The sequence below is a fragment of the Catharus ustulatus genome, chromosome 5 (assembly GCF_009819885.2).
Source record: "Catharus ustulatus isolate bCatUst1 chromosome 5, bCatUst1.pri.v2, whole genome shotgun sequence".
Classification (NCBI taxonomy): Eukaryota; Metazoa; Chordata; class Aves; order Passeriformes; family Turdidae; genus Catharus; species Catharus ustulatus.
Window position 1 is genome coordinate 23,201,358 of NC_046225.1, and position 144,179 is coordinate 23,345,536.

The window sequence follows — 144,179 nt, forward strand, 5'->3', positions numbered from 1 at the left end:
CTTGTAAGAAAGTACCGTGTTACTGTGACTATCACTGATTGGAACCACATACAGTAACACATATGGAAGAATAAATAAATTCTTGTTAACAATCTGTTTGGGGAAAAAAAATAAATCTCCTTTTGCAAACTGGATTGTGTATTCATCCAGGCAGGAGAAAATTGTAAAATCCTCATATGAAGCTTAAATTTAAAAATCCTCTGTAGACTATGTTGAATTTGTTGCAGTAGCTAGCAAGATCATTTATACCCCACTTCCAGCCCCCAGTAAACATGAGACATGAATGGCTTTCTTTTTTCTTTTTGTTATAAAAAAATGCATTTATTACAGAGAGGCAGACAGTTAATTCATAGAAAACACTCACACTAGATCAGATATTCTGACCTTTTTCTTTCACTTCTGCTCCAAAACTGCTTCTGATATTGTCTTAGTACTAGAATGTAGTCTGGGAATCTGCAGGTAGTTAATTTTACTAGGCTTTCTGTAGTACTTTTCATGTTCATGTATATTTGCCTGTTTCTCAATGCAGTTGTTAGATGATTTTCATGTGGAAAGATATCCCAAGTGCATTTGTTGCATATATTTGCATATATATATATGCATATATTTGCATATATTTGTTGCATGGCTAAGCGCAAAGCTGTATACTAGCATAGGAAAACCTGAAGACTGACAGAAAGGACAGTTTAGGTCTGTGATATGTAGAACTTCATTTTTTGTGTCCGTATTGCTTTAACACCTGACTCAACAGAAGTGTGTGTTTCAACACGAATTGTTTTCCTGTCTTCTAAAGGAGCAAATACAGACAAATGCTTGTAGGGGTGAGATTCCTTACCTCTGCAATTCCTTTCTCATTATAGTGTGTCTGACCAAAGCTGTCTTGAAATCTTTATTGTTGCCTTATGAAGTGAACTACTTGTTTTGTAACAGTGATTTGGCTCAGCAGTGGAATTAGTAGCTAATTAGTAGCTAGAATTGGCTCCTGTATCTATTGGGGACCTGTCCTTCTGTCTTCTTTGCAGTGTTATGATGTCTTTAATTAATTGGTCTTTCTACTCACTCAATTTCTGCTCTCCTTCACATAAACACATCTTGAATTCACTTGAGAGGAAGAATTTTCTTGTTAGAGCAGTTTTCTTGCGTGTTTTGATTCACGTGAAACAAAAGTGCATAATGATGAAAAACATTAAAGAAATCCAACATTGTATTAATTTCATTCTTTGACAGTCATAGTGCAGTTACCTAAATAAGTTAAAATAGGTACAACTTTTAGCACTAATGGAAAACACCAGAGTGATGGCCCTTAGAAATCTGCCTGAGAAAAAAATTGCCGTCTGTACACACCAATCCTTCTTGTCTCTCACAAACTGTCTTCTTCAATATCTTTAACTATTCTTTTTCCTGTCCATCTTCTTTATTCTGTGTCTAGGTTAGCTTGATGAGTGACACAAAACCCTCTAAAATTGGAAGATTAGCACACTTAAAGCATCTTTCTGCCTGCTGTATGGAAAAATAGGCAACAAACCTTAATTGTGTTTTCCCCATTTGGAATATTTCTCTTCTCACAGGAAGAAGTGGCATTCTTCCTAAATGGATTTTATGGAAGTTGCTGTACAGATACCACTTTATACATAGCTCAGGTACCATGTAAGATTGCTGTCAATGTCATTTTATGGTACTCAGATGTGAGTATGAGGTAGACTTCAGTAATGTAGATGGCGGAAGGTTTTTTTAAAGAAGTGAGCAAGTGTGCACTATTGATGAGAGCTGTATGAGACCTACTGGGATTATCTGAATCAACCTTTGGGCACCAAAAGTCTTACTGTCTGGCTTATAGTGAAGATAAGTTCAGTTTCTTTTTCATCTACTGAGTCTCTGAAGACAGGCACCCTACTGGCTAGGTGAAAAGCAAATACTGCTAGTAAAAATGGGAATACACACCGATGGGAAAGTTCAGCTACAGTTCTTACTCTTGAATGTTCCCACTTTCTTTTAGAATCTTCATGGTATATATGCTTTTGCTTCACTTTCTGCTTGATACAGTTGGGCCTCTGCATTGCTCAGTGTGGTCCAACAGTTTATTTAGTCTAAGTTTCTTTATCACAATAGAATGACTGTCCTGGACAATGCTCTTTTCATTACTGTTTTTTACAATAGTGTGAATTAATGAGATTAGGGATTCAGGCAAAGCTTACTGTTGCTGCAAGTTGCATTGAACTGATGTTAAGGTAAATATCTAAAGATGGGAAGTTTTCCAGTGGTAGTAACTGAACAGCAGAGCACACTTTCAAGTTCAGTGCTGACTTCTGTATGATGTTTTAGCAACCATCAATGAGAGTTTGCAATCTATCACATTAACAATGAAAGACATCTCAGTGAGTAAACCACTGTCAAATCTAACTTCTGTTCGTTTCACCTGTTGCAAAACAATGAGAACAGCTTGGTGACAGATCTAATAATCTGTGACATGTTGATTATAAAACCCCTTTATCACTGTAGACATAGTTTATTTCTCAATTTGCAGAAACATCATTCTTTACTTTTAGAAAACAAACAACATGTTTGTCTAATTTTTATAGAAACTGAAATTCAACCTAGAGGCTTGTTTGAAATAAAATTAAATAATTGATATAGTAAGTTTGTCAGACATTTTGTCTTGCATTATATTCCACAAAAGTTCTTAAACACTTAAGGACAAGAGTTAGCTTCATTTCCTCCAAAAGATTCTGTATAACAACTGGTCTGCCTAGGGGACTTTGTATGGACAGCGCTGCAAAGCTGAATGCACCATGAAGAACGAGTGCCTAAGGATGGGGAGGGCATTAGTGTTTGGCTCCCTGTGTTAGGAGCACTGCTCTATGTTCCTGCGATGGTGTTTGTCACACATGCTTGTGCATTTTAGAGAGTGTGCTATGACTTGTGCTGTAGCTGAAGATTGGGCCCCAGATGAGAAGTGCACAAAATACTTCCTGCTCCTTTATTCTCCTTTCTTTTGTTTGGGACAGACAAGCAAACATAAACACAGTAATTTACTATTGGACAAAGAAACTAGAGAGAGTAAGGATCTTTGTAAACATATGAGGAGAAAAGTGGGATTAAAAAACAAAAAGAAAACTAAAAGTTGTTTATTAATGAAGGAGAAAAATAATACATTTTTGAAAACTCTATTTAGTTTTTAAGGAAGGGCTGCTGCTGTAAATCCCTGCGAATGTCTATATAAGTGAGGTGTAATGAAACAGACCAACTACAAAAGCCAAGGAAAATTGTGCTTACCTCAGAAGTATCTTATGACAGAACAAATAGCAGTCTCTTCTGTTTGTTTTCTGTTAATTCTAATTCTTTAAAGGATGGTAGGAAAAATATTATAAAACATGTTGTAAGAAATAACTTATTTTTCTAGAAAAGTTATCAGATGGAAAATTTAGACATATTTCTGTGGTAGAAAACCCCAAGTGGTCGTCTTTAGTGTCATCTTTTTGAAGATGACACTACAGTACTTGTTCCCATGGAGCCTGCCAATATAGTCTTTCCCACAGAGTAATAATTTTGCAGGGGAGTCTGATGAAGAGCAGAGGGTGAACAAGTTGGTGAGAATTATTTGAAGAACTCTGTCTCACTTATGAGCTTGGTGATGTCAGATTTCTTGGTCTGTCATCTTGCATGTTTAAACTTACAAATGTCTGTGAAAACAATGCACACCTACAAGACCTGATGTTTCCTGTACTACTTTAATCAAATGTTATGAGAAAGTACAGTAATTTCATGATTACAAGCCGCACTGACTGTAAACCTCATCTCCGGGTGTTGGCAAACATTTTGTTCTTTGTCCATACACAAGCCGCACCCAATTATAAGCTGCTCTGTCGATTGCAGCGAGGACCCACGTGCAACAAAGTTGCCAAATAGTAACAGAATCGCGGGATGGTGGGGTTTACTGGCTTGGCTCGGGGCTGCTGATGGGGCCAGGTGGCCCAGCTTGTCGCTGAGGCTTGGCGGGGCCGGGTGGCCCAGCTTGGCGCTGAGGCTCGGCGGGGCTGCTCGGGGCCGGCTGCCGCTGGGCTCGCTCGTCCTGGCCCCGCCCGGCACCGTGGTGGCAAGGGGACACGGAGCCCACCGGCACCTGCGGCGGTGGGGGGAGGCGGGGATGGAGCCCGCTGGCACCCACAGTGGCGGCGGCAGGAGGGGACGGGAACCCCCCACCTCTCCCCGAACCACGGGGCCAGCAGGAGGGAGCCCCCCGCCTCCCCCCGAGCCACGGAGCCAGCAGGAGGGAGCCCCCCGCCCCCCCTCGAGCCGCAGGGCCAGCAGGAGGGAGGCCCCTGTCTCTCCCCTGGGCTGCGCTGCCTGAAGGAGGGAGTCCCCTGCCTTCACCACCCCCCGCACTGCCTGCACAGAACCTGGCTACACCCGCGGCGCGACAGAGTAACCAATATGTAACAATCGGGTAAAGCTGGGTTTTACCGGCAGGTTGCTCGACTCGGCACCTCGGTTTGCACTTCCAAGGTTGGAAATGTCAGAAAATTATTCACATATTATCCACTCCTGAGTGTAAGCCACGTTTCTGGTATGGGAGCAAAATTTTAGTCAAAACAGTGCGGCTTGTATTCGTGAAATTACTGTACTTTACTTCCTAAAACGAAACTTATAGCAAAAGTTTTAATGGGTGCCGCTGAAGTTTCTGACTGGAGGTTTATGCAACTTCTGCATATGCCTGAGGTGGGTAATTTTAATTAAAGATTCAGTAGGTTTCACCAGTTCCTAAGGGGAAAGGGATTGGCTTTTAGAATTTGTTCTTAAATTCTGTCCCGTATTTACCAAGATGAAAAAAATTTGGTTGCGATGGGAAGAAGAACAATGATACTCTAGTCAGGTATGGAGCTACTTGACTGTGTCTCAAGGAACCCAGGTACACGCCCAAATGCTTACGTGAGCCCACGCATTTAGCTAGTAGAGTTGAACTGCTCTTAAAAATATGACTAAATCTAAGTATCTGATTCCATGGAGGTATTTTCTTCTCTAAGCTGGTTTGTGATTTGATCCCTATGCTTTTTTCATACTGCATTGTAATTGTAAGGTGTTCTACTACATAATACTCTTTAACGACAGCTTCTTTGACTTTTGTTTAGTTGTGGAATGATGCCCCAGCCTTGATGGTGAACACCAGCAACAGCAAGAGAACAGCTAAGGCTGAATATGTGCTTTCTGTGATGGTTGTTAGAAAGGCTAGTATGTCCCAGACATATAAGGTATCAGCTAATAACTCTTGGTACACGAGGGAAATGAGTGATTGCTGTACTTCTTGTTCTTGTAATGATGGGGTGTTGTGGTGGCTTGTATAACCAAAACTACTACAGGTGTGTACATTTTGTAAGATTCCTGCCCAAGAATATTTTTCAGTGATACTTTTGTTAGCTTTTTTCATTTGTACCTGTGCTTCATCCATTTCAATCCCTGAGCTGCTCAGAGAATGTGCATTACACTGTTCAGCTTACATGTTTCATGTTTATTTTAAGTGGGCTTTCTGCCTCGTCTTGAGTGATATAGTGGTTTCCATAATTTTTACCTACACACTGGTATGTTATCAATACCTTCCTAGCCATGGTTTCAAATCATGGCACTGTGAGGGCAGCTGTGGGGAAAAATTACTCCATATTCAGGCTCAATACAATTTCCACCCTTTATTCCATATGGTTTGTACCAAGCTTACATTCTGCATATACACATGTTTGTAGCATATATATACACGTATATACGTAGCATTAAATTAGTTGTTTCTCTTTGCTTCTTACTGTGATGCTGAGGCTTTTATCTCATATTGTGGAGGTTTTTTTCTTCCCCTGGAACAGAATGTCCCACTTACATCATTCAGACAAGCCACTTCTTAGACTTTAATACATATTTTAAAAAACCCTCTCAGTCAGGCCTATTTCTATTTAAATACTTTTGCAGAGTAACAATTCTGTGAATAAGAATAAAGGACAACCAGTTCCCTGAATTCCATTTTCTGACACATGGATCCGAAACCTGTTTCACAGAGGCTAAAGAGACTAAGTTGTGGCTTTTAAGTCTATAGCTGTCATTGAGGTAATAGCTTGTTGTCTGTGCATTTACGTCATATTTGCAAAGAAGACATTGATCTGAAATGTGCTCTTTTTCATCTCCACTTCACAATGTCCCAACTTACAACGTTTTAAGATCTAGTACATGCAGTGTCAAGCATCTTCGTCGAGATGCTGAATTACTTTAAAAGCATCTCCCTTGACTTTGTCAGGAATCAGAATTTCTCAGTATTTCAGAGAAAGATGCTCTTCTGTAGTGTGAAAAGACGTTGCTCGGTGTGAACTAAATGACTCAAATACAGAAGATGGTTTAGACCCTTTGTTTCAGCCCTTGGTTTCTCAGCTGGAGAGAACCTAATGAGTTCCAGCTGGTGGTGGGAAGTTCTGTTCAGCTGTAGTAAGTGCACATCATTCAATTCCCTAAAGTGCTTTCCCATGTCAGGTGTGGTACCATGGGTCCTTTGAGAAGCTCTGTATTTTCTTAATAATACCGATGACATCCTGAACTCAGAGTACTGTACACTAATTGTTGATTAACCCCTATTAATAGCTTTACAGTATGTAGAAAAGCAGCTCTTGCTTTTTAATACATTCGATTTTAAAAATTATTTTGTCTTTTTAAGTGATTTTGCCTATTACAAGCTCTTGCTTTTATGCAGTTATGAAGAAGGATTTGTGCTTTTGAAAGATTGTGGCTATGTTGCGGTGCAGTCAAGATTTCCATGCATGATAGATTAGTTAAGAACTGAAAGATAAAGATCAGACACTTGTGGAGGAAAGATCACTTGAGACAGATCATAAACCTGTGTCAATAAGGTAAACAAGATCATTAAAAACTAGTAGTTCCAAGGGACTTAGGGTGAAAGAGAGACAAAATTCTTCTAGCAGAAGCTGAAGACTGCTGTGCAGCCTGCTGCCTCTGTTGGATGTGCTCTATGTCCACAGGTAAGGATTTTATTTTGCCAGCATGGTGCACCTTGCTTTCAAAAGTCATGAGGTTCTGGAAACAGACTCTGGCGTATATTTCTTACATTTCTTATAATTCTAAGATTTCTTTACAAACACCCACTGTTGCACAGCAGGAAAGGCTTTTCCTCTTACATTCAATAAATTAAAAACGTAAATAGCTTAGTGAAAACACCTAACGTCTCTTTAAAGTGCTTTTTTTCTTTCATTTCCATAAGGATGAGTCCTGCCTGACAAACATGGTAGTCCTCTATGACTGAGTGACTATGTGAGTGGACAAGGGGAGGCTATGGATTTCATTTATCTAGACTTCCATAAACATTACATGATTCCCCACAGCATCCTCCTCTCTAAATTGGAGAGGTGGATTTTGTGAGTTGACTGTCAGATGAATCTGATAGTGATTGAGTGGTCGCATCCAGAGGGTGGTGGTCAATGGCTCAGAGTTCCAGTGGATATCAGTGACAAGTGATGTCCCTCAGGTATCTCTATTGGGACCAGAGTGATTTCGTATCTTCTTTAATGAAGTAGATGAAATGGTGGAGTGCAGCTTTAGCAAATTTGCAGATGACATCAGGCTGAGTGATGCTGTTGCCACACCTGAAGGATTGGATGACATCCAGAAGGATCTGGACAAGCTTAAGAAGTGGATCAATAGGAATCTCATTTGATTTAGCAAGACCAAGTGTGAGGTACTGCACCTGAGTCAGAGCAACCTCTGTTATCAACACAGGCTGAGGATGACCACATTGAGAGCAGCCCTGCTGAGAAGGACTTGGGGATGCTGGTGGGTGAGTGACTCTTCTACCTGAATGAATACAAATGAAACATTATAGTGAAAATATCTGAGTAAGTTTTTCTCAGTTATATCAGAGTGAACCTTGTGTGATTTAATTAAATTTGTTGCATGCAGTCGAAAAGAATACTGTAATTGGTCCCAACTATTGTCCAACCATCTTGTGAATTACATGTTACAGTAATTTCATGAATACGAACCACAGCAATTTGACCAAAATTTTGGTGGAAACCCGGAAGTGCGGCTAATACTCAGGGGCGGCTAATATATGAATAATATTCTAAAAGCTACCAACACGGAAGTGAGAGCCTGCGGCAGCCCCAAGCCAAGCTGGAGCCCAGCCAGCCCTGGCAGAGATGGGAAAGCGTGTGGGGGGCGGGTGGCAGAGCCCGGGGCAGGGGGGGCGGCAGACCCTGGGCCAGCAGGGTAGGGGAGCCCAGCAGAAGCGGGGCTAGCAGTGCAGGGGAGCCCGGCTGCACAGGGGAGGATGGCAGAAGCAGGAAGCCCGGCAAGCAGGGCTACCTGGCGGCGGGGGGAAGCCCAGCAGAAGCGGGGCTAGCAGTCCACTGGAGCCCAGGAGAACCGGGGCCAGCAGCATGGGGGAGCCTGGCGGTGCAGGGGCCTGCAGTGCCGACCAGGGCGAGCAAACGCGGCAGCGGCGGTGGTGCAGATGGGAGGGGGGCGGCCAGCGAGCCCGGCGGCGGTGGTGGCAGCACCGCCCACAGGGCGAGCAAACGCGGCAGTGGGGCGGCCAGCGAGCCCGGCGGCGGCAGCACCGCCTGCAGGGCGAGCAAACGTGGCAGTGGGGTGGTGCAGATGGGAGGAGGTGGCCAGCGAGCCTGGTGGCGGCGGCAGCACTGCCTGGCCAGCCCCGCTAAGCCGTAGCACCGAGCTGGGCCACCCGGCCCCGTCGGCAACCATGAGCGAGCTGAGCCTGCCAGGCCCAGCCCCGAGCCAGTAAACCCCGCTATGCCGCGATCCTGTTACTAATTGGCAAATTTGTGAAAGCTGCACACGGATTCTCGCTACGAATGAAAGTGCAGCTAATATTTGGGGTGCGGCTTATTTATTGACAAAGACATCAACATTGTTGACGCACTGGAAGTGCGGCTTATAGTCTGTGCGGCTTGTATTCGTGAAACTACTGTAACCTTGCGAGGAAAGGGAGGCATTGTACTTTTGTACTGAGAGAACCAAGAGGCATTTTGAGAGCCTTTCCTAATCAAGTTGATTAATATTATTAGCAAACCTTTTTTCATCTGTCAGTTATTCTTTGTGTTACATTTTATTTCTAAGCACATTGAAGTAGCAGTTTTGTTTTCTGTTGTGTGAGATACACAGCACAGTGGGTCTTACTCCATGGCAAGAACCTAGTATTATATTACTAATGTAAGAGAAGTAGGTATACTGCTTATATATTAGGATTATGAAATAATAATTTATCTTCTCATCTCATAGATGTTAGTATGCTATCTCATGCCCTGTCACAGTGTGCAGTGCCATGTTTACCCAGTGCCTTCCTCAGGTACACAGTTTGATATATTAAAAGAACTATTGCTTTTTCATATTAGAATGGTATAGACATGTTTGTGCTTTGATAGTACAAGACCATAGATTATCTGGGAAATAAAAGAGTTTAAAAAAAGCTCTCAACATTTGTGGGAAAGCAAGTTAAAAGGAATTGCCTTTGCCTTCTCCCCGCCTTCCCTTTTATTTCACTTTTCTGGTGTGTTCATTAAGGAAAATGTTGAGGTTTAAAAATATACATTTAATGATTTCTATAGCTTAAAGATGACTGCTTTCCCTCAGAATAGACAAGATTAATCTACTTTTTTTTCTATTATTTTCTATCTCTTTTCCTGTTATCTCTTCCTCTTCCCCCTCCCCCCCAGAAATTCTTTGAAATAAAATGAGCAATCAGATATTTCTAAGGGTGTTATTTAAAAGCATTTATATTAATTATTTAGGGCCACAATACTTAAGTATAATATTGAGCTGACATTTGCTGCTTTGAATCTGTGTTACAGAGTAATGTTTTTTCTTGAGTGCCAAAGCATTTTCTGCAATTCTCATCTTTAAGGTTATGAACAAACCTAGTTATCCCCTTTTCATCTACAGAATTTGGGACAAGCCTCCTAACAAAAGAGTAGGAAGAACTGGAGGCTAGTGTTTCTCTGCTTGAGTGGCCTAACTCTTTTTTCTTATGGAGGTCACAGTAATTAGATGGGACCATTTCCAGGCTACCTTACAAGTACAGGCTATACATACTAGTTATAATAGTCTTGCTAGAGAAGCAAGAGAAAAGAAGTGGAATTTACAAATGTGGGCAGAAGCTGATGATGAAACTGACAGCTTAACACTATTTAATCTACTGGAGAAAGATGGCAAACCCCAAATATTTTCAAGGGATTGAATTTCATCAGTATCTTACACTGCAATAGTGTGATTTTGAGAAGCATTCAGTGAAGCTGTGGTAGAAGAGAGCAAAATCCATTTTTGATTAATTATATCATAGTCAGATCTTACAAAAATCTTATCACAAGTTACTTACATATGCTAATTTAATCTGTGTTCACAGTCCCGGGTTTTCAGAAGCATCCAGCTGATGCTCAGTTGTTAAAAGTGTCGGCTACTCTCAGGATAGTTACACTGCTTCTTTGGAGGTTGACTGGTGCATGATCCAGCATAGACGACATAATTCTGTGTCCTCTTCTTCAGTCTGATTAAATATGCCCCGTGAAGAGAGAGCAGAAGAAATTTACTCTTAGTTTGAGGAGAAACTATATCACATTAAAAAACCCCCAAAAAACCGGTAGAGACAAGGCATTGTACAAACTGGGAGAAGGGTTTCAGAAGCAGAAGCACATTTAGAGTTGTGCACTTGCTGAATCCCTGCCAGGAAGACACAAGTAGCACAAGGTGAGGTTCCTGGCTCTTTGCCGTGTGATTTAGTGCTCTTCACAACATCAGTGTGCAGGCTTCTTCTGTGGCCTAAGCTATATGTTAGAATTGCTGCTGCTGTTGTTCCCCAACACCAGTGAACATCACTCCAGACACAGAGCTTTTCAAAATTTCAAATTCACATCTGTCAGGCAAAAGATAGCTTCTTATTTTAATCTATTCTGTTCCATTTTTCTCTACCCTTAGGTTCAGGCAGGAATGTGGACCTTGCAGAATTAACAGCCCTGATACGTACTCTACCTCTTTAGCAAAGTTAATTTAGTGTTTGACCTTAATTATTAAGAGCTTTTGCAGTGATTGGAAACACAGAATAATATTGGCAGGGCTTTTTCAATTAATACATGGAGACCTGTTCTAATATATTCAGAAACATATGTTGCCCTGTGTAAGAGGAGATTTTTTTTTTTTTTTTCTGTTTTCAATTACCCCTAAAGCCAACAGCTCCTGAGTATTTTGGTACCTGAACTCCAAGTTCCTTTGTCACCTTCTTAGAGAACTCAAAAGAGTTAAGACCCTTATGTAATTAGTAGTTCTCAGGAAAAGTTTTTCAGTAGAACAGGAATATGCATTTCAGAGTCAAGATCACATTAAATTGATCCGGCAAATGGTTATTCACATTCCCTCAAAACTGTATATCAAAATTATATGATTAGCACACTTTCCTCTATCATATCACCCTCTGACACCTCCATGTGAGTTTCACTTGAAATATTCACCTGCCAGTCAAAAAAGGTGGGAAGTTTATTAGCAATTGCCTATCTGGTTGTCCCGGTGTCTCGTTTCTGAATTCCTGTTGGGTGTTTATTATATTATTTAAAAATTCTTGGAAGGATCTGAGCCCTGTCAGTGGGCCCCAGAACCTGTGCTAAGAGTCCAGGGTGCACTGGGGAATTGCATAGTTCTTTTCTGTGGATGAAACTTGTGGATTTCATTCAGGGTAATTTTCCTTCCTTGGAACTTGTGTGTATATGTGTGCATTATTTGTTCTATTTCAAAGAATTTCTGTGGAACACCCACCCTGGTATTTCACTGTGGCAGTCAAGGATAAATGCAATAATTTGGCAGAAAACAATGATGATTATCACTCCTGGTTCTTTCAGGTATTGAGGTCTATGTTGAGAAAAGGTGTGGAGCTTTGTGTCAGAGCTTGCAGCCATACTGGGAAATCTGTGAGGTTGCACCACAGCTGCCTTAGGGTTAGGCTTCTCTTGGGTTGAAACAAGGAGGGGTTGCCAAAGATCCTGTTATGGCAGTAAGATGGGAGTTGTGTAGGGTGTGTGAAGAGTTTCTACCATTTCCTTTTCTAAGAACTTGGCAGATGGTTAGACTGATTTCCTCCCCGCCTTGGTAGACATTAGGATAATAGTTGCTTTGAATGTGGAGGTAGCTACATGTACTGAGTGGGATGTGTATGATTAGGGATAGTAGAAATGGTCCAGCAGAATGCCAGCATGGGCAAGTTGTGGTAGTTTAGTAATTTCAAGGTAAATTTTGTGCCTAAGCTCATCTGCTGCTAGTTCTGAAGTATCTCTACATCCTATTAGTTTTAGCGTAATTATATTAGGGTGAATATATTAGAACATAGTTCTGAATAAAAGCTTACTTTTCCTGGTGTAAGGTGCTACTGAGTAGAGCTTCACGTCAAGGCAAAACCACACCTTTGATCTTGGAGGTGTTGCTAGCTGCCTTAAGTTTTTCAGTTCTCGTATGAGAGACGGATTTCTAGGAAGGAGCTGCTGGCTGGACTGCTTTGTGAAGTCCTTTGATGCTGGAACATTTCTCTGTCCTTGGGCAGACCTCATCTGGCAGAACCTCTGCAAATCTGGAGATGCTGTCCAGGAAATTTTCCCTTGCGTTCAAGAAGCAGCTTGCCTGAAGTATTGATGTGTATAGCATCTACAGACTTGATTTGTTCCTTTTATTTGCGTATGAATTTGTGGGCAATGTTGTAGAAGAGCTGCTGAGCATTCAAGTGTTGGCAGATTTGTAGGGTTTAATTGGTGAATACCTACTGATTAAATTATTAGTTGATTGGTTTGGGGTTTTTTAAAATCTAAATTGTGTAAATCCAAATAAGCTAGGCGATGTGCTTTCATAGTAAGTGTGCTTGGGAAGTACAATTCATGCAACTCTTCCTGGTGTCACTTTTTCTGTTTGCATCATAAATATTGCAGTGAAAAACTCATTGGTGTGAAACTTTGGAATAGTGACTCCAGATGCTGTTACAGAGTACTCAGATAGGTTTGCTATTTGTAAAAGCTTAGCCCTTTGCTTTGGGAAATCTGGTTCCAGTTGTAATACCATATGCATATTTCAGTTTTATAGATGGGAGAGAAGCAATTCAATTAGCCAGTAACTATATCCCATGTGATATATGAACCCATCTAAACACAATTTCTATTTAAATACCCACAGCAACTGCTCATGGACTGATAAAGAATTATCTTTGGTCTCAACAGATCATTTTGATTTATCAATGTAGAATCACTTGAATCTGCTCATGAACAGGAAGACACAAATTGAACTGAATGCATTATTTAATACAGGGAACTCACAAGACATTTGTAAACAGTGGTATATCCTTAGTGGTGTCTCCTGCATCTTTTGTAGCAATGGGAAATAATGTAGAAGTATTTTATAGGCATTGCATGACACTTGCTGGATTACTACACAATTAAAAAAAGCAGACAAGAAGTGAGAGTATAACAATTGCAATGTTGGAAAATACTTGGTTTTTTAGAGAAACAGACCATTGGAAAGCATGGGCTGACATTTAAAAGGAAAGTCATTAATGAACGGACCTCCTTAGTTTCAGTGGATTTTCAGACCATAGATAGAAAAAGCAGGAGTCTGGAATTGTGATACATTTTTACAAGAGTACAGTACTCTATGACCAGGTGTTTTAGTTGTTCCATACATGAAGAGTTTAATATATCAGCTTTATGTATTTGAGGATATTTTAACTTACGCAGGATTTTGATTTAGTAAGTGATACCACAGTGCATGGAAATCACTATACAAGCACAAGTTACACTTAGAAGAACATAACAATTCACTATATACATGAATCACAATACAAACATGGTTCTTGTTTTACTAGTCTTGTTTGATATGCTCACTGTCACAATGCTGATCATCCCCAGTCACTGGGAAGGAATGTGGACTAAAGCCAACTCAAGCCTTTCTCTTTTCAAAAGTCTCTTTATCAATAGCTCAGCTTTGGTACTGTGTTGGGTTCAGCCAGATCTACACTGTCCTGTGCTAACTCAGGAAGATATTCACACTCTTGCTTATGTTTTTGTTAACTGTTTGGCACCAAACATTCATGTAACCAGTCTATCCACATAGCTGACCGTCATTTAACTAAAACAAAGGCTGCTCTCTAGTCCCCTTTCTTGTTACATTCAGCTTTCTCTGCAACAGTAATGGTAAGTGGATTTTGTCTGAATTCAGTGGGAACATGTTTGTGTAAGAATGCCTAGCTTATTTTCAGAGGCAGGCACAGGAGTATTTTTACATGCATCAAGCTATGAAAAATTTGTGAAAAGAGCCAAAATCTTTCTTTTTCCCCAGTGGAAGTTTTTCATCGTGAATCTTGTTACTTTATCTTCTGCAGAGAAGAGTCCATTGCCACAGGGGTATTTTTTTCAAATATGAGTCTCCAGTTTGAAATCTTTTGGTGTTTCTAAAGTCAATCAGAAAGGTTCTGATAAGGTCACTGGAGACAGACCTTACCAGTAGTACTAAGATACAAAGCTATGAGACATTTATCAAAGCAATATATTCCCCTGGAAGTACAGATCCCATTAGAGTCTAATGTTTACTAATGTTCAAACTTTGGTAGAATTTAACTTAGTCTCTTAGCAATGTTCTCCTGTTCTCATATGTATTTGCAAAATTATACCGTTGCAGACAGAGCTGAACTGCATTCACGTGAACTAATTTTATCCATTTGTCTGGGAATGGGGCTAAATTGTAAAACAGCTTAATAGACTTGGGGCTCATTAGGCATTCATTATAAATACATTTTTATAATCAAATTTCATGTAATTCTGTTACTGTAGAATTAATACACTCATAATGGAAAACACTGTACATTTCTGCTTCAGTAAGTAAAGGAGCCTGTTAAATTTCAGTAAGTCAAACATAAATGCCACAGGTCAGAGCCAACTGAAACAAGGGTTTTTTTGACATTGGTTTATTTTGGATAATGCCTACAAACATCGTTGTTTATAAGGTGCAGCTATGCTTTTGGACTGAGACATACTTTGTCTTCAAATTCCTCTTTTTCTCCAAAGCAAAAAAAGTAAGAGATTCCCAAAAGTCTCACAATGTTTATAGCTAGGATTTGTTAGTGGAATCTGTTTTTCTTTCCTGTAGTATGAATACCAAGTCCCAAAGCAGGAGAACATTGTCCAGCGTTGCCCTTCTAGCAACAGGAAATGATTAGGAAAAAGCGTCTGCTGATCTGTGCAGTGAACTGATGAGGCTTGAGGCCGTGGAGACAGTCCTGGAATTCCTCTGTGAACAACCATTGAAGTTCAGGTCCCTTGGAGCTGCTCTTTTCTTATGGCTGGCGTGCATGCTGTCTCCATCGCTAGTGTCGAACACCACTGTCATGCTGGAGTCCATCCTGGACACAGCATAGAGGCTGCTTTGCCGGGTGGGGTGGAACCTGGCTGCCTTCAGCTCCAGCTCGTCATAGCTGGACACCTCAATGAAGGGGCACCAGTGGAAGGCTCGCTTGAAGCCAGCTCGGAACCTAGGAGGAAAGAAGCCTGGGGAAAGCCTGTGCCTGTGAGAGGCAGCCCCAGGCCTTCATCTAAAAACCTACACAATGCTGGCAGGACACTGACTTGGCAAATTATCCTGGGTATGGTGAAGTCAGTGGGATTTTCCTTGACTGAAGTCGGAGCAGGGCAAAAAAGGTAGTGGTAACAACTCATTTCAATTTCTTATTTTCTGTATGCTTTCCCTGGATATTAGCAATGATATTTTCCTTATAATGAATTTCCTGTCCTTTGCCCATGCAAAGTAAATAAGCACCAACTTTAATAGAACTATCTTCACAGAAATTGTTTTGATTTGACCTCTAATGAAATCTGAGCCTATATTTTCATCTTTTTTCCAGCAAGAAACTTTTAAACATTCTTTTCTCTAAAATACCCTCCCAGTTTCCAAATTTCAGTATCCCTTCTGTGTTTCTAACAGAGATGCTTATATAAGAATTATGTAATGACTAATAATTGTTCGTGTAAAATATTTTGAAAATGATTTTTAATAATTAGGAAGATCCTAGAAAGTTGAAGTCTGAATGTGAGCAATATACAAACAGGCCTTGTGAGGCTTTAGTGCGTCAGTGTTTGCAATACTCGTACAAAGGCAGGGATTCACCATAAAGACCATTGCTATGTTTTGTGTGTATGCATTTCCAGAATAAAAGTTTAATATATTGGAAAAGCAATTCCCTATATATCTGTGTATAACTGGAGAAAGAACCCCTTTTCATCTAGACCTGAAGATTATCTGACTTTCTCACTTACCTTGCTTCTCTTGCTTTGTTTTAACAATCAGCTCTGTTGTTTACTGCAGGTAAAAATTCACATAAAGTGTTCAGTTAAAGTTAACCGATCTCACAGAAATGACTTTTCCTTCCTCAGATTTTTAAGTTTGCCATGGAATTCTCACCTGATGACAGCTGAGCACGTAGGTTGCTATTCAGTATTCTCTGTTTACATGCAGTCCATATTTTGGAAAAATACTGAAACAACCTCTGCTGGAAATGGATTTAGTGATAGAAATTGTAAGACCAAAACGTCTTTAAACTGTATTACTTTTCTTGGTACCTTCCATCCTCTTTCTAATTCAGGGCATGTTTCTTCATCTTGAAATAATACTCTCTTTATCTAGATACATAATATCCTAATTAGCCTGGAAGAAGAGGCTGGGGATAGATGTCGTAACTCTGATACTAGATCCAGCAGAGGCATGAATTGATCTGACTCCCAGCAACAAGCTCTATTTTCCTGCTTAATGAAAAGGAAGCAGATATTCTGGTATCTTCATTTTAATATAGAACTTAATTATAAGAAAACTGTCACCGGAATTTCATTCTTGCATCAAATTCTGAGCAAGGTGACCTTTAGTATGTCTCAAAATATTAATTTTTCTTTGGCTGACACTTAATTTTGCAGTTTGCAAGTGTCAATACATAAGCCACATCAGAGATATTATTTTTTATGAATACTTTTGTAAGTGTGCCATAAAAAGTTTTTGAAGACAATGGGATTGGTTTAGAAGTTTTATGGTAGTAAATGAAAAATATGAGGCCTCATTCTTCCTTGCCTTTGATTTTGCAGACACCAGACACTTAGTGAAATCTGGTTTCTGTTGAAATTAATGGAAAATGTGCCATTTGAGTTATGGTTTTGTTCTGGCATGCTACAATTTTGCCTCATCTTCAAACAGTTGTAAATGATGAAAAGAGGCAGAAGGCTCTATGAATTTAGTAATTACCTTGTCTTTTTAAAAGATCATGAATGTTCATCGTCATAAGTTATCTTCATCAAGGAGGAAGACGCCAGTGTTTTTACACCAATAAAAAGTCGTTAGGATTTGTTAATTTCCTTTTTGATTAGACTCCTTTTGTCAGGTACTGCATGATCTTTAGTGGGGGTTTGGAAATACTTTGCACTTGGTATAAAGTTTACCTGTAATTAAACTTGATACTGGCTGCTAAGTCAAAAGAGATTTGAAATAGTTTTAAAGATCCCTTATTATTCAATATTGATTCGTACTGACTGAGTTTGTGAAATAATTAATTGTTCTTGGTGATCTTTATTCAGTAATGCTAGAAGAATTACTGGCGAATAGGATGGCCAGGATGAGTTTGTGCAGATCGTGGTCCTGTAAGTTGAAAGACATTCTGCAGTGCAATAGTTTCAGACTAGGAAGTATCTGTAAAATGTCACCAAACTCAACAAGTGCAGTGCCTTTGAAATTCAGAACATAATTTTATTGCTATCAAACAATACTGTAATTTAGTATTAAATAATGAGAATATAAACATTTGTATAATATTTATCAACCTGTTAATTTTCAAGCACAGTAGAAATCTAATGCTGAGATATACAAAACACAGTAAATCACATTTTGAATTACATTCTTCCAGCAAAACAAAATTGGGGCTATGATTAGTGGACATAAGCTTGCACTCTATATCACTAATTACCGTCTTCTTTATTTTAATATTTTGCAAACCAAAAAACATTAAACTGCTCTAGTTCTTTATATTTTGCAGGTGGACATGGAAAGAACTGGTTTCTGAAAACTGAGTTTTGTTCTAAAATTTTAAGTAGACTGGAATATTTACTGGAAGACCAACTTTGGGTTTTTTTGCATTTTGTTTTCTTTCCCACTACCTGAAAACTATTTAAGTGAAAATTTTGTCTTTTTTCCATTTAAGCAATTTATATTCCTATTGAAGTCATGCACCTCATTCCATAACCAGCTCTTACCTCTTATTAAGACAGCAGTAGATAATGGGGTTGTACATTGTAGAGCTCATGGCAAGCCAAAAACTGGCTAAATAGATTTGCTGAATGTATTTCCACCGATTTAATTGTTGATAGATCCCAGTAACTATGAAGTAAACGTGGTAGGGCAGCCAGCAGACGGCAAATGTCAGCACAACCACAATCATCATTTTTACCACCTGAAAGAAGTAATAATGATATTTAACCTTTTATATTTGGACTAGTATTTCAACACCAAATAATAATTTTCTTGTAATTAATTCTTAAAGTTAGTCAAAGGAAAGCTGAATATGCTTTTGTATAGTTTTCCTTATAATCCGACTCTCTTAATTATTTTTTCTGGACTGGAGATCCTCTTTTTCCTAAGAAAAATAGCATGAAAATATTCCCTGACTTTATTTGTATTGATTTTTGCAAGTAATGTATTTGTTTACTTATATTTGACAATCTAAAATATCGCTTCTTTTCTGTCCATCTAATCATGGCCTAAGGTTACAGAGTGTTTTATTCAGACACCTAATTTTGAACTTTTATCAACCTTTGTGCCTTTTTTTATTGTGGTCAGCAAGTATATTTCTTGTTCCCAGTTTTTAGATATGATTTGAATAACACAAGTTGTAGGAAATGAGCAACCGCAGCATCCTGTGTAATTTCAGAGCCTAACAATTCCCTTGGCTGGTGATCCTTATTTGTTGTTTTCTGCAGGCATCATAACATCTGTTAGCTACCATAGTATCCAGTAAACACAAATGAAGAACAGCTCTTCTTTGTGCGTGCTCCAAACACATGAAGATAGCTTGCAACTCATATGAAATTTTCACTCCCATCTTTCTCTTTTCAGCTGTGTCAAATCTTCAGCACATATGTCACATGTTAACACCAAAGATTTTCTTTCTGTAGCTAAATGAAACTATACATGATAGATCTATGCTGGGAAATCTCTTGTTCATTTGTACTTGTGAATACTGAGGAATAACAGCAATCTCTATGAACAGTTCCTTTATTTTCTCTATGCAGTGTGCCATTTCGTACTGTTTCTAGTTTTACCATAGGAAAAATCCAAAGAGCCGAAATTTGCCATACTTATGTGTCTTTGGTTAACATTTTTATAAAATTCCAGCTAACACAATTAAATCATTTTGCGTATAGATGTTATAGTGTCCTCCTTAACTTGCATTACACCTTCCTAAGGGAAACATAATACAATTTTTCATTTAATACTGGCACTAATTAACAACCTTTCCTGCTGGATAGGATTGTAATTTGCATGATTTTGCTAATAAGAATACTTATTATTGCTGCTATATATGCACTGATCATCACTTAAAGGTAAAAAAGAGGCATCCGGCCACATACGCAACATTAATAATAGTTGGTTCTACTGACGCACTTTTCATCACTTAACTATAAATCATCCTATGATCAGGAAGATCAGTACTATTATAAAGGAAGGCAACACACCAACTCTGTGTCTACATCTAGGCATATATAGATAGGAGTTTATGGGACTATGTCTGCGGTCTTTTGGGGGTAGGGAGGAAGAGGTTATGATTTTATGCGGACAGACATTTCTTGACTAAACTATGTATGTAAAGTGATGCATGAAAATATGTTGTCAAATCACAGTCTATCATTAAACGGTGTCACTGTTTCACTGCTGTTGACATAATTTCCACTGTTCTGCTGAGAATTTACACCTCTGCCTGGCACACATAGTATAGATAGAAGCCTGAATTCCATAGTTTTACCACAGTACTTAAGCTCCCTGTCATTGATTTACAGGTGCACTTTGCTTGTTGCTGTGTTTTTATAGGTCTGTCAGGAATAAGTGTTACCTCAGCAACTTTCAAGACTTCTGCATTTTCAGAACACTTGAGAGTCTAATTACTTACCTTGATATTTAATTGGCAAGTCTTGCAGTACCAGCTGTGCATGTGGAATTGTTCCTAGAGTTAGTCATGGTTGGAATATCATAGGCACTTAATGGAAGGATTTTTGTGTTCAAATTTTCAAAGTGTAAACAGGTAAATCTGTATTTACAGTGTACAATTTTATCTGAGCAGTGCTTGAGAATGAAAATAGTAGAGCTTCCTAGCAACTAATGTAGCTTGATCTGGTTGAATACTGTGTAATTCATGCCGCAGAGATGCTAGAAATCACAGAAAGAGTTCAGGTTGCCTGTTTGGCATGCTCAATTGTGTTATTTTTTTCCAAAATAGTCTGTCTCTTTTCTGACATCCAAATGCTCATTGTCCAGTTTTCTGTGTTATTTTGAAGGGCAAGGGAAACAGTGCTTCCACAATCTACTAAAAGGTCTGCTAAAGCTAATAAACCTTCACAAGCTGTAAAAAAAGTAGCTTTTATATTTCAGCTGCTGCGAAAATTAACCCTAAAGGAATGAAGTTTGTTTAAATGACTATTGAACACAATATTTCAGGTTTTCTTCAAGGGACCAGAAATCTCAAACTAACTTTTACCCTGCAAAAAAGAAATCCACAATTTTTCTTGTCACAATTTCAGGCAATTCAATTCTAATTTTGAATGTTTTAACTTATTTTTAAGTTTTGAATGAAAAATGCCAAATCACCCCCAGAGAATTGCATATTTTTCCTCTTTGTTTTAAACAAAAGGTTACTCTTTTGTTTAAAACAAAATACTCATCTTGTTAAAGAGTGATATTAGTATAAGGTTTTCTTATTGCTGTTTCTGTCTAGAAATCCATGATTAAATATGAAGTCATCATCATCCTTAAAGCAGAAATTTCCAAAGCAAATAGTTAAATGAGCTACAGATGATTTAAATGGACTTTAGTGATTGATTTAATTTGAGAAGTAACAAGTCACTTGAATGACAGACTGTGAAACACATTACATTCTTAATCATTGAGGCTTGCATGTCATTTTGAGTATTTATATAGTACAGTGCACTTATTGATACATTTCCTAGGAGAAGGTGAGATGTTGCAAGTCTGTGTGGTTAAAATTGTTGGAAACACAAGACAATTAAGGCTAAATTTGAAGTCAAACACAAGTTGTGAGCAGAATCAAAAAGCCCTAGTCTGTTCTCATTTTATTGTCTAAGAAGGACTATGTGTTGGCAGAAATGGAGGGGAAAAAAAAGAATCAGAAGAAATGGTAGGAGATTATTGCCAATGTCCTTTTGCCTTTCAGAGAGAGGCACACATTGTGTAAGGCCATACCTTGCAGTTTATAGCTGTGGTTCTTGTTCGTAACATTGGTATTTCCAGTATAAAGTTTCATTTCTTGATTATATCAATAAGTGTGAACAGAAGTGACCTCAAGGTCTATAAACCCAGGGTATCTTGAGTTTACTTGGAATAAATTCTGATGAACAAGTGCCCATAAACCAACAGAGAAAATAAATTAAACAGGCCCAGAATAAATTTACCACAAAAGCTTGATTTTCTTTTCCCGGTACACTGTGATGTTTCGCTAAAGAAACCCCAGTGACACTGTACAGGTCCAACTGCAGAGTATAAAATACAGCTTCAGAGTTTGGGTTGGTTTTTGACTACTTAAACCCGTGACTGAAAGAAAAAAAAAAAATCTTTTAATAGGTCTGTTCTGTTTCACTTTTTTGAGATGTTACCATTTTTCAGTAGCTTTTCTTTCCATTCTGAGTTGCATAGAATTCATTAATAAGGGCTTACTCTTGTGTATTAAGAAATATTTCTAAAGCAACAAAATGACTGAATTCAGTTGCTTAGCTTGAAGTCTAGCTCTGTTCCTGCCACCATTTCACCATGGAACTTTCCAAAATGTGAATTGCAGTGAAAATCTTTTATTCCGGTGGCACCATTCTGCCATGGTGTTCTGTTCAATCTCCCTCTGTGTGTATTGTGGGCAGCATGATTGGAGGAAAGTGGGTTTTTTCTGTTCTAAGCAATACTTTGTTTAAATGAGTTGTCCTGAGTCTCCCAGTTGTGCAACCTTCATGCAAGTCTTGAGACTAGATTTGTAAATGGAAAATCAAAGTATTTACTTTTTACATTGATTTTCATCAACCTCTTCTGCTGATATTGATGCACTGCTGCTTATGTCTAAGAAAAACTGTGTCTAAAAAGGAAAGTTAATTTATGTGTTTTGTAGTCTTGTCCAATCCTTTAAATCCTTTCTGTCTGGGTAAGGAGCATTCTTCATTAATGGATGTAATGAGAAAGAAAATGCATTTAGAAGAGCAAACCCCATGTAAGTTAATTGGAATTGGAGTTTGCAAATTTGTCTTTGCTTTGAAACTCAGAAAAACCAGCAAGTACATTTATTTTTGCATCCTGGTTTTATTTTGCATAAAGAATAGCTAGAAAAGTAGTCTGATTTAAGATGTAGCATTGAGAGCAGCTCTTGAAAGCCTGGGAATAACATATACTTTTCTGAGAGACTCAGTTGCTGCTGAAGGAATATAGCAATTCACATTGCAAGACATTGATTTGCCAGCAGTACCTAAGACTTGGATCATCATTTCCTTTTCAATCTTCTCTGCAGCTCCTTATTGCCTTTCTAAGTCATCTTTGATACTGCTGCTTCTACAAGTACGGGAATTTGGTTTTTTATTTCATTTGCACTTATGTCACACAGAACAATTTAATTACTTCCAGAACTTTTACTCCTGGAGTATGCAGATATAAAAGAGAAACAAATTATTTAGGAACCCATGGAGTGTAAGGATGTCTTTGTTTACCCTCTCCTGGATGCTATTTATTCATGAATACAGCTAAGCTCAGTTCAAAGATAATCCCTGGAATCATAACTTTTACCCTGTGCTCTTTTGGGAGAAGTAAAATGCCACACTAACATTTCACAAAGTGTTTCTCTCAGCATGTTAGCATGCAGCCAGTAAACCCACTTCCCAGTCCTGGGGATATACATGGCGCTTATACATGAAGTACCAGGTAGAAAGGACACCAGTATGCCTTTGTTTCTCCACTGTGCTTATTTGGAGTAAAGTATCTCTCTTCTGCAAGAAAGTTCCAAGGTAATTCTACTGGCAACAGTACAGAGACAGAATTGATTTCTAAGGTGCCAAGTGCTTTGACAAACTCAGGGATTTTCCATAGTCTTTCAACCCATAGGAAAGGACGAATTCTTAATAGCTGAAGAAGATGCACAATTTAGGAGGAGAAAGTATGAGAAAGCTTGGAAGTGTTTCAGCCAGGTAGAGTATTTGCCAATTCCAGTGCTCCAGATAATTTTAGTCTTCTCACCTGTGGTTTCCATCTCTTTTTCTCAGTTACTTGAAATAAAGAAACTGTTTTTCATTTCAGTTTGCATAATCCTTTGTTGCAAACAGAATTCATAATAATTTACTTTGTTAGTTAAGCTCTAAAGTTCAAAAATATATTCTCTTCTAGTGTGAAGTAGTTTTTAATTAGTTTGCTTTCTTCCAAATGCTAAAATGTGGGACTCCTTCAAACCAAAGCAATTCTGACGTTTTTTTATGAGTGGTCTTAACTACTGCCATTTTTACATGATGTTTCCCCAAAACTGCATAAAACACAGGTTTGACAGTGACTGAATTTCTCTCAACGTGTCAAGAAATATCTGTCCCATTGCAAAAAGGGGTAATTTACTCAGTTTTATTTTCCTTGAGAATACATGATTTTACAAGCATCTGATGGGGGGACAAGGAAGAAGAGTTTCCACAAGTTTTATGTTACTTTATCTAAGAAGAGATGTCTCAATTTCTCACATGAGATTGTTGAATATTAGGCAATGTACTAATGTCTGCTGCTCAAACCAAGAGGTTTTTTCTGTAAGCTGGACAACAAGTAAAGGTAGGTGGACTTGTATCATTATCTTGGTCTTAAGCATTGAGGAGCATAAGAAGTATATGTTCTTTAGAGAATGACTCTAGAGCGGCTAATGTGGGATTGGCGTTATTGGGCATGAGATCTAGTTCTGGAAGAAAAGTGAAAGAGCTGATCTAGTGCTTTTATACTTAAGATTCATACAACCACTTATTTTTCACTACTTTTTTTCCTTACCTGGAATGAATGATGGGGCATAATTCATTTCCATGCCTCAACCAAATATGAGATTTGTTGTGGGGGGAAATAAAATAATCATATCTTCTTTTTCTTTTTTGTGCTAATATGGGTAATTAATTCTGAAGTCCACTTTCTGACACAATTCTGAAAGTGTTTTGGAATCTTTAATCCTTGTTGTAGGCTCAATGTTTAATTTTCCATATAAGACTTCTGAAGGATTGGCACTAGTGAATGTTCTCTTTTGAAAACTAGATCTTATATACTGGACACTGCAATAAACAACTAATGCTATGATGAATTATGCCAGTGAATTATGCAAAAGTTGCATACCATCCTGCCTGTGTTTTACTTTATGTGGGCTCCTTATAATGAAAACTGTCCTCCTGACCCTAAAACGAGATGGGTACCTTTGGTTATCTTCAAAATAGGAGAACAGGCTCTTATTTCATATGGAAAGACTAATTTTTGAATTGGTTTTTTTTTTTCCAGCTTATTCAACTAGGAAAATTAAATAAGTGATTTATATAATTAGAATCCATTTGAATGTTTACCATATTTCTCCAGAATTTTGGCACAAGAACATAATGGGAAGAAATGCAGATTGTTTACTACGTAGTTTGAAAAACCTCTTTAATCTCTTTACTGTTGATAAAAAAAGAACTATGAATTATTCCTGGACTGTACTTGTTTAAATTGCATGGCAAAATTCTGTTAGGAAAAAAAGCACAGTTAAAGCTACTTTTTAATTGCCATCATAATTATGCATTTGCAGTGGTAGTAGCATCTCCCCTTTCAAAGTTTGAAGAAAAATGTTTATTACCACCTAAGAAAAAAAAAAACCAACAAAAAATTTTAATATTGTCCCCCAGTCTATTTTCTTTTAAGTTTCCTTCAAAGGAAACTGTTGATGTTAGTGATGTAGAGGTTTGTATTTTGCATGTCATGCACCTAGTTTATTCTTGTAATTGTTCAGATGACTGTACAAGGTTGTGAATTTATTAGGAGAAGTAGACATGTAACTCACGTACAAAATGTTTTGGAAGTACTTGGTCAGTAAAGAGTGGTACATGCTCTGGTCAATTATTGATGATAAGTATCAGGAGTGCCATTCTCCTGACAGCATCTACTTTTGTACAGACAAGCATTGCTTCAAGTATTAAAGTATCCACATGACTTGGCCATAGTGGTCAACACATTGGTCATTATTGCACTGGTTTGATACTCCTGTGATATCCTAATTCGTGGTATAAGGTATAAGCTGACCCATGCCAGGGTGGCTGAAACTGTTTCCTTGGAAACCTGGAGAAATGAAAAAAACCTACTTCTATCCACCGCAGAAAATGAGTAATGAAATAAAAGTGCTTTGAATAGGTTATTTACAATGTATGCAGTACAGAAATTCTGAATAATTAAATGCTTGAGTCAAAGGATTAGATTTGTGAAGGCATTAATGGACATAACGTAGACACCCCTCTGTGTAGGTGTGTAGATTTCTTCTTTAACTCAGAAAAAACTGTACTGTTATGTTTTGTTTTGACATGAAGAGCAGCCTGTAATGAATCCAAAAGTGTGTAAGTGTAATGCGGGAGCTGCAGTTCTGTTCTGCTGAATATACAGATCTTGGTCTGCAGTCTTCCAAAATGAGTGATCTGCATCAAATTTCCTGGGCTTTTCACCATACAGATGCTTGGCAGTATCCCAGAAAGCTCAACGGACTGAAAACTCAGCCGACTGAAAACTCATGCTAAAATTAGTTTGTTCATGACTCCCCTACAGGGACTCGATGAGGAAGGGGCTTCTTATCTCCTATTTGTTTCCGAGGTTTGTTTATATGCTGGTGAAAAAATTTGCATAGAACTTGAAGAATAGACTTTGTTCTGAATGTGGGATTTTAAGGTTATTGGTCTGGAGGGTCAGGTCCCAAACTTGAACTTGGGGAGAAACTGCACAGAGAAAATCAAATCTGTCTTAAAAAACCCAACTCCACAGTTTGAAACTTGTAGATCATAATCTCCATGCTGAAAATCTGAATGTTGAAAAAAGAGACACTTGGTTTTCATTTGTCTTTCTTGTAGATATCTTAGTTTTATTATTAACGAACACCTATAGTTGAATTCAGCAATGTGTTTGAAAACACACTGAGCTCGCTAATGTAAGAGTGAAGCATTGTTGAAATTTTTTGTCTGCTAACCTAGTGTTACTTCCATTCTTAAAAATATGAGGCATTACTACGCAGAAATTTTGCCCCAGGACTGTACCTGACTTTATATTTCACATAAATTTTCTGCCAATGGTGGTCAGAAATATAAAAATGACAAGGAGAAACATTACAGAACTCTAAGTGCACAATTACTGACCATGCGGAACTATATCCTAAGCTTGCCCCTGACCTGGAGAGGTTGCCAGCTGTTCTGTAAAAAAGTATTGACCAGAAAACTTCCATCAGTTTGTCAGTAAATAGTTAAATTGGCAAGGTTTATGCACAGTACAAAGCCATTTTTAGTATTTACTCTACTTCTCTGTGATTGCTGCTTGAAACATGGATGGTGGGTGTGGAAAGATGTTTGTTCACAGTTCATAGCTGAGTTTTAGGAACTTGAGGCATTGAATGGAAGCTGGTACTTCTGCTGAGTGTTCTGTAGCTCTTTAGAGATAGAGAGCAGAGAAGAGCAGCTTCCACTAAGTTTGTTGTATTTCACTGTATCAGTCATGTTCAGAAAATGGTCAGGAGGTATGACTTTATTTTTACTTCAATAGGAAATCTTGTTCAAAACTATGGGCAGATCATTGAAAAGAGAACAAATTGCTAGGGAAAAAAAAGTCCTGAAAAGGAGAACGGGTATACCTTTTTTTTTTTCTGAAGTTGTAAGACCATAAAATAGCTCTGTGAATAATATTTTGGGTTTAACATGCAATGACTGTAATTTCCCTGTACCTCATGCCTGAATCTTTCCCTAGGCATTTCTAGTTTCTAAGCATGTGAAGACTGAGACTATGAAATAAAAATCGTGATTTACAACATTAATAATTACTTTGCTCATTCCATAAATTTTCAGTAGGTTTTCAGTCCATATACTTTGTAATAGAAAGAATTTAACAAAACTTTTTAAAACTTAAAACCAAAGATTATTGGTTATTCTGCCTCATCCTACTGGAAAAAAGGTGCCTCTTTAGGGAGGGACTCATACATTGTAATGATTGTGTAGGAAACTTAATTATTGGTAATTAATTATTGGTAAAATAAGCTTTTAAAAATTCTTATTCTGCAAAATTTTAGCTGTAATAGCAATTACTTGCAAGTAGAGAATTTGACTGTTGTGTTAATAGAAATCTGGTGAGTGTGGAAGGGTATTTGTCTTTACAGTTATGGAACAACTGCTCAAAATGTTAGTGGAACACTAACATCTGCAGTCTGGTCCAATAACCTTCTTAATGCTAGTCCTGACTCACACATGCAGAGCCATGGAGTGGAGCAGCAGGCAGGGTAAGCATCTGTGCTCTGTAGGAAGCATACTAAGCCTCATGTCACATCTCCTTAGGTAACTAACTTAATCTACAGGGTTACAAACCCAGTTTTAGGCACGTGTAACAGTTTGTGAAGTCAGGCTCTAGCTTCAGCAGGATTGGTTTGCATCTACCATATTAACAAGGTTATTTCATACTTCCCATAGATAGTCAGAGTTAAGGATATCACAGTAAGAGGTGCCCTGAAGCAGAATGAGAGGAAACCTATCTTTAGTTATTAATTTTTGTAAGTAATTTTACCTTTTCCATTTCACTACTGAGCATGATTTGGGAAACACTGCACTGGAAAGGTAGTTGAGAGAAAAAAAAATTTATTAGAAAGTATTTAATACTAATCTCTCTCCAGTCTAGGATGTATTCTCTAAGTATCAGTCTTGAGAAATGCCTCCTTTAATGTATTTACTGAGGAGTTTTGTACAGCAAAATAAAGGCATGTCATAAATTTGACAAGATAATTTTGAACAGCTTTGCTGCTACAGGAGTAAGGCAGAGAAAGAACTAGGATGTGGATGCACTGTGGGAGCAGAAATGAAGTTCCAAAGTACTGGTCCATACTTTGTATAGTACCAGTAGTGATTGTGTCCCTAGGTGGGGTGGTAGCAGTGACAGATATCCCAGAGCAGATAGAAACTGCTGGACTGGTATTGTGCTAGTTTTGACAGGTTGTTTTACTCTGTACTTTCATAGGTAGGATCATACTCAGGAAAATTCTAGGATTTGCTCAATTAAGGACTAATAAAATTATCTGCTGGGAATTTGTTTGCCTGCTGTGAACAAATGAGGAGGAGACAGATGTTATTGACTCATTATAGCATGACCAGGTAATCCATTTAATGAAAGGAAAAAATGAGATATTAGGATGTTCCAGATGGGGCATTCTAAGTGGAGAACAGGGAGTGATCCCTGTGCAGGGCCATAGTGACACTACATTGCTGGCATTCCTTGTCTGGTTTTGGTGACTTGTTCCATAAAGATGTTGTATAAAAGATCAGAAGCACTTGTTTCATTTATGTAACAAATGTAAACAAAGACTGAGAGAAGAAATGGACATAAAAACATCTGTAGAGGTAACACCAGGGAGGGGATCTTAAGTAATTAATTAAACTAACTGAAAATAATGGCATAGACAGAGCTGTCTGTAAAGAAATTTAGCCTGGAAAACTCTAGGATTGGTGAGATGTTTTAGAAGATGGAGGTTTAAGATGGTATCAGAGGAGTTCTGTTAGTTGTCTGTGGTGGCAGGCCTTGAAGGCTGGTTCCTGTCCTGTTTTCATTTAACATTTCAATATTGAAAGACACAAAGTGACACTAACTGAATAAGTAGGGAAAGCACTGAACACAGTTCAACATCTTCCAGTGTCTGGCAAACAAGGGATGAGATTATTTTCTGAAGAGCCTTTAAAATAATTTGAGAATTCCCTCTTCCTGTTTGTTTGTTTGTTTGTTTTTTGTTTGTTTACATTAAGTAAGAAATGTGACATTGTCAAACACAACCACAGATGAAGTTGGTGTTTAAAACTTTCCAAAACTCACTGATATGAAAATCTTCAAAAAGATTTAATTTCTAGAGTATTTTCACAAAGTCTGAGATACATGACTACGTGATTATAGCCTTGGAGGAGACTGACTTAAAACTATGAGATCATAAAATCAGACTAATCACTTCAGAAACTTTTTGGTGACTTCTTTGTATTTCACATAGAGGAAACAGTGTTTGAGCATAACAAGCTGCCGCTTTGGTATTTTTGTTACACCTTCAGTTGGCTGAGGAATTAATCAGCAGACATTTCTATGTAAGGACTGCAATCTTTAAAAAGCATCTCTGTTTCTCTTAATTGTTGGCTGATAACAGAGCAGTGGAGTGGACAGAAGTGGTGATAACTGGTGTAAGTTGTTCTTCAACCTCACATTACTAAGTCTTTTTTCTTTTAGAATGTGCTGAGCAATGACTGCTAAATTTGTGAATGTGGCTGCACTGAAGTACACCTGTGGTTTTCAATCACAACAGAGCTTTGGCTGGCAAGGTGCTCACAATGCATTAGCATTTTGGATAAATAATAATTTAACTGTAACTGTATGAAATTTCAGCTAATCAAGCAATACAGCCACCCACACATTATAATATATGCCATAGTGCTATGACTGTTAGATCAGTGAGATCACCTCTTCTTAAAATAGTGTTCATTTCTCCAGCTTAATCTTCTATGTTAGTTCTCCTCTAATATTTATACATTCTGTTTTGCATTTTGTTTTCATTGTCAATCTCTGCTAAGTCGAAGAGTAGACCCATTTACAGAAGATGACTGTGGACGGACCAAAACATTATACAGGCCCCTATTTTTGGCAGGAGATACACAATATTCATAGCAAACTGAGCTTCTGCACCTCATTACCCCGCAACGGGATGGGTAGGTTGTTTCACATATCACTCCCTTACACTGAATGTAAGATCAGCTAAAGGGAAGAGGTACCTTCCCAGGGAAAATTGCCTACGGCCCTTTATGTATGCTTGCTCCATTCTGGAGTGGAACCTGGTCAGTGTGTGAGCAAAGTGCTCTGACACCATCATGGCAGTAATTTCTGTCTGTGGTGCACAAGCACAAACTAATCTTCAAGGTGGAAACACTCATGCCCCATGAATAAATAAATGATGGGAAAGGCACAATGGCAGCGTAAGTTCTCTTCAGCAGACTGCTGTTGCATGGCAGGTTTGGGTGTAGTCCTGATGCTTTCACCCTATGTACAGCATGTTTTAGGATTTGACTCTCTTTGCACACCTAAATGTGTCTAGTGAATATTTTGACATATGTGCAGCCTTGACACCTGAAAAAAGGCCCAAAAATTCTGTGTTTCTTACTGTCTGACTTTTAAAAACTAGTAACAGGTGATTCAGTGTAGATAAGGGCATCAGCTGTGAAGATTTGGCTTTCCCTTGAAGTCTGTAGTACAAGTTTGTGTAGAGTAGTTGATTGCAGGAGGTGTTTTTAATTGAATTTAGGATAATTGAGTTACATTTACTTTCTGCTGTATTAAACTTTTATTCCCTTATGTCATTTTGAAAATGGCATATAATATATAAGTTAGTGGAGATTGCAGTGCTAGTTCTCGTGGTGGGATAAGCCAGAAGAAGATGGATTGCATAAATAACTGGGAAGATTTTAAACTTACCATGTGTTTATGCAGTCCCATGAGGAAGCAATTACTTTCCAATCTTGAAGAAGTCTGAACAAATATGTAGGATAAAAGTGAAGTTTCAAGATGGTGTAGGAAGTCACATGCAAGACAAACTCTTGGACCTAGAGTGTCAAAACATTTTGTTTCACGTGGCTGGATGCAAACTTTCACAAAAGGTTTTATGAATGGAACAGTATCTAATCCTACTCTGTCAGTTTAGACGTAGTGGTTGCTTGTTAATTAGAAGGATCTTTGATTTCAGAGTTAATTTTTGGTTATCATCTGATCTGTGAATTCATAGTGTAATATTCTCATCATCTATTTATGTTGTATAAGCTTTATATTATGAGTACAGTTTTGTTTTTTTCAAATCTATGTCAGCCCATAATTAATTCAGTATTTCAAGAGTTTTGATGCCATACTGCAATGTTTTAGGCTTTGACTCGCTTGCTTTTTTTTCCCCTTTTCCTTTTCTCTTTTGTTTTTTCTCCCTGCCTCTGCTCCGCAATAAACTACTCCATAGAGAAACAATTAATCTTCTTTTTCTTTGGTCTGACCTGGTTGACTACCTTTTAATGCCAACGAAAGTATAATTATTTCTAACTAGTATTTTTCTTTGTAAAGTGCGGTATAAAATATATATTAATATGTTTTCATGTCATTTATTCATATGTGGTAAATAAATAAAAAAGGAAAATCTGCATTTTAGTTGCACTGAAAGCCAGTGAGAAGTCAGGAGGCTTTTATAGCTGCACTGCTATGTAACAGTTCCTTCTGAATCAGACAGTTCCCATCTATCCTACTGTTCTGTCTCAGAGGCAGTAGGAGGTGCTTTTTATGGAAATCCCGTGAACCTGGCCATTTTCTGTCTTCTATTTTCCTAATATTCCCCCAGCACCCAAGATTGTGTTAAAGAGGAGTTCATCTCTGATTCATCCTTTCAGTATCTAATTGGACATTAGGGAGAATTTTTGGACATCAGGAGACATTTCTTCGCTGAAAGGGTTGTCAGCCATTGGAAAAGGTGTCCAGGGAAGCGGTGGAGTCGCTATATCTGAAAGTGTTCAAGAAATGAATGGACATGGCACTTAATGTTATGGCCTGGTTGACAGTGGAGACCAGTCAGAGGTTGGAGGTCTTTTCCAATCTCAAAACTCTGTTTTTTATGAATTTATTGTTTGTTAATTTGCCTAAAACCTTTCTGAATCCTCTAAGATCATAAGCATCTGGCAGTAGAACATCTCAGATGCCCTCTACTGACTTTTAAATGACCCTTTCTTAAAGTGCTCTCTTTTCTACCAGCCTTATGCTGCTCTCCTATTCTTGTATTTCAGGATTTGGTGACCAATAGTTCTTCAGTCACTTTATCCACCACCTGTGTGTTTCTCTAAACCTTGAAATCTTGTCCCTTGGCCTACTTGTCTCCAAACTAAAATGTTCAGGCCATTTTAATCTCTTCATAAGTCCTTTGATCATTTTTAGCAGCCCTTCCTTGGACTTTCTCTAAATCTAAGAAAAGGAGGAGAAAGAAAAAGAGGGCAAACCAGAGAAATAGTGTGAAGTGTTCATACAGGAGTTCTTATGGAGGCTGAGATTCACTAGCACCCATATGGGGCTTTTTTCTTGTTTTATACTCAAATTTGAGAAAAAAAATTATATTGAAACAATGTAGCTATTAATCAATCTTCATTGCTAAAAGAAGTTGAAATGACACCTTAAGCTGTGTTAGGAGAAGCAGAAAATAAAGTCAGAAGCATAAGTGTGGAGGAACTGAAGTTACTGAAGAAGATGCCCAGTAACATATTATCACAAAGTTAACATTCATAAGTAAAAGGAACAGTAAAGGAAATATAAAAGTTAAGGAGTACAGTAATTTCACGATTACAAACTGCACCTGATTATAAGACGCATGTCCAGGTGTCGGCAACGTTTATTTCTTTGTCCATACATAAGGCGCACCAGATTATAAGCCGCACTTTTGTTCGCAGCGAGGATCCACGTGCAACTTCCACAAAGTCGCTAGTTAGTAACAGAATCGCATGATTGCTGGGTTTACTGGCTTGGCTCCACTCGGGGCCAGGAGGCCCCGGCCCCACTCGGAGTGGCCGCCAGGGAGCGGCCCTGGCCCCGCTCACCACTGCCGCTGGGGAGCAGGGGAGTGCTGCGGCTGCCGGGCCGCCTGGGGAGTGGGGTACCGCAGCGGCTGCTGGGCCACCCTGGGAGTGGGGAAGCACGGTGGGTGCCAGGCCACCTGGAAAACAGGGGAGTGCTACCGCTGCTGGGGCCGACGGGCTCTGGCTTGGCTCAGGGCTGCTGCGAGCTTGCACTTCTGGGTTGGCAAATTTCTGAACATTGTCCTTATATTGACTGCTCTGGATTCAGACCAAAACTTTAGTCAAAATGGTTCAGCTTATAATCATGAAATTACTGTACATTTTCTGTTCCTCTGTATTCTTCCCATTGTGGACAGGCAATATCATCTTCTGTTGAGATAAATATTCTTTTTTTCAGAAAGCACTTGCATCAGAACTGTATCTCTTGATAAAAACAATACTAGCTGATTTTACTTGCCGTACATGATTATTCCCTCTTATGGGTTAAATAAAGCTGCAAGAGCAATTGGAACTTGTTAGGTGGCAAAAACAGGGTGTGGAGACAACATCTGAGAGCAGGTATTTGCAGTGAATACAAAGAACATTTTGACCTAGTAAATCTTCTAGTAACATTATGAGACACTTGTATAAACTTGAGACTATAATTCCATATTGTGAAAATGGGAATTGCAGAAGAATAAATGATGTTCAACTGAACATCAGTCATTCTCATGTCAGGAGCTTTAAGAAGAGTCCCAAATTTCTAAATATTTTGTCTTTGACCTTAAAGATAGTATCTTTAGCATGACTTTGTGCTGTACAGCTGTCCAGCCTACAGTGTGCACTGTGATTCTTTGAATCCTTCTTCCCTTACTGTTACTTTCAGGAGGATTCAGGACTGTATTACCAAATCATATACATGAAATGATAAGTTCTGTAGAACTACTAACAACTTTCTCAAACTAAAAATTTTTTGTTCGCAAATATTGTTTCTTTTAAAGGTCTTGCATGAACTGTTCACTATCTTCTTAATATTAAATACCATTTCAAACAACCCTAATCAGACACCTTTGCACCGTTGCAAACAGTGCAACATTGCCTGATATGAAACGTAGTCAGCTATTTTATATTTCTCCTTCATTGTGAGTGCACAGATTTTCCATATGTCTAGATATATGTCTTAGACCTATATACTAAATAGCAAGAAAAACAGATTATTTCTTTACCTGAAAAGGGCAAAGCACTAACTCTGTTATCAGAGGCAGGCTGAGTTATGGCTTTATTTGGATTCCAGTCTGTTAGTTCCTCTCTGTGCATAACCAATTATGATTCATATTTCCAAATACCAGTCATTTCATAAATCCTGCTGGAGTGCACAGCAGTGTAGCTAAAGTGCTGTCATGGAGCTCTACCCATAAAGTCACTGATGCAGTTATAATATATCTGCACATAATTTAATTCCCTTGTTGCATGTCTTGAAGGTATGCATTCCCATACTCTCACATTTAAAATCTTTTAATTAAGGATGTTTTTCCTCATCTCTTGTATATATTTAGAATTCTAAACAGGTGCTGTTTTTAAAGTATTCAAGGGATTTAATTGGGCCCTCTCTATCATATAGTAAAAACCAGAGACCTCTAGTTTCTGTGTCACAAGATGATTATTTTACTTAGTCATTATGTTAACAGGTCCTGAAGTTCTGGTTTGTCCTGGTTCTGCAATAGTTTAATAATTTCCTTTTCACATTTGCTTTTGCAAATTGTGTCTGTTACAGAAAGTGATTTCTACAGTCTCCTGAAAGAAATGAAAATGATAATGTTCTTCAGAATTTGCAGGAGATCTCGTGTTGTCTCAAGACCCAGTGTGCCTACTCTGCTATTGCTGCAGCACAGTAACATATTACACAGTTCAACCATACTCACAGTATCAGGAAGCAAACTGAGCAACTTGAAATGTGCTCATCATTGTGAATTATGAATTCGTATTAGGGTACCATTTTTTCAAATCTGAAAGGCTAAATACATTTTAGGATTAAAAAAAAGCTTGTCAGAAATAAAAAGCAGAAGGCCACCTTATTAAGTAAGAAAAGTTAGGCTAAGAAAAAGAATGTTATAGGAAAGAAACCTTCATTACACTGCAACATTAGGAAAACTTAACTGGAGATAGTCAAATACTCAGTTCATAAGCAATCCCAAGTCTAGTTAGTTTAAGTAATAGCTACAGTGAAAGAGATTGAAAGAAAGTATCTGGGAAAACTTGTTTGCATTTCTCACAAAATCTTACTGTTTAAAATCTAATTTATTTATTACAAACAGACTGATCAGTGCTTTCTCAAATATGCATGGACCTTAATCACCTGAGAATTGCAGCAAGATTCCCTTTTGTTTCAGTAGGATGAGAATCTTAGCTAATAAGAGCTAATGGTTTCAAAACTCAGCGCCTTAACTCTGTGAAGGCTAAACATTTTGCCTTAGTTTCCACATAGCAGCCACAGTGTGCTGCTATGTGTGGAGTATGAAGTTAAAACTCAAATATTTTCTTTATTTAATGACAGACATTAAAGTTGCAAAAAGAACAGCCTGAACAGAGCCCAGCAGTGAACAGAGAAGACAACTTGTCAGAGTTGATCAAATTTTGTGTTGAAGGAGATCTCTCATTACTGCTATTTTAAGTGGTTTGGTGTTTCTCAAAGAATTTACTATGATATGTGTCCACACAATTGCAGGTGATTTTATAAGTATTCACTTAGTGGGATTTACAGGAACAGTACCTTTCTCTTAGCTTTGAGCTGCTCATGATATTTGTTGGATGTGTCACCTGGTATTTCTCCTCCCCAGAGTGTGATTCCCACCATGGAATAAGTGATGCCCATGACAAGCAGTGGAAAGCAGTAGACCAGCACAATTACAATAACATGATACCTGCAACGAAAAGGTATTAAGATGGTAAGTGCTTTCAGAGGAGCTATATTGATGCTAGAAGACTGCTAATTTAGCACAAAGCATGTTTTATATTAATTGGCTAGTCCTTGGTGTTTTCACTGTCTTTTTGGAAGTCTTGAATTGCACTGCAAATTTATGTACATTTTAATGCATGTGCTTTGTGGGGTGTCTAATGCTGAGCCTGCTCTAGTATATATTATGAATGACTCTATAGTTACCATGCTTAGTGACTGTAGAATAAGGTATGTTTGTCCATAACTAGCTGAATTGATTTAATTGCACAACCAGGTATCATGAGGGCAAACTAGGCATTTGGAGCTCTAGTCTGGACCATAAATGAAAGAGGAAAATAAGTACAGTAAATTCACGAATACAAGCCGCACTGAGTATAAGCCGCATCTCTGGGTGTTGGCAAATATTTTGGTTTTTGTCCATAGATAAGCCGCACACGAATATAAGCCGCTCTGTCGTTCGCAGCGAGGACCCGCGTGCAATTAGTAACAGAACCGCGGGAGGGCGGGGTTTACTGGCTGAGCTAAGGCTGTGCAGGCTCGGCCCGCTAGGGGCTGCTGACGGGGCCAGGTGGCCCAGCCCGGTGCTGCCGCTCGGGGCCGGCTGCCGCTGCCCCTGGGCTCGGTCACCCCGGGTCGGCGCTGCCCCACGGTGGCAGGCAGGGACGGAGCTTCCCCCGCTCCTGCGGCGGCGGGCGGGGACGGAGCTTTCCCGCGCCCGTGGCGCCGGCGGCGGGTGCGGACAAAGCACCCCGCCTCCTCCCCGGGCCGCGGCAATGGCTGCGCAGGGCTCCCGTCGGCTCCCGGAGCCGCGGCAGTGGCGGCGCCCCCCCCCACGTCGGCTCCCCGGGCCGCGGCAATGGCGGCGCGGCCCCCCCGAGCCGCGGCAATGGCGGCGCCCCCCCCCCCGTCGGCTCCCCGGAGCCGCGGCAACGGCGGCGCCCCCCGCCCCCCCCCCCCCCCCACCTCTCCTCCCCGGGCCGCGGCAATGGCGGCGCCCCCCCCCTCCTCCCCTGGGCTGCGGCAGAGGAGGGAAGAAGAGAGCTCTCCCGCCTCTCTCCCCGCCCCCCGTGCTGCCTGCAGGGAGCCAGGGCGACACGGTAACACTGTAACAATTGCGAAATGCCGGCTTTTACTGGCCGGTGCTTGGCTCGGCACTCTGGCTGGCACGTCTGGGGTTGTAAATGTCAGAAAATTATTAATATATTAGCCGCACCCGACTATTAGCCGCACTTCTGGGTTTCCACCAAAATTTTTGTCAAATTGCTGCGGCTTGTATTCGTGAAATTACTGTATTTTAGTGATACATTGATGCAAAGACCCTGATAAGACTCCTGTTGCCCACTCTTGTTCATATGGCAGACCTGTTGCACACAGACAACACAGATCTGTAGCCTGTGTGCAATGTAGTCTCCACTGCTGATGTAAGCACTGGGAAAACGAAGATAATTTCTTTTGCCTCCTGTTAGTTCCTGGTTATATGCCAACTTCAGATAAAATCCTAGTGAATGATCAGTGAAGAATCCTCAGCTGTCACTGACTGTGACCTTCCTGCCATAAAGACAAATGTCTGTGTACAGCTCCTAAAGTGATAAAAATTACATATGACCAGGACTTCTTTCACCCTACCTCAAAAAGAGCAAAAGGTCAAATTTGATTATAGAGGTTACACAAGCTTTCAGCCTTGAACACAATGTTTTTCTTAAATGTCAATGCAGACATGAAAGGACAGATGGCTAAGTAGCCCCTTATTCCTAATTCTACCAGAGGGACAAACAGGATATATTTAATTTGACTGATATTCTCGCTTTCAGAAAGTGGAACCAGTTACAAGTTATCCAGTTTTTTCTTTTCGACTAATATCTGACATAAGTAATTGTGATAGTGTAACAGAATGAAGTGATAAAATCCAGCCCTCCCATGAAGAGATCTAGAGAAAAAAAATCTGATTAGAACCTTCTTGTTCTGTACAATTATCTGAAAGGCGATTGTAGTGAGGTGGAAGTTTGTCTCTTCTCCCTAGTTACAAGAGAAGAAATGGCTTCAGGCTGTGCCATGGAGGTTTAGACTGAATATTAGGATATTTTTTTCATGAGAAGTGTTTTCAAGCATTGGTACAGGCTGCCCAGAGGAGCAACTGATTCACCTTCCCTGCATGTATTTAAAACGTGTAGATATGGCACTTAGTGACATGGTCTGATGGTGGACTTGGCAGTGTGAGGTTAGTGGTTGGACTTGATGATCTTAGAGGTCTTTTCCAAACTAAATGATTCTAAGGAGAGACTAGAAATCCTTGTTTTCCTGGTTAGGATAAAGAGGAAGCTTGCTTTGAATTGCATGTTATGTTCCCAGTTCTGACCATCTCCCTCTGTATAGAAGTAGCCATCTTAGGTTAAGCAATGATGGTAAAGTGCAGCACAGGAGGGAGCACACTCAGAGATGTGGAAGAGAATAAAATTGTTCTGTTTATCACATATAATGCTTTATCATCCTTACTTAGAAAACTGGCTCTGCATTTCTCAGTGATTAAAGCTGTTAGTTATTCTGCACTTATCTGCCCAATGCTAGACATTTTGCCAAGTCCTCTGCAAGTCTAGACAGCACCACTCACAAGTTTAAAAAAAACAAGAGCTTACGTAAAATGCTGTTTTGGACCACCTGGCCATGCTACATAGCAAAGAGTTCTCCCAGGCATCACCTTGGTTATGGAGTATAGGCACTGGGGAAAGGCCAACAGGAATGCCAAAATCCATATACTCCCAATGACCACCTTGGTAGCAGTTGCAGAGAGCCTAGGTTTCAAGGGATCAATAATGGCCATGTATCTGTAAAAGAAAGAAAAAATCTTTGTGTAAGAAATCTTCAGAGATTTCTATGTATCTAGAATCAGCCAAAGTTTAGGATAAAAGAGAAGCATAAAAGCAGATATTTGTCTTCCTGCAGTTCTCATGTCACCGTGCTTTTTGTGTGGTTCAACTCCAATGAAGGCAGTGCCTAGAAGGAGATGGTTCATTGGATATTGCTTTGCAACCATGGGACACACAGTTAATCATATGTATATCAGTAGAGAAACTATTAGACCATTCTGTCACTGTACAGCCTGATTGAAAAGCAACCCTGCAGCTGGATCCTCTTGTTACTCTGCTAGGTCATACAGCATTTATTTCTAATACAAAAATTTGCCACCCAGCTGTCAGGATTATTAGTCACGTGTCCCAAAGCTACAGGAGTCTTATAAGTCCACATTCATTTATTTCAGTAGAGATAGACTGACTTCAGATTGTCTGCCAAAGAACACCAGAGCAACTGATTAGTACAGAGACTGATTGAAGAGCTGGTTTAGAACTGGTAAAAGCACTAAGGGAAATAAATTCATAAAGCAAGGACACATCTAATTTGCCTTCTCAGTTCCTGTGTTCCCAGATAGGATAGCATTCTTTGTGCTGCCCCATAATTGTATTGGCAATTCATGTATGGTGGTAACCTTAGAAGAACATACAAAAAATAATAAGAAACTTTAAGTAATTGCAATGTAAAAGCTTAGGGAAAAAAAATCAGCGAGAAAAAGCAAGAAAAGTCTTGTTTTCTGTATTTTGATCTCTGTTACAGATATAAGGAACAAAGGTGATACAAAATTTGTATCAATCATGTTTTGATTAATATATTGTGTTTGCTGCAATTAAAAGACTCTTACTAAGTTCAAATGAGGGAAGGAGTGATATATTTTAATTGTTACAGTGCACATTTAGGTTCTTGGCAGACTTGCCCAAGATTCTTAGGTACAGACATTAGCCACGAGCCAATAATAATATTTGTAAGATAATGTTCCTGATAAGAATTTGTGCAAGAATCTTCTGCATCCATATTTACCTGCTATGGTACACAAATTTCACTCAAGATATCTTATTTTTTTTCAAAATTTTATACGTAACAGATGAATAATTGCAGAACAGATGTTTGTTTTAGCAAAGCTAACTCTGTCTATAGTTAATGATAAAATATGTGATAAATCCGACATTGGTTATAATAGTGCTATGCCTTCTCTAGTAGGCATGATAACTGCCCTAATATCTTGAAACATCTAAATGCTATCAGAAACGGGAGTGATCTAAAACAGATTCAGTTCTGAATCATCAATTTCCATATCTAGAATTTCAAGTTTGTTCATTTTTTGTTTTTACTACACTTTGATATTTTTTCTCCACAGGGTTACAATTAGTTCCCCCTCTCTTTCATGTGTCTTTTGGTTTTTGTTTTTTTTTTTTATTTCAACTAAACTAGTGCATTTGGTATTGTGTACTATGAAATAGTTTTATTTGAGTGCTGAGTGTTTTCTTTTTCTTCAGAACATCAGTTGGATTGTTGCCCTCTACCATCTAGCTCCTTTCTCCTCCAAATAGTAAGTACCACTTGGTAAAGAAGTCTGGTTTATAGTCATAAGCCCTGTCTTTCAAATTGAGCTGGCTTTTGTGCCAGCACTGTCCAAATGTTTGATGATCTTGTAGTAAGTGATAAGCTGTAAACAAATAATCATTTTCACATGCTTGGGAGACTCTTAAGGCATCTCCTCCTAGCCTGGAAGTATTCCTTCAAATTGCTACTTTTCTTCAGATTGCACATTGATGTTATTTTATGTGCTATTGTCAGATTTCTATTACATTCACATTATTCTTATTCCCAGTTATATTATTCTTACTCCCAATAGAGTCTAACAGTAGTTTCTTGTTGCTGAAGATAAAATTTGGTTGTTTTATCTCCCTGTCTGCCCTTTAAAGACATGGATTGCTTGGGTGAAATGACTCATATAGCTGTACTGATGGAAATTTTAACAATTGGCTGTCTGAGTAAGGTAAGTCAAAGGACGAGGATCAGAAGAAAAGCAGTATATTGATCTTTCGAGTTCAAATTTGAGTGATAAGCCAACAGCCTAGTTATTTGCACAAGATCAATTACAAATATGTAGCAGGCAGTCATTTTAAAAAGCAAAATGGGAAGGAAGTAGGGGAACTTTGGCTATTCCCTCAATACCATCTTTGTGCAGGATAGATTTAGCTGAAGGGAGTATTGACAGCTCTGTTACAGAGCCTTTGATAACAAATCTAAGTTATTCTACTTTGCCAGTACACTAACAATTACAGTGTGTTCTGTAAGTTCTCTAAGTGGCTTTTCTTAGAAACAAAATTGCTTAATTAACATAGTGAGATATTGCTTTATAACTGCAATTGTTACATTCACTCAGATTTGTCATACATGTTTGGTAGTGTTTTCTTAGAGGAGCTGTCATTGCCACCAGTAAGTAAAGTAGAAAATATGAAATGACCCTTCATTGCAGGTGAAAAACTACCTCCATGTTTGAGCAGAATCTGAATGTTGTCTCTGTACTCAAAAGAAGTCTTGAAAAGAACTGAGTTCTTCCTGCACTGTTAGTTGTCTTTTACAAAGGAGACACACATGCTCCTGCTTATTATTTTGTAGTCTATAAATGCTATTTTGCCATTACAGGTATCAAAGGGTAGTTTGTCTATCTCTTTAGGCTCAATCTGAAGTAGCAATAGCTAATTTTTCAGTTGTTTCTTGCTTTCTCTCTCCATTCAGCAAGGGTATTTCCAGCAGGAATGAAAGCTCCTGCTGCACAGGTTAGAGGTTCCATGCTTAGGTGTTGCTCAGAAAATCAAGGAGGTAAGGATGGGATAATGTGTATGTATGATCAGTGTATTGCCCCTGTATATTACAATTCCCCATGACTGACAACTGTCTGTTGTGTTTTGTAGCGTAGTTCTATCATTAGGGCTAATTTTTTACTCTGTATTATATCCTTACATATGTTAAGGATGGCAAAATCCCAGTTACAAGGGGGAAAAGTAGATATGCTGTCTGAATTGTGCACTAAATGGTGCTGAATATGGTGTAGAAATAATAGGAATGTTTGAGTAGTTCAGGAGTGAAAGGGAGAATGATGAGATATAGGATCTAGGAAAAAAACTGAGACTGGGGACTAGTTTGCTGAATAAAAAAGTAGAAATGAAAAGAGAAAAAAGAGAAACTAATAGGATAAGCAAAGAAAGGGGAATTGTAGAATAACAGCATATAGAAATTTTGTTGAGAGAGGAGAGAATAAGAAACGAAACCGGAGGTCACGTAAGAGCGAAAGACGTGACAAGAATCAGCCCTAGTGTAGCAGAAATTCCAAGGTAGATAGAACTGGTATAAAACCAGTACATTTTGGCAGTGTGGCTGTGTGGTGGCAAGCCCCTCTGCCTCTGCAGATGTATGGGAGAGAACTCCCAGAGAGTTTTTCTCTCTGTAATCAGCCAACCATAAACAGCATGCCAGGGGAACAGCAGGACTTCCTGGATGTTCTGATGTTGTCTGTCTTACAGACTGTTCTGCCACTCCACAGTTCTTTCAAGCAGTCTGAACTTCATAATGGAATCATAGCATAAGCTGAGTTGGAAGTGACCCATGAGGATCATTGAGTCCAACTCCTGACCCTGCACAGGACCGTCCCCAAGAATCACACTCTGTGCCTGGAAGCATTGTCCAAACACTTCATGAGCTGAGATAGGCTAGTGCTGTGCCCACTTCCCTGGGGAGCCTGTTCCAGTGCCCTCTGGATGAAAAAGCTTTTTCTGATACCTGACCTAAGCTTCCCCTGACTCAGCTTCATGCTGTTCCCTCAGGTCCTGTGTCAGGTGAGTGAAGAAATCAGTGCTTGTCCATCTGCTATCCCTTGTGAGGATTTTAAAGACTGCAGTGAGTTCTACCCTCAGTTTCCTCTTCTCTAGGCTGAACAAGCCAAGTGACATCAGCCACTCCTCATAAGCCTTCCCCTCTAGACCTTTTACCAGGCTTGTGGTCCTCCTCTAGATGGTCTCTAGACAGATTAGTATCTTTTTTATGTTGTAGTGCCCAAAATTTATGCAGTTGTTCTGAAGCCAGTGACAAATGCAGAAGCTCTCATATTTCACTGTGTTCTCTATATTTATATACAGACCTTGTACCTCTCCACACCTCATCTCCAAGGACAGTAAAAGATGGTAGGCATTTGAGCTGAAGAAGGATTTCTAATGGCTAATGAATTTTCTAAAGCAAATGAAAGCTTGTTACACCACTGAAAAACATTCTGGAGCCACATTTTTTCAGTGGGGTGCTGTGCCAATTTGCTTTGCAGTCTTTGGACATTTACTGTTCATTCTGTCACCAGGCTTGAGCAGTGTAACTCCCTACTGAATAAAGCCTCTGAACTCCCACTCAGGTGGTTTGATTTATAGATGGGACTTCTAATGCTTTCTCACTCCAGTAGAAGCTGCTGATGGTGCCATAGATACCTTACTGCACACAACAAAACAGAGATGTAAAATATACATTGCTGAAAGGAATAAATTAATTATGCTCATTTATCACAACAATCAAAAATCATTATTATCCCACCCTACAAAACATTAGTACTTGGAAAATAATTATAAGATGGAATAAACTGGAAAAGCGGGCACCCCATGGCTTGGGCAGGAGCACTCTTTACTGGGTTAAGAACTGTCTGGATGGCCAGGCCCAGAGAGTGGTGGTGAATGGAGCTGCTGCCAGCTGGGGATCAGTCACCAGTGGTGTCCCTCAGGGGTCTGTGCTGGGGCCAGTTCTGTTCAATATTTTCATTGATGACATGGATGAGGGCATTGAGTATTTTCATTAGTAATTTTGATTATGACACTTAGCTGAGAGCGTGTGCTGATCTGTTGGAAGGTAGGAGGGCTCTGCAAAGAGACCTGGAACATTTGGATGGATGGGCAGAGTCCAATGGGATGAAGTTTAAAAAGTCCAAGTGCTGAGTCCTGCATTTTGGCCACAATAACCCCCTGCAGTGTTATAGGCTGGGGATGGTGTGGCTGGACAGTGCCCAGGCAGAAAGGGACCTGGGAGTGCTGGTCAGCAGCTGGCTACGTGAGCCAGCAGTGTGCCCAGGTGGCCAAGAAGGCCAATGGCTCCTGGCCTGGATCAGGAATTGTGTGGCCAGCAGGAGCAGGGAGGTCATTCTTCCCCAGCACCTTGAGTGCTGTGTCCAGTTCTGGGCCCCCCAAATTAGGAAGGATGTTGAGACATTTGAGTGCGTCCAGAGGAGGCAATGAGGCTGGTGAGGGTTTTGGAACACAAACCCTGTGAGGAGTAGCTGAGGGAGCTTGGATTGTTTAGCCTGGAGAAAGGGAGACTCAGAGGTGACCTTATCACTCTCTACAACTTCCTGAATGGTGTTTATAGTCAGGTGGGGTCAAGTCTCTTTCTCCAGGCAGCAGCTGACAGAACAAAAGGACACAGTCTCAAACTGCACCAAGGGAAGTATAGGTTGGATATTAGGAAAAAGTTTTTTATGGAAAGAGTGATAAAGTACTGGAATGGTCTGCCTGGGGAGGTGGTGGAGTCATCATCCCTGGATGTGTTTAAAAAAAGACTGGATGTGGCACTTGGTGCCATAGTCTAGTTGAGGTTGGATGGCATGGGTTGGACTCAACGATCTTGAAGGTCTCTTCCAGCTTAGTGATACTGTGATTTAGAAATTCAGGGATGGAAATATGTAGAGGTAGAGACTCAAGCCAGTACTTGCAAGAATATGGATTGCTCAACAACTGCACCACGTTCTTCTGTGTATGGCTCAAAAGCATTTTTAGGTAGCACTTCAGTTTCATATGCACATCATTAGCACATGATTTTGTTTTGTGACCATATGACATCGCACTGTCATCACTTCTGTTACAGCTTTGTCTCTAACTGATTACTGCTGAATTCAGCAAGAGTCTTTCCATTGAGCTTAATGAGAAATCATTCAGGCTGCATGATATAATGGCTGCTACCATCACGGTCTACTTGTTGCTTCACTATTTTCTTAGCTGTTGGAGTCAGAATAGATCCAGTTCCCTTCTGAACTGCTCTGTTTGTCTGGAGTCTACAGTTCAGACTCTTCTCATGTCTTGGGTTCCCCAGATCAAGAAAACCTGTTTTCTCTGAAACAAAAATGGAGACAGTCTTCTTTTGAATAACACTGATAAACTCTTTAAGCTAGTAGTTTTAATGGCAGCATAATCATTGGTCTCTCTTACGGTTTTCAAGTAATACGAGCCAAATAACTGCTATGTACTATAAAAGCTTATGAAGTTTGTGTATTATGGTCCCGATGATAGGAAAGATAAAAAAATAAACCTAATTTGTCTTTTTGTAAAATAGCATACACTGGCTAATACAGCCAGGAAAACCTTTCATCTTTAACACATCATCCAGAAAATTATGGCAAAAATACACAAGATGTTATTAAAACAAAATTATGTTCAAAATTGGATCCTACAAATGCCCATCTGGAGACACAGTTGGAAGCCTTTAATCATCCTAACTGATTTGTTTCACCTGTTTACAGTGTGTTTATAAACTCACATGGGGAAAAATGTAATCATCCCTGATTGTAACAGTAAATTGGAACTTGACAAAGGAAGAGACTGAGAGAAAAATCATAATACTTGCATGTAAGTGGCTTGTCAACAGGAGACAGCAGAGCATGCTTCTTCCGTGAATAGACAGAAAGTGTTATTCCCTCAAGACAGAAGCTGATTTTGAGACTTTGTATTTAGAATCAACTGGTATTTAAAAAAACTTAGGGAAATTGCTATGATTCTTATTTAGAAGATTGCTGTGAAAAATACTCCAAAAGGTAAGCTATACAGAGTAGACTAAAGGTGATGGAATGAACTGACATTTTAAAGCCATTTTTTGTATGATGAAAACCAAATCTTTAACTTTTGTATTCTTTAATCTCTTCTGCTACCTACTAGAGCAAGGCTCCTTCTTTTCTTGTGGGACTGGTGCATATTTGTTTATGTAGTTTGACTCTCTCTGCAGGAAGAGTGGCTGTGAGCATTTCTGTAGGACTATAACTGATTGTTGAGAAAGTCTGGTTTCGGTACCCTGAAGGGTCTGTTGTGCAATGTTCACCTTAAAACTGATGCTATAAAGGAAGTGTGTGACAACATGATAGACAAACACGTGGTACATTTGAGAGATCAGTGGTATCCCAGGGGTATAACTTGGCCTTGATTTACCTAGAGGAATGTGTGTTGTTGCTCTGGGTGAGTGGCTGTTTGTGCTTTGAGCAGGGGAAAACACTGAAGTTTTTCTGAAATCAGAAGTAGCTTCCAGTGCCTTGCTAAACTAACCTCTTAACTAAAACCTAAAAGCAGTAATATTGAAAGTCTTCAGGATGGCTGAGCTCTCATAAGAAGTGCTTTCCACTTGAGGAGGATCTGGTAACTGATAATGAGCTAGATTTTTATAAGTATGTAATTGATTTAACACGATATATTCTATACCTTTGTCTGTTGGCAGAAAAGGGATAAGACTTTTCTTCAGTCTGTCTCATAAAATGATAGACTGACTTCCCCTGACAGAAAGGTTTCTGTTTCTCCTTTTCTTTTAATATCATCTACCTGGGCTGTGAAGGATCAGTATCAGTGTGAAGCCGGCAGAAGCAGCTCCAGCTGCATAAAACCAGTGTCTCTGTTTCTGCCATTGTCATCTAGGTGGCTTCCTTCTTGTTTCTGCAGTTATTTTGAAATAATTTTATTTTAAGGAAACCCAAAGATGTGAATGATACAACTTTCTCTCCTGGTTGGCAAATTAGTCAGAAAAACATGCATTTAGGCAATAATATTTAAGAAAGTAAACAAATAAACAAAACAAAGCTCTCTCCACAAAAAACTCATCACCCCAGCCCTTAACTAACTTTTAGAAGTACCACAGGCTACATTGCATAGCAAACCACAGAGCACATTTTAATAGTTTTCATTAAATTACAAATAAGAGTATGTATTTAAGGTTAAGACTCTGTCTAAAATGAACTTATTGTTTGAATGTAAGGTTCAAACTTATTGAATATTTCCTGTCTGGAACAACAAGTCTGAGGGCTTGTTGCTATTGTAAATGTTGCTTGTATCTCTCAAGATATATTGGTATATCAACCTCTTTTTTACAGCACCTTTTGAAAGCAACTTATTAAATAGAATATTTACTCAGTACAAAACAAAAGGAAAAAATAACTGTTAGGCTGATATTTTTTCCCAGACTGCCCCAGTATGTTATTAATAATGTAAGTGTGATATGATTTTTGACCAAAACTGTAAAAAAAAAAATCCTTTTTTTTTTGCCCAATGAAATTGTACCATTGCAAGAAAAGGTTTATTTTTCCCAGGTCTCAGCATGCTGAATCCTGTAGCTATTGCATCAAAATGTTCTGCAGAAATGATTTCACCTCTTTACTAAGAGAGAAAGAAAGAGAATTGTCAATTCCAAAAAAGTATTTTTACACCCCCAGATGACAGAGGGTCCTTCATGTTTCAGCTCTTGGTATTTGAGCCCTTAATGCCCTCCTACTGAGCTTTCTCTCCAGTTCTGAGAACTAGTATTTTTCTGGAACCCACAAATAAGATGTGCTTCATTTTCAAATACTCTTTCAAGAAGACAGAGAAATGGGGAAGGGATTTCCTCTTTGAATTCTGTAGTTTCACTAGCAAAGTAAGAGTAGAAGTAATAGTGACAATTTCTAAAGTATATATATTGAATTTTTTCACCTCATGATATGCAGTGACCAAGGCTGATTGCTGAAGTCGTGATTTTGAACTTATCCATTAGTATTGCACTTCAGTGTGGTAGTGGGGTATGACAGCTAGTGTTTTCTGTATTTATGTGGCATCAAAGGCTTTAGGAAAAGCCACTAACAGTAAAGTGGTGTCTTATGGGAAAAAAACAGACAGCAGCACTATCCATTTCTTCTGGTGAAAATATTCTCAGGCCTGAGGGGAAGATCTCTAGCCTCTGAAGCACAAGAAACTTGAAAAAACTCCATGTCCTTTTTTTTCTTGTTCTGATGATCATGTCTCTGTCACAAGTCTTCAGTGCAAATTCTCACTTCTTTTATATGAAAACCATTTACTTTGAGACATCTCAATATGAGGGAAAGGGAGTGAGAGAGAGGCCAAAGGCTACCTGCAGTTGTGTTTGAGCTGAGTTCTGTGTTGGGTCCAGCAGCTGGCTGGGCAGTGCAGATTTCCTGTCTGTCACTGCTTCAGCCTCCTCCATTCACCAGTGAGCCAAGCACAAAACACTTGGTGCCAAGCTCATGTTCAAGGATGCAAGTACCAGTAGACCTTCTTGATGTGCATCTTTGGCTGACACTGTTAACATATGACCACAACACAGGGTTGTGCCCTGTGCGCTCCATATCTCAACCTGGTAGAAATGTTGGTGGTCATTTTTACACATACACATTTCCCTGTACTTTAGTATTTCTGAGCACACAAGGCAGGTAACAGATATTTAATAACAGTCAGATAATAGATCGTTTGGAAGGAATATCAGTTTAAAATGTTTATGGTGCCTGAAGGCCTTGAGCGATTTGTCCCAGGAATGGTAAATCAGGTAGAGACTGATACCAAAATGTATTCTACTGGAAAGATAAGACATTTTTCAGTGTGCCAACTGCTTACTTCAGAATTTCAGTAACATTAATTTATAGGGCTTGTGGTACTATATTGTGCCAATAATAACTGCTCTTGCAGAATACACCTGGAGAAATTGAAAAGCCTAAGTGATATTTTGAAGATGTGAGTGTGTGTACATATGATGAGTTTGGGTTTTATTTTATAAGGCGAATCATGCTTTTATGTCTCATATCTGTCTTCTGTTACAAGCTTGTATCATACTACTTTTGTTGGAGTCTGAGTGTATAGAGGGATTATTAACAGCCATCAGTAACTAAACAATGTCACAAAAAAAGGAAAACTGACCTAGTATATATGTGCTTCTGTAGAGATATAACAAGTGAGAAAATAAGGTGGGAAACTAGAATGACAGGTATTGAATAAGGACATACGTATGCATGCTAGAAACAAGGTAATACTAAGGTTCATAAAAAAGAGACTGTGCACAATGAGAAATAAAACTGAATATTAAATACAGAGTCACATAAAATGAAACAAGTGTTGTTTGCCTTCAAATACCAAAAACTAGCTGGCATACTAGAAAGAAAAGAAATGGTAAGGTATGAACAGAATCAGCTACTACTTACCATTGAAATTAGAATACTTTTAAGTCCAGAGAAGTTGCTTTTATAAAGCGTTAAATTTATTCACATGAGACAATTTTTATAGAATTGCAGAGAGAAAAGTAACTGAGAAAGTAATGTAAAAGTAAATGTGCTAATAACAGGAAAAAATGCATAGTACTAAGTGCTATATGAAGGCATGTTATTTTGTGCTGTATTGCTATATCCCCAAACTTCTAGTGTAACCATCAAGTATTTGCAGAGCATTTTTAGGCCTACATGCAGAACTGGTTATATACAAAGCAATCTTGGGACTTAAAATTAATTACTGGCGTACCTGAACCACCTTTTTTGCATGCTAAGGTCTTGTGGGAAAGGACAGCAGGTCTTCAATGGCTGAGTGTCTAAACTCTGTGTAATTTACTGTCATTGGTATGTCCAAGAACCATACTGCAGTCACACACTGTATTGCCATGATTGCAGATGGAGTTTAGGATCATGGATGGACCCTTTAGGATTATGCAGTGGTCAGTGACAAGGGCATATTGGCTCCAGCATTATCTCCTAGTCAGTTTATCTTGAACTATTTACCAATTTATTCTCATAATGTAGGTAAAGGAACTGTTGCACTAGATGCAGTCTAACTGTGGAACTGTGCAGCACGAGCTACAGAAGAATGCAGGCATGAATGCCCATGAAGCAGCACAGTATAAAATCTGTGCTGCTTCTGATGCCTGAAACAACTCTGTTTGAGCTACCTGTGGCATCTCTGCAGTAGACTGCAAACAGACTGTTGGAAAAGAAGAAGTCAGGGGGAAAAAACCCACCAGGAAGGGATGGTCAGAAGTGTGAATAAACCCATATAAATTTGAGTCTGTGTTCAATGCCAGGATATCCAGTCTTGGATCTTTCATCCTCAGCTCCAGATGCAGCTCACCCCCACTGCAAGAAGTGCCTAGTCCACAAAACTCTGTCAATCCTGTAATCTCACAGTTCACACAACTTAGAATGTCCTACAGAATCAGATGTGAAAGGAAACATGTACTGCCCATGACCTCTGCTTAGTGATGTCCAGGTCACAGTCACCCATTTATACTCTATGAACATTTGGATGCTCTAAAGCAACCAGTGGAGCATATCACAACATAGTTTTTACTGAGTTAAAATCTATGACCATTGGTATTTTGGGATGGTAACAATTTCTGAAGGAAAGTCATCTGATCCCATCATTTTAGTTCTCTGATCAGCTTTATCCTAATTTGTAGCTTTTGTTGTTTTGAATATTTTAATTAAAAGAATGAGTAAGGATGTGTTCACTGGGTTAGAATGGCTGAACTTTTACAAAAGGCAAATGGGAACGAAAGTTTTTAAATACATCCACCCATCAGATCTTTGCCCCAGAATTGGGCAGTCTATACATCCAAGGACATCACTTGTGATCTATTTTGATCTATTTTGACCCTTAGATTTCCTCAGCTCGGCAGAATTGTTTTACAGATATTGCTAGGGAATGTTTAAAGGCACTGAATGCATCAGGTGTGATTTGGTATAAAAGAAAGAGGAATAGCAGTGAGAATAGGGAAGGAGGGATAGACTGTTCTTCCATTTATTTTACATGATGCTGTATTGGGCTACAGAGAGCTCACCTAAACACAGCTATGGCATTGTTCATTGGGAAGATTTTAATTTGACTTTGATGGCAGGTGAACTTGGAGGATGTGATGGGGTGCAAATTGTGATTTCTTCAGGGGATTTTCAGACAAGAACTAGATCAGAGTGAATAAAAGTAGTTATTTACTCACTTCTGAGCACCAGCATTTTGCATTGCTAAAACAAGGAAAATATTTCCAATATATGTATTTGTCCATCGCATTTTAGTCTGTCGAGCAGAGCTATTTTCTCTCACTCTGGAAATGCAGTTTGGATTCCAAGGGAACTGTATTCACTTTTGTCCCAGTTTCCTAGCATAAATGTAGGAACTGCCAAACTAAAGTACTACATCTCTCTGGATAATTTTGTCTGGAAAAATGAAATAAAACATTTCTCAGAGCATCCAAGTAACTGCTCAAGTAATAACTTAATGAGCTGCAGCAGTAACTATTAAATATGCATCTCTGTTAAATACTTCAACTAAAGCCCTTTTATGTTTCTGAAAACCTCAAGCTAGATGAGAATCTTAAGCAAAACACATAAAGACAATGAACAAAATCTTTGCCTGGTCAAAGGTTGTAGCACAGGTGTTACACTATCTTCTCAATTTTTAATGGGGATTAACAGTTGAAAAGATACATCACTGTCAGGAGGAAAGTGTACTGATTTGTTCATATCTTCTCCCATTCTCAGAGCAGAAAAGTACAAGAGTTGCCAAGAATCTCATTTGCTCTTTCATTTCTAGCTTTACAGAACACAAATGCATCTAGCTGAGAATGCCACCAAAAATTTGTGATTAGTAGGGCAAACAGAAAAGTATTATGGACTTGTCCACAAGCACAAAAGGTGCAACAATGTTTCCCAATCTTTGTACCTGGAAATGAGAAATAACATTTCAGAAGGTGTGGGTTGAACCTTAGAAAATCTTAACTGCCATCACTTGGAAATACTGCAGTTCTGACAAGTCAATTCAGCAAATATGTATAATGTGATTGGAAAATGTAGAAAGGAGTTCAGTGAGTAATTTCAATGCATTGCTAAAAGGAATAAAAGACCTGAAATACAAATCGATCTGTTTTTTCTTAAGAAAAAAAAAATAAAAATCAGTAAGTTATCTCTCCAGCACAGCAAATGTGAAAACAATAATAAAGAAACACACATTTTCTTTCTCACAGCACTCTCTGAGAAACAGAGTCCTCAGTGCATCTATGTAGGAAACCCGGCAACTACATCTCCCCTTTCCTGTATGGATGCTACAGCTTCCATTATTGTCAGGAGTGCAAAGGTATAGTTTTTCCCTGAGCTTTTTTCTTTGACAGTCACAAAGTTTTATTTTGCTTCAAGAAATCAGAAAAAACCTGAACACTTTGAAACTATGTTGTTACCAGATATGCACAGATGGTGATGTAAATAGTCTCATTAGTTAAAATCAGCAGGAACAAAGCATCTCAGAACTGACTGTTAGAAAAGCTATTAAAAACAGGGTCTGAAGTGATTTCTGAAGAGGAGGCAAATGCTTCTGCCATCTGCAGAAATCTAGAGAAGAGGGAAATTTGAAATCCTCTCCCTTTGCACACAATCTCTACAACTCCTTACCAGTATATATTAGATGCCTGGCTGAGAGAAGATAGGCTGTTTTCACAGTGGGAAGCAAAACTCTGAGTTGCTGTTACAGAATAAGTATTGAAAGATGGAGCACAGAAAGCAGCTGAAGTCAAACAGAGAGAGGAAATGTTTGTTATGAAAGAGAGTAGAACAATAAAAATAATGGAAGGCTGAAGGAGAAAGACCAAAGACCAGGAGAAAAAGTGTGTTAGGGAGAGATCCTAAAGGAGCACAATGAATGAAATATTGAGGGCTTTGCAACTCATCACTATAATTGTTATATCTGCATTTTATTTTGGCTGAGAATCTGATCTCAATCTCTCGCCCCTAAACTTTTTTCTTACCTGTCCACAGCGATCGCTGTCATGGAGTAGATGCTGGCGAAGACAGCTGTGATTGGGAAGAAATTGTGGAAGCGGCAGTAAGCCTCTCCAAAGTACCACTCACTGTGCAGTGCATAGATGAAGTTGATGAGAGTATTGAAAGCAGCCATGGATGCATCAGAGAAGGCCAGATTCACCAGGAAGTAATTTGTCACCGTCCTCATGCGCTTGTGAGCCAGGATAATCCAGATGACAATAAGATTTCCAAAAACAGCCACTGCCACCACACCTCCATAAGCCAGAGACCACAGGGCAATGCGCCAAGAAGGTTGTATGAACTGATTGGAGAAGTTGCCTGCTGAGGAGGCTACAGGAGCAGAAGCATTTACAGCTGGTGTTTCCAGAGCCTGTCCCCAGGGATTGCCTGCTTCAGCAAGGCTCACATTCCACCTGCTGCTCATGCTCATGTTCCATTTGGCTGTGGGGACTGAAGTCATCTTGGGTGTTTCTCTCCTCTCTTCCAGGAATGATGTACCTCTCCCACCTCCCTCTCCTAACCCTCCAAAATCCCCACAAACAGATAAGAAGAGGGAAGGAGGAAAAGGAGAAGTAAGGCGGCACAGCAGGTACTGGGAAGAAGAGCTCTGTCAGAAAAAAATTTTTGGCCGTGCTGTTCAAACTGTTAGAAATGCTCTAACAGACACATCAGGAGAGCTACCTCAGAGTAGAACACTATCCTATTTCTCCTCTGTACAGCCTCTTGCTTCTGATTTTGCTTAAGGAGAAGGGGACTGGGAGCCAAGGCACATTTTATAGGCTTGTGAGTTCCCAGCGTCATGAAGGGAGTGGAGCAATAAGCTCCATCGGCTGGTAAGCTAACACCTCTTTCCCTCTGCTCTCCCTCCCCTTTTATTTCATTCGTTTCCAGCAGCAGGCACTTTCAGGAGCTGTGGAAAGCATCACAGGGAAAATGAATTCTCATCTCATTTATGTTGATAGATTTGTTTTATATTGTCTTTCTTTAAGTTTCATTATTGTACTTCCTTTTTTAAATGGTTTTTTTGCCCTGTATTTGCAGGGCTAATCAACTGGCTTAGTTGAAATTCCCAGGACTGAGGCTGCCTTTTTTATTAAAGCTTTTTCTAGATAAATTTATTCCAGATCAATTCAGAGCTGCTTTTTTGCTGCTTTTTTCCTTTAGTACACACTTTTCTTTAAACTATTTTGTTACCTATGAAAAACAAATATAGACAAACAAATGCATTCTGTTGGTCTTTAATTTCACTTTTCATTCTGTAATATGTAATTGATATCAAGAAACATTTATGGAGCCATTTGCATGTTCAGCACTTACTGATTTTTACTGAAACAGTATACAGCCCTAAAAAGAGGTGTCCTTAGTTATGGGCAAAATATTAGGGGTTTGTTTTTGTTGTGTCTTTGAAAATAAATATTGTAGTTCTTTTTCCTGATTTGCATGTATTTCACACTTAGTACTATTATTATTTTGAGCAACCAAAATTTTAATATAACCAAAATTTTAAGTGATTTATATAATGGTAGAAAAGGGCAAATGAGGAAATATAACATCTGATGTTTTCACATCCAAAATCAGTTTTCTTGTTAATATGTGAACAACTGCTGGCATTAGGAATGCATGTTTTATGCAAGGATTGATTACAAGGGACTCCAACTAACAAACCTTTGTTATTCAATAGGCTGCAGTCTTAAGAGGGAAAATGTGTTTTAGTGCCAATCTTTCATGTTTCAACAATTTAGAGCTACTACTTCTCATCAGCAGAGGTTTCAATTGTATCACAGTAGCAGGAGCTATTCGATATCCCTATCAGCAATGACACATTCACTACTTTTTAAATAAAATCTTCAAACAAAAATTAAATACTCCTATGTACCACTTTCTCCCTCATGTATTTACCCAGTGGAAGCAGAGCCTGCACTTTAATTGTCAGGTCTTCACTGCCGTTTTAATTTGAATGAATGTACAGTAATTTCATGATTATAAGCCGCACCATTTTGACTAAAATTTTGGTCCGAACCCGAATGCGGCTTATAATCAGGTGTGGCTTATATATGGACAAAGAACGAAAAGTTGCTGTTTTCGTTTGGAGGACAGGTGTCTGCTGGGAAAGGCAGGAACTTCTCTTTGTAGTGGAGAATGTAAACCCCCTCCCTCCAAATTATTATAATTTTGAAATCAAGGGGCTTTCAGGCAAAGATATGGGAATTAGGAATAACAGTTCTTTACTAGGGAAATTAAAATAGAAATGCAATACTACAAAGAGACAAACTCCAAACCCTGACAAAGTCAGAGTACAACCTGACACCCCATCAGGCAGGGTGTTAGTAGCAGTCCCATTCAATGGTGGTTGCAATCCCCTTGCAGTGACAGATGTGGTTCAGTTGAAGCAGTGCTCCTGTAGAAGGTGCAGTTTCCCTCCGGAGGCCCAATGGTGATGTGGAGAAATCCAGTTTTCCTCTGGAGTCCAGTGGAGAAAGGGACTCCCTTAGTGTCCCAAAACCTCTGTTTTTATCTTGGTAAGAAATGATGGGCTCTTCCCCGTGGCTGGAGCAACATCCAATGGGATGCAGTAATTTTATCAGTCACACAGTGGGACTCAATGGGCCATTAGCAGAAAATGACTCGCTGCAGGAAGGATGGGTTGTGAAAAGATAAAGAGCAATGCCCTGCCTGGTTTCAATGGATGGACCATTAACAGAATATCTCCCGCAGAGATATGGATCACTGCCCCCACCCTCAACAGATGATGATAGAATAGATACCTTTTATCACACTCTGTATTGTAACATGCGGCTTTTAATCAAGTGCAGCTTATGTATGGACAAAGAACGAAAAGTTGCTGGCGCTCGGAAGTGTGGTTTATAATCAGGTGCAGCTTGTAATAATGAAATTACTGTAATTGTGGCTGTTTCTATGAGCTTGTACCGACTTATCCCAGCACGAGCAGCTGCCCATGTCAGGCTTAGAGGTTTTGCTGAAAATCACAGAAGCTCTGCTATAAATCACCTGGTGCTACAGCATGTCTAAAACCCACTCATGCACTGCTGATGGTTGTAACAGGAAAGTCGCTGGAGTTAATCCCACGGTTCCATTTTGAATTCTAGATCTTGCATCTTCCTCTTCTTGCTTCTTCTCCCTGGAGGCAAGCCTGAAGAAAGGCATGGTAGACAGTCTCTGTGAGTTTGAGAGATGAAAAAATTGCAACAGTGGTTCCAAAGAGTGAGGAACAACACACTGACTAGTTACGGCAGAGAACTGGACACTCAGCTCTTGATTCCAGCAGCTCACTCAAGATTTTCATATGGCTGTAAGCCAAAGAGTACCAGCCCTGTGCCCTATATGTTTCCACCTTTATGCCCAAACTAGGAACTCCAGACTTATCCTTTTACTAAGAGGATGTGTTTTTCAGATTCACAAACCAGTTACACAAGTGTCCCACATGCTTCTCTTGCTTTCATCCAGCTCTCCCAACCTAGCTCTATTATTCCTTTTCCTTCATTTTAGCAGAGACACGGGTACCTTATTTCTAGCACACATTACTGACAAGTGTTCAGTGGAGTGCAAACATACAGGAGCAGAGTCCTGCAGAGCACTGTGGTAACTTCCCCTGCATAGGAACATAAAGGATCTGTGTTTGAACCACTTGGTGTAGTTAATGGAATCGCATTCTGGTCACATGTGTAAATTCTGTCTCAGGTTTCCCTGAGAAATGTGCAGTATCCAATAGTGCTGCAAACTGGGGGCTGGATTTTGAGTTTGAAAGCAGAAGTCTAATTTCTTATTCTGGAATGAATCTTGTTCTATCTTTGTCATGAAAAATTGCTTGCCATTGCACGCCAGGTGTTCAGGAGAGACCATTCCCATGTGTATTTTCCTAATCATCTATGGTGCCCCCAAGGGAATTTGTTCTCAATGCATTCCTAGTCACAATGTGAGAAGACAGTACAAGGCAACATCTCTTTATTCTAGCAGAAGTATAGATAAACAGTTCTTGAGTCTTTAAACACAAATCAGGAAACTTTTTGTCATCTGTATTTGTGAAATGTCAGCCAGGCCACTAACACAGGAGTGTCAGCTTTGCAGTGTAGAAATCAGTGTCATTGATTCTGTCTTCCTCTTCAGAAGTACCCTGAGGAAATATGCCATTCCTGTAGGGAAATTTCTATACACTATGCTCTTCCCCATCCCCTCTCCTCCATACATGAGAAGAAAAACTGTGGGGTACCATTAGCATAAAAGGACAACCTAGATTTTTTTTATGCTCAGTAAGATGGTTGTTATCAGCTTGCAGCATGTATCTGAATCTGGCAGAAAAGGTGGCTGAGTATCTGAAGTTGTTTTGTTTTGAGAAAGTGGAAAACTGAACAGCACAGGACAAATGTTGGGCAGCTGGATCAGTCTCCCATTGGGAATATTTATGATTCCTTTTTGAGATGACTGTAAACATTTGCTGGAATAAATTCTCTGTGTTCTGGCTTTCATTTTTACTGAAACCACAGAGTAGTTCAGTACAGTCAATTGGAGCAAAACCAGATTCTCCTACATCCAAAGGGCTACAGCAAAAAAATAGGGTGATCTGCCTCACTAACATTTTGCTTAACTAAAGAAGAAAAGATGTTAGGCAGCCAGTCATTAATTATCATATCTATAGAGGAAATTCACATATATAGTGATGTCAACTGTGCTTCTCCATCAAAATTTGTATTGATTACACATTACTGATTGAAGATTAGTCAGCTGAAGGCCATCAGCATTGAGTCTCTCAAAAAAGTTCCACAGCAAATTTGGTGAAAACATTTGTATTAATAACTTCTGAGTAGCATAATCTGCCTGACTGGGATCCACCTTATGCAAAGGAGTAGTACAAAATACAAGGATCTGTGTTTTTATTCAGTCTCATAGACAATAGAGGGTAACTGTGCTGGTGTTGTCTTCCAGAACTGTTACAGGTATGATTTTTTATGTTAACTTTTGCCCATTCCAGCTTATGCATATTTGCAGTGGGAATGTTTGATTTTCCACTCTGTAAGGCTACTCATTTTTAGAGTGACTTTCTTCTGGTCATCTGCTATCTGCTATTTCCTGATGGTAGTTTCCTCCTTTGCTTTTCCACTGACTGCTACTTTGTGCTTGTGTAAAAAGCATGTTGTACTTTTAAACTATGGTTAAACTTGTCACTATTAGCAGCTCCCCATTCCCAGCTTCACAGAAACACTAGGAAATCTAAAAGAAATATCTGAAGTGTGAACAGAAAAGTAGTTGTGATTGTCTCTTCTTCCTTTGTGTTATATAGTTTGAAACTATTTTTTCACAGTTCCAGCTTAGCTGGCTCCTACTTAGCCAGAGCAGAAGCTACGCTCATGACTTAGCATCTTGACTAGAAGATAGATTTAGAAGTTATTATTTTCTTAGCTATTTATGAGATTATGATTTAATTTTCTACAGGTCTTCTGATGTACTTAAAGTTTTTCTTGAAAATTGTTCTTCCACTAAATTTTTCTGTATGCTATGGGAACAAGAGACAAAGAATATCATCACTATTGCACAAGTAGGGATTTGTGGTAAAATAGCAGTCCGCATAGCATCTCTATTTAGCATAAGTGATTAACTGCATCATTTAGATATTTCACAAGGCCTGTCCTCTGTCCTTTCTTTTGGATATAGAACAGGGCATTGTGAAGTTTGCTTTTGGTTTTAGAATTGCTTGATTGATTAGGCTTAGCCTAATAACCTCTTTCCTTGCCTCCTTCCTCCAGTGCCCAGCTGGAAGAAATGATCCTTTAGCAGGAGCTTTTTTTTTTATTTTTCAGCTTTGATAGTTCCCATTCATCAGTCAGTCATGAAAAGGTTTAGCTAGGGCAGCAGAATTTATGCAATTTAAGGATGCTCAGCACTATCCTATTTATCATGGCTGTGTGTTTGCATTGTGCTACTTTCATGACAGTGCCAAACCACCTAGATTCTGAACAGTTTGTTTTTATTTGTGTAGCTTAAAACACAGCTGGAAAACTCAGTTTTAACTTGGTTTCTCTGAATTGTTTATGAATGCAAAAGTTTTATTCCTGTCACCAACTGCAAATGACTCAGTAGGATATTTAGCAGCTTCACAAGCGTGGAAGTAAGGATGTTGCAGCAAAGGGGAAAGACCAAAACCAGAAATATAGTGTCTGGCTCATCATCATGGCTAGAGGGGGCTGAAGGGTGAGGAAAATTAGAGCTGAAGAACTGATTAGAGACAAATTTTCTTCTAGAATATGATGTTGAGATGCAACTTTGCTGGAATTATTTGTAGAATAAAGTAAAATTCAATGTGTCTAGAGATGAGTTATGAGAAATAACCAATAAATAGGAATGAAGACTATTTTGAATTTCAGATAGTACTCACAAATTATTTTTTATGAGAAAACTTTTTTTCCTCGATGAAAGATTTCTTCAGCCATTGAGAGTTTGATCTGATCCTTCTGAAGGCTAAATATATGTGTTTTCCAGTCATCAACATAGCTTATCCCTCTGTTCTTTAGCTGCTACACATCAGATATGACTGAAGGTGTTAATTTGCTGGCACTGTGAGGAGCCTGTGCCAAAATGTAATTGTAGGACACAGTTGTTCTGTGAAAAGTTATTCTTCTTCATTTGCTTTCCTGGTCAGCTAGGGCTCTGAGAGTAAAATACATTATACAGACTGTGATACTAGCAATTTTTGGGAAGAAATTAAGTGGATTGATTCAAGTTGTTCTTCTACCTGACAGCAGTATATCTGGAGAAGAGGTAAAGGCAAAGTGAAATGAACCATGGTGTTTCTTGGGTTATTGTGATTAGTCTTCTTTCCTGCTATTACTGTTTTCCTCTTTACATTCTTTGTGACAGTCCTTGACACAAATTAGTGGGGAACCTTCACAGATGCTTTTTTTCCCCTAACTACTGCAAATTCTCTATTTTCTCTAGCAGGAGACAATATACAGTAATTTCATGACCATAAGGCGCACCGGACTATAAGGCGCACCCCCCAGGAGTTGGCAAATTTCGCAACTTTGTAGATCATATAAGGCGCACCGGACTACAGGGCGCACTTTTTTTTTTGCAGCGAGGCTCCGCCCCCAGCTCCCCCCATGCGGTTTCGGGCCGAGGTCCTGCCTCAACCTGGCAGCCATGGGCCCCTGGGCCCACCTGTACCCGGCAGGGCCGGGCTATGCCCGCCGCCGCTGCGTGCAGCATCCCCGGGGCCGAGCTATGCCCGCCGCCACTCTGTGCAGCATCCCCGGGGCCGGGCTATGACCGCTGCCGCTCTGTGGAGTGTCCCCGGGGCTCTGCTGCTCCGGGAGCTCCCTGGCGCTCCAGGTGACCCAATGCCCGCAGGCTCGCCCCGCACTGCCGCTGCCCCTATTCTGGCAACTTTCCCCACCCCGTGCGGCGACCGTCCCGATGCCGGCGGGCCTGCCCCACGCAGGGGATGCCTGATACCATCGGGCCCGCCCCGCAGGGCCACTTCCCCGGTGCCAACGGCTTTACCACCCCACCTGGGCTGCGCCGCCGCCCTTTCCCTCCCCCGCGCGGCCGCTGCCCTGATGACGCCGGGCTCGCCCCGGCCCGGCACTGACCTGATGCCGCTGCCAGGCGGGCTCTGCTCGGCTGGGGACTGTTGCGGGCTTGCACTTCTGGGGTGGCAAATGTCGCATCTTTGTACATCAGATAAGGCGCACCAGACTATAAGGCGCACTTCCGGGTTCAGGAGAAAATTTTAGTCAAAAGGGTGCGCCTTATAGTCGTGAAATTACTATATTTGCAATTGTAAATCCACGCACCTCTTCATTTTCATGTTTCTCCTACCTCTCAAGTGTCTCTCTAATGTCAGAGGTGAGATGAATTAGTAACTGACTTCTGTGTGTGCACTAATGCGTTTACCCCTATTCTTCTCTCTTTTAGATTGCTTTAATAACTTCTTTAAATGTTAGATTTTACAAAATAATTATACATGTTAGAATGTGTGCGACTGGATCTCGTCAGTTCAGAACCTACAGCTTTGAAATTAATGGGTAGCTGCTATAGCCACCTGAAATTGCAAGTCCACTGAAGTCAATTGAAAAGAGGCCCAGTGGCAAAAACATTTCCTCTGTTTCCTCTGGGTGTCAATCCAGCAATTTGTTTCCTTACAAACATCCATATTAGGGAGGATTTTACTGGTGACTTTTCTGGCTCTTGAAGCTGCTTACTCTGTTATGTACATATATTGCATATAATACATTTACATACTACTCTTACAGAATAAAATGCCTATTTCAAGGTCTTGAGCAAGTTGAAAAGGCATGAATTGAACTGCAGTAATTAAATGCTGAGTAAAACCAGAAAATAAGATTTTGCAATGGCTTTACCCGTGTTATTTGTAGAGCATCAGTGACACATCTGTGTTTCACTGTTAGCTGAAAAGTAAAACAGATGGGCTTTTTTACTTGGCTTTTAATAATACAAGATAGTATCTTATCATTGTGGTATCAAGAGAATATTCTGGTTTTTTTTCCTTAACTAAAATAATTTTTTTATGGATTGGTCATCATATTAAGCACTACAGGCAATTTATTAGATTTAAAGTGCTATCTAGACAGTATTCTACAGGCAATTAATTAGATTTAAAACGCTATCTATATATCACTTCATCTATTTTAGAAGACTAATTGGAATGTTTGTGTGAAACTATTCTGTCAGCATAGAAAAAGTTTGCTACTCTTTGTTGAAAGAAAAAAAAAGGGAAAAAAAAGTACAAATTTACACATGATGTTACTATGTTTTTATGACTTTGACTAAAAATTATTTCACATTCTAAGGGCTAGAGCAGGATCAGAGTAAAGTGAATTTAGTACAGTAATTTCACGAATACAAGCTGCAGCAATTTGACCAAAATTTTGGTGGAAACCCGGAAGTGCGGCTAATACTCGGGGGCGGCTAATATGTGAATAATTTTCTGACATTTACAACCCCAGACGTGCCAACCAGGGCGCCGAGCCAAGCACCTGCCAGTAAAACCCGGCATTTCGCAATTGTTACAAATTGTTACTCTGTTGCACCGCGGGTGGATCCTGGCTCCCTGCAGGCAGCACGGGGGGTGGGGAGAGAGGCAGGAGAGCTCTCTCCTTCCCTCCTCTGCCGCAGCCCGGGGAAGAGATGGGGGGCCATGTGCCACCATTGCCGCGGCTCGGGTGGGGGGGGGGGGGGGCCTGCGCCGCCATTGCCGTGGCTCGGGGAACTGGCGGGGGCCGTGTGCCGCCATTGCTGCGGCTCTGGGAGGAGGTGGGGGGGCTCTGCCCCCGCCTTCTGCCGCCGTGGTGGGAGCAGGGGGTGCTCTGTACCCGGCAACGGCGTGAGCGGGGTGCGCTCTCCGTGCCCGGCGGGAGCAGGGCCGGGATGACTGAGCCCAGAGGCGGCAGCCAGCCCCGAGAGGCCCCGCCGAGCAGCAGCGCCGGGCTGGGCCACCTGGCCCCGTCAGCAGCCCCTAGCGGGCCGAGCCTGCACAACCCGAACCAAGCCAGTAAACCCCGCCCTGCCGCGGTTCTGTTACTATTTGGCAACTTTGTTGCACGCGGGTCCTCGCTGCAAACGACAGAGCGGCTTATATTCAGGTGCGGCTTATTTATGGACAAAGAATGAAATATTTTCCAACACCCAGAGATGCGACTTATACTCAGTGCAGCTTGTATTCGTGAATTTACTGTAATTGCTTTTCTAGTAGGCATATGATAGTTCAGAAAAACTGTATCTGCCAATGTGTAATAAATATAGGAGGAAGCCTTTGGCAACACAGCAAACTTTTGTTCTTGAAATATATCTATTTTGCATGGAAAGTAAAGGATTAAATGAACATATTTTCAGCTATCCTCTCACATGTGCAAAAACACTTGTGTTCTACATTTTGTAATCTGATTTGTGCCCTGCCTTTTTTAGGATCCAGTTCTTCATCTGAGATAAAAGTGGAAAGGACATCTGAACTTGGCTTTTTCACATCCTAAACCACTGTTGTGGCCTAAATGGTGGCAATGTCTTGTCATGTCTTGTGCATTTGCATGTGTGACTGTCAGTGGAAAAGAAACAACTATCAAAACTGATGCACAAGGATTGTGGTATTCTTACGACATTTTATCACACACTTTCTATTTCGAAACTATAGAGTTTCTTAAGCCAAAAGTTCTGGTAGTTAGTTGGTGTTGAGCAAAATTATTTATTTATTTATTTGTCCAAAGTCCCTATGAATCACCTATGTAAACTTTTATGGAGCCTATTACTAAAATTATTGTGTCTTAAGAACTAGTATTTTTTACTGAAAGTTTATCTGTTGCAAAAATTTTGTTTTTCTTCTCCCTACTATTAAGGTTCTGTTTCTCTGTTGTGTAACCTTTCTTCTTCCTTTAGAAATTTGAATGAAAGAAAAAGTAACTACTGCCATATCAGTGAAATTTAATTTGTGGCTTCAAGAAGTCATTCAGTCTCTTGCACCTTTTTTGCAAACCATTGCACTATCTTATTTCTGCTATGACATATATTTACAAAGGAGTTCCTATTAATTCGATTTTCTATATTCATGTTGAAAGAGATTATTTAAGTGAGAACAAGAATTCAAGTGACCTAACCTTTCTCAATAATTCAGCAAGTTCCAGAGGTATTGTAAGGCAACATAAAGGAAGGCAATTAATTTTCTGAGGTGAAATGACTTACTCTAATTTATTTTTTGTGTATATCACCTGTATCACTATATGAGTTTTGAACAAGCAGTAGCAAAGAGGGAGGGAGAGGCATGAAAGCAAAATGTAACTAAATATAATTTGTAAAGAATGCATCTTATTAATTTGGCTCCAAGAATTAGCATTTAGATTTGGTGACTAATAACTTTTGACCATCATAGAAGGTACTTAGATTTATTGTCATCATGTTCTTTTCAGATTTTTTAATTAACTCTTAAGTAACAAACCACTTCTGATCCTCATTGCTGGTTTTAGAACAAAAAACCAACTTTTATGTGGAAATGATAAAAAAATCAGTAGATAGCCTCGCTACTGCTTTCCTGATCCCATATTCAAGGCAGGTGGATTGACAGTGTGTCTACACCTGTCATTGTGTTAACAGTGATGGTATTTGATCCTCGGGCGATTTCTTGAACCATATTAATCTGGCAACAGCAGAGTTCTCTCTAAAGAATCCCAGTCTTTACAGAATGGCAAAGGGTTGGCAGCAGGTAGCAATATCTTGCTAAATATGCTTTCTAGCTTTACTGCATTTCTTTTAAAATAGATGAACAGCCTTTCCTGTCTAGGTAAGCAGCAAAGGAGGAGGCTCACAGCCTGAATTTTTCACACATGTGCATACCCCTGTTCATGTACACAAATACAGACAAGGATGTTTTGAAGATAATTTTTGTTTCTTACGGTTGAATAAGATGTTTAACTCCAGCAAGTGACAAATGAAAATAAGTTCTATGGAATTATAAACTTACAAACTAAACCTCATTGTAGAAAAACAGATGCAAATACCCTTGCCTGATGCAATGGCTCTTATAAGAGAGTAGCTGATAAAAAGACTATAAAAGGAGGTCAGGGAACTGGAATTGTAAAAATTAAAATGTAAGTCTTTCTTTCCTTTCCTGAGGCAGAAAGAAAAAAAATCTTTCTATTAGATCTCTTACATTCTCTTCAGGCTATTGTCTGAAAAGAAATTATTTTCATATAGCAAGCACTGGGGATTGAAACTATTTTATAAATCTTCTGCTCTTTAAAAACCAGATGGTAGGTGTTGATAAAATGTTTGTTGTCTCCCTTAATTGTTCAGATAATCTAATTTTATCAAGTAGAGTTTGAAGTGGTAGGAATAATATATAGAGATAGCATTTATAGGCTGAAGTAACAAATTTCTTGTGTCTGACTTCATGTATTCAGAGTGGTATCTAATGGCGTTATTTCCAGATTTATTTGGTGGAGAAAGGGCCCTCCATCTCTCCTGCTGTAGAGCACACATCTTCTCCTGTGGATTATAAAGACAGGGAAATCTTGTGCTGGTGTACAAATTTCAGCATTGCTCTAGTGAAATACTGCTGCTGAAAGATGAACTAATGTTCCCTGCTGCAAAGCAGTGTTTTTCCTTCATGTTCTGATTCCTTACTGAGTTAGTGTGTGGGATGCCCAAGGAGGAAAAGCAAGGGGCAATTGGAGTCTGAACCTGTGGAAGTAGACAATGACAGCTACTAAAACTAATTTACATTCACTACAGAAAAAGAGAAAACTGGAGAGAAAGAATCCAAAGAAAGGACTAAAGGATAAAAGAAAAATCACTGAATAGCAGATTGGAATAGGTGATTGGAAAGAAAGCATTGAAGATAATTGGAAACGGAACCAAATTGTTCGGGGGATGAGGGAGGGGACTGAAACACTACTTTTGTCTGTGGTTATATTAAGGCTTATATAATGATGAATTTCAACAGGCATCCATAGTGATGGATGCAGTTTTTATCTGTCAACACAGAACAGCCTTGTTTAGACCCCTGTCTTTCAGCAGCAGAATTTTATTCATCCTCCATTACCACAGAATCCTGATGTTTCTCATGTCTTCAGACTTCAAATGAAAGCATTTGACTTGCAGACCCTGGAAATTGTTTCTTTTGTGAAATACTGCAAAACATTTTGCATGGGAGTGAGGTTTTTATTGTTTGGTTTTGGGTTTTTTTTAAGTCCAACCTTTTGAGAATTTCCACTTGGGAAAAAATCTCCAGCTCTGTGTTGATATTTTTATCTTGATTCAGGACCAAAGTACATAGTGGAATTTCTCATGGCTGTACACTGGAGGCTGGTTTTTTTTGCATACTACCCAACTTGTGTCATCCCTTTAGCAGCAACCCAAAATCATAATGTCAGGAAATTGTGTTTTGATAATATGGACATAAAAAAAGGATTTTCTTTATCCAGTTGCAACTCCCTCACCACAACTGCCATCAATCTGCAGCAATCAACTGTGTTTTTCTCTGCTGTCACTTCTTGTTTGAAAAGAGCAAACTGTTCTTTTTGTAAAGCAAAGTGCAACCTGGCATTGCAGGTTTATATGACTGACAAATTCATATTGATATGCTAATCAATGCATGTTGTCACCTTTGTGCTGAGCTCTTTGCTGTCAGAATGGCTCTTTGTCCCACAGGCTTTGTTTTTTTGCAAGATGCTTTGGTAATGCAATTAATCATCTAATCCAGGAAATCATCTCCCAGCACAGAAAACTGACATCATCTTCTCTTCTGTATGTACTCTGCATCTTTTGTCTGTGATGGAATCATAGAGTCTTAGATATATCTACTATGTATTTTATCATTATAAATTGTTACCAGCCCTAGCTCCAAATCCCATGCAAAGGTGCTGCTATACATAAATATACATACATACATATATATATACATATATATATATATAAACTTTTCTAGCTTTACTGTCAGCTTCACTGAGCAATTGGTCCAGTGGAAATCTCTTCTTCAATCCGATGATGTTAAGTCTTGAAAAGCAAGTGTTTCCAAAAGTTCTAATTCTAAAATCTATATATAGTATTTCCTGGTTGGCACAGGATGTGTGATACTAGATTTAGAGATAAAAAACATAAATTTTTAAAAGAAAGGAGACTCAGGAAGTACAGTAAATTCACGAATACAAGCTGCACTGAGTATAAGCCGCATCTCTGGGTGTTGGCAAATATTTGGTTTTTTGTCCATAAATAAGCCGCACCCGAGTATAAGCCACTCTGTCGTTCGCAGCGAGGACCCGCGTGCAACAAAGTTGCCAAATAGTAACAGAACGGCGGCAGGGCGGGGTTTACTGGCTTGGCTCGGGCTGTGCAGGCTCGGCCCGCTAGGGGCTGCTGACAGGGCCAGGTAGCCCAGCCCGGCGCTGCCGCTCGGCAGGGCCACTGGGGGCCAACCGCCGCTGCCACTGGACTTGGTCACCACGGCCCACCGCTGCCCTGTGGTGGCAGGCAGGGACGGAGCCCCCCGCCACCTCCCCGAGCCGCGGCAGTGGTGGCCCGGGTCCCCCTCCTCCTCCCTGGGCCGCGGCAATGGCGGCCCAGGTGCCCCGCCGCCTCTCCGAGCCGCGGCAGGGGCGGCCCGGGTCCCCCCCTCCTCCCAGAGCCGCGGCAGTGGCAGCCCGGGTCCCTCCGCTCCTCCCCGGACCGCAGCAATGGCGGCGCGGGGCCCCCCGTCTCTTCCCCGGGCTGCGGCAGAGGAGGGAATGAAAGAGCTCTCCCTCCTCTCTCCCCGCCCCTCGTGCCGCCTGCAGGCAGCCAGGCTCCACCCGTGGTGCAACAGAGTAGCGATTTGTAACAATCGCAAAATGCCGACTTTGCAGCTGCTCGGGTCGGCACTCTGGCAGGCACTTCTGAGGTTGTAAATGTCAGAAAATTATTCTCATATTAACCACTCCTGATTATTAGCCGCATTTCCGGTTTAGGAGCAAAATCTTAGTCAAATTGGTGCGGCTTGTATTCGTGAAATTACTGTAAATTACTCTCCTGAATTTCTACTGCAGTAAAAATGTTATTCAGCAACCACTGAGGGTTTTAAATACAATGATGCTGCTGCTGGGTTTTTTGTCCAGTAAAAGAGGCCTCAATTGTTCCATGTAAGTACAGGATGAGTCTTGAAAGGTGGGCTTCTGGGTGAAGAGCTGACCACCAGGTCTTTTCCAGTACAAAGACGGATAAAGCTGAACCCTCTACATGACAATGATCAGGTGTAGTTTTCATGTCAGAGATGCAAAGAACCGGAGAAGTGTATTATGATCTTTCCCTCAGTGTGCCATTCAACATTTTGTTCTATTGTGTCCTGGGAATTTACTGAGGAGATCAAATTTGGGATACTATTCTTAATAGTCATGATGTGACCTAGTAAAAGGGGTTTTATTTATACTTTTGGTAGATCCAAAAGTAAATAATATCCAGCCCTGAAAAGGTGTTCCATCTTGTCTCTTAAATTTGTGGCCTGATAATTGCTTTGGAATCTTCCCAATACTGTTGTTTATAAAACTCAAGAAACAGCCATTCTCTATCCTATTAAGATGTACTAGATGTATTTCTCTTGCAAGGAGAGGATTGATAATATTTTTAAACCTTCCCAATTGTAAACTACATCATAAGTCTCATTTCTGTTAAATATTGTTGCCTTTCTCTGCAAATCTTGTAGTTACTGTATCTTTCTTTCTGAATGTTTATAGTTCATTATATATTAATAGAGCAGTATAATTTTGTTTTGGTTTTTATATCTTTTCTGGTAGGTAATATGAATAGTTAATATGTAAATTTTGGTTGCTATAAGCCATTGCTTGCTAGGAGTGAAGCAGCCATTTAAAGCCTAACATGGTAGGCCCATAGCCACAGGGAAAAGCTCTTTATTCTGTGAAAGTTACTCTTTTGATAGTAAGAGATCTTTCTATACATGCTGTATTGTTATTTACAGGATTTAAATTTTCTTTTGTCAAAGTAATAATAAAAAAAAAAGATAAAAAATAATTTTAAAAAGTCTTGCAGAAGGCAATTTGAAGAGCTGCAAACATACCCTGAGAAACCAGAAGGCAAATAAGAAGGATTTTCACTGTACCACTTTTACCTTCAAGAGCAGAATCCTACCTTCTGGATTTTTGCTATGATTGTTCTTGTGTTAGGAAATTGCAAAGAATGAGTGGCCAGAGAAAGAGAGAGAGGATAGTAGTCTGGCTGTAGAAATCTTTGAAGCAGCCATCCTTTGGGAGAAGTCACAGATTAGGGTAAGTGAGACATAGGAACTGTCCTGGTAGAAGAAGGCTGGGGTGCTGTCAATTAATTTCTTTTAGAATTATCTGTGTATCAGCTAATGAGATAGGAGAGGGCAGGTTTTTCTTGTATGACGAGCTGGTCATTTATAACATTACTTCACCTGTATGTATTTTCTTGGATTATTAAGAGAAAATATAGGATTCCTGTAGGACTTCAAAAAGAAAGGAATATCAATAGACTCAAAACCTGTAGAAAAATATCACTCTGTATTACAGGCCACTAGTTTTTTACAATGTATAAAAATAAGATGTTTTCTTCTAAATCCTGTAAGATTTTTCTGGTTGGGATGAATTTTTACATTAGATTCTTAGTGGGCTTTAGCTACCAATTTTAGCAGTGCCTTTCAGAATTATAGAAAGCACAAAAATGTAGAAGAAGACTACTGAATAATCACAGAATGACTTGGGTCAGAAGGGATCTTAAAGGTAATCTAGTACCAACCTCCCACCTCTTGACCGGGTTGCTCAAAGCCCCATCCAGCCTGGCCTTGAACACTGCCAGGGGTGGGGTATTTGCAGTTTTTTTGGGCAACCTCTTCCAGGTTTTCATCACCCTCACATTAGAAGGTTTCTTCCCAATATCACTCTTCTAAACTTACCTTTTAGTTTGAAGGCATTCTCTCTTATCGTAAAAAAGTCTCTCTCTCGCTTTCCTGTAAGCACCTTTTAAGTGCTTGAAGGCCGATGTAAGGTATTCCTGGAGCCTTCTTCAGGCTGAACAACCCCAACTCAGCCTTTTGTTTTGGTAGTTTAAAGTTTCTGGAGGATGATCATCATGAGTAAAATGCGTAATTCCTCTATAAGGAATATGCGTTGTGGTAGATGAAAAGCAAGCAACAGCTTTAAGTAGTAAGTCTCCAAACTGGTAGGACTGTGGATTAGAAATGGATAAATGTACCCTTTATTTGGCAAAATTAACATAGAAATCATAAGGGGCAGAATATACTGTTAGTCCCTCATTAACTATCACATAGGGGGTCACAAGTGGTGTTTCCTACCAGGGCTCAGTATTTGGGCCAGTCTTGTTTAATATCATTATTGAAAAACTGGATGAGGGGATTGAGTGCAACCGAACTGAGTTTGTAGACAATACTAAGTTGGGTAGGAATGTCAATCTACTGGAGGGTAGGAAGGCTCTGCAGGGGATCTGGACAGGCTGGATCATGGGCCAAGGCCAGTTGTATGAGGTTCAACAAGGCCAAGTACCAAGTCCTGCCCTTGAGTCACAGCAACCCCAGGCTGTGCTGCAGGCTGGGGGCAGAGTGACTGGGAAGCTGTGAAAAAAACCTGAGGGTGCCAGTCAACAGTGTCTGAACATGAACCAGCTTGCCCAGGGGTCCAAGAAGGCCAGTGGCATCTTGGCTTGTGTCTGTGGCCAGAAGGATGAGGAGGCCACATTTCAAATTCTGTTTTCAGTTCTGAGCCCCTCACTGCAAGAAGGACTTTCGCGTGTCCAGAGAAGGGCAGTTGAGCAGGTAAAGGGTCTGGATCATAAGTCCTGTGAGAAGTGGCTGAGGGAGCTGGGGATGTTTAGCCTGGAGAAAGGGAGGCTCAGGCAGAGGGAACCTTATCACTCTACAATTGCCTGAAAGAGGCTGTAGACAGGTAGGGATCATTATCTTCTGCCAAGTAGCAGGCGATTTGACAAGAGGACATGGCCTCAATTTCAACAAGGGGGCGTTTAAGTTTGATATTAAGAAAAATTTATTCAGGCATTGGAACAGGTTGCCCGGGGAAGTGGTGTAATCATGAACTGCTAACTCTGGAGGTACTTGCAAGATGGGTAGATGTGGCACTTGGGGATGTGGCTTAGTGGTAACTTAGCAGTGTTGGGTTAACAATTGGACTTGATATTAGAGGTATTTTCTAACTTTATGGTTCTATGATAATCAGGCTGGTTGATTGTTTTCATCTTTTAATCTGCCTTGTATCTGAAAAACAAAGTCAGTGCCAGAAACACCTTGACTGCATAACTGTTATTGTCTTAGGATAAATCTAAGAATTACACTGACAAAAAAAACCTGAAGACAGCCTAAATGACAAGGGGAAAAACTAGCATTCGCTTCAGAAGGGCAGGAGGCTGTTTACATTTATGTCTGTCATACCTAATTCTTAAAGGTCAATACAGTTTCTTTTTAAGAAAACAATCAATTAAGTAATACTGCAAGAAGGCATCAAAAACTATAAAAAATATGTACTGTCATTGAAGAAGAATGCTGACATTTTGCAAGAGATATTGAGGGAGTCAATGGAAAACACTGAAGAAGGAAAATTATGTCTTTTCAAACATTAATAAGAGTTAGTGATATTTTCAGGAGAGTGACAGTATTTTCAGTTCAGTAAGGGCATTAATTTCAGGCATTTGTGCCTGAATTTTGATTTAGAGTAGCTGAAGTGAACCCTTCATCAGCCAGGTAGTCCAGTGGAAGCTAACAAAACCAAAAGGAACTGCTCAGGGGCTTTTGTTTGCATATGAGCCCAGAATTAACTAAATCATTAGCAGTTATTCAAGTAATCTCAAAAGCATCCAAATTCAGCGTCTAAACTTCTTGGAAGAGAGTACTAAATTTCTGATGATGTTCTGTTTTTGTTAGTCTGCTTTTACACCTTGGGAAAACACACCCTAGTCATTCCTTCCAAAGCCTCTGATATGTACATCTGTGAATAAATCGTGCAGTCTGGTAGGGTTCCCCATTGCTCTTATAGTGATGTGTGTGGCACTTCCTTGCTGAAGGCAGCACTTCCAGCTCTTTCCAGACATCTGTAAGATTTTTGCTAATTAAAGAGAAGGAGAGCTGAGGAAATGTAAAGGGGCTAGGTTTGAGGAAGAAGCAGTTGATAGATATATTGAAGCACAAGGACAGAGCTCACTGTGTAACTGCTGTCCACTAAAGCAAGCCTCTGGAAAAGTAGCAGAATTTATTTCAAAGGACCTTAAACCACCAAGCTCTTATTAATAATAGTGAAACTTTTATTAAATGTTAGTAAAGCTGCTATTCTCTTTTGTAAAAGGTGGCAGTATTTTTTTCTCTAAATATGAATATTTTGAAAATAACTGCCTGAGAGCATTGAGAATCATAGAGCAGAAACATCCCATTTTGTTGTTAACAAAGTTTATCATGGTGTCTAATTGGCTGTGCTTGGAGATGTACAGGCCATCTAGGACAGCAAGAGCATTCTGAACAAAGAACAGCCACCTTTCACAAAGTCTCCCATTGCTTGTCCTTTGATGCTGTTTAAATGCAGCAACTATAGTTCACAGGAAGATTTTTTGAAATGAGTAAGGCAGACTGTCTTTTAAATGGTTCACTTCTGCAGCTGAAGTAGAAAAATAAACTTCAAAACAGTAATTCACAGTAATTATATGAATTATTTTCCAGCAGAGATTTATGTTAGAAGTATGTGAAAGTCAAAGCATGAGAAAAGGTTAAAGAAAATACCTCTAGGTTGTGTTCTCCAGGCATTTATCTAATAATCACTTCCTTTGGATGCTTATTTTGTAATGTAAATAACTAATGTTTATAAAACTTTTTTGGAAATATGAATATAAACAGTGTGCAAGTGCTCACTGTTATTATTACACATGAATCATTGTATTAACAAAAACAATGACTTGTCTCAAGCGTGGACCCAATCCATCTCACACTGGGTTTGATAGGATGCATTTTCTTTAGGCTAATGAGAAGGCCCAAGTAGCTGACTTTTTCATATCGTTTAGGAGGGAAAACCAATTCTTTTTCCCAACATTTTTATTACAGTAAATTCACGAATACAAGCCGCACTGAGTATAAGCTGCATCTCTGGGTGTTGGCAAATATTTGGTTTTTTGTCCATAAATAAGCCGCACCTGAGTATAAGCCGCTCTGTCATTCGCAGCGAGGACCGTGTGCAACAAAGTTACCAAATAGTAACAGAATGGCGGCAGGGCGGGGTTTACTGACTTGGCTCGGGCTGTGCAGGCTCGACCCGCTAGGGGCTGCTGACAGAGCCAGGTAGCCCAGCCCGGCGCTGCCGCTCGGCGGGGCCACTGGGGGCCAACCGCCGCTGCCACTGGGCTCGGTCACCATGGGCCGGCGCTGCCCTGTGGTGGCAGGCAGGGACGGAACCCCCTCCGCTCCTGTGGCGGCGGCGGCGGGCGGGGACGGAGCCCCCTGCCGGCCCCCCGAGCCACGGCAGTGGCGGCCTGGGTCCCCCCACTCCTCCCCGGGCCGCGGCAATGGCGGTGCAGGGCCCCCCCGTCTCTTCCCCGGGCTGCGGTAGAGGAGGGAAGGAAAGACCTCTCCCTCCTCTCTCCCCGCCCCTCGTGCCGCCTGCAGGCAACCAGGCTCCACCTGTGGTGCAACAGAGTAGCGATTTGTAACAATCGCAAAATGCCGACTTTGCAGCTGCTCGGGTCGGCACTCTGGCAGGCACTTCTGAGGTTGTAAATGTCAGAAAATTATTCACATATTAGCCGCTCCTGAATATTGGCCGCATTTCCAGTTTAGGAGCAAAATCTTAGTCAAATTGGTGCGGCTTGTATTCGTGAAATTACTGTATATATAGAGACTCTAATAGAAATCCTGTAGATTTTTTCTTTATGTGTAATAGCAGTTTCTGTAAGTATTAATTGTTCAAATGGGAAAAATAATGTTGTCTTGGAAAAAGAGCTGAAAGGCCAGACTTTCTAGCACAGAGGAAGAGCTTGGGAGTGACAATGTCTGCTCTAAAGTAAATTCATCAACCAGTTAACATTGTTGTTTCAGACTACTGAAATAATAGTTTTGACAGCGATTGCTTCTTTACAGAAACTGAATAGAAATTCCTGCAATGTGGGACTTTTGGTTACAATTTCTTACCTATCTCCATTTCCAGTTCTGCTTAAAGGGTGGCATATGGAGGCTGCATCACCCCATTTCTCAGCATTTCGTTTGTGAGAAATACTGCAATGAAACTTACTCTAACAGAGCTTTGTTTCTTGTTAACAGAGCTTTCTCTTCTGCCAGCTGTTGTAATAGTACAGGACAGAGTGTAACACAGAACCATCTTAAGCATTATGACTTCAGAAAATTTTAATGCATGCTGGAAGTGAGTGAGAGAAAATTGATCACTGAAGAAATATTTAAGGAAATGGACATTAACAAAGAGAAAAGTACTAAGTTCTAAATTGCCCATTTTACTCACACTGCCTGAAGTAGTTATTGATAGTAAAAGCCCAGTTGGACATTACTTGTATAGTTTTTTTGGGTTTTTTTTTTTTGTTGTTGTTGTTTTTTTTTGTTTCTTTGTTTGTATGTTTGTTTTGGTTAGGGGTTTTGGGGTTTTTTAACAATTTCCTTTTATCAATTTCTTCTTCTGTCTTCTCATTTGACCTTGTTCCCTGATTTCAAGATTTCATTTCCTTTCATGAAAGGAAATGAAATCTTGCCATTTAAATGAGGATCAATTCAGCAAGGTTTGGTCCGTTTTCCTGGGCTTCATGTCACCCTTTCCCCTTTTATTGTTTTCACTTCGGTGTGGAATGTTTTTGCCCCCCAGCATTTCCTTTTATCAATTTCTTCTTCTGTATTTTTGTTTCACTTTGTCCCCCACTTTCAAGACTTCAATGAGTATAATTTGGCAAGTGTGAGTCCTTTTCACTGAATCTCATTTTTTCACAATCCATTTGGTTGTAGTCACTCCTTATCAATTTTTTTTTTTAAATTGAATTTTATTTCATAATATCTCCTTTCCAGAGTGTTTGTTAGATTTTCTTCTCTTATTTCAAAATTTCATTTCCTTTCATGAAAGGAAAGCCTTCATTTATGAAGTGACATCTTGCGACTTCAGTGAGGATCAATTTGGCAAGGTTCGGTCCATTTCACTGCTCCTCCTTTCATCCTAATCCATTTTGTTTTAATCACTTAGTTTCAGAATTTTTATCACCCCACATTTAGTGTTTGATAAAAAACCACTGCTTTAAAAAGGCTTTTTAAGGTGTTGCGTTCTGGCTGTACTGACATCCCTTGCATTTGTTCTACTAAAGCTACCAGAGTGCCTCTCTGACTTTACTAGTCTGTTACGTGCAGCAACTTTTTATTGAGGTTTGCTAGACATCACTGTGCTATGTAATTTCCTTCTTCCTCTAATTTTCTTAGCAGATATCATTTTTCCTGTATAGATATGCCGTCAGTCAGATGTATCTTAGTTCCAGCATTTTTAGTATTCATATACAGAAAAGTTTCATAGCTTTAATTCAGCCCTATGTCCAAACCACACAAAATGGTTGTGATCTAGACTTGTGCTTCAAGACCATGAGGTGCCTTTTGCCCTCATGGTGTTACTGAACAAAAGTATTAAGAATACTCAGCTACCTGTTTTACTCAAGTACAACAGTATCAATGAGCACCCAGAACCTTTCTGTGAAGCCTGTGGGACTGAACAGGAGATTTGAGCATGTGGCACAGAGAGCTGTGGGCTGAGAAAAATCTTTGTGTGCACATGGGAACATTTGCCTTGCTTGTCTGAAGTTACTTCTCTTATTTTGTCATGTAGAGTGTTGAAGTCTGTCCCTTGCTCACTTTTCTTGTACCGCTGTTGCCTTGAACAGCCCCATGTTGGAATACAATGGGGAGACCAGACAGAAACATCAGCTTGGAAAACTCACACCTAGGTTGACAACAATGGTGATATAAATTTTATTTTAACTTTTATTGTACAATTCATTTATCTCTCCTCAGGCCTCTCTCCACATCTCTGTACTTGACATGAAAGGCATAAAATTCCAATTATGAGATCCATACAGTATCCAAATCCACTTCTATCTCTATTGTTTGTGAAGCCTAGTTTTTATTTCTGTTTGCACTAAACAAAGATCATGGAAGAACACTAAATCCCCTTAATTTCTTGACTGTAAAAAGCTTGACACTGAATATGTAGGGCTTTACATTGTCTTAATTTAATCCACAGAAAATTGCAGGAAATTAAAGTAAAACCTTTTTAGGTGTTAATTTTTAAAAGTTATAATAATTTCTTATAGGCTAAAAATATTTGCAATTCACTTACATTTAAAGAATTCTTACAATTTTTAAGAATAAAGAATCTTTCAACATTTTTGGAAAGAAGTATTTTTTCTGTAAAAGCAGCTATCCATATACGTGTCCAATCAAGATTTTTACTTTTATCAGTTATTGATTGCTTGGGCAGTGGTTTTACTCCCTTTCATGTTCAAGATATAAAATTTCAGAAGATACATTTGTATTTAAAGAAAAGAGCTTGTTTCTTGCTTTTGAAGCCACACATTACAGACCAAATACAGGATATCACATGACCAAATGGGAGCGGCATTTTTGTTTCCACAGATACATAATTAGGGAAGAATAGAGGGCAGTGCAGAAAAGCAATCAGTTAAACTATTGGACAGAAAAAATAATATTTAATATTTGGTAACTAATACAAATGAAGTCATGCTGAACTGCCAGCTATGGCAACCATACATAGCTGTATAAATTATTAATACAATTTCCTGGTTTGAAGATAGAGTTTAAGAATTATTTATGAAGCTCTTTTTCTTCAAGGAGGTGAAATGATGGTAGCTGTTCATCTTGTTTCTGCCATTCTATGGTTACGAGTTATCAAATACATTGTTAGAATTGGCCCTTATTTCAGCAGTTGTGTTTGTTGGGTGAGGATTTGTGCAAACACAGCTTACACAACTACTTGCAGAAATTTTTGTAAGACTTGTTTAGAGAAACACAATTCACACAAAGTACTGAGGCAGGATTTGGAAACTTGGCATGAAAATGGAATTGACAATAAAATAACTTTTTTACAATTTAAGAAATAAACAGAATTTATTTTCCATCCCTGTCATTGTTGACCAATGGAAACAACACAGTGTGTTGTGGTTATGGCTGAAGTGAAAGACTTTTCACAGCTTTCATTCCTTGAGGTGATTGGCTGAGAAGTTCCTGGTACATAAGAACTTGAAAAAGAAACAGGGGAACTTGAAGCGCAGCACAAGACAGCTGTCAGTGCTGCTAGGGAATTAAAGAATCATAGCCTGGAGATAATTCAGAGGTGCTGCCTTATGCGTCCTGCTTAACCCTTGGCACCAATCCACACTCTACACCACAGCCTTGGAACAGCTATAAGGATGGATAGAAGATTGGTTGTGAGGCATGAGTGAGAAGAAAAATAGCTGCAATCAGTGGTCTTCTGATTCCTGAGTGGCCTAAGCTCTTGAGAGTACACTGTTATTATAAGACCTAGTTTCTTTTCTGTTCAGTACCATTTTTCGTGTATAGTAGTTTCACGATTATAAGCCGCACCATTTTGACGAAAATTTTGGTCCAAACCCAGAAGTGCGGCTTATAATCAGGTGCAGCTTATTTATGGACAAAGAACAAAAAGTTTCTGTTTTAGTTTGGAGAACAGGTGTCTGCTGAGAAAGGCAGGAGCTTCTCTTTGAAATGGAGAATGTAAACCCCCTCCCTCCAAATTATTATAATTTTGAAATTGAGGAGCTTTCAGGCAAAGATATGGGAATTAGGAATAACAGTTCTTTACTAGGGAAATTAAAATAGAAATACAGTACTACAAAGAAACAAACTCCAAACCCTGACAGAGTACAACCTGACACCCTGTCAGGCAGGGTGTTGGTAGCAGTCCCATTCAATGGTGGTTGCAGTTGCCTTGCAGTGACAGATGTGATTCAGTTGAAGCAGTGCTCCTGTAGAAGGTGCAGTTTCCCTCCAGAGGTCCAGTGGTGATGTGGAGAAATCCGGTTTTCCTCTGGAGTCCAGTGGAGAAAGGGGCTACCTTAGTGTCCCAAAACCTCTGGTTTTATCTTGGTAAGAAATGTTGGGCTCTTCCCCCTGGCTGGAGCAACTTTTAATGGGATGAAGTAATTTTATCAGTGACACAGTGGGACTCAATGGACCATTAGCAGAAAATGACTCGCTGGAGGAAGGATGGGTTGTGAAAAGACGAAGAACAATGTCCTGCCTGGTTTCAATGGATGGCCCATTAACAGAACATCTCCCACGGAGATAAGGATCAGTGCCACCACCCTCAACAGATGGTGATAGAATAGATACCTTTTATCACACTGTGTATTGTAACATGCGTCTTATAATCAGGTGCAGCTTATATATGGACAAGAATGAAAAGTTGCTTACACCCGGACGTGCGGCTTAGAATTGGTGCGGCTTATAATCGTGAAATTACTTAGTTCCCTTGGAATGAACTACACCAGAATAACTAGCTGTTAATTTGCATCCAGCTCTTACTCTGGCAAAGATTAGGATGAGTTTTGCTGCTTTTGTCAGTGGAAGCTTTGATAGGTTCTTAGAGGTTCTTAGCTCAACTCTGAAGGTAAGAAAAATTAATGACTCCAATGGAAAACGGTGAGCAATAGAAGAGCTGCCAGGGAAGTAAATGGGCATCAACTGAGCAGCTTGGTCTTCAAGAAGAGGGGCAAGAGTATAAACAATCCAGATTAAGCAAGTATGTAAGAATAGAGTGACCCCAAATTTGTTGGCTAGGCAGAGCTGGGAGCCCAGTATAGTGCTGAAAACTTTGCCACTTGCAGTTGCTTCTCTGACTCTTTTCTTTGTCTATGCTCAGTATGAAAGCTAGACTATGAAAAAAATAAATTAACACAATTCCTGATGTATTCTGTTAAAAGAGTTGTATCAGCACCATCTCTTTATGCATCTTGGTTTCCTTTAAAGGGAGAGCATGGAGCCTCTATTATAACAGTTCCTAGAATAGAGTGTGATGTGCACTGTTCTGCTAGGCCTGCTGCAGACAAAAGTCATTCTCTGCATGAACTAAGTGCTCATGTGCACTAGCTGGTTTTGTCTAATGGCTACACTGTGCTTGCATTTTTTTCTCCTAAAGGGAAAAACTAAGTGACATTTAAATATACAGTAATTTCGCTATTATAAACTGCACCATTTTGACTAAAATTTTGGTCCGAACCCGGAAGTGTGACTTATACTCCGGAGCAGCCAAAATATGAACGAAGTTCAGAAATTTACCAACCCAGAAGTGCAAGCCCACAGCAGCCCTGAGCTGAGCTGGAGCCCACCCGGCCCCAGGGCGCCAGGGCGGCCCCTCGCTGAGGGGTGCTCACTCGGCCCCGGTGGCAGGGCAGTGCCGAGCTGAGCCCAGCCCACCCAGCTCCAAGCCAAGCCAGTAAACCCCGCAATCCTGTGTTTCTGTTACTAATTGGCAACTTTGTGAAAGTTGCACGCAGATCCTCACTGCGAAAGAAAGTGCGGCTTATAATCCGGTGCGGCTTATATATGGACAAAGAACGAAACGTTGCCGACACCCGGACGTGCGACTTATAACTGTGAAATTACTGTAATTTATTAACTGACTCCTTTCTTATTCTACAGATTTTTCTGCATGTGACACAATGAAAGCTAAGGGATCTGGAAACATTCATTTCAGTTTGAGGAATTAAGTCCTGGGATCCTGCAATGTAAGAAAAGTGATCCTACATTACGCATTCAAAGAGAATAAGGCAATTTTATGTAAAAATTACTTGGGCAGCAGGGATATCCCCATGACCTCAAAATCCCTGCACTTCTTCTGCCTCCCAATGGCCAAACAGGCTGAGTTAGAGCTACAGAATTGGGTCAGAGCTAGAAGGTTAGTGCATGGGAATACAGTTTAGGAGTTTCAAGATGTAGGGGGCTTACTTCAGGGATTAGTGAAAAGAATTGGATTGAAGGATTAGTGTAGAGTGTTGGATTAGAGATAAGGGTTGAAGCCTAACTGAAGCGGTCTGCAATCACTGTCTCACCCCATTGCCATGATTACTCAAATCTCCATGATTTTTTTTCTCATACACTGAATCATCAATTTGATGTCTCATGGGACCTAAAGACTTCTGAGCTATCAACAGTGAGTGGAATCTTTTTACACAAAATCCCCTGTGGATAATTCTCCTTTGTGTGAACATTCATTCTGAAGTAGAAAGAGGTTTTATACGACTACATACAAATGAGGAAACCAGGCATTGGAAGACAGTGGAATATAGGATCAAAACTGACGAGAAAATTAGTTGATTTATGAGTGGTAGTGGGTTCCCTTCTGCTAAACAGGTCGAATGAATCAGTCTTCCAGTAAAGTAGAGAACTCGGATGAATGGACATCAGGCAGCTGGTGTGTGTCTGATCCAAGAGTGCATGAATCAGATGGTTGGTCCTAGGAGAGGAAGGGAAGGACAGATATCGATGTACAATAGAGATGAGAAAGGGGAAACAGTAGCTGATAGCGTTGTTACAATTACAACAGAATTTTAAAGTATTGTGATGAAATGGGTTCAAAGCCACACGGGTCACCTACTATGGTTCAATTCTGTTCTGTATCAATTTATTTGTTAGGAGATAAATGTGAAATTGTTATTCATTTGCAATTGATGCTTAAGGTTGTTAGTCAATAGTATATGTTGATTCAATGAAATCAGCTTTAAGACTGATTTAAGGTTAGTTGGTCTAAGATTTAGGCTCAGGCAAGACACTTCAAGATCAAGACAGGAATGATACCTTACCCTCCAATACATTTTCTGTGGTACTGATTTTCAGTGTGTTTCAGCATGTGAAAAATATCACAGGATATGTCTAATAGTTCTTCTGTAAAGTAGAAATAGCCACTGTTTTGCATCTTTTCATAAACTGGATTCTACCTTGCCAATAAAAATTCTGTTACTTCTTGATAAAAATATAAAAGATGGAGAGAAGTAGGGATAAAAAAGTTTCACTGCTTGGTATTTTATTGAAATTCCTATAAAATTAGCTGAAACTGAGTGTGAACTAGCTTGAATAAGGCTACAGAAATAAGCTAACCAGAACAGTAAATATAACAGGCAACAAGTAACATCAGTCTGTCTGGAAATTAGTATTAGGAACAGGTTTATTAAATGTCTCCTTATGTAAGCGCTCAGAGAGGGTACTGATAATAGTTCAGTGAAATCTGAAGGTTGTGCTGAAATGATGAAAGAGGTGCTTACAGTATTTGAAGTAGATAATAAAATGTGAATTTCAGGAAAATACAAATTTATAATATAAGAAAATAAAAAGGTGGATGTTGGCAAAAACAAAAGAGGAGGTAATTTATATAGCTGAGGAGGATCTCAGCAATGCCTTACAAAACTCACATGTGTGAGTGGGAAGAGACTCGCATGAAAAGTAGTTTAACAAAGGAGATCTCAGGTGACAGGAATGTGGTAGAAAACAATGATGGCTTAAAGTGATGCTGCAGAGATAACCCACTCAAAGCTGACTTGCCATCCAACAGCATGGAAGGTAGAGAACTCTTTGTATGGCACTGATGTGACAACTCAGAACAATTTATTATCAGAGAAATAACAATGCATAGCATTTCAAAGACTGAAAATCATCCACTGTGATGTGGATGTGCCACTCCATTCTGTGCTGGTAAATCCAAGAGTGTATAAAATAGGGGTGAATTTTAAGAATTTTGGCCAAAAAAATTAAGCTGTCAGGACTGTTCTCCATAGCTTCTCTAAGACTGATGTACATGTATTGAAATTGCTTATGGCAAGTTGAAAATAAACAAAGGAAAAAAAACCCATATGCAAAGCTAAGTTATGTAATTCCTTGCCATGGGCTATTGCAGATACTAGAAGTTTTCTGGTGTTCAGAATAGAAGTAAATAGAAGCGGATACATTAATAGAAGTAAAAATTTATCTAGGCTATTAAAAGAAAGGTATCAACTGTGGTCAGGAAATTTTAGAATAAAAAACTAAAAGCTAGGTGTCAATTCTTGGGAATTATATTTCTCATTTTCTTTCTACTTTTCCCTATGAATCCTCTACTGCTGTTACTGAGTGCAGTATACTGACCTAGACGGACCTTTTGTCTGACATTTATAGTTGGTTCCATTGTCTCACTAAATCTTCTTAAACCTAAAGCTGTACTTTATCTAAACACAATAAGTAATTCTCACCATTGCAAATCTACCTCCTTATCTCCCAGGACTGATAGAAGTGGTTACTGAGTCCATGTGGTTCGTAAAATGAGACACCAGTTTTTCACTAAATCGTCTCATTTAAAAGGAAGACATTTTCTAGGAAGAATGAGATGATAAAATATCAAAATAGCCTTACTTTAATAGGCATTTTTGGCAACATTTGGGAAAAATATATTATTCTACAATGTCACACATCCTTTCCTTGCAAGTTTCTGTTTTCCTATGCTCTTGATTTCTTAAAATTGACATAAAGTGATGTATGCAACTAGCTCTAGGAACTGCAGATGAGGTGAAGATGGAAGTGCTTAACTTTTTCTGCCTCAGTCTTTAGTGGGAAGATAGCTTGTCCTCTGGACAACTGTCCTCCTGGGATGGTAGATGATGTCAAGGAGCAGAATGGTCTCTCTGTTATCCAGGAGGAGGCAGTCAGAGAACTACTGAGTAGTTTAGATGTTCATAAATCTATGGGCCCAGATGGGATTCATCCCAGGGTGATGAGGGAGCTGGCAGATGAGCTTGCAAAGCCTCTCTCCATCATTTACCAAGCAGTCCTGGCTCACTGGGGAGGTTCCAGATGACTGGAAGCTGGCCAATGTGACACCCATTCATAAAAAGAGTGGCAAGGAGGATCCTGGTAACTATAGGTCAGTTACCCTGACTTCAGTACCTGGTAAAATTATGGAACAGTTCATACTGAGTGGCATCACACAGCACTTAGAGGATGACCAGAGTATCAGACCCAGCCACCATGGGTTTAGGAGGGGAAGGTCATGTTTGACTAACTTGGTCTCCTTTTATGACCAAGTGACCCACCTGGCGGATGTGGGAAAGGCTGTGGATGTTGTGTACCTGGATTTCAGCAAAGCCTTTCACATTGTCTCCACAGAATACTCCTGGAGAAGTTGGCACCCCATGGCTTGGGCAGGAGCACTCTTTACTGGGTTAAGAACTGTCTGGATGGCCACACCCAGAGAGTGATGGTCAGTGGTGCTCCAGCTGGAGATCAGCCACCAGTGGTGTCCCTCAGGGGTCTGTGCTGGGGCCAGTTCTGTTCAATATTTTTATTGATGATATGGATGAGGGCATTGAGTCTTTCATTAGTAATTTTGCATATGACACTTAACTGGGAGCCTGTGTTGATCTGTTGGAAGGTAGGAGGGCTCTGCAGAGAGACCTGGAACATTTGGATGGATGAGCAATGGCATCCTGGCCTGGATCAGGAATTGTGTGGCCAGCAGGAGCAGAGAGGTCATTCTTCCCCTGTACTCAGCACTGGTGAGGCTGCACCTTGAGTGCTGTGTCCAGTTCTGGGTCCCTCAGTTTAGGAAGGTCATTGAGACATTTGAGTGCGTCCAGAGGAGGCAATGAGGCTGGTGAGGATTTTGGAACACAAACCCTGTGAGGAGTGGCTGAGGGAGTTGGGATTGTTTAGCCTGGAGAAAAGGAGACTCAGAGGTGACCTTATCACTCTCTACAACTTCCTGAGTGGTGTTTATAGTCAGGTGGGGTTAAGTCTCTTTCTCCAGGCAGCAGCTGACAGAACGAAAGGACACAGTCTCAAACTGAGCCAAGGGAAGTATAGGTTGGATATTAGGAAAAAGTTTTTTATGGAAAGAGTGATAAAGTACTGGAATGGTCTGCCTGGGGAGGTGGTGGAGTCATCATCCCTGGATGTGTTTAAAAAAAGACTGGATGTGGCACTTGGTGCCATGGTCTAGTTGAGGTGTTAGGGCATGGGTTGGACTCAATGATCTTGGATGTCTCTTCCAGTCTAGTGATTCTGTGATTCTGTGATTCTGTATGATTCTGTGAATTATTAAACTTAGAAAAAGCTCCTGGTTTATAAGCCCTTAATATTGCTTGTGGAATAGTATGCTTTATTTTGAATAAAATATCATAGATGTGATGAATGCCTATGAATTCTTGTCATGAAAAGAACATTCTGCTTTTCTGGATGAATTTAAAAGCATCTGATGTAGACAATTTCCTAGAAAAACTAATTTCTTTTTTTGTCCTGTGGTACAGCACAAGTGTCCTTTGGTCTCTGGCAGAATTACTGCATAGACAGTACTTACTTTGTTGCAGTTCATAAGCTTATTTTTCATCAATTTCATCTGTATTGCTACAGTGAGAAAGGTTTGTGGCATTATGTCCCCAGTACTTTCAAAACAAAAAATAAAGCTGGTAAACTTCAGGTTAACTCTGGTGGCCCTTCCTGAAATGGTGTGAAATATAATTGTATGTGATCTTACCAGCAACCCGCCTTCCTGGTTTCTTAATATAAAATGATCTTCATTTACAAAAATTAATTGTGCTAAAGTGAGCTGAACTGAACACATAGTGGTGACTCATCTGATAGAAATTGCACATTCAGTGCTGCAAATGATAGACTGTAAATTCTATGCCAAAATTCAATGTCCTTTTGTATGTGTTTTCTGAAATTTTTTAGCCGAAACTATTGTGAGTTTGCAAAGCTTCTGTTTCTCTCTGAAATTGAAAGAATGAAAAGGCTTTATTGGGGTGGATAAAAAGGGACTGTGATCTGCTGTATTTTCATTGATAATCAGACTGAATTTCCTGAAAATAAATATGTTACTGAAACAGTGATTGCCTCAGTATACTTTTGGTTTAAGAGATAAATTTTACTGTTTTCTATTACAAAAATTATTTTGTCTGAATAGGAGATGCACTAATTTTTAATAGCTTAGTGGTAGGATTACTTCTAGAATCATCAGGAAGAAAATAGTATTCTCCTTTTATATGATACTCTGCAGTTAAATTTAAGTGAAATCTAGAATGAATTATGTGTATACAGAAAGTTAATGAATACTAGTGTCAAACATAAAACAATATGTATTTAAAAATCAGTCCAGTAGTGAGAGGGCTGAAAGAGTTGAGGGTGAAAATATTTTTTGTTTGCTGTAGGCAGCATTTGATTACGGTATACCTCACTTTCCAGTTAGTGCATAAAAACCCATTTCTATCCAGGGAGGGAAGTTTTCACACAGACAAACAAAAATCTGATGTCACTCAGAGAGACCAGAGGCTTAGAGGGATCAATATTCTGATCTGGCATTCCACACTCCCACCTCCTTATTGCTGTGTACTGGAGCAGAGTTTGTGACATTTCATTCCTTTGAAACACTGCAAAAATAAGTCTCTACAGTCAGGTGTTTCAAACAAAGATTGGGTGTAGGGGAAAGGGGGGAGAAATGTTTCCCTAATGGAGTCCAAATCCCTAAAAAATATCTCAAGTGTCCATTAAATCTCTGAGGAGATTGCAATAAAATCCCTAAAGACCCAATTGATTTTTCAAGGACAGTCCATTCTGGTCAAACAACCAAGAGATTTGCCTGAGTGTGGTGGTTATGTGCTGTCTGTAACTCTTCAATCTAGTCAGTAGTAGCATTCAGTAGAGAATATCGCCCATGAGTTGTATATTTCATAGAAAATTGCTAGTGATAAGAAAGCACACTTAGGCTGTCAAAAGCTGAGCTGTTAGAGGAAATGGTTCTTTCCATTCATTGTCAGACTCTTTCCTTTCTCTCTTGCCAAGGTAAATGCTTATGAACGCTCGCTGTGAGTGACCCAGGGTGTAGGTCCTTCTGTCTACAGAGGAGTGACCTCTTCTGTGTGCACTCCTCTGGGTGGAGTGAACTGTGCACTGGTTTGTAAAAGAATGGAGCACAGGGAAAAGCTGGATATGTAAGAGGGAAAATGGCAACTGCCTAGTTCCTTTGTGCTTAGGAACAAATGTCATCCCAAGCGTTTTCCTTCACCACTGGTCTCAGGCTGGTAACTCCATGAAACAATCATGTACAGTTAACAAGCAGCATTGTTTTTGGATGGTCGCCTGCCATTCATAAATGTTTGTTCTGTCTGTCCTGAAAAGTTACAATTTACCCTGCAAGGCAGGTAAAGACACTGTCCAGCCCTGAAGGTGCTGCAGGCCCAGTGTTTGCTTAATAAGAAAATTTTATTTGAGCAAACCATCAATGGTTACACCCTAGGATACTTCCAACAAAAAGACATGGGCTGCTAGTGAAATTGTGCCTGATTTCCTCTGAGCTTACCATCTTAACTAAGAATCCTATGCTGCAATAGGACCTCCTCACTCCGTGTATCTGGGATACAAAGACCATTTAAGTACCATGGGAATGAAAGGAAGAGCAAAAGGCCAAGGATTTTCTGTCAGGAAAAGAGAGAACAGAAGGGAAAAGTGATAAGAATGCATGGAAAAGATGAAGAGGGAATAATTACTTTAGGGTTTGTCATTCAATTATTAGTTTTCTTCCAGGAAATCAGATTTCATCAGAAACTCCAGTTTCTCTATAAAATGAAACTACAAAGAGATAGATTTAAAAAAGCAGAGAAATTTCTTTGTGCCGTATATAGTGAAAACTCTTGTGCAATATGTTGTGAAGACCAGTGCTTACATGGATGCAGAAAAGCAGCTAGAAAGCTTTGTAGATGAAAAAGAGCTGTTGACCTGTTGTCAAGAGCTAATAAATGGTAAAGATATTACCTCAAACCCCAGAATTTATGAATGAAATTCACTAGATGATCTTTCAGGTCCCTTCCAACCCCAGTCTTTCTGTGACTGTATGAACTTCTTGCACCACAAGTGATTAATGTGACCAGATGACTGTATGGGGAAGGATAAATACCTTTGTTTTCTTACAATCTTTCTTGGGCATTTGCTGTTGCCTGCTGTCAGAACAGTTGGATGTTGGTAAGGCTGTCACTGTGCAAGCTAAGCCCGTCCCCTGATACAGATTTCTTATGGTGAACTCAGATCTCTAAACTGTAGCAAATGTAATGAGAATATTCACTGTAGTTTCAGTGGTCTTTGACATGGCTGTTGCTATAGTTCTCTCCTGGCATGTCTGGGACTGCAGCCCCTTAGATCACACATGTGGGATCTTGGGAAAGTATTAAGAGATGTGAACTTCAGCAGTAAGGGAGTGAATACAAAATTCTGGGACTACTAGTGCATGAAGTAATCTCTGCACTTGCTGACATTTTGCAAGGTCAGTAAGCTTGCTGCTGCTTAAACAGAAAGCTCAGCTGTTGCTTTTTTCCTCTGGTTTGACTTCATTCACATGTGTCAAGATTCTATAAAGCTGCCAGTAAAATTTCTGTCTAAATCCTCCAAGGTTGGCATCTTCCATTTTTAAATAGACAAATATTTTGATGAACTTTTAATTCAGTATATTTATTAGATATGCATTGTCCTAAGTTGCAAAGTAATAAACCACATAGACACCTACCAGCTTTCCAGCTAATTATTGCAGAAATCTGATTTTGATTTCTGCTCTACTGATTGCTGCTTTTCTTCTTGTTAGAAAAATTGCTTCCCCCCTCTGCCTTAGCAGTACTGCTGGCTGATATGCTACATGTTACATTTCTTTTAAACTTGACTAGTTGCAATGCTGAGAGCACTTGCTAGCTTTGAATTAGGAATTTTTTCCTCCTGCTTTCATTTCTATGCAAAGGTACAGGAAATTGTTTAATTTCAAACTGCCTTGCATGTGTTTATATCAAATAAGATACTTTTCTTGACCCAACATGATGGAGGGAATTAGGTAACTCAGATGAACATTTGTCACACAAATCATGCCTATGATTTCTAAAGAGCTTATCTTACTCCTCTTCTTTTTCTATTACCTGCTGTAAAATGTACAGCACAGTCCACTTCTGACAGTTATGTGCAATCATGCCTGCAAGTATGAAATCTATCTGCAGGGTTGGGTTGCTACAGAAGTAGATGGTACAGTAAAAACGGGAAGAGAAACTGAGATCTCTGCATTTGATTTCCACTAATGCCAGAGGCCATTTGTGCTTTGCATGTACAGAGCACTTCAGAAACCATTTTTCAGGTATATGCAACTGGCGCCTCTTTTTTTCATGTATATTGTAGATACAAATTTTGTAATTTCCTCAGGAAATCGATGTTAAAATTGAGATGAAATTACTTTGATTTTTTTTCCTCCTTTAATAGAAACCCTACAGTGTTGTTAAGATTTCAGTTATTCACCACTATTCGTCTCCATTAGAAAGAGTACTCAGGGGGAGAATGTTGTTTAACTAAAGTCATGTTTATATTTTGTCCCAGGAGAATGTTCTGACTATCTTGGACCTACAGATGTAAACAGCTATTAAAATGCTTCACACATTTCAATAATACGTTAACCTTGGTATTAGGCATGAAGAAAAACATACTGTAATATGAATAATAATAAAATCACTTAGCAGTTCTTTTTTCTGCACACACTTTTTATTTGTTTCTTGAGGTTGAAGCTACTGTTTCAAATACACTCTATTTACCTGCTCATGTATGAATAACTGTGCAGTTATTGCTAAAAGTAAGAGAATTCCTTTTAAATGCTTTCCGCTGCTGTACTAGCAGTCTCTAGCATCTGCAGTTCCAAAAGCAAAGTTTGAGAGTAAATTGAACAAAGTCTAAAGTCTAAAAATTGAACATAGTCTAATCAAAAATGTGCTCTCTTGCCAGCTGACAGGAGTAGTCTGCCGTGATTTCTAACAATGCCTGTGTGCCTTCCAAACATTTCAGATAAATGGAATTGTAATATTATTTCAGTATACTGGTCTCCAGTAGGTATCTCTCAGCTTAAAATCCGGTCCATTGTAGAGTTATTGGAACGAGCAAATATTTTGTGTGCTTGATATTCTGAACTATTTTTAAAACAATTATTTATATTAATGAAGCTTTTGAGAACTGAAGTTTGGCAGGTGTTCTGATTGATTTCATTCTGCTCTTGTGTTCAAATCTTAGATTCCTAAAATAGTCACAGAAGATGGAGTGAAATTCTGAATGCTGTAAATGTTTTCAACTTGACACAGTGACAAGTTTACAAGACTCCCTGCAGGGTCTGAGCTAATTTTAGATGTAATTACAAAGATGTATTTAACTGATTGTGTCTAATTAACACCAGAAGATATGTCTGAAGCTTTTTAAATAATGAATTAATGTAAGCTACTTTATTATTTTGGTATAAATCTAAACCAACTTAATCCATCTGCAGTATCTCTACATCAACTGGATACTAAAAAAAAGTAATTTCTTAGTTGCATACACTTATTATATGAATCATTGTTTAATAAAGCATGAAATGAGCACAATTGTGCTATAACCTACTGAAAAGTAACTTTTATTTTAACAACTTACAGGATAATGTCCTGTATTCTACATCCAATGAGGGGGATTAATTTTAAATGTTTATAGCATTTTTATTTCCTAAAAGGAAAAAGAATGAAAATACTGTGAAATATTTCTGCTGTTGAAACATTTCACAGAATCACAGAATGGTTTGGGTTGGAAGGGACCTCAAAGATTGTCCAACCTTGCCTGTATCCGATTCAAACAGAAATAATATATATATGGATCCTAAACAGAAGTAAACTTTGAGTCATGAACTTAGTTACTAAAACTGAATTTCATAACAAGTTCACGAATTGTTTCTGTGCAGTACCTGCTAATGATCTTGTGAAATACGCAATTGAAAATACATGTGCAAACAGAACTGTGCTCGTGCTGGAAAGGGGGCTCATCTTCTTACACTTTTGAGAGGTAAAATATTTATAACACATTGACATGAAAGTACTTTACCAATAATTCATAAACACTCTGGTCAATGCATAAACACTCAATAACTGCTTGCAAACTGTAGGAGACAAACTGTACAGAATGCCATATTAAGAATTTTTGTCCTCATTAGCTCTGTAGTGCAATTCACCCATGCAACAGCAAATAGATAACCTAGGGAGGGGAATAAGGGAGTTTAGCAGGAAAGCAAAATTGGAGACATTTGATACTGACTGGTTTTGTTTCTTGAGGTGGTTTATTCATGCTTTTCCTTTATGTCTGTTTAGAAAATGGGGCACCGTACGGAATGACAGATAAGATTCTGTGTGGTGGGAGTAAAAGAATTGATATGATCAGAGCCTTAAGCTGAACTTAGTTGGTTCTTAACACTTTAACAGAGTGATGTATTGAGTGCTGTCAGCAATTCAGGTGCTAAACTTTATATTAATACTTCCCTTACTTTTTCTCTGTGACCTATTAGGTATAAGTCATGTGGTTCCAGGTGTCAATACCAATGGCCAATTTTCAATCAAAAATAAAACAATCATAGATCTAGCTGCTAGCAGAGGAATGCTTGCTTAATGTAGGTGTTGGAGAGGGGAAGTACCTTATTCCTATGCTGTCTTACATATGCATGGGTAAAAAACGTAATTGCCCGTTACACAATAAGATGTAAACAGATACTCTGCTCATTTATGCAGCTGTGGCCAGTAAAGACAGTATACAGTAACTCATGACTATAAGGCACACCCTTTTGACTAAAATTTTCCCCCAAACCCGGAAGTGCGCCTTATAGTCCGGTGCGCCTTATCTGATGGACAAAGTTCGGAAATTTGCGAACCTGGAAGTATGATCTGCGAGCTGAGCCGGGACCCATGGGAGCTGCGGCCATGTGGGGAAATCGGGAACCACGGGAGCCGCGGCCGCCGGGCAGGGGAAACCAGGAACCGGCATGGCCGCCGGCCGGGGAGAAACGGGGGGAAGCAGCATGGCCGCAGGGAAGTGCCAAGAAGCTTTGCGGAAAGGCGCCGAGAAGCGGCGAGAAAGCGCCGTGGGAAAGCGCCAAAAAAGCGGCGAAAAAGTGCCGCGGGAAAGCGGTGAAAAGCAGTGAAAAAGCGCTGCGGGAAAGCGCTGAAAAAGTGGCGAAAAAGCGCCGCGGGAAAGCGCCGCGGGAAAGTGCTGAGAAGCGGCAAAGAAGCGCCTTGGGAGAGTGCTGAGAAGTGGTGCCGCCACCAAGGGGAAGCTGGGATGCAGCGCAGCCGCGCAGTGGGAGCCATGAGCCGTGCCAGCCAGAGGCAGGTGGGAGTGCCGGGGCCCACTGCATGGGGAGGGCGCCTGGGGCTGCGTTTAAAGGCTACACCGATCTTTGAAAAATGTTTGCAAATTGAGCACCTGCCAGTAATTCGTCACCTTGTTGCGCGCTGTGAAGCTCCTTGCTGCAAAAAAAAAAGTGCGTCTTATAGTCCGGTGCGCCTTATCTGATCTACAAAGTTGCAAAAGTTGCCGATTCCCGGGGGGTGCACCTTATAGTCCGGTGCACCTTATGGTCGTGAAATTACTGTAATTGGATTTCAGATACCTGAAAGGTGGATTTCTATGCCTACGTTGGTTGTGTTAGCTGGCTGTGCAGCCAAATTAGAGTTAGCACTTCCAGCCTGCAGTGCTTCAATGAAGCTGAATCATCTTCAAGAGGATCCTGTTGCTCCAGTCTGATTCTAGAGAATTTTGATGAGCATCTTTCAAATAGCTACAGTCAGGTGGGAACCTAATGAACTGAACTCAAATACACAGTACTGTTTGTATTCCTCTGGCATGAGGGAATCTTCTACTTCATTGCTCAAGTTTGTTGTATTGTCCTAGTCTTGCAACAACTCAGTCATGTGCATAATACTTATTTATATAATAACCAAAGGTTTTTCTTTTTTTATTGGGAAACTTTAAATGTTGAATTGAGAGATATACAGTAGCAAGATATATTAGCTAGATTATGCATTCTAGGCAATATAGGAAGGTCTAGAATGTGAGAACAATTCTTTGTTAAAAAAGTATAATACCTTCCCTTTTTTTAAACTAGTAACACAAGTGATTTATATACCATGCACATAATGTACAGTAGTTTCACGAATACAAGCCGCACGGAGTATAAGCCACACTTCCGGTGCGTCGACAATGTTACTGTCTTTGTCAATAAATAAGCCGCACCCCGAACATTAGCCGCACTTTCGTTCGTCGCGAGAATCCGTGCGCAGCTTTCACAAATTGGCCAATTAGTAACAGGATCACGGCATAGCGGGGTTTACTGGCTTGGGGCGGGGCCAGGCAGGCTCGGCCCGCTCATGGTTGCCGACGGGGCTGGGTGGCCCAGCTCACTGCCACGGCTCGGCGGGGCTGGCCAGGTGGTGCTGCCCTGCCGCCGCCAGGCTCGCTGTCCCCCCTCTCCCGTCAGCACAGCCCAGCTGCCACGTTTGCTTGCCCTGCCGGCAGGGCGGCCGCCGCCGCCGGGCTCGCTGGCCGCCCCGCACCGCGTTTGCTCGCCCTGGCCAGCACTGCAGGCCCCCGCACCGCCAGGCTCCCCCACGCTGCTGGCCCCGATTCTGCTGGGCTTCCCCTGCTGCCAGGCAGCCCCACCCGCCGGCCTTCCTGCTTCTGCCATGCTCCCCTGCACTGCTAGCCCCAGTTCTCCCGGGCTCCCCCGCCATGCTGGCCCGGGCTCTGCTGCCCCCCCTGCCCCGCCCTGCTGGCTCAGGCTCTGCCGCCCGCCCCCCACACTGCTGGCCCCGCCTCTGCCAGGCTTTCCCACCTCAGCCGGGGCCGGCCGGGCTCCAGCTTGGCTTGGGGCTGCCGCGGGCTCTCACTTCCGTGTTGGCAGCTTTTAGAATATTGTTCATATATTAGCCGCCCCCGAATATTGGCCACACTTCCGGGTTTCCACCAAAATTTTGGTCAAATCGGTGCGGCTTGTATTCGTGAAATTACTGTAATTTTGAAAATAATAAAACACATACCTCATTCAGAGATAATTCAGACTATATTCTCATTCAGACTATATTCTTGCATTATTTTTTGAAAGCAATATCATTTCAATTTTTTTAATGATGAAAGTAATGGAAAGGACCAAAGCTCCAAGAGATTTTTTTTAATTAGTTGATTTTGCTATAAATAATTCATATTGCTTGCTTACATTTTCATGTATTATTTGTGTAAACATTCATAAATACTTGTGGACTGTTTTCATGTTGGCTATTTAATTTACTAGAAATGGTTTGCTTTAGTATTCTCTTCTTTCATTTTGCATCTGTAGCTGTAAACATGAAAACTGCTTATAAGAAAAAGGAAGATTAATTTTCTGTGTGACATAGCTTTAATTCGCAGCTACTTCTTTTTTTTTTCTCCTTCCCCTGTGTTGGTCCATTCTGCCTTGTATAATATAATCTTTCTACTATTCTTTACCCTGGGAGGATTTTTTTTTTTTTACATGCCATACAGCTTCTAAACTAGATTTGCTACTTGTGATGATTTTTAAACACCTGTAGCTACAAAAGTAATGAACCTGTACTGTGATTTACATGAGGGACTAAGGCATGGCCACATCCTTAGTCAAGAGTATCTGTTATTCCCATGAAAACTTACACCTAGACAGCAGGATTTATCAATGTCCAATAAAGGGAGAAGTAATTAATTTCAGTATAAGGTTGTCTAGAAAGGAGGGCTTCTACACAGCTGACATTATCTCAGAGAGAGTCCATTCTAAAAACTTTCTCTGGAACGATCTAGAAGACACTCTAACTGACTTATTTGCAAATGCCTTATTTGTGTTCCCTCCTGGTTTGTTTTGCTTTACTTTAAAATATTCAGAGCTGGTAGAAATTCTTTTTCTTACCTGTAGTTCTTATATCTTCTTCTGGGACTTTTGTAATAATAAGTGTGAGTTAGAAAAGGCAGAGAGCAAAACATTGAAATATAATGTGCTGTTTCATATTTCCTCAGGTCTGTATTTTTGTTAATCTGAGAAGAAAAACAATGGATTTAATTCAAATAGTTAGGTAAGGACAGAAATAATTTATCCTGTGTAGGTTTTGCCACATTTATCTTTGCTCTGCTTTTAAATTGGTATGGATATGTTTCCAAATAGAAAAGTTATTTTTTCCATTTATAATTTAATTTGTCAGTCTCTGGGATAGGATTGAGAAATTGTGTGCATGGGTGTACATGTAAGAAACAGTTGTAAAAATTAATATTTAGCACTAGGATATACTTTGGTAGATTAGAATTTTTAAGCATCTAGTCTAACCCCATGTACAATCCAGGGAAAACTTTAAATCACAAGGGAAGTGCCCAGGGCTTTGTCTAGTCAAGTTTTGAATGCGGTTTTTCTGGGTTCTAATCCAGAGCCTGACCATTAACAAAACGATTTTTTTTTCCATTTATGCAGGAAGAATATCCCTTGCTTAAACTTCTGAATATTTTTCCTTGTCCTTTTCTTGTAATGATATGTAAGGTGCCAATCTTATCTATTATCAATAAGGTTGTCTCAGAATATAAATACAGTTACCAAATCCTGTTTCATTCCTCATCACATGAGGTAAAACAACTTTGATAAGTATTGCTTACAAAACAGTGGATAATACCTAATGATGCCAGTATTTTTTGTTTATATGTGGAGTGCTGTATTTTCAGTGCTTATTTAATTGAAATTTGGTTAACATTACTAGTCAATTTTTAAAATCAATATGTTATACATTCCTCAGTATATTTTCTTCCTTTAATGTCTGAAGTAAATATCCTTTTAAAATATTTATTAGATTTTTGATATATAATGATTAGGGGTTTGTAAGGTAGTTTTCCCACTCTCATATGCTTTTATTTAGAGGTTATATTAAAATTTTCATTGCAAATGCAAGAAGAGGGCAAACACAGAAATTCTTGTGGGGTTTTGTGTGTGTGTGTGAAAGCAGACCCCAACTACTCAACTATTTGAACTCCTCTGAAAAGAAGTAAGGTTCATTCAGCTCAGGATTTTCCAGTTTATTTTTTGGAACAAATTCTCTGAGGTCCAATCCTGTCCTGCAATTTTTTATAGAGAAGTTTAATTTGCAAGTAGCAAGAGATGAGGCTCCTCTGCAGCTTGTCTCTGCACTACCTCCCATTCAATTAAAAAAACCCCAAATATACCCTAAATGTCTAAGACAGACAAGTCCAAACTGATATCCAAGTCTCCTAACTATTCAGAAACAGCTGTAATCTTTTCAGTCCCTGTCACAGTCTAGCCACATGAGTGTATTTCACCATAGTGTGGCTTCCTTAGTTTAAATTGCTTTCACTTGTTCTCCTTGAGCTGAAAATTACTTATTCAACAAGTACGTTAGTGAGAACAAGATGTACCATTCCTAAAGAAAAAAAGGCTTTTACCATACTTGCAAGGAGTAGAAGTAGCTTTACAGCTCCTCCTTGAGAGGCAACTTGTTTTTTTACATACAGTACAATTGCATAAGCATAAAAAACATAGAAATGTCAAAATAGACTTTTGCTTAACATCTTTAACCTCAGATACACTGACTACACCAGTGAAACCTATAACAATTGCTCCCCAAGTATGAGAACCTAAGTTGCTGAGGAATGTTAATATTTTTTCTATAAAGTTGCCAAATATAAATGGGAATATGGTGATGATAAAAGTTTTTTATCTCATTACAAATATGAAATATTGCCAATTAGTAATCATAGCCAATGTCACATTTTGATGATGAAAATATAAGATTGTGTACTTTTTAGTTGCTTCTTGACATCCACCAAAACAGCTTAATTTTAAACTCTTCCATAGGGAGAAAAATGAAAATATAAAAAGGTTTTTACTTGATTGCATGGGATTAAATAACTATGATTTATGTAACCATGAAGGAAAATGGACTACTGACTCACAGGAGTTTTGAAAAGCTGTCCTTGTTGCTGACTGATGTCCCAATTAAAGATGTATTGTGTTTTTCAGTAGCTACTTAAGCTTCTTTTATGTCTTGGCCCCCTATTATGGATAACAATATATTCACCCATTTTTTTCAGTGTGTTTTCCAATAGTACCTGCAGGTCCCAGGCACAGGACACAGTAAAAAGGGTCACCTGTTTGACTGGGAAGCTGAAATGGATTCTGCTCCCACTAAACTTGGTGAATGTTTGTGGCCAACTTAGAGAGAACAGAGAGCTTGAGTGAGAATTCACCAGCCTAAATAAAGAGCACAAGAGGGGAGGGAGCTCCAGGGTCCAGAGTTTTTCCTTGGTTTGCTGTAAACTGTAGTGGAACACTTCTGTTTCTTGCTTCATTTGCAGTCACCTGGAGCCTTTACTTCAAACAAAAGCTAAACCCCGTGCTTCAATTTTATTATTTCAGTTCATGTGTTTTATCAAATAAGGATAATAATCAGCATTGTTAGAACCTATAGAATTTGTAAGTAACATTGTTAGGATTATTACAATAATAATAATATCAATAGAAGAGTTTTCAAAACTAACTCCTGAAAACTCTCGGTTGCTGAATTCCTAATGCTAGTAAAATTCTAGTATTTTTTCATTAAGAAGATATCGGTAATAGTAGTGCAATAATAGTAATGTCAGTATATATGCAAATAAATTAAGTACTTATCCACCAGGCAAGGCCTGTCATTGCTCCCTGGTAATCACCATCTGAATGGTCTCCTCTGGCATCCCTTCTCTTTGCAATTCCATTCACTAATTAGTGTGTTGCACCTTGTTATTTCCTGGATACAGCCCATGCCTGTCCTTTACAGGAAGAGTTTCCTCCTCCTGACAAATGAGAGTTTTAAAGTGCTCTCCAGCTTCTGGGCAGTGGAAGGAGGAGGAGGTAGCCACAGGGACAGGGACAGAGTGGAGTGAGATGTTGCAGGAGCCCTGGGCAAGAGACTCAGGAGATTGACCCTGCAGGCTACAGTTCCAACCACAGCCATGTTTCATATAGGCTATGCACAGAGGTGAGAGCACCTGATGTGGAACAGATCTGATGACAGGAACAAAATCGCCTGCTTCCTAGGGTGGATGCTGGAAGGACAGATTCATGCATGAACCTAAACATTCATTTCCTTCACAGGCAAAATGTGTTAAAACTAACTGCCCCTTCTGCCGCTGGGAGTGGATCTAGAAGAAGGCTATAGATACTGAGCAGGTCTGTCCTCCCAGATGGAAAGCTAGCTCTGACAACAAGCAGTTACAGAGGTTGAATAAATCCACCTTTACCTTCCTGTGACCATAAATCAGGTGCAAACTGCTTCATCAAGTAGTCAGACATATTGCTGTGCTCGTATTTGTGAGAAAAATGGGTCAAAGTATGTGTAGATTTGACTTCCTCTTTATAGAAAATAAATATGTAATATTCCCATTTCTTTGGATAAAGATTTATGTAGAGATTGCAGGTCATTATCACCTGCATCTCTTTCTATATTCTTTTATAATATTGCACTATATTCTTTTAATATAGTTGTGATTAAAAACTCTGAAGGCAGTATTTCCCCTCTGTGACAGTTACTGCAGGATCTGATGGAAAAGCTACCTAAATCAACAATGAAGTGACAAAAAGATCAAAAGCATTTGACTTTCTATTAGAATGCCCCAAAGCAGTAAAATATTTAAAGGATTTGCTGTCTATTTATAGTGCCATTTATATTCACTAGTTCAGTAAGAAATGTAGCTGTCTCCAAGCAGTGCACAAGATAAATGACAATGGACTTTCAGCCTGCAACATCTCTTAGTGCCCTCCATCAGTACATAATAACAAGTCAAAAACAATAAGAAGACAATAAAAGATTTTGAAAACTGCAGAATAGTGATTAGGTAAAGGGAAGTTATTTTTAATTTCAGAAAAGGGCAAAAAGAATTTTTACTGGTTTCTATATGAGGAGTGATAATTGATCTTACAACATTTAATTCACATTTATTCAAAACCTAAATCATACATAATACATAGAATAATTTTGCAATGATAAGTGATCAGATAGGATTTCCATTATGTCTGAGGGAAAACAAATTGGCAAAGATTTGAATGATTAGAATACACTCGTGTGGGCTGTTGGTCTGCAATCAGAATGTGACCTTCTGACACTCAGAGCTTTTCTTGTCATGTGGCCAGAACATCTGGAAGGACAGAGCTGTCATTGAAAAACTACAGTAATTTCACGACCATAAGGCGCACCGGACTATAAGGCGCACCCCCCAGGAGTCAGCAAAATTCGCAACTTTGTAGATCAGATAAGGCGCACCGGACTATAAGGTGCACTTTTTTTTTGCCGCGAAGATCCGTGCCGCGCACAACAAAGTAACAAATTAGTAACGGAATCCCGCCATGGTGGAGTTTACTGGCATGTGCTTAGATTGGAAACATTTTAACAGACTGGTGTAGCCTTTAAACGCAGTCCCAAGCGCCCTCCCCATGCGCAGGGCCCAACACTCCCGCCCGCCCCTGGCTGGCGAGGCGGGGCTTGGGGCGGCAGTGGCTCGCGGCTGCTGCAGTTTGGGGCGGCCACGGCCCACATTTCGGGGTTGCTGCGGTTCAGGGTGGCTCAGGACCGTCTGTGGCTCGGGGCGGCGCAGCACTGCCCGCTCCCTCTCTCCTTATGTGGCTGCTGCTGGCCGGGGACTGGGCAGTGCCGCCCAGCCCGCACGGCGACTGCTGGCTGGGGGCTGCCCGCTCCCACCCCCCCTCGCAGCTCGGTGCTCCCGTGGCACCGCCCCACCTCGCGGTTCGGCTCACGGCTCGTGCTTTTTTTTTGCAGCGAGGAACTGCGCTGCATGCAACAAAGTAAAAAATTACTGGCAGGGGCTCAGTTTGCAAACATTTTTCACAGATTGGTGTAGCCTTTAAACACAGCCCCAGGTGCCCTCCCAGTGCTGCGTGTCCCGGCACTCTGGCCCGCCCCTGGCTGGTGGGGCTCCTGGCTCCCACTGCGCAGCCGCGGGTCCTGGCTTCCCCTGCCCAGCGGCTGCAGCTGCCGCGGGCCCAGGCACTCCCGCCCAGCGCTGGTTGGCACAGCTCGACTTCTTCTTCCTCCTGTGCCCGGGCCGGGACTGGCACCGGCCAGCTTCTTGTTCCACCTGGCACCAGCTGCCTTCGCATTCTGCCCGGCGTCCCGTTCTGCCTGTGCCCGGTGCTGCCTGGCTTCTGGTCCCTCCCCCGCCCGGCACTGCCCGGCTTCTGGTTCCTCCCCTGCCCGGCACCACCGGGCTTCTCGTCCCTCCCCTGCCCAGCACTGCCCGGCTTCTAGTTCCGCCCTCGCCCGGGCTTCTCGTCCCTCCCCCGCCCGGCACTGCCCGGCTTCTGGTTCCTCCCCTGCCCGGCACCGCCGGGCTTCTTGTCCCTCCCCCGCCCAGCACTGCCCGGCTTCTGGTTCTGCCCTCGCCCGGGCTTCTCGTCGCTCCCCCGCCCTGCACTGTCCAGCTTCTGGTTCCTCCAGCGCCTGGCACCGCCGGGCTTCTGGTTCCTCCCCTGCCCGGCACCACCGGGCTTCTCGTCCCTCCCCTGTCCAGCACTGCCCGGCTTTTAGTTCCGCCCTCGCTCGGGCTTCTCGTCCCTCCCCCGCCCGGCATTGCCCGGCTTCTCGTTCCCCCAGCGCCTGGAATAGCGCCGCCCGGCTTCTTGTTCCGCCTGGGTCGGGGCCGGTGCCCCCTCCCTCTCTGCGTGGCTTGTGCTGGCTGCGGCCGCCCGCTCCCGCCCCCCCTCGCGACTCGGCGCTCCCGCGGCACTGCCCCCTCATTGTGGCTCACACTTCCAGTTTGGCAAATTTCACAACTTTGTAGATCAGATAAGGCGCACCGGACTATAAGGCGCACTTCCGGGTTCGGGGAAAAATTTTAGTCAAAAGGGTGCGCCTTATCGTCGTGAAATTACTGTATATTGTTAACTAATAAGCTAGTTTTATGTGAAATTAAAAATTCTTGGGAACCACTTATTGTATGTGGAAGCAAATAAATAGTAGGTGGAAGATAACTTTTACACACAGTTTTCAGTGCAGTCCTAGAGCATCCCAAGGCTGTAATTTTTCTCCCCCATGTACCTGGTGTGGGTGTCCATCACTGTGAAAGTTTACAATAAATATAAAGCAGTCACCATGTCATTGTTGTGTATTTGTCAGCTACTGGTATGAAATGCATGAATGTGGAAGGGCAAAATGGAATTACACATAGAAAAACACTGAATTTTGCTCTCATTTTGTTCTCTATATCCAACATCATATAAATGTCTACTTTTTCTCTTTGTTAAGGGGAAATATATGGCTAAAAGTTTAGCATATCAAATTGTTATATCAAGAGTAAGGTTACTCTTGATATAAGGAGAGTTAAGGAGAGCTAGGCTCCTCTGCTGAAGAAGTAGCTGAAACACAAAGTACTGGTTCCTCAGTGTTGAAACCTGGTTTGTCCCAACTCAGAGTTAATTTGCTGTCTGAGAGACAGGCAGCCATACAGAGCTCTTTTCAAGTCATTTATCTCAGCATTTCTCCCACTGGTGGTGACTCCAAAGTGTCCCCTAGTCCTTCAAAATCAAATCAGCATATGTCCTAAGGATGCTGGAGCTATGGGAGTACAAACTGGAGTGGGACAGAGCACCAGAGTTCTTGCTGTAGGTTAGCGTGTTGCTGATAAATTTTGAAGTGCCAAATGATTGTATGAGATTAGGAAAAATCAGGATCTCTTTCAATTGACACAGGGATTTCCCTGCAAACTGCTTCCATGGTGACCCTCTGTAATGGCACACTGGGGGTGTGAGAGGATGGAGGGGAGTGGAAGTGACAGCTAAGCCTGCAACAAACAAACCTGGGAACAAGCAAACAATACTTGAGAAGGATATCAGTAAAGAAGGAGAAAGACCTGTCCTGCTTTTGAAGGTGACCCAAAACTAGGTGATTTGCTTTGATCCAGTGGCAGTGTGGAGAAGGGCAGAGAGGCATAGTGTGGAGGAGATGGATCCCCCTGCAGAAACCCTAGAGAGGCCCCCTTAGTATTCTCTTTGAGATAAGATATGGTACTTACTTAGAATGATTAATGCTAGAAAAATGTTAGACCCTTGCTTATCTTTCTAGAAGATAATTGGTTAGAATGGAATCTTTATAATTGGTTATTTTACACATAGAACTTTTATGTAGTTGTCCTGTTTCATCCTGTACCCTATTGGTCCTATTGCCAAGCCACCCTAACCCTACAAAATACCTGTAGTAGCCCATGTATTTGGACTGCTGCATGAATCCCTTCACAGAGGAAATAAAGGCCCTGTGGAACCATCTTTCTTGATCTCTTTATGTCAGCTGAGGAGGTCCCTGCAAGCAAAGATGATCTCACAAAAAGAGCTGACTGCCTAGACTCAGGCAGTGCTCACAGACCTTGTGACTGAAGCCTGCCAGAGGCAGATAGCCATAGCATAGTACAAAATACAAACTGCTGTTTTGCTGGGAGTTTCTCTTTAACCAAGGCCCTCTTACATCAGAAAGAAGCCCAGAAAATCTAGGCACATCTGGATAGGGATGTGCTGGAGAAGAGAGGAGACTGAGAAAGAACATGAGAACACTTTTAAGATCATCAGTTTCAAACTTAATCTTCTGGGTTTGATTTTTTTATACAAGTTTCTCACTGACTTCTTTGCAGGTGACTGAGCACTGGAACAGATCACCCAGAGAGGCTGTGGAATCTCCCTCACTGGCTCTTCTCAGTGGTGCCAAAAAGTAGGACAAGAAGCAGCAGGCAGATACTGATACACAGGAAATGCCACATGAATATGAGTAACCAAATGGGAGAGGATAATGCTGGCATACCTAGGGATCTCTTCTCACTGGAGATATTAAAAAAGCATCTGGACACAATCCTGTGCCATGTGTTCTAGGATGGGTCTGCTTGAGCAGGGTGTTTGGACCACTGTGGTGCCTTCCAACCCGTCCCATTCCATGATTATGTGATAGGTTTTACAGCTGGGCTAGAAGCTTAGAAAATTGCTTATCAGTTGGTACTAATGAGTCAAACATGTGAGTAACACAAATTTGGCTCTGTATGACTCATATCCCATCCCTCCTTAGACTATGTTAATTGAAACACTGCAAATTCATTTGCTAGTAGTTTAATAGCGAGATTAATAAATGAAGCCAATTCAGTTGAAGTTCCCTTTTCTCTTTTTATGAAAAAATGTAATTCCTCAATGCAATCTTAAAAGGAATAGCATTCAGAGTAATGAAAATTTTGCAAGGAGCAGGGAATCTGACCTGAGAATTGGCAGCTCTGAGCCGGTAAAAGCAGAAGCTTTATTTTAACAACACCAAAAAGCGTTCTCTTCCTCTTTATATTTCCTCTTTCTGTTTAGCTTACTGTGGACTTCAGTATAATATACTGGGATAGAGAGCAGGACTAATAGCAATCTGGGCTGGCTGGGTGGAGTTTACTGGGTGTACCTGGAGGGACTGCTGCTGGGGTCAGGTGGGATGCCCTGAGAGGGGCAAGGGTGAGCAGGCATTGCTTGGTGCAGTGTGTATGGTTCAAGTAACCTGCCTTGGCATGCCAGCAGAGTGGTAAATCAGTACTGAAAAGTTAGAAGAAGCAGGAATACTGTGAAAAGGAAATGCTTTAAATGATTTCTATGCAAGAAGCATATGGAGAAAAGAGTCATGTTCTATCTGGCATTAAAGTTTCTGAATCAATAATGACTTTTTTATTTTCATGATTTCTTCTGACCCTTGGGAAGGACCGTGGCAGCTCAGTTTTCTTCCTATCAGTGGTAAATGTGGCCTTTGAAGGGGAATAACTTACAAAGCATTTAGAGGGTATACATAACGGAAGTTGGGGTAGCCTGCTCTTGGTAATGTTCTGGCTATGAAGAGCTTTTAAAGTAGCTTTGAAAAAAATAGGGTTCTTAGAACATGTTACTCAGTAGTGAAAGCATAGACTCAGAATAGAGAGATCAGAAATATGTTCTTTGAAGTCAATACACTTCTGACACTTAGAACAGACTCTTTGCAAATCCTGTGTAATTCACATCTGTTTAAGTTGTACCACATACATTGCTGCAAAATACTGGCTGTGTTTTACATGTACAAGTAAAACTAGCTTTATCCCCTGTATAACTGTATTTAAAATACTCTTATCAATTAGGAAAGAAGCTTGTATGCTTAGAAAATAGCAGGGTTTAAGACTTTTTTTTTTTTTGCTAACTTCAATTACAAAGATGTACCAACAGCTATCAATTGGTTTACTCTTCAGCTGTAAAAATTATTACTGTAGCTATGAGCTTATGTGACGATTAAGTTCACAAGCTTTGTTTGTTTTATTTTTAGTTTTGTTCTTTTTATTTACCAAGGGTTTTGTAGTAATTAAGAGAAATTCTTACATGTAATTTATCAATGGTAAGTTGCCTTTGTATACCTAGATGAAATTATGATCACAGGAAATCATAAATGGGAGGTCTCAGAGCTGTGACATAGACAAATATCAAGTAATTTCACGATTATAAGCCGCACTTCCGGGTGCCAGCAACTTTTCATTCTTTGTCCATACATAAGCCGCACCTGATTATAAGACGCACGTTACAATACAGAATGTGATGAAAGGTATCTATTCTATCACCATCTGTTGAGGGTGGGGGCAGTGATCCTTATCTCAACAGCAGATATTCTGCTAATGGGCCATCCATTGAAACCAGGTAGGGCATTGTTCTTTGTCTTTTCACAACCCATCCTTCCTCCAGCGAGTCATTTTCTGCTAATGGCCCATTGAGTCCCACTGTGTCACTGATAAAATTACTTCATCCCATTAAAAGTTGCTCCAGCCAGGGGGAAGAGCCCAACATTTCTTACCAAGATAAAAACAGAGGTTTTGGGACACTAAGGTAGCCCCTTTCTCCACTGGACTCCAGAGGGAAGCTGGATTTCTCCACATCACCACTGGACCTCTGGAAGGAAACTGCACCTTCTACAGGAGCACTGCTTCAACTGAATCACATCTGTCACTGCAGGAGAACTGCAACCACCATTTAATGGGACTGCTACCAACACCCTGCCTGACGGGGTGTCAGGTTGTACTCTGACTTTGTCAGGGTTTGGAGTTTGTTTCTTTGTAGTACTGCATTTCTATTTTAATTTCCCTAGAAAAGAACTGTTGTTCCCATATCTTTGCCTGAAAGCCCCTTGATTTAAAAATTATAATAATTTTGAGGGAGGGGGTTTACATTCTCCATTTCAAAGAGAAGCTCCTGCCTTTCTCAGCAGACACCTGTCCTCCAAACTAAACCAGCAACTTTTTGTTCTTTGTCCATAAATAAGCTGCACCTGATTATAAGCCGCACTTTGGGTTCGGACCAAAATTTTAGTCAAAATGGTGCGGCTTATAATTGTGAAATTACATATTTGATCTTGCAAAGGATGATTCAAAAAGTGTGGGGGAAAAGTGTAAAAGTGTTTTTTAAACTTCACTACATACTTGTTTCACTTCTTTCATAACATGTGGAGTGTTCTTAGAGGTATTAGCTTGTAGTGCTACGTTTTAGTTGGTACTTCTGCTGGTAACTCAATGAGAATAAACTTCAGGAAGTGTTTTAACAAAGTACAGTACAGTAGTTTCACGAATACAAGCCGCACGGAGTATAAGCCGCACTTCCGGTGCCTCGACAATGTTGCTGTCTTTGTCAATAGATAAGCAGCACCCCGAATATTAGCCGCACTTTCGTTCGTAGCGAGAATCCGTGCGCAGCTTTCACAAATTGGCCAATTAGTAACAGGATCGCGGCATAGCGGGCTTTACTGGCTCGGGGCGGGGCCAGGAAGGTTTGGCTCGCTCATGGTTGCCGACGGGGCCGGCCGGGTGGTGCTGCAGCCGCCGCCGGGCTCACTGGCCCCCCCTCTCCCGTCAGCACTGCCCTGCCGCTGCGTTTATTCGCCCTGCCGGCGGGCCAGCCGCTGCCGCCGCTGCGAGGCACGCCGACCGCCCCGCTGCTGCGTTTACTCGCCCTGCCGGCGGGCCAGCCGCTGCCGCCGCTGCGAGGCACGCCGGCCGCCCCGCCGCTGCGTTTACTCGCCCTGCCGGCGGGCCAGCCGCCGCCGCCGCCGCGAGGCACGCCGGCCACCCCGCCGCTGCGTTTACTCGCCCTGCCGGTGGGTCAGCCGCCGCCGCCGCCGCGAGGCACGCCGGCCGCCCCGCTGCTGCATTTACTCGCCCTGCCGGCGGGCCAGCCGCTGCCGCCACCGTGAGGCACACCGGCCGCCCCGCCGCTGCGTTTACTCGCCCTGCCGGCGGGCCAGCCGCTGCCGCCGCCGCGAGGCACGCTGGCCGCCCCGCGCCATGTTTGCTCGCCCGGCCGGCAGGGCTGCCGCCGCCGCCAGGCTCGCCGGCCGCCCCCTCCCGTCTGCACGGCCGCCGCGTTTGCTCGCCCTGGCCGGCACTGCAGGCCCCCGCACCGCTGGGCTCTCCCACGCTGCTGGCCCCGATTCTGCTGGGCTCTCCCACGCTGCCAGGCAGCCCCACCCGCCGGCCTTCCTGCTTCTGCCATGCTCCCCTGCACTGCTAGCCCCAGTTCTCCCGGGCTCCCCCGCCCTGCTGGCCTGGGCTCTGCCGCCCCCCCTGCCCCGCCCTGCTGGCTCAGGCTCAGCCGCCCGCCCCCCACACTGCCGGCCCTGCCTCTGCCAGGCTTTCCCACCTCAGCCAGGGCCGGCCGGGCTCCAGCTTGGCTTGGGGCTGCCGCGGGCTCTCACTTCTGTGTTGGCAGCTTTTAGAATTTTGTTCATGTATTAGCCGCCCTCGAATATTGGCCACACTTCCGGGTTTCCACCAAAACTTTTGGTCAAATCGGTGCGGCTTGTATTCGTGAAATTACTGTAATTTCACGACTCTAAGGCGCACTGGATTATAAGGCGCATCTTTTTTTTTGCAGTGAGGATCTGCGCGCAACAAAGTAACCAATAAGTAACAGAACCGTGAAAACCCCGCCGAGCCGCACCAAGCTGCGCAGCCCGGCTCGCTGCTCACGGTGCGGCTCGCACTTCCAGGTTGACAAATTTCCGAACTTTGTCTATATATACTGCGCACTGTATTATAAGGTGCACTTCCAGGTTTCAATCAACATTTTAGGGTTTAAGGTGTGCCTTTTAGTCGTGAAATTACTGTACTTGTTGTCTGAGCATGGCCAAAGAAAAGTTGGGAAGGTACAACCTGCATGAGGTCTCTGTTTAAATGCAAAAGCAAAGAGAGATGGGGAGGAGAGTCATTGCACACACCCGAATTTGTATTACTCAAATATTTGGTTTATTAATACCAACTGATAAGCAAATTTCTAGGCTTTTTGGCAGAAGATACCAGTCATTACCTCAGCTGCACTTTCAGGTTTCATTCACAGTGTTCCACAGGGTATTGGGATATTGCAGTTCCTTGTGTTGAGCTCTTGGAGCCTCCTCAGCAGCCCAAAATACAAATGTGAAAGGTGTGAAAAAGTGCTCCTGCCAAGCTGTTAGCAGCTGCTGCCTCTCTGCACTGTAAACAAGCATAAATACAGACTACATAAAGCTCCTAAGTACTGAGCACTGGCCAGTCCTGTGCCTGGCTGAGATGTACACTGTTGACTCACTGTGGGCATTGTTTCTGATCAGGCTGCTTGACACTTAAAATGCACAAATTTTTAGCTTCACAAGTTAAATCTTGTTTTCCTTCGTACTTGTTTTAACTTTCTAATTATGCAGGTATGATTATATTAACTGTGATTAGTGCAACTAGCTCCTTGCTGGCTCTTGACTGAGATCAGACCAGATGGTGATTAATTATACTGCGAGAAAGATGGGTGGGCTGAGGAGAATCCACCGTCAGCCCTGCCTTTGGGGTCAGCTGCAACAGTGCTGCTCTGTAATTTCTAGTGAGCTAAATGAGCATGCCAAATGAAAGATGCTGCTGCTGATAATGGTTTTCTCTCTGAGAGCTTGCCTACAGAGCACTTCACAAACACTAATTAAAGAACCACAGGAAAAGGGTTTGCTTACCTGTGGATCTATGTGTTGTGTCTGCTTTTTGTGGATAAGAAAATCGTTGCAAAAGAAATGTCTTCCTGCAGGGCAAATCAGCACAGAACTGAGATTATTGATCAGGACTTTGTTCCCAGGACTGTGCTCAGATGTCTTGTTGTACAGGGATGATCCAATAAAAATGCAGCTATGAATGCCAAGACACTGAGCAATCTTTTTAAAAATAAGTACATAAAAATGTACTATCTATTCTCAGAACAACTTTCCTAAGTGAGAATGCTTGCTGAGCTCCCCAACTTTATTCTCATTTCAAGTCCCTGGAAGTAGTGGGGAAAAAAATGCAAATTGAAACAAGTTCTTTGCAGTTGATCTCTCCCAGGTCTTTATGCTCAATAACTATTTTTAAAGTCTGAACTCAAACACATGTGTCAAATGATTAATGATTTTACTAAATCCAAGTCTCAAGTTGGCTGTCTATTTCACAAACTCTTTCTGAATCTTATAATGGACTAGGTTTTAGAAGTAAAAGTGGCTGGGTTTTATTTTCTTTTTAAAATTTCAAATAGCATAATTCCAGTCTTGAACTGCTTTTATAATCATCCTTGCTTGTCCTTTTCCTCTGGTATAGGAAGAACTTCATGGTTAAACTGTCAAGATGTCATGTATTTCTTTCTGTACTGTTGATTCAACCTGTTGGTTCTGTAATAAGTGTTGAGCATTGTGTCTTCCACTGTGCAATCACCTCTTGCACAGCCCAGCTCTTTTGGCATTAATATAATGAATATGATGGAGTAGAAACTTTTCAAAATTCTGTGGCTAATTTAACAGTCTGTGTATGTGAGTGATCAAATTTTGCTGCTTTGGAGCCTTCATGTTCAAGTGTAATTTCCACTTCTGCTGAAATGATTTTTGTAGAGGATTTGGAGTCACTTCAGGAGGAGGTATAGCTAGAAAAGAAATAATTGATCTTTCATTGTGAAGCCTAACTAATGCTCTAATTATTGGGGTATGTGTTTTGTATCAGTAATAATAATGTTTTACTGCAGAAACAGTTATTTTTTTTCTTTACTGGAATATTCTCTTTGTGTAAACATCTCAATCCTAATAACTTGATACTGCCAATGTCATGGCTGTACAAGTGACCTTAGCAACATATGCCACAGGTTAAATGGAGTCTGAACTTACAGAGCTTACTGTGCATATTATAGGCACATGATACAATCTGATGTCCAATGGTACCATGAGACAGGAACCATGTTTTGAACAATTCTGAACTGTTGCATAAACATGGGTACCTGGCCTGGTGGAAAAGGTGAAGAAGTCTGCATGTATGAGAAGCGAGGTGTGAAATCTTGAATGAATGAGGAAAGGAAAATAGGATATATAGAAAGAGAAATGAGAAGCCATTATTAGAAAGAGAGAAGAAGAGGATAAAAATGTGAACAGAAAATAACTATGAATATATGGAAAGAATACAGGAGAGCATAGAGGATGGAACAAAATTATTGGAATGGTGAGGGGAGACTTTTATCTACTACTGACTCTGGCTTTCTAAGAGGGTTTTTTTGCTGTTGTTGTTCACATAGGTAAACTACAATAAAGCTGTGAGGGAATAATGAAATGTCTGTGTATATCTATATCTATAAATCTGTAAATGTTCCAAAATCAAAGATGACTAAGTGTACAAAACCACATTCTCAGAAGTTAGGAAATGATAATGATCCTTGACCTTAATCACGCCCACTTGTGTATAGTCTTTCATTATGATTATGTATGACTGATTATTGAAAAGTAACCAGATAGCCTCTAGATAATTGAAATTTTTTAATCAAACAGCATTAAACAGTTTTTAAATTCTATTTTATTAGTAAGGGCTTAAATTTCCTCACCTGACCTGGCAATCTAAAGGTAAAACTAAAGTAGCTCTATTTTCAAGGTATTTAGAAATAGTTTCAGATGCCAGAATCTCTTTAGAGAGAGCATAGTTCATTACTCCCTCTGACACTTGACTGCATTTCTTATTAAAATGTCATTCCAGGATATTAGGTAATTTCCTCACCAGCAGAAGATAAAAAAATGTAGGAAAGGTCCTTGAACTGTTCTATTTTGCTACCTTTCAGAAATAGGAAAAATCCCCAAACACTACTTTCTTTTTGAGTGATCATCAACTCTGTCTGTCACAAATAACTACTGCCAGCCTTTCTGGCATAGCTGTGCATGAGGCTGACTTCCCAGAACAGCAGCATTCCACTTACAGAAGTTCGTATTACAAAAAGAAGCTAGATATTCAGCTGACTTCGTGGGGATGAGAGGAAAACTGTTTTTCAGTTGTCATGGCCTGTAATGTCCTCTTACAAATACATTTATTTCTGTAAAAAAATTTTCTTCTTTCCCCTCTCTGAATGGTAATAAAACACAACAGTCCTTGGCATTTTCTTCCCGCAACCCAGTTTTTCCCAAAACTTCTGTATCAGTAGGTTTTAATCATTGCTGTGAGTGGTACTTTCATGGAGAAGTTATTAAAGGAAGTCATGTGCAGGAGACTAAATAAATTAAATTCTTAATGGCTGATTCCATAGGTGGAGAAAACAGGAGTCTGTGCTAATGCTGGAACTTTGACTTACAGGCAGAAACTATGTGGATCCACAGCAGAGAAAACCAGCTTATTTTGTGCTGTGTGCAACTAAAGCACAATGAATAAGCAACAGGCCCAGAAGAGTTTGTTATAATGATTTTCACTATTTGGTGACATTTCATTTATGATGCAGTTGTGGACTTCAGTGTTCTGGAAATGCAGCTGCAGCAGCTGATGGTTTTCATAGCTACTGTAGAAATTTTAGCTGGCAGGAACAGTCTTTTATGTATTATTGTTGCAGTTAAACTTAAGGTTGCCAAAGTAACTTGTTAGGTGAGTTTGGATACAGCCTGTTTTGAACTGACCCATTGCAATTTAGGAGGGTTATTTATTTGTTTAAATAACAAAAAGAAAAGTGAAAAGGTATTGAGATTGAGGTTGTGGAATAGAAACAATCGTATATAGTTGCACACCAAAATTTTCTTTAGATTTGTTAACATGAAGTGTCATACTGTGATGTAATTCATCTGCAGTTCTTGTACATAGCACTGTGAGACCAGGTATCAGAGGCCTGCAGGTAGGTTCTTGGCCTAGGTTAAAGACCCCTGATATTAGAAGTGTTGTCCTTTTCTTTATAACATTCGTGGAATGTGTGAAAAGGAGCTTATATCTCATAAAGCTTCTCTGTCAAAGGCCACTGTTCTCCTTTGGCTTCTTCTAGTCTGTGTTTATGTAGCCCACCGAGCGCAGCAGGCTGGTGCTCAAGTGCTGCATTTCAGGAAAAGACATACTGTGCACAGGATGACTTCTGCCGTGCACTGAGGTGCAGTTGTACATGGTTATGGTGATTGAAAAATGAGTTAAGCAGTGACTCCATAGGTCCTGCTGACCCATCAAACCCTGTGAAAGGGCTTTGTGTGGCTCTGGGCTGATATGTAGGTGTCCTTTCTGAGCACCACTAGTGCTCAGCATCAACTGGGAGAGGGAGGAGCTCACCACTGACCCTGTAATAAGCAAAGACTTGGCAAGCTCTGACACCTATTAATTCCCCACAGCTGTCTGAAATCTTTCAGTATGTTTGCTTCCTACTGCAGGTAAGTCTTGTAAAGCAGACTGCAAGACAAATTCCCTGGAGGAAACTCCCTCCCTGCAGGTAGCTATTATACACTTCCAGTGTCTGCCTGGCTGTGTGCAGATGGCTGCTCTTTGCTGAGTGATGGTGTGCCAGCAGCTGTCCTCACCTTCATTGTGCTTTGCTCCCAGCCCCTGGGGAGCCACTGTTGGCTGGCAGCAGGAGAGAAAGGGAGTTGTGTGCACTGTTACCAGCTCAGGAAACCTTTTAAACCTCTGTTAAATGTCTGCTACAGCAGCATGTTCTCACTTGTAGCCTAGTGCCACCTTGCCTCTCTCCAATACCCTTTGTCAGGTTTCATAAAGGGGAGCTGTGAGTCAGGATGACTCCTGCAGTAACCAGGCTTGGAAACAGCTTGGGGGATTCTACCCACACTCAGCAGCACCTTTTGCCAAGGCTGTCCCTTCCTTTTAACAATGTGCCTCAGTTGACTTTAGGGCCTGCGGGGAGGAAGGGTGGAAACCTGCTTGGAGGTGCAGTGATGGCAGTAGTTCCCCTCCACAAGGATCCCTTGCAGAGGAGACTCTTGTTTCACAGGGACAAGAAGGAGGCAAAATCTCAGCCTTTCAGATTACCCTCTTTGTGCCCATGCCAAGGCCAGTGTAAGATGCCTACCATGGAAGCTGTGGAGCTCCTGTTCTGCCCCTGAGTTGTTCAATGTGCCTTTCTTCTGGCACTCCCCAAAGCCATGCGACCTGAGCTGTGCTTAGGGTGTTGGCAGAATGGCTATTGCTGAAGCCCTTTAATGGCAAGCCAACATTTTGCTACTTTGGTAAGACTTTTGTTAGTATAGTGCTGACCTGCATTTGTAATCTGATTTAGGGCATCCTGACAATGTCTAGACACCATGACTGTGATGTTTCCTTCCAACAGCTGTTGGTAGGAACTTTTTTGATATTAGTTGTTCCTGTGTGCAATCAGTGATTGCCTAGCAGTAAAATATAATAGCTCTCTAATGGCTTCTGCCTGCTGCTGTGCTGTTGCTCACTATGAATGAGGCACTCAGAAAAAATAACTCAGCTTCTGGATGGGAATTTATTACAGAGGGGGAGTTGGTGTTTTTAAAAAAGCTGGTTTGGTCTGTTCTATGAGATGAAGAGGCAACACCTTCTCAGGCTGCCAGGGTTTTCTTCTGAAGAGGAGTCCCTTGTAACAGCCCAGCAAGCTCCTTTCCCAGGCACAGGGGCATCTGTCTTCTTGGCCAGGCTGGCACTAGTAGGGCTGCTCCTTTTCTCTGTGGGTTTTTCCTCAGGAAAGAGGCTTGGCTCTGCTTACACTGGTGGGGGTAAGCACAGCTGAGCATTGTGGCAGGCTGAGACCCAGTTTAATTATCCTTCCACCAGCATTCCTGCCTCTCTAGTCTAAGTGCAGGAGAGGCCTCATATGTGAGCAGTGCCACTTAAGGAAGCACTCCTTTAGATGTGAGTACAGCCTTGCCAAGGAATAACTTCTGTGGGCAGTCTGCAGATCAACTCTGTGCCCAGGTTGTCCTCTGACCTTGGGCAAATCTCTCAACCTGATACTTCTCCAGTCACATCCTTCGAGTAAAATGTGTTACATGCCTTGAAATGCTGCTATGAAGTAGGCTGAAATACCTGTGTGTCTTGAAAATTCTGCTGTGGTCTCACTGGACAACCTGATCTGGGCACCTAAGTGCTTAGCAGAATCACTAGAGATGAATCTACAGGACCCCCTGGGGTGAGATTTAATTGTGCTGAAGGGCACTGACAGCTTGATGTAAATACCCAGGTAGAAATTAGCAACAAAAGACACCTACTACTGAGGTCCTTTTAAATGTCAAACTGTACAGGAGGAACCCCCTATTGAAATACAGTGCTGATAGTTAAGGATATTGAGCAGCAGATTTAAAGAAAATATGCCGTTTTATTAATAATAGAATTGAGCTACACAGTGCACGTTAATTTAAAATTCAACATTTTAATTGGATTTGACTTAACCAGCTTGCTACAACTTTTTTTTCCTCCTTCTTCCACCTAGCTAGACCAGGCCTAAAAAACCAAGGATCTTATATGTAGTAAGATGAATGATTCAACTGTTCTTGCAACTAGAAAAGCTACTGGATATATAACAACTGTGACTCTCTGAGTTCTCTCATACATCTGTCAATGTATTATCTGATTAATAAAGTCATGGTTTGAAAAAGATACCTTCAAAAAATTGTTCTTAAGAACATTAGTTGCTATCTCTTGTGTTGGTATAGAAGTCCTCCCTAATGCTGTCTCTCTCACCCCTTGTTACTCTCTTCAGAAAGCAATTAATCAGATTAAACATTTTTTGGCAGATAAAACTTAGCCAGTACTATAACCCAGTGGTTCTTGCTGTCTGGAGTTCATTTACCTTAGAGCACAGCCTAGGTTTTTCTGGAGCTAAATGTCTTGGTACCTCTAGGACATGCCAGGTTCTTCTGGATAGAGGAAGGAGGGTGTCCTTGTCAGCAATCAGTGTCCATAGTAAGGAAAGAAAACAAAGCTGGACATGTCAGCTACTCCTGTAGCAGACTGTCTGAAGGTGCAGCCCTCTTAGGCTCCACAAACCAGAGCCAAATTCTGCCTGGTTTTGGGAAAGGACCGTGTTGGTAGCAGCTCTCAGATATTCCAGATCTGTCTGCTCTGGGTCACAGTTCAACTCATAATTCAATACTCCTTCCTCTCCTACTCATGTTCCCCATAAGTCACCATTTCCTTTGAGTATTGCTGATGGTGGAGCTGTTATTCTAGGGTCAAAAATGCTGTTCTCTTTGGTCCGATTAGCTTATCTCCTTGTAAGAGTCCAGCTAACAGTGGTTGTCAGCCTTTTTCTCTAGCCTAGGTCAGCCCTCTTGACCCTTGCCTTCGCTAGGAATTTTTGCATCCTGAAGCAGAGAACCACAGCAGACATGAATCTTTGTGTGAGCATTTTCTTTCTGTCCCATTTCCATGCTAGGACTCTTTCACTATGTGCCATCAGCAGTGCTTCATTAAGACACTAGAGGAGAAAAAAGAGGAGTGAGAAGGAAACAGTGCTGTACACAAGTTGCCCCAACGTGTTGATGAAATTCAGTGGAATAAATGCAAGAATTGTTTGAACTTGCAGGCAAAGTACTCGATTGATGTTACTTTTTTTTTTTTTTTAATAATAGAACAGGAGGCTCAGAGAGGTACAAGTGTAAGCAGATCAATTTAAACTCTTGCTTCCTGCCCTAAGAATAAATTCTGGTGTTTATGGGAGAAGGGAAGATGCACACAGAATATCAAGTTATGCATCATGATCTGACTTTGTACTGAGTGGTGGTCAGCTTGATCTAGGAGAGCACAATGACAGCACTGAAATGGAATGTGGGCTACAACAAGGGCCTGATACTGAGGTGTCTTTTTACTGAGCCAATTCATGCCATCTTGCTCTTGAGCAATCCTGAATTATAAATGTGCTTCATGTTTGGAGGTTAATTTTTATTGTTCAAAAGGAGAAATCTGTGGCTTTGGGAAGGGTCAGGAAGGAAGCAGTATAACAGGGAATCAGACTGCTACAAGGTAGCAGTAGAGAATTGCCATAAGCTCTGTCAAACTTGCTCCTTTTGAAATGCAAATAACACAAGTGATCAAAGAACTACAGAGGTGATTTTAATGATCTCTTCAGTTCTTTCTCAAGCACATTGATCTAAAAAATTATAATTTTCTATTGTACTGTATGTTCTTGGATTCCTTCTTGTGAGGGCTAAGTGCTATTTTCCTTCCACTATCTGCTTTTCTTGCAGATCTTTTTTATGTAAAATTATGTCTCTAGTCCAACCCAGAGATAAAGCATTGAAACAGAAGTGATGAGCTGTCTATATTTGAGCAAAAATTTGCAGCAATTCCACAGGGAGTGTGCTCACTGGGATGGCTTTTGAGCCAAAGGAAGGCTTCCAAATATATGAAGCTTCTGTGTAGGAAAAACTAGACAAGTATTATTATTTCTGTAATATTGTCAGAAGACATTCACCAGGTAGTCAATGCTTCTTGCCACTTGTACTGCCAGGGCTCTCAGAAGATGCTGCAACTCTTAATTCCTTATGAGACCCTACATCAAAGGGCAAAGCAGTACATCTAACTTGAGATGAGTGACTGAAGGGGAATTGTCCCAAAACTCACTCTCTTAAATTTGAAATATCTAGAGTCTAATGACTAAAAATCACAGCCTAGGCTCCATTGTCAGATTTTGGCAATGGTCCTTTTAACTTCATAAAAGTAAGAATTTGTGAGGCTTTGGATATAGAGTACAAATGGTGAGAGACATCCTGCTCAGAGGGACGTGTGGCATAGCCCGCTGAAGTCCAGGAGAGCTCAAAAGGCCTCACAGAGGACCATTGTTTATAGCATCACAGGATGATTGGGTTTATTCATCCTTAAATTTCCATCCTGACCACATTCAGGTCCATGAAAAACAGTCCTGGAAAAAGCACACACTATTTATGTATTAATCACATTATTGGTGTTCCAAGCTCATATGCCCCTTTGTGAGTTTTCTGGAGGAGTTCTTGGCCCAGCTACAGCTCAAGCTTTATCTCCTTTGGAGTCTGTTCCACACCATTGCTAGTTTGGATAAGGGGGTTGAGTGCATCCATCACACCTTCTTAGGATTTGTGCCCCCTCAGTACCCTTGTGCTTGGCAAATTAAGGGAAATAATTGATCGCTGGAGTCATTTGCCCTCTGCATCATGCCATTGGAATTGCAGGAGAACCCAAAGCTGCACAGGTATAGCTGCACTGCTACTGAACCAAAAAACTCATAGCCTGCAGAGGCAGAAACTTGCTGAGGTTCCAGCCAGGGAGTTCAGTTCCAGTGGCGCTGTTGCCTTTCTCTCTCTCAGGACAGCTGGAACTTGGCAGCTCAATCTGTGTACTTTCCACAGCACTTTTACGGGGAAAACAACCCCTCTGTTGTCATTCAGAAGCTGTTGATGAAGTGTTTCAACCCTTCCAATTTTTTGTCTTCACACCGGGATTGGCATGGAAAGATCCCTGGCTTTTATCTGCCTATCTGTGTTTTTTTACAGAAAGGTCTCTTAAACCTGAGGTCCATCGAAATTCCTGTATTGGCATGACTGACAAGGACATCCTTATATAGTCTGAAAGATTACTGGGTGAAGGATCACCTTTGTTCCTGTTTTTTGTGATTTTTAAAGCCAATAGATAGTCCTATGAAATACTGTAACACAACTTGTGACATGACAGATGCTAGAGATAGGCTGGAAATTATAGTGTTTGTCCTCTTCACACTCAGTCTACCAGCAGCCAGCTCCCTATAACAAGGAATGAAGTGGTGCTGTCATTAAAATTAATGGAAAAAAAAAAAAAGAACCTGTTGGTGCATTTATGAACTTGCTTATAAACTAGCACAACAGAGCTGATATGTAATGTTTTCCTGCTGAAGTAACATCTATGATAACTTTTTAGAGCCAAATCCTATGGTTTGTGGAAATCTATCATAGAAATTAGTAACATGGTAAATTAAAAAAAAAAAAAAAAAGTTGTGTCCAAACAAATTTAACATGTGTGCAAATGATTTACCCTGCACCTCGACAGCACTTAAGAGCTCCATAATGCATTCTATTGTTCAGGTTGGTCAGTGTGTTTTGGTCAGGGCCTTCAATTTCCCCACTTCAATAGCTCCCATTTTAGACAGCACCTAATAGAGATGGTTGTTGGTTGCTCCTTTTTGAATGCTGAATGGCAGTGTTCACTTCATGGTTTTGCCTTGTATATTCTTTCCCTCTCTCACATTCCTTGGGAATACTGAAAAGATATGTGGTACATTCAGACAGTAAAAAAAAAAAAAAAAAGTATTTCCTTTAATATTTAAGATATGATGCTTTCAAGTAGGCATGTAGATAAATAGACCTGGTATATTTCCTTCCAACTACAATAATACAGACAGATCAGGTCACGCTTAGAACATGAAATTTTTATTGATGGGAAAAACCATAATTATGTTTTCAGAGTTTGCTAGGCTTTAGAAGTGGCAAAGCCAAAATCAGTGAATTTAAACATGAATCATGTCTTTTGGGAATAAAATATTGTGTATAGTCTCGTGTGAAGATGACAGATCTTATGACTGCATGAAGTGTTTAAATATTTGATTCTTCTTTGCTGACAGCACAACTTCTCTGAAGGCAACAGCCATAGCTAAACTGTGAATACAGCTCAGGGCACAAGGGCATTTGCCTTCTGAGAGCCAGCCAGAGCTTGGGTGCTTACTCCAGAAAGGTTTCGGGACTTCAGGAACACCATTAGTTTGTGTAACACTTGGTTTCACTCAGCAAACCTTCTTAAAATGTACTTTGTTTCTGAGTATTTCTTGTTCATTTAAAATGCAGTTGTGTTGAGAGATTTTGAGACTATTGCAAGCACCTATGCTGCTGTTCAGAGATCAAGAGTATCCGGGCAGTTTTCTTTAGGACCACATGGAATTTCTGACTCTAAGGGGGTTTTTAATAAGCAGGAGAGAAGGAAGGACCTTCATTTACCCTAAGAGAGATGACAGTGTGGTGCCTAGGAATTCTTCTAATCTGTTGTAAAAAGGGTTCAAGGTATTTTAACAAATTAGGTGCAACAGAGATTCTCTGAAAAGAGTCCTTCATTGCAGTTGAATGAGGTAATTTGGGGTGGGAGAGAGAGCAAAATACTGTGCTGTCCTACAGCACAGTAGGAAAATACTGCCTGACCACTGATTTCTCAGTATGAGTCTAAACAGGAGTTATAAATGCATGAAAATAAGTTCTGAACAGCATGTAATATTTATATTGAATGTTTATATATATTTACATAAATGTCTGTATTTATAATTTTCTCGGAATAATTTTCCATGAGCCATTATTTTGGAGAGGTGTGGTGGTGCACCTTAATTCCTTGGCAATAACTTCCATAAGACACTTTGCTAATACCAACCTGAGCCAAACTGCTGTCTTTGTTAGACTTGTTTGAAGAAGAAAATAATAAATTTGAAGAGGTGGAATATCTCAGGGTTTCTCTGAAAAGAGTTGCAAAGTGTAAGGATGAGACCTAGTACAATGGTTAGATAAAAGCTTCCAAATTATTAGAAGAGTCCTAAAGATGTAAAATCCGTTACATTTGAGAAGGAAAAATGCTTACATACCTCCTTAACAACTGCAAGAACCACAGAAAAGATAAGGCTAACTCTTTTGACAGTAGGAAGTACAGCACTTGGTCTAGAATCTCCTCTTTTGACTTCCTCCTGTTAATAGCTTTCCCACTTAAATAGAGTCATATTAGGGTCATATTGGCAGCCTTTCAGTTCCCAAAGGGGACTGACAAGAAAGCTGGACAGGGATTTCTTAGCTAGGGCATGTAGTGACAGGACCAGGGGAAATGGCTTTAAACTGAAAGATGGCAGATTTAGATCAGGTATCAGGAAGAAATTGTTTCCTATGAGGGTGGTGAGGCACTGGAGCAGGTTGCCCAGAGAAGCTCTGGTTGTCCCATCCCTGCAAGTGTTCAAAGGCCACGTTGGATGGGGCTTTGAGAAACCTGGTCTAGTGGAAGGTGGCCCTGCCCATGGTGGAGGGTGGAAAGTAGATGACCTTTAATATCCCTTCCAACCCAAACCATTCTATGAGTTTATCTTATTTCTCATCTTCAGGATTGTTTTATTTCTGGTTCAGAACTTGAAGCTTGCACCCTATTCCTCAGTTTGATTACTTGACCATCTTCTTTTTGATCCTTTAATCTCACATTTAAGAAAGCACTGATTGTAAAATATTCTAGAAGTTATGCATATGGTAGGGGGTGGAGTCACGAAGACCCTAAATAAGTACAGTAATTCCACGACCATAAGGTGCACCGGACTATAAGGCGCACCTTTTTTTTTGCTGCGAAGATCGTACCGTGCGCAACAAAGTAACGAATTAGTAATGGAAACCCGCGATCGTGGAGTTTACTGGCAGAGGCTCAATTTGGAAACATTTTTCACAGATCGGCGTAAGCTTTCAAAGGCAGCCCCAGGTGCCCTCCCCGTGCAGTGGGCCCTGGCACTCCCGCCTGCCCCCGGTGCCAGCTGGTGTGGCTTGGCACAGCCGTGGGGCCGCCTCCCCCTTGTGGCTCCGTGCTGCCATGGTGCTGTTCCCCCTCGCGGCTCCGCAGAGCCACCGTGCCATTCCCTCGCTCGGCTCGGCGCTCCTGCCATGCCGCCTGTCCTTCACTGGGCTCGGTGCCGCTGCCATGCTGCCCGTCCCTTGCTCGGCTCGGTGCTCCTGCCATGCCGTCTGTCCCTCGCTCGGCTCGGCAGCCCAGCCGCCCTGCCTCCTGTCCCTTGCTCAGCTTGGCAGCCCAGCCGCCCTGACGCCCATCCCTCGCTCGGCTCGGTGGCACCACTTCCCTGCCTCCCGTCCCTCGCTTGGCTTGGCAGCCTAGCCGCCCGTCCCTCACTCGGCTTGGCACACTGCGGCCCTGCCTGTCCCTATCAGGTGTGGCCCCGCTGCCCCCAGCACCGCGGCCCCGCTGGCCCATGCTGGCCGCGGCCCCACTGGCTGCGCCTGCCCCTATCAGCTGTGGTGCCTCTGCCCCCAGCACTGTGGCCCCGCCGGCCCCTATCAGCTGTGGCCCCGCCGGCCCCTATCACCTGTGGCCCCACTGGCCCCTATCGGGCTGTGGCCCCGCTGACCACTGCACTGTGACCCCACTGGCCCCTACTGGCTGCAGCCCTGCCAGCCCCTATTGGCTGTGGCCCTGCTCCCCCCAGCACTGTGGCCCCGCTGGCCCCTATCGGCTGTGGCCCCTCGGCTCAGGCCGCCGTGCACAACAAAGTAATGAAGTAGTAACGCCTTCCTGCCCGCGCTGCTCCCGGTGCCGCCCCCTGCCTTCCTGCCTGTGCTGATCCCGGTGCCTGGGGCCGCCCAGGGCCCCCGCCGCCTTCCTGCCCGCGCTGCTCCCGGTGCCCAGGGCCGCCCCCTGCCTTCCTGCCCATGCTGCTCCCTGTGCTGGGGGCTGCCCGCGGCTGCCCCCCCATCGCTACTTGGCGCTCCCGCGGCGCCGCCCCCCCTCGCGGCTCTCACTTCCGGGGTGGCAAATGTCGCAACTTTGTAGATCATATAAGGCGCACCAGACTGTAAGGCACACTTCTGGGTTTGGGGAAAAATTTTAGTCAAAAGGGTGCGCCTTATAGTCGTGAAATTACTGTAGTTGATTAACAGTATAACAGTTGTTTAACAAATCTGGCTGCTCCTTTCTTTGCTCATGGTACAGCATACAATTTGAAACACATTGGCAAGCATTATGTTGTGATGTATTTTTGCCAAAAGACGCCAAGGTCTGGGTTATCTTGGCATGTGTGCTGAAATAACAGAGATAAGAGATGTGGAGGTTGTCTTCTGACAAAACCTGCCGACCAAAATTTCCGGCAGAGAACGTGTTGATTTTCATAGATCATACTTTTGTGTCTCTGTATTACAGCTTTCCAGGATTGTGCTGTGGGCAGTCTGTAGCAGAGCACTGTGTACTCCTCCTTTTCCCTAAGTAGCTTCCCCATCTTTGCACAAGGCCAGGCTGGTCCCCCTGCACCAGGTCAGACTGAGCTCTGCTGAGTGAACTGCCTCTCTCAAGTGTTTTTTTCATTAGGCGCAGAGATGTTTTATAGTAGGCAGCAGGTGCACTTCATCCTATCAGCTCCAAGTACAGTGCATCACTTCAGGTGAAGCAACTCAAAAGTTGATGACTTTGGAAATCTAAAATACTGCAGGTTCTGATGTCTGAATATTAATTTCTCAAGCACAGCACGCACTGCATATTGCTCACAGAAGTAAAGGGCGACCTCTCCACTTTCAATATATCCTCCTTGAAATCAGGGAGAAAAGACTAGCATTGCTAGTAGGAATAGCCATTGCTGCTGCCATTACATTAGAAATTAATACCAATTCATATTTTCTTTATGTTCTTAGCACTTTCTAATTTCCCCCAAGCAAATCTTGACAATGACAGGGTGAGAGAGGGAATAAAGCAAGAGCAGGGAAGACTAGAAGACAAGATAGGTTGGCTTGGATCTGAATGAGAGGGTGAAACCAAGGATAAGGAAAAAGTTGAGGTAGGAGTAGCTGGGGAATATCATCAGCAGAAAATGTGAACAAAAGTAACAGAGAAATTACGTTCTGTCCCTTTTTATGCCTACATAATTGGAACTACCATAAAATTGATGCCCAGAGCATGGAGAAGACTTGGAGAACTCAATAGTGGTCCGTTGAACCAAACAGGGCAACTGAATAACAAACAGCAACCCAAATCCTCTAATTATGTAGCAGATTGTTTCCTTAGGGGGAAAAAAAATAAAAAAGCTTGATATAAATATAAAAGGACTGGGAAAAAACACCTCAAAATTATCTACAAAGACAAGACAGCAATTTTATGACAGAAAAGCAAACTGAAGTAAATGTTCTGGAGCCCAGATGCAGGAGGAGTATTTTAGACCTTTACCCAGTGGCTTGAATTTACAGCCTTTCCTTTATTAGAGAAGCAAAGCTCTCAGTCTTTTCTCTTGGAGGCTGTGAGGAAGGACTGCACAACCTTGCTGCACTGCCCTGCCTGTCCCCTGAGAATTGTGCCTACGTGGCCTTTACAGTACCTTCCAAGAAATCAGGAATTAACTTCTGATAATTTCAATTTGTACTTGTATGAAGGCTATATTCATCTATGATAAAGGCTTCCTATAGAATTCTATCAGAAAGGTTGTATTGATTTTTTTTTCCACCAAACCCCCATACCTGATTTTATATTTATGGATTTTATATTTACCCTTAAGTGTTTTCCTTTCTGCACAAGGATGCATTTCTTACCACAAGGTAATAATGAAAAGGAAATGACCATGTTATTTTCACTGTGGCTTTAAAAAAAAGTCTTTAAAATACAAGATGATGTAATTTCAACCCAACTATAATTTCTCTGCTTTATGGTAGGCAGTGCTCTGTAAAAGCAGTTTCCAGTTACTATGGAAACATGTTTGTACACATGCACTCACCTGTGCACATGAAGAGGCTAAAAAGTGCCATCTGTTGGAAATGATGTATAAGTCTGTCCTTGTGGCTGAAAGGAGAACCTGTGTGGCTGCTGGAGTGCAAGAAAGTCAGTATTAAAGATAATACTGTCACTACAACAAATGTGCATAAATTGACTGCACTTAGTCAGAAGCTGCGTTCTCACATGAAAGCAGTTTGGTTTGATGCCCAAGGTGAATACAGCAACAATTTGCTGTAAGTTCAGAACAGAGGCAGAACTGGATTTCCTAGTGTGATTGACTGCAGTAGCAAAGAGCTGACTGCCCTCTGCCAGCTTCCCTTTCACTTTTTACATGCGTGGTATCTTCAAAGGTATTTTTGCTTGGCCTTGCATTTTTTGTTTTTCCTATGCTGTCACAAGCCACATATCCAAAGTATTCCTGCTGCCAGTGGCTGCCTTACAGTACATGTAACCCTGGCAGCAGCCAAGAGCTGACTGTCCATCTGAAACGATGAGCTCAAGGAGCAGTGAAGAAAGGGCTTATCTGCCTTGAAGATCAACAAATGTGTCAGAGACCCAAGAGAATCAGTTTCAAATGTACAGGGTAAAGCTTTAACAGGAGAAAGCTGGAAAGGAACATGAGTTGGGTGAGACAGGCAAGCAGGAGAGGAAAACAGCAAGGCATCTTCAGGAATAGATGAAATTGCATAAGTCCTAAATTCATAATCTGGGAAACTGTTTTCCTTGCTAACAAAGTTGAGAGCTTATAAGATCTGTCAATCCTAGAGCTTGTCAAATCTTGAAGCACATGCAATCATGGAGATAGAAATACCTAGGAAGTTACAGGTGTATAAACTTTACTGAAGATTATGCTGTGCAAGACCAGGTAGGGTTTTTTTTGGTGAGACACTTAACAATATGATTTCTTTTGTATTATTTTATGTACCCAGTTGTTTTGAGTATGTCAGAGCACTGTGTGTTTGTTTGTTTTATATTTTATGTCAATAGATGGAAGAGACTTATACTAAGTGGGAAAATTAGGTCTGAATAATGCTGCATTTTGTGATGAGATGGGGCTTTCTTTTGGTCAGTCACTCTCTTCGTTTCACCTGGCATGGAATTAATTTCCTTCCTATAGCTGGCACAGTGCTGTGTTTAAGTTTAGTATGAGAGTAATGTAGATACCACACTGATGTTTTGGCTGTTACTCAGTAATGCTTACCATAGGTCAAGGACTTCGCAGTTCCCAGTGCTCTGGCAGCGAGCAGCTGCCCAAGAAGCTGGGAGGAAGTATGATCAGGACAGCTGGCCTGAACTGGCCAAAGGTATATTCTGTGCCGTGGAGCATCCTGGTTGGTGTACAAACTGGAGAGAGCTGGCCAGGAGGTGCTGATTGAGGCCCGGGGAACAAGGTGGCCATTGGTTGGTGGGTGGTGAGCAATTGTATTGGGCATCGCTTTTGTTTCTTGGCTTTTGTGCCTCTCTTTTTCCCCCCGCTTACTAATATTGCTTATTTATTACTTTGTTTCAGTTATTAAATTGTACTTATCTCAACCTATGGGTTTCACCTTTTATCTGCTTCATCTGCCCAGCTGCTGGCAGTGAGGAGTGAGGAAGTGGCTGTGTGGTGCTTAGTTGAGGGCTGGGGTTAAACCATGACAAGACACAATGCTGAGGTGAATTTTGTCTCAGTGGAAACCAGATCAGATTGGACTAGGTTGCTAATATTTTCTCACTTGATGAGTATTGAAGGTAATTTGAAAGGCCAAAAGAGTAATTACACTGTAATTATCAATTGTCAATGCAATTATGTGTGTGTCTAGTGTAATTCTGCTCTTAAAAGCAGAACACTGCCCTAAAGCAGACACTGGGTTTGGTGAATGTTCTGCAATAATGCAGCTGAGCAAATTTATTGTCCTACATAAACCTTTCAGGTAGGTTTTCTGGGTTATCTCTTCAGCTGATTTATAGCTTCAGAAGAGAGGACAAGCAGCCTTTAGTACTGTGCATCAGTCATCTACAATCAGGGAGAAAATATCCAAGTGCTTTTTTTTGTTAACTCAGTGACAAGGTTTATAGAAATGGCCTCCCCTTCTGCAAGACAAAATGGGACTCAAAGAGGAAAACACCACATTGCAAGGGCCTAGGAAAGTCACTGAGGAAATATATGCCTACACTAAAAGCTCCAGTTGTAACATTACTTTCTAATCAGCTGAACAGTTTTGTTTTGTGAGAATGAAAACCGTTTTTTCTTTAGCCCCCATACGGAACTAGGAAAATACCTGTTTCTCATCCTTTGTACAAGTGGATAGTCTATAACTACAGAATGAGCAGTGTTTCTCTGCCTTGCCTGGGCTGTTTTTCCTGAGCCTTTGCAAAGTGCTGTGACAGCAGAGGAGGCAGAGCAGGGTATGTTGTATGTGATAAGAGATCACAGTGGGCTTTGTAAGCCCAACCCAGTGTTTTTGTGTTTCAGGATGCTAAATTGCTAGTTTGTCTGTCTAATACCATTGCATATTTTCTGTTTGTTTTTGTCATGATTTGAGGAAAAGAGCTTTCAAAACTCTATGAGCTACTGCATTTCAGAGGTGTTTGCACTACAAGAAAGGCAAGCTGGTGAGCCAAAATTTTTGGTTTGCTTTTTTTAATAAACTTAACCTTTATTTCTGGGTCTCATTAAAGCCTTTGGAATATATGGTAAGCAGCAGTCTGTTTACCAAGAATCTATTGAATTAATCGTGAATCTGAAAAAACTGTTGTGTCTGTAAGGTCCTTTACTTTTCATATATAGTGTTCTAGCCTAGACACTTTTTCTACCAGAAAACCCATTTCTGTGCTAATAAAGAAGGTTATTTTATACAAGGCTAATTTCTAAATTAGCACTTCTACTCAGGAGTTTTTCTCCAAAGTTACTGAATTTTAACTCATAGAGTACAGTAAATTCACGAATACAAGCCGCACTGAGTATAAGCCGCATCTCTGGGTGTTGGCAAATATTTCGGTTTTTGTCCATAGATAAGCCGCACACGAATATAAGCCGCTCTGTCGTTCGCAGCGAGGACCCGCGTGCAATTAGTAACAGAACCGCGGGAGGGCGGGGTTTACTGGCTGAGCTAAGGCTGTGCAGGCTCGGCCCGCTAGGGGCCGCTGACGGGGCCAGGTGCTCCAGCCCGGTGCTGCCGCTCGGGGCCAGCCGCCGCTGCCACTGGGCTCGGTCACCCCGGGTCGGCGCTGCCCCGCGGTGGCAGGCAGGGACGGAGCTTCCCCCGCTCCTACGGCAGCGGCGGCGGGCGGGGACGGAGCTTTCCCGCGCCCGTGGCGCCGGCGGCGGGCGCGGACAAAGCACCCCGCCTCCTCCCCGAGCCGCGGCAATGGCGGCGCGCACTTCCCCCCCCCCTCCCCGGGCCACGGCAATGACTGCGCAGGGCTCCCGTCGGCTCCCGGAGCCGCGGCAATGGCGGCGCCCCCCCCCCCCCCCCCCCGTCGGCTCCCCGGGCCGCGGCAATGGCGGCGCGGCCCCCCCGAGCCGCGGCAATGGCGGCGCCTCCCCCCCGTCGGCTTCCCGGGCCGCGGCAATGGCGGCGCGGCCCCCCCGCGTCCTCCCCGAGCCACGGCAATGGCGGCGCTTCCCCCCCGGCGGCTCCCCGGGCCGCGGCAATGGCGGCGCGGCCCCCCCGCGTCCTCCCCGAGCCACGGCAATGGCGGCGCTTCCCCCCCGGCGGCTCCCCGAGCCGCGGCAATGGCGGCGCCCCCCGCCCCCCACCTCTCCTCCCCGGGCCGCGGCAATGGCGGCGCCCCCCCCCCCCTCCTCCCCTGGGCTGCAGCAGAGGAGGGAAGAAGAGAGCTCTCCCGCCTCTCTCCCCGCCCCCCGTGCTGCCTGCAGGGAGCCAGGGCAACACGGTAACACTGTAACAATTGCAAAATGCCGGCTTTTACTGGCCGGTGCTTGGCTCGGCACTCTGGCTGGCACGTCTGGGGTTGTAAATGTCAGAAAATTATTCACAGATTAGCCGCACCCGACTATTAGCCGCACTTCCGGGTTTCCACCAAAATTTTTGTCAAATTGCTGCGGCTTGTATTCGTGAAATTACTGTACTTATTTGTTGTGAAATTTGTATGATGACACAAAATTGATTTATTGATGGCAACTTTGGTCTAATTTATTACCAACCAAACATCAGGAGGAAATTCTATGTTGCATGGGATTTTCATGAGATGTGATTAACTATAATAGAAATTAATCAAAGCCCACAGTCTGTTAGTTCTAAAAGGAAATAAATATAATTATAGAGCAGCTGTTAATAATTTTTTTTAACAGGAATTTAAGCTGTGCTTGAACCTTCTGGTAACTGGAGAGAAACTAGGCTCAAATAATTTTAAGCTTTTGTACTGGAACAAATGACATCCAGCACTAACTGTTGGGTACTGAAGCATTTCTCATACTTCAAAACATTAGTTGATGTTCCAAGTTTTGGTCAGCTCTGGGGCAAAATTAGATTGGTCTGTTACTAGCTGATGTTGCAGAAACCAGCAGGGTTAGCATTGATTGGATATGATGTATTGTGACTCTCGCAGCTCATCCTTTTTATCCAATGGGCTGTTACTGATATCAAAATTTAGATCTGATATATTTTATTTCCTATCTTTCTTCCACTGTTATTTGTGGGTTACAGCTTCTGGGCTTCACAGGGCAAAGTTCACAGGGTCAAATCTGAGATGGATATTGTTCAGTGACCATTGGAAACCAGTCATGAAATGTTTGGTTCTTCTGGGTTCTGGTTAACACACCACAGCCCCTGCCCATTCCCAAACTCCTCCTCTTGTTCCTTTGATCTAAAAAGACAAACAAGTCTTTTTAGAGGTGAAAGAAAGCCAAAGTGACAATTGTCAGTTCCTTATTTCTAAAAATAGATGAAGTGGGAGAGTGTTTGTGCTGGTGGAACAATCAGGAAAATAAATATTAAACTGAAAGTTACAGATGCATGAAAGGTTTGTGGATTTGTAATTCAAAGAAATCAGTAGATTTTATTCTAGTACTCTTTAGTCAGCGTTCAGAATCTAAGCACTAAATAGTTCTATCACTCAGTCTGATATTTTGTAACTAACTGCTAATTAGGAAGATTTGAGCAGGACAATTAACACCAGAAACTGGCAGGTGTTTAAATTTCCTCCTGAAAAATCACCTAGAAATGCCTTTCTTTAGAAGCCATTTAAGTTGCTCATTTCTGATATAAAACCTCTGTCAAGTATTTGGATCCACAGCATAGATATGCCACATTTATTAAGCACTAGGGAGTTCTTTGTGGTAATTTAGCAATTCATTATCCTGCTGTAGATCCCTCTGTGGAAGTTAGCAGACTCTGTGTGTGTGCAACCTTAATCTGTTGCAATGCAAAATAGAATGGATTCACAGTATTGACCACTGGCTGTGATAAAGATGATTTGCAAAAGCCCTGTCAGGAGAGTCTGGTGTTAGACTGCAGGATGCTTGACATCTGGAGCTTTATGTAGGGTGAACCACACAAACAGCAGCAAAACAGAACTTTTCTTTGGAGTGATGGTGGCTATACGCATCTGTCTGACTTAGCCCTGTAGAGATTAGAGGTGCAGGTAAAGCCAGTTCCCTTGCCTCACTCAGGGATACAGTGACCTCCCAGCTGGGGCACTCCTAAGGCTTTTTACTGCTTTGATGGTTGGGTTTATCTTTGCCCACAGTCTATGAACCATTTCCCTTCATGGAGCAATGTCTGGAAAATGAAATATCCCAGCTTGCTTTGGTTCTAAAAGCAACACTGCTATGTTAATACAGTGCTCTGCTGCTCAGATGGATCAATTAGCTGTGTTATTTGGCCCCTGGTGAGTGGGTTCATTTAGACCTGAGCTAGGGACACTGGAAGTAGTTTGTAATTGCTGTTCAGAAGTTCCTGAATAATTCACATCATGTATACACACTTCTATTTCATATTTTTTTTTGGTCTTCATGCCAGTTTGGTTTAATTCAACCTCCTTCCTAATTATACCAGAATAAGATATCTTGCAGTAAGATTTCCAAACTGAAAAATACAAATGGATTACTTTATGAATAGCTGTTGTATTTTACACTTACACCCTGTTATTCTATTTCAACTTTCAGATGCAGATCACCATTGCCGTATAAAAATTTAGAAGTTTTGAAAGGCAGAAACTTTTAATCAAATAATCATAAAATGATCAATAATTTTGACATCTACACTAAGAATGTAAGCAGATGTGGTTATGTGAGACTGTTATTCCTAGCAGATGACTAATGAAAACATGGGTTTAGAAGTAAACTGTATGGAGTTCAGCATTTGTGTAAGCTAAAAAATATAGAAGAAACAACTGATTCCTGGAGAATGGATTTTGCTAGCTGCCTTATTGGAAACCTTTTCTGAAGCTCCAGATACATGATTCAAGTTAAATTAAAGGACAGTAGCTTGAAGCAGAGTTTGAAGTTTGTGTGCTTGTTCCAAAGACAGCACTTAATTGCTGTGATACCCACAGAGTGTAAAAATCTAGAGCAAGGTGCCAGTTCTGCTCCTGACAGCAAACAGAAGGCACAGTAGGCAGAAAGTATGTGATTGCATACAGCTTTGGCCATAGAGCTGAGGGAGTAAAAGATTTCCTTTGTACAAATTAAGTCAAATGTTTATCAAAAAAAGTGTGCAAAAATATGCAAATATGGTTAAGAACTGCACTAAGACTGTCTTCAGTTTCTAACTGCTTTGCCTGGATACCTCTGAGCAAGTTGATTAGATGGTTTTCTGTCTGAGGTGGTTTGTTTTCAAATGCACCCTGAACCTCTCTAACTTTAAGGTTTGGCATTGGATTTTTTTTTTGCTTGGTTGGTTGGATTTTGTTGTTTGTGTTTTTTGTTGTGGTTTGGGTGTTTGTTTTGTGGGGTTTTTTTTGTGAACACAAGGATGCACTTACTAATGTAAAGTCATCAAAAGGGTGACTTGCTCTTGGTTTGTGCTTTGGAAAACAGCTAGCACAATAGGGCTCCATCTCAGCTGCTGTTTCTGGATTCCTAATTACTGTGGAATAATACTGTGGGTAATGCATTACCACCTGCAGCAGGAAAAAAATCTCTCCTTTGTCAAGCAGAAAGACATTTGGCAGATGGCTCTTTCTGCCATTGGCCTGAGAGGTGACCCAGCACACACTCTAGGATAATGTGTTCACAGTGTACACAATATAATGTGTTCACAGTGTACACAAGACCTCTTTAAACAGGGGTGGGATGGTCCAAATGGCACACAAGCAATTCCACTTGCAAAGCTCTCAGAGCACTACTTCCAGCTCTGTTGTCAGGAATCCACGCTTAATTTTCTCCCCTCATTTCTAGTGTCTGTCTCTGCTCCTAGCTCATGGCCAGTTTGCATTTTCTGCTGTGCCCTGTTAAGTTCATTTGGCAAAACCTCTGTCTCAGCTTTGGTTGACTTAAACATGAAGTGCTCATGTTTCTGCTACTGAGCCCAGCATAGTTCAGGGGTGCATTAGTAACATTTTTTTGTGTCAGGTCAATGAGGGCTAATGGCCCATGGAGTCAGTTCCTGACACTGTCAAGTTAAAATACACCAAGCAACTATAAGCCCTCTCACCGTGTCCTATCAACCTTTCTAGTTGATTACATACATGACACAAATTGTGCCAATATTTTTACATAACACTATGTGGAGAAAACCTGCACATAAAAAGCTCAAGTTTTACTGTCAGTTAACAGGCAGAAAAACTAAAGCACCTCTGTTTCTGAGCCTGGACACTGCAGTTCAGCCACTAAGCTGCAAATACAGCAGCAAAAGAAGGCAGAGAGATCATCACATTTTTGCTCAGAACTTGTTGCATGTTGCTAAGACACCTTTGCAATGGTAAAGCCATAACAGCTTAAAATACCTATATATGTTGTTGTTTTTATGAAGAATTGTGCTTCTCTGACACAAAAGGCACCCAGGCAAATGCAAAACTTAAAACTGAGTGAGGCACTTCAGTATTACCTCTGATGCTTTTTCTTAGAATTACTTTCTTTCAATGAAATATGTACCCACCTGCTTTTGGATTAAAGCTTGGCTGGAGCATCTGCCAGCTCCCAGGTACAGAGTGAATTCACAGTTCCACTCTTGCAGCTGTGTCCTGCAGCTCACTCCTGTTAGGCTGGGAGTTACAGCCAGACTTCTGCTGCCTTCTGCTCTGCCTTCATGCATCAGCATTGAAACAGGATGTGAGAGGCCATGGGGAGAACTCACATAAAATGAGCAAATCAGCCCTACACAGGCTGGGGATCCTGCTGATGGCAAGAGACTGGCATGGAGGCTTTATGAGCCGCTTTTTCTGGGGAACAGCTTCATAAAGCATTTTTGTCATTGATGTGCTTGTGGACTGAGTGGCCTTTCTATAGAAAGAATGAGCTTTTACGCTTGATAATAGACATCCTTAAATGTTAGCACTTAGAAAGATTTTTCCTTCTAAAAAGAAAAAATGTATTTTTTAGGCAATTCAGGCATTGACAGTGGTGTGCCAGTGGTCTTTGGCCTCTTTCATAAATACACAGAATCTGGGACAAGCTGCTGAATGGAAGAATCAAAGTTAAACCTGTAACTAAATGAGCCCAAATATAATGCATATTGTGCACTCGCAATTAGCAAAGGCAGTTTAGACAGAACAGAAGCAAATACAAAAGAAAAACAAGTAGGTTTTCAGAGGAAAAAAAATAAACAACCCAAACCCCAAAAAACAAGACATAACAAAATTGTCAACCTCCTATGTGCACAAAACCAAGCCCATATGAAATCATACAGACAGCACAACAAGTGTGAGCCCTGGGCAAGCACACAGGTGGTCAAATTAACTATACTAGGAGCCTGCTGGCAGAAATTAGCATGTAGTACTTCTTTCCTGACTGGTTGGAAAAAGTCTTTCAGCTGGAAATTATTTAACAGCCCTCAATTTGCCCAGGGTTACCCACTGAGTCCCACAGAGTGGATGGCCTCAGCATTTGGGGCTTACAGGGTTAAGAGAGACAAATTATGAGATGCTTTCCATACAAACCTATGTAGCCAAGCATTTATGCACTTCTCTTGTTTTCTGGGTCAGCCAAAGAAGCCAGCTTGCCTCAGAGAGGGCTTGGCAATCCATGGTCCCTGCAAGGAACTGAGAAAGGAAATGCTGTGCAAGGCTGCACAGTCATGATAGATCTGTCACTGTTGAAGCCCAGATGGCTCTGAGATACTACAATATGAAATGGCTCCAGAAAGCTCAACTATACCTTTCTCCTAGTACATCATAAGTAATTTTCTTCTTGTCCAGTAATGCTTCTTGAGACAACCAGTCATTGCATACTATTGAAGGTCTCTTGAGAAGCACTAAGAGGTTTCCAGTTCTGTTGGCTCAAGCCCCAGAAGATAAAAGTACAGTAATTTCACGCGTATAAGGCGCACCCTTTTGACTAAAATTTTGGTCCGAACCCGGAAGTGCGCCTTATACTCCGGAGCGTCTTATATATGGACAAAGTTTGGGAATTTGCCAACCCGGAAGTGCGAGCTGCAAGCTGAACCATGCGGGGCCACGGGGCTCGGTGGTGGGGGGAAGTGGGGTGTGGCTCGCGTGGGGCCACGGGGCTCAGCATGTGTCCTGGTTTGGAGGACAGATGTCTGCTAAGAAAGACAGGAGCCTCTCTTTGAAATGGAGAATGTAAGCCCTCTACCTCCAAATTATTAGAATTTTGAAATCAAGGGGCTCCCAGGCAAAGATATGGGAATTAGGAATAACAGTTCTTTACTAGGAAAATTAAGATAGAAATACAGTACTACAAAGAAACAAACCCCAAACACTGACAAAGTGTCTTGGGTTACAATATAGGATGTGATCAAATTATCTATTCTATCACCATCTGTTGTGACTAAGTGGGGCAGTGATCCTTATCTCCCTGGGAGATACTCTGCTAATGGACCATCCATTAAAACCAGTAGGGCATGGTTCTTTATCTTTGCACCCCCCCATCCTTCCTCCAGGGAGTTATCTTCTGCTAATGGCCCATTGAGTCCCATTGTGTGACTGATAAAATTACTTTATCCCATTGAGAGTTGCTCCAGCCAGGGAGGAAAGCCAAGCCTTTCCTACCTAGATAAAAACTGAAATTCTAGGACATCAAGTAGCCCTTTCTCTACTGGACTCTAGAAAAAAACGAGATTTGTCCACACCACTACTAGACCTCTGGAAGGAAACTGCACCTTCTACAAGACCACTGCTTCAACTAAACCACATCTGTCACTGCAAGAAGACTGCAGCCACTATTTAATCAAACTGCTACCAATACCCTGCCTGATGGGGTGTCAGGTTGTGCTCTGACTTTGTCATGGTTTGGAGTTTGTTTCTTTGTAGTACTGTATTTCTATTTTAATTTCCCTAGTAAAGAACTGTTATTCCTAATTCCCATATCTTTGCCTGAGAGTCCTTTGATTTCAAAATTATAATAATTTGGAGGGAGGGGATTTACATTCTCCATTTCAAAGAGAGGGTCCTGCCTTTCTTAGCAGACACCTATCCTCCAAACTAAGACACAAAGTCAGAGTACAACCTGACACCCTTTCAGGGTGACACCCATCAGTCAGAGTGTTGGTAGCAGTCCCATTAAATGGTGGCTACAGTCCTCCTGCAATGACAGATGTGGTTCAGTTGAAGCAGTGGTCTTGCAGAAGGGTGCAGCCTCCCTCCGAAGGTCCAGTGATGACATGGAAAAAAAGTCCGGTTTTCCTCTGGAGTATTTTATCAGTCACACAGTGAGACTCAATAGGCCATTAACAGAAGATAACTCCCTGGAGGAAGGATGGAGGGGATGCAAAGATAAAGAACAAAGCCCTACTGGTTTCAGTGGATGACCCATTAGCAGAGTATCTCCCACAGAGATAAAGATCACTGCCCCACCTAGTCACAACAGAGGGTGACAGAATAGACACTTTGATCACATCCTGTATTGTAACCCAAGACAGCACGGCTGGTGCGATTGTTACTAATTCGTTACTTTGTTGTACGCGGATGCTGGCTGGAAAAAAAAAATGCACCTTATAGTCCGGTGCGCCTTATATATGGACAAAGTTCGGGAATTTGCCGACATCCGGAAGTGCACTTTATACTGTGGTGCGCCTTATACTCATGAAGTTACTGTACTTCTGAGTTCAGATTATTCTATGTAGTTCAGGCTGTTCTGAGTATAATGACCTTAGGCTGGATACCATCACCTCAACATCATCAGGCCATCAACCATTTCTTGATTTAAAGAAGCTAATGGTACTGATAGTACGGAAGATTAATTTAGTTATTCCTTTTTTATATTACATTAATATCTAGAAACACAAGAAAGAGCTGGTCATGTTGTACTTGATGCCATTTATCAGTATGGTAGGAGACTATGTCTGTCCCAGATTTATATTCTCATCAAAAACAGAATCAACAAAGGGCAGAAGTAGAAATAAAAGTCAAATCAGCTGAACTGGTTCCCCAAGGTCATGCAGCAGACTGTTGCAAAGCTGATGTCTCCTGATTTCCAGGAGTGTGCTGTGCCTGCAGATGTATTCCACTGACACCTCTGAAAGGGATAGCAAAGCAGCAGTAGTCAAAAGCCTAAGGGAGTTTGAGCACAGTCTCTATCAGTTTGCCAGTTGCCTGCTTATCCCCTTGAAGACTACAGTAGTTTCACGAATACAAGCCGCACGGATTATAAGCCGCACCCCCGGTGCCTCGACAATGTTGCTGTCTTTGTCAATAGATAAGCCGCACCCCGAATATTAGCCGCACTTTCGTTCATCGCGAGAATCCGTGCGCAGCTTTCACAAATTGGCCAATTAGTAACAGGATCGCGGCATAGCGGGCTTTACTGGCTCGGGGCGGGGCCAGGCAGGCTCGGCCCGCTCATGGTTGCTGACGGGGCCGGCCGGGTGGTGCTGCAGCCGCCGCCGGGCTCACTGGCCCCCCTCTCCCGTCAGCACCGCCCCGCCGCTGCGTTAACGTAGTCGCCCTGCCGGCGGCCCAGGCACTGCCGCCGCTGGCAGGCACGCCGGCCGCGTCGCCGCTGCGTTGTTTACGTAGTCGCCCTGCCGGCGGCCCAGGCACTGCCGCCGCTGGCAGGCACGCCGGCCACGTCGCCGCTGCGTTGTTTACGTAGTCGCCCTGCCGGCGGCCCAGGCACTGCCGCCGCTGGCAGGCACGCCGGCCGCGTCGCCGCTGCGTTGTTTACGTAGTCGCCCTGCCGGCGGCCCAGGCACTGCCGCCGCTGGCAGGCACGCCGGCTGCGTCGCCGCTGCGTTGTTTACGTAGTCGCCCTGCCGGCGGCCCAGGCACTGCCGCGTCGCCGCTGCGTTAACGTAGTCGCCCTGCCGGCGGGCCAGGCACTGCCGCCGCTGGCAGGCACGCCGGCCGCGTCGCCGCTGCGTTAACGTAGTCGCCCTGCCGGCGGGCCAGCCGCTGCCGCCGCCGCCAGGCTCGCCGGCCGCCCCCTCCCATCTGCACCGCCGCCGCGTTTCCTCGCCCTTACCGGCACTGCAGGCCCCCGCACCGCCGGGCTCCCCCACGCTGCTGGCCCCGATTCTGCTGGGCTTCCCCTGCTGCCAGGCAGCCCCACCCGCCGGCCTTCCTGCTTCTGCCATGCTCCCCTGCACTGCTAGCCCCAGTTCTCCTGGGCTCCCCCGCCCTGCTGGCCCGGGCTCTGCCGCCCCCCCTGCCCCGCCCTGCTGGCTCAGGCTCTGCCGCCCGCCCCCCACACTGCTCGCCCCGCCTCTGCCAGGCTTTCCCACCTCAGCCGGGGCCGGCCGGGCTCCAGCTTGGCTTGGGGCTGCCGCGGGCTCTCACTTCCGTGTTGGCAGCTTTTAGAATTTTGTTAATAGATTAGCCACCCCGGAATATTAGCCGCACTTCCGGGTTTCCACCAAAATTTTGGTCAAATTGGTGCGGCTTGTATTCGTGAAATTACTGTAATGGGAAGGAAAGCAAGCAGTCTATAAAGCAAGGTGGCCACTGACTTCTGAGGCATGCTGTGGTTCAGAGCTCATCACAGCAGTCACAGCAGCCAAGGGTTTGGGGTGATTTCTGTTGCTATGCATGCAGAAGGTTTGGCTGGGATGGGGCAGAAGGCTGGAACCAGTAGATAAACAGCACCAGAGATAAATTTATAATGAGCATTTGTAGCTGTATTGTGATTATTTTTTGTTCCCCCAGTATTTATTATTCTGTTGAACTGTGCTGCAGGGGCTTGGCTCTGGAGGTATGTGGCAGTGAACTAATATTAAGTCTGCCAAAGAGAAATCTGAACTGTGAAAGAGCTGAAGCTATTTTTTTTTATAGTTCAGGAGTGTACTGGAGGAAAAATAGATGGGGTAAAATCTTTTTCATTTACTTCACTTTAGGCTGAATTCAAACAGAAAGATTTAGAAAGCATCCAAAAATGTGGATTCTCAGATCGATACAAACTAATAAAGGCTAGCAGACAATTACAGTGGCAATAACATTTCTGGCCTAAGTGCTAAGTGAAAACAGATTTCTCTCAGTAGCTCCACTGGAAGAAATAATCTGTTTCTAATTAAAAAGAGCTGGAATAGAAGTGTGGGATGTTACGGCAAATATCCATAGCTGAGGCATCATTAGACTTAAAGCTTAACTGGGTAATGCTAAAGAAACTTTCTATCTCTAAACTCTGAGTTACAGAACTAGAATATAAAATGAGCCTTTGGAGACGTGTACATGTAGACTATGATCCATACCAAATTCTAAACAAGTTTGCACACTCAAGCTTTGTAATTAGCTTTTCCTAACTTGAGTTCTCAAGTGTTCAAATTTCACTACAAATTAAAGAGGCAGGAGAGGAAAAACAACATTTTAGCATCTAGGCCTTATAAACAGAACCTCATTAACAGAAGCCAAGCTTGTAAATCAACCAGGCCCAAACCATCAGGATTGATGGTCCCTTTGCATTATCTTTGGTAACTGAGGATCCCAGGACATAATCTTGAACTGAATTAATTACATTAACTTCTTTGGGAATCAGGGAAACTAACGCCCTAACTAAGTGATATTATAGAATTTGTGTATATTTTTGTTTCTGGCATGAAAAATCCATGTTTATATTATCTGGCTTTTTAAATCACTGCTTTCATGGCTGAATACCTCCCCAGGACTGGTTGTGAGGTAAAGCAGACTTTTGCAATCTAATGCAACTAGCAGATGAATCAGTCTCAAGCAAAATCGTAGTGTATTCTAGTTTAGTACGTGATCCTGAAGTATTTCACAGTATATGGAATATATTTCACTGTTACCTCTTACTGCTGCTCTTAGTACAGTACACTGAGATTAATTTTGTTGTGTTTCAGAGGCTCCTGCCACTCTGTTCCTTCTTAGGCAAAGTGGTACAGCTGCATTTACTTTGGAAGATTTTGATACTTGGTCAAACAGATTGAATATTAGAGGGTCGTTTCAACACTTGCTTTTATACATTAGTATGTGTGTGTTCCCCAGGTCTCCTCTGCACGGGGCAGAAGCAGGCTCAGTGACATGGTAAAGCTACTTCTGCAGGAAAGTAACATTCAGATACAGTAAAAGATCAAGAGCTGACCCTAAAGGAGCTATTCAGCACGAAGAAAACTGAAAGTATCAGGCCTACAGAAAGACAAGTCTGTTTACTAGAGCAAGAGGTGTGACACTGAGCACCTTCCAAACCTTTGTGTCTTGGGAGTGTTACGTGACCAAAGTAAGCAGGGAGTGTTTTCCCATTTCTTCCCTGGTGTTGAGCACTTCAGTCCCTGATAAGCCTCATAGCAAAGCTCAGCAGGGCTCTTCTGGACCTGGCCAGCATCTGAAGTTCTCTGTCTTATTATGCTTCCCACCCCTCTGCTCACCAAAGGAAGCTGGCTGTTTCTAGCAGTAGTTGTCATGTGGTGATAGATTGAACAGCTGGCTGGGAGACAGACAGACAGACAGTAATCACTCACGGCAGGAATCTCCTGAATTACAAGTCCTGTCCCTAACAGACAAGCCTGACATATCCTTTTCACAAGCCAGCTCAACACCACCTTAAGACAATCTGGCTCTTCACCCTCTCTATTTGTCTTGGAACACTGCTCCATAATCCACAGTTCTTGTAGTTAAAAATTGTATGATCTCCCAGTTTAAATGTATTTCTGGTCACTTTAAGTCCATACGCTTCTTTCTGGTATTTTTAAGCCCATCGATTCAATTTTATTTTTTCCTAGCCAAGGAACATTAAAAATGCATAAGGTGTAGTAAAGGAGGCTAAGCTTGGACTTCTTCTGTTCTACTTGTCCTAATTGTTTTGACATGATTGAACAAATAGCAGGAATGCAAAAGAATAATGTGAATTGATTTGCAAAGACTTCTGATTAATTGAACCTGTCACTGTATTAGTTGCCTCACAGTGTGTAAAAAGTATCTTAAAAAAGGGATTTTTTGCCCCTGAATTGTCCAGTTGGACATTAAAATATCACTGCTGGTAATTTCCAGTTTCTTTCTGGAAGACCATTTGGATACCACTGAGCATGTACATTATGATCTGATGTACTGAAGTTTTATTCTATTTCTGTTGTCTGTTATTTGTTGGTATTAACAAAATGCTTAAAACATATATATTTTGATTATATACCTTGGAAACTTCTTTTTTTGTCCTCCAGCATCCTAGGTAATTCAGTATGGCCTTTAACAGGTTTCCCACAGTTTTCAAACTTTCAAGAACTGAATTTGTAAAACAGAACCAAATGAAGGTAAATGAAGAAAAACACTTCAAAAGTAAAAACTGGCACTATTTTCAAAGAGTAAAGACAGTCAAACATACAAGCTGGTTTATTTTGTACATCCCATTTCTATAATACATGTGACATTTTCACCTGTTTATAAGCATGTCACAGATCTCATCTATCATAACAATGGGTCACTGCTCCATATCTTGTATTTAACTCTCTTGACGTTTTTCCTTCCTTCACAGTCAATAGAGCAGGAACAAATTAAGTACTTTTTGTCTTTAGGAGCTTCAGTAGAAGAGGGATAGTTCTAATTTAATTAATCTTGGGTGACATTAAGATAGGAAGAGTGATTTGGCAACTCTTGTTTACAAGAAAGCATTTCTTGTTTGCTTGCTTTGCTGGTGTTAACAAAAGGTGTTTAAGGGTCGAGTTCTGTTCTTACTCACCTGGCTACAGGTGGTCAGTTCTGGTATAAACAAACAGGATAGGGATGGCCCTTACTGAAAATCCTCTGCTGTGACTTTAACCATTGAATCTATGGGATGGGATCTGCTTCTGTAGCTCAGCAGAGACAAAGCTGGGTCAGAGCAAGGGCCACCATAGTGCAGGGACTCAGTATATGCTTGCTTGAATGGTTCAAGCTAAACTAAGTGACTGAAATTCCTCTAGTACAAGGACTTTGCAGCCCAGTGCAGCTGGGCATTTGCATAGGACATCTACCCTTACCCCACTACTTGCTGAAGGAATTATTTTCCTATGTGTACTGCCTGAGCCCTAAGGAAATAAATTCCACTGTGCACCCAGTGTCAGGAGTATACTTGTCAAATATGTACAGGGACTTACTGAAATGTATTAAATAACACCTGGGAAAAATATTTCTTAATGTTATGACTAAAACTAAGAAAACAGTGGAGGAGTGTATAATTTGCCAGTTTTCTGGCAAATACAGCACAGTGCTTAAAGGCTTGGTTTTTGCCTTTCAAAGCAGTTAAAATCTCCTATCTTTGTTTTCTGCTAACTGAAAGTAATGAAAACATTCTAAATACAAGATATTTCCCTGTAATTCTGAGTAAGCGACAAAGATAGACAGAGTTGGTCATCTACTGACAACTTAGTCTCCTTTTGCTTTTTATCTGCTTGCATGTCTGCATCAAAGTGACAAGCAAAGTAAAATCCTGTTTTAGTACCCTTAAGATCTGTGGGTGCATGAATGCATTGTAAATGGAGCCATGAATATTTTTAAAAAATTATACTCGGAAATTGCAACTTTCTGTGGCCATGTTTATTGCCCTAAATGATTTCTGGAATCTGCAGACAGAGAACAAACACTTTGGTTTACACTCCTGCTTTGCCTTCTCTGTCTCTGATTTTAAAAATCCCAGCCCTGTAGGCAGGGGAACACTGGCACTGGCTGTCCCCATCAAGCAGGGTCTCCTCCCCTCTGCTCTGGGCAGAAGACAGAGGCACTGCTGCCTATGCTTACCCTGAGCCCACTCACATGGCACCACAGCAGCAGGGAAACACGGAGGATTTAGGAAATGGCTGTGTTTTGGGCTGTGTAGCCATTGCCCTGAGGCAGCCACTGCATGTCAGACGTGGGCTCTGGCCAGGCTGCTCAGGCGCTCTGCAGAGCTGGCAGCCTGGTGCCCATCAGGAGCAGCCAGGGCAGTTATTGCAGGCAGCAAGGAAAGTGCAGTGTTTGTGTTCCCTTGGACTTCAGGCATTTATCCATTCCTGCCTTTTTTCCAGCATGTCTGTACTCAGTGGAGAATTGTGGCTGTCATTAGCTGACGGTGTGCTGCCTCGATTCCTGAGCAGGGACCAGTGGGAGAAATGGGGAGCCAGCCTGATGTGGGGAAGGGGATCTCTCAAGCTGACAGAACAGGAAGGTGTGTTTGGCACCACGGAATCCTCTCTGCTTCAGGGAACTCAATTCCTGTTCTGCTCTGCATCCTGTAGTTGACTCCCACAGTGAACAGGAATTATCAAAACAGAACTGGTGCTCAGCCTGTACCCTTGGTAGACCAGGTCTGAGAGTCAGTGCAAAACTCTGGCACAAGCATTTGCAGAAGACATTTTGCTTTAGTTATTACCACTATTTGTCTTAGATGTCTCGCTTTGAGCAAAATTGTCTCAAATCCCAGTGTTGTGTTTCCATCATTTCTGATCTGTTTTAACCCGCAGTCTTGTGATGCCTCCTAGGTGTTTTTTCACTCCAGCCATTTGACTGTGTAAGTGAGAAAAATCAGTGACACTTCCAATTAATATTGCTAACTGAATTCAGCTGATGACTAAGTGCCACTATTTTTAAAGTTGCTTCAGTGATAACTGAACATTTAAGAAAAGATATTTCTGTTGTTGTTAAATCCAGTAATTATCTCATTTTGGAGGGAAACACAAACCTCTGAAATACAAAATATTAGCAATCATTTCAAAATTAAGTGTATTACTCATAGAAGGAATAGAATTAGTCTGCTTAATAATTACTTCTGCCTGAATGTCCTTCATTTCTCTGGGATCTGAAAAACAAGTCACTCAAAATTTTAGTCTTGAGAGATGAAGACAATGGCAATTCCATATAAACTCCCCACACAACATCCAAAAAACTGTAGTGATAAACACCAGTGTGTTTTCCCAATCTACATTTAATTCATTTTTGTTATGTTTATTTTTATTCTAATAAAACATTTGCATAGATAAATAATGAGACAAAGAGGAAAGCATCTGCTTTTTGGGGTTTTCTTTGCACAAAGTAGGCATCATTAGTTGGTGTAGCTGAGTGTGGTAGGTTTTGTTTTGTATGTGAATGTATTTTGTAAGTGTGCTTAAATTCATAAAATTATTTCAAAAAATGCTAACTGTGTTGTTCTTCATGGAGAAGCTGTTGGACAATGAAGAACCAGTAAAAGCTTTGATGGGGGTGCAGAAAGTCTTGCTGGCTGTTGCTTGTTGAACTTGGTGGGTGATTTTGTGCTGAGTTAGCTACAGCCCAGGAAAATCTTGTTCCACTTGTTCCAAATCAGCAGGAAACGTGAGATGGAGCTCTCTGCAGGAGATGTCATAGTCATTGCTCCACTAAAGCCACTGTTGAGAGGGAGGTTCACCAGCCTGTGTTTGCCTTGGAAAGCAAACATCAAGGAAACTCCTCATTTTGTCCTATAGATTTTAGACCCTCTGATGCATTTTAAAAGGTATATTGTAAAGATCAGAGGTCCCAATAACCATGCTTCAAAGTGTATCAGGTCTGTTATCCTGCCTCTCAGGCCATGCCACCCTGAGCAGGGTGGAGGTTTGGGACATCCCCATGGTGGTTGGGAAGGGTTGTGTTTTTCAGGCTGCACCAAAGCCAGGGTGGCAGTGAGAGCATGGGGCCTGAAAGGACACTTGGGGCACAGTTGGGTGCCTCCAAGGAAGGCACTAGGCTCAGACAGGAGAGTGCAGGAACAGCTAGAAACCTTCTGTAAACCCATCACCCTACTCTCTATATCTCAGAAAAATAAGCTGTTAGAGGAAGCAGAAAAAAGTATGTTCAAACTCTCCTTCCTGGTCCATGAATGTAGCCTAGCACTGACTTTTTAAAATAGATTTTCACAGCAAAATGAAGTTTCAGAAAAAGAAGTCAGCTTTTATGTTTCACTTTTCCTCTGATGCTGTTGGAGAAATATATATGTTTGAAATGTACACTTCTTCAAAAACCTGGTTCATTCACCTATGTTTTTGACTCTCACAAGTAAATTTATTTCATTTCAGTCATAAAGGAAAGGGTCACACAAAAGGAACTCCAAGGCAAGCAAATGGGAAAGCCTTGGAGGGCACACAGTGTGTCCTTGCCAGTACCTTGCTGCCCATGAAGCTTTCCCTCTGCCTGCATGTAATCTTGGGGATGAAATGCAATGTTAAATTATCCATAAAAGACAGTTCACTTTGAAATCTAAAAATATTTCAATCTATATTGCATCCCCACTTAGGCACCCCTCCTATGGGTATTGGGCACTCAGTGGTCTGTTATGCAGAATTGACTCAAAGCCCTCTGGTTCAGCATTGTGGTCACTGCTGACAGTCACATGATGTTAAGAAATGTACAGTAAGTTATAAGAGTTATTTATCCTTAATAACTCTTGCCTTGAATACCTAACAACTGGTTAAAAAGGAAAAAAAAAAAAAAAAAAGCTTAAATGCACTACCCAGACTAAAGTACACTTAGAAACTGAAGCTTGCAGATAAAACTGCAAAAGAGATCTCCAGTCTGGTATTTGACATAATGTATCAGTCTAGTGATTATATTGCAAATAGCACTAGTGTTTATATCAGTGAGGACTTTTAAGGATCACTCTTTGCTTGGCTTCAGCAGATATATGCCTTGTCAATCTCTGCCGGAGGCAGGGGACATTTCAGTCATTGTTTTCCCACTGTGTAATGAATGATGTGAGAAAGAAGTAGGCATTATGGCAAACAGATTTGTTCTGTGCAAAATTAATACAAAAAATAGCTCTATGTCCTCTTAACCTTGTCATTTTTTCAGTGAAAACTAAAAATGAAAAAGGTTTTGTTCTGTGACTTGCTTCCACCATATAGAACTGGACAGAAGAAAGTTTAAAATACAAAGTAAGGAATTCTTCCCAGAGTACACATAGCATTTTTAAATTACTTTTTTGATCACATACAGCCTAAGTTCTATGTTTCAAAGGCATTGTATATAATTTCATGAGGCATCTCTGCAGACCTGAAATAAGAACCAGTATTAACTGAAACTGACTTTCTTCAGGAACAAGGGGGTGTGTCTATGTCCCTTACTGGCCTTGTCACACATTTTGGCACCAGAGCAAAGCATGAGATGACTTTCTGTTTGTTACAGCTTCTGTAAATTCATTCTGTTTTCATCTGTTACTAAAGAAGATGAGAATATCTTGCCTGGAACACAAACACCCCCAACCCTTCTGGACATATACATACATGGTTATCTTTTATGAGATGTTTCCCCTCTGGAGTCTGTAGAACTGTGACATGAAAGGCTGTGGCAGCTGTCACTTTGGATGTCATAGGTGATGCCCCCTTCTGGCTTCACTGATTTCTGTCCCCTTGAGCCCCCTTGAAACACTTCACTGAAACTACAAAGCTTTGCTACATCCAAGGCAGACAAGGAAAAGATTATGTTGGAGAGAAGAGTGATAATGGACATGGGGAGGGAGTGGAGGGAGTTTCTCACCAGCTGCTCCCTCCTCCCCACATGAATCCTGGTCCTGACATCCCTGGATCTCATTTTCAGTTAGCTTCTGAGAACTCTTCATGGGCACTTGCACTACGTGATCTGCACTGGCCTTTGAGGGGAGAAAAAGAGCAGATTTCATGCCCCTGATGGTATGGTTTTACTTCAGCCATAAGCAAAAGAGTATGAATAAGAAGGAATTGAGAAGTATAATAAATTAAGATGCTATTTGAAGTAGTCTGCCATTGACTAAAGATCCTGGCCCTGTTTATGATAACATTTATGTTTTTAGGCTTCTGATTTTTGAAGAAGTCACCACAGTAGTTGAATAGGTCAATCTTTGTAATGCTGTGGAATTGCAGTACAGTAAGCAGGCAGTATTACTGGAATAAATGTATGTTGGCAGCTATTAGCCCAGAGAATTATCATGCATGCAAATCTGAAGAGCCCAATGTATTGGCTCCAGCAGCAAAATCTTTACGCATTAGTCTCTCTGAGCAGTGATGACATGATCAAACTTTATGGACAGGCTATTAAACAGGCTATCTGACCCATAAATTATACTGTGGAATTGCTGGATATTAGCCACAACAGTTTGGCAGCAGATAGCACAAATCAGCTGCATCTGTCATACCATTCCCACACTGCCTACAAGCAGGGCATGGGGAACTCTTTGGGTTGCTTTGCTACTGCCTCCTTTTAAAAAAAGCCTCAGAGCAAGTATTATTTTTCTCAGGGTTCCTTTCAAAACAGTGTTATTGGTGTAGCAGGAAGGCAGCAGTGGGGGAGCAGCAGCAGGCCCCTGCATGCACAGCCCTCGCAGAGCAGGCACAGCACCACCACCTCTGGGAAGGCTCTGAGCAGCTCTGAGCCTTGCAGGTTTTAGCAGGTGAGAGAACAGGTGTGAGATGAGGCACAGGGAGGCAGAGGCCAAGTATTTTCACACAGGATATGTGAGATTTGACATACTCACCTTGTCTCTGGGCTCCTCAGCAGTGCTCATCACAGCCCTGCAGCAGGATCAGTGAGGCTGCAGATGAGGCACAACTGCTGCTTATCTAACCAATGCCACCTGAACCAGTGTGCACACACATCACACCCCTCTTCAGCAACCCAGACTAGCACAGAGGGATGCTCCCTGCAGGGCACAGTGTGAACCTAGCCTCTTTTTTTCAAATCCAATTATAAAACTGTAATATAAACCTTTGACAAGCCATGTTATTGTTAGCAAAAGTCTTCAGGTACTTCTAACACCAGTTCATTTACCAGCATGCAGCTGCTAAATGGGCATTCAGCCTGTTGTTTCCCCTGTGGGCCCCAGCAGGAATATCTGAAATAGGTACTGAGTGGGCAGCAGCACAGTTTGCAGCCACCAGAGTGCACAGCCCGACTGGGAGACACTCAGCAGGTTTACTCACACTGCTACCTGCAGGCACGGCTCTCTGGGGACATAATTACATCACTGTCAGGAGGTAGAGGGATAACAATGCTTCTGTGGCAGCAGAGGTAATAAACGAGAGAAGCCATCTCCTTCAGCAAGGATAAAAGATAAGAAAAACCTGACAGAAAAAAAGCAGAAGAAATTCCCTTCTGTGCTAGTTGTTGCATCAATCCGAGGAGGATTCTTGACCACTGCTGACTGTAATCACACCTGCAAATTTCTTCTTAGCAAGAAACTCTTGCTTAGTTCTCCTTGCCACCAGATTTGCTCCAGTCTCTCTTTTCCATTTCTAAGGTTCCTATCTCAAGAGTCTACTTCTTCAGGGCATGCCACACATTCCTCCTTTCCCTCTTGGTCCTCCCAAGAATAGTAGCAGCCCATCAGTTTCCCTTTGATTTGAATGGCTTGTCCCAGGGGAGGAACCATTTCTGAGTCCTTAGCCTTCAGCAAAGCCTTAATACTATATATCTAAAATAATGTCTATATAATGTCTAGTTTGACGACAACAGAGCTAAAGCCCTGCTTCAGATCAATAAAGCACATTTAAATCCCTTTGTGAATGAGTTTTTAGCGAGAGAACTGAAGTTTCTACAAGCTTTTTTTTCCCACCTGTCATCTCCATTCCATAGTCACTGATTTCTGTTGCAGTCTGGGATACTTCCTTAGTACTGCAGTAGACATTTTATTTTTTCTGCCCGTGAAGCAGCATCCTGGGCATTCCTTATGTGTTTTCTCTGTGTGTGTTACCTCACTCACCTTTCCGTGTAACCGGGATTTTTTTTTTTAGATTTTTTTTTTAAGCCAATGTTGCCCTCTAGTGGACAAAGAAATCCATACAAGCACCTCCACTTTTTGGAAAAGAGAGGGGTCTACAAGAGTTTTCAGCCTTTATTTTCATTGAGTGGAGCTATGGCAGTGCAGTTTGCAGGGGACAATTCAGGTGAATATGGGGACTATGTGAAGGCGCA

At 41.3% G+C, this 144,179-nt stretch overlaps 1 protein-coding gene across 1 annotated transcript; it reads right to left on the reverse strand.

Moving 5' to 3' along the window:
* Positions 1 to 13,301: 13,301 nt before the first annotated feature.
* TACR3 (tachykinin receptor 3) lies at positions 13,302 to 53,530 on the reverse strand. Its single transcript, XM_033060989.2, has 5 exons — positions 52,741 to 53,530; positions 38,703 to 38,891; positions 35,884 to 36,034; positions 18,300 to 18,496; positions 13,302 to 15,544 (listed from the first exon to the last, which is right to left on the reverse strand). The coding sequence occupies exons 1-5, from the start codon at positions 53,214 to 53,216 to the stop codon at positions 15,229 to 15,231; spliced, it is 1,329 nt and encodes a 442-aa protein (XP_032916880.1). The 5' UTR covers positions 53,217 to 53,530; the 3' UTR covers positions 13,302 to 15,228.
* Between the last annotated feature and the right edge of the window lie 90,649 nt (positions 53,531 to 144,179).

Bases quoted from the DNA above. Each gene is read 5' to 3' on its own strand.
- TACR3 (XM_033060989.2), bottom strand. From the start codon at position 53,216: ATGACTTCAGTCCCCACAGCCAAATGGAACATGAGCATGAGCAGCAGG. The intron at 36,035-38,702 runs GTAAGCTCTTGT...TTTTCGTTGCAG, and splicing joins GGTCCAAAACAGCATTTTAC to GTATCATGTTATTGTAATTG. The intron at 15,545-18,299 runs GTAAGAGCTGGT...CTTTCCTCCTAG, and splicing joins TACTGCTGTCTTAATAAGAG to GTTCCGAGCTGGCTTCAAGC.